Raw genomic sequence first — 144,179 nt, 5'->3', positions numbered from 1 at the left:
CTCTTTTTTATAGTTATCGGAAGCATTCCAATACAAAAGCTGCCTAAAAACACTCCCAGACACATAAAACATATTTATGTCAAATTTAAAAAAAAATGGGCTAAGCTATTTTGAAGTCTATAAAGAAGGAACGCTCACACACACACACACACACACACACACACACACACACACAGAGTTCTTTATATATATATATATATATATATATATATATATATATATATATACATATATATATATATACTAGCTGTACCCTGCCACGCGTTGCAGTGGCTCAATTTGGTGTAATGGAAAAATTTAATAAAAGAGAAAATGCATGTTTCCTATATTAGTACAGCAATCCACTGCAAAAAGTGAAAAAGAAGGCAAAACTGAAAAAAATGGTACTCTTGCAGAATTTGATCTGGATCCTCGAAAGTTTCTGTCAATCATTCATGTTTTGGACTTGACCAACAATCAGTGGATGAAGCCGAACGTAGCAAAAATGTTGAAACGCTAAATGCTTTTTTTTTTTTTGTTGTTTTAAAAAATGTGATTTAGTAATTAATATTTGGTTGATGGTGGGGGGAGGGGGGTTACTATACACAGATTCGAAAAAGTCGTCCAAAAACAAATAAATGAAAGCAAAGGTAAGGTAATTTACGTTTCTACCTAATTGGATAATTGTTTAGTGTTTTTATGTAATGTAAAATGTTTAATTGGCTCAAAAAACAGAAATGGTCGCGAATTCTGTTGAATACGTTAAGTTTGGGAAAGTAAGTTGAAAACTAAAAACTATACAAAACAGTGTCTGAAAACTCACCGAACATATGTTACCATGACATAGGCTGGCATAATGGATAGGTTTCTGACAGTATTTTGTATAGTTTTTTTAGTTTTAACTCACTTTCTCTAACTTAAAGTAATCAACAGTGTCCACCACCATTTGTAGCTTTCAAATACACCAATAAACACTGTTTTTCGAGCCGACTAAACGTTACATTAAATGAGAAGTTGTCAAAAATAAATATATAACAAATAAATGTTATCAAAGGCAAGAAAAGTAAGTGTTCTACCTAACTGGATAAGATTTTAGTGTTTTTATGTAATGTATAATCGGTTCAAAAACATTCAATGTTTATCGGTATATCTGAAAAATACAAATGGCGGCAGACTGTATCGAACACGTTAAGTTTGGGGAAATTATGGGAAAATGAGTTTAAACTAAAAATACTGTTAGGAACTCACTCAATATATGTTACCATGATTTAGGCTGGCATATAATCGGTGGTTTTAAACTTTTGCTCGATATAGGTGACGACTTTTAAAAATCCCTTTTAGTGATTACCTGGTTTGAGGATATTTGTACAACTAAACGGCAAATCTGCTCAAAAAAATCCGGTATTATTTTACTTTAAGGCCCGTTTCACGTTCATATATAACAAAATATTTTATTGTAGATTTCGGTGTGCTAAAAACGAATCTGCAAACCGTTTACGTAGCAAAATAAAAGTTTTCATGACATTCATGAAATTACTTTTTCGAAAAGTGGGTGATCACTTTTCAATCTAAATTTAACTTAGAATGAGCACCCACTTTCTGGCCAGAGAGGGGCATTTTTCTGTTTCTTGGCTAAAAAGTTTTTGTTTGATTTCTTTTACATGGTAATAACCCCTGAACTCTGGGACTATTTTCCATTTAACAGCCGTAGCCTTCGTTTATGCTATGCGTAAGCATAAACGAAAGCTGTTTAGCCAATAAACATGGGAAAAAATCCCCCCTCTCTCAGGTGGCTAGAAAGTGGGTGCTCATTTTAAGTTAAATTTACATGGAAAAGTGATCGCCACTTTTTCGAAAAAGTAATTTCTTCATATCATAAAAACTATTTTTTGTGACGGAAACGGTTTGCAGATTCGTTTTTAGCACACCAAAATCTACAAAAAAAATTTTGTTATTTACGAACGTGAGACGCACAGCCCTTAATGGAAAATTATATCAAAAATCCGGGGGAAAATAGTTTTCAATAAAAACAGCAAATGAATTCGATAGAAAAAAAATGGATGCTATTTTTTTTTTCTTTCTGTGTGTTTCTTGGCTAAAAAGTCTTTTTGTTTGATTTCTTTTGCATGGTATTAACCCCTGAACTCTGGGACTATTTTCCATTTCACAGACGTAGCCTTTGTTTATGCTATGCGTGAGCATAAACGAAAACTGTTAAATATGCATTCGCGTACCAAACTGCCTTGTCAAAAAAACCTTTAAGCCAATAAACACGAAAATAAATGCCCCTTCCTCAGGTGGCCAGAAAGTGGGTGCTCATTTTAAGTTAAATTTAGATGGAAAAGTGATCACCAACTTTTCGGAAAAAAAAAATTTCTTCAGATCATGAAAACTATTTTGATACTCCTTGGGCGTTGAGTTCCATGGCGACCTGCAGAATTATTTAATGGTCGTTCCCTTAGTACCCCCCTAGTCAAGGCTAACGCATGCGCACGTAACATTTTTTATTTATTTACTTACGTGGTGGAGTTTCTATACTGATAGGTTTTTTGAAATTTTTTCTTTTATTATTGATTGAACACTAACCAGATTAAGAAAAAAAATTGAAAAAAAAAAAAATCATTTCAACATTTGAAAGGGATACTCACTTTTTAGTTACCACGTTCTGGTAAATCGGTCACTTTTGATTTATTTTTTTTTTTTTCTAAATACGGAAGTGTCTTCGGGAGATATAAAATGGTCGCATGTTGACGAAGCAATGTATCGGGAGGCGTACGGGATTAAAAATTATTGGTAAATTTTTAGATTAGGTCCACCTCCTCAATTTTCTTTTAAATGACGACTTGAAATGGTTTTCGACTATGCTGAATACGAAAATCGCATCGAAATTTTGCAGAAATAAGTAGTTATCAAGATATAAAAAGTTGTATTATGCATTGTAATCTTTGGCGGCCATCTTTTTTACGTGTGTGTATTTGTTTATGGCGCGTGTGCACGTAAAAAGATGGCCGCCGAAGAATACAATGCATAATACAACTATTTATTTCTGCAAAATTTCAATGCAATTTGCGTGTTCAGCATACTCGGAAACCTATAAATGTCGTCATTGAAAGGAAAATTGTGGAGGTGGACCTAATCTAAAAAAATACCAAATTATTAAACATTTCTCCAGCATGTTAATGAAATTTATAATACTTTAAAAAAATTAAAAAGAAACAAAACAAAAGTTTTGAAAAAAAACTCACCTTTCACAAAAACAATTAAAAAAACAAAAAAACAAACGCAAACTGACTAAATGAGTAAAAAAAAAAATAATTAAAAATCTCGAAACTTTATTTTCATGAAAACAATAAAAAAAGTCCTGTTCTCTCTATTTTTTTTTCTTTGAGAAACAAATATATTTCTGACTTACAAATGCGGTAGAGACTCATTATTTTTACTTTCTATGGTTTTGATATACCGCGTTTTTATTGCTTACAAAATGGGTGACTGATTTATCAGAACGTTGTAACTAAAAAGTGAGCACCACTTTCAAATGTCGAAATAATTATTTCTTTTTTACATTTTTTTTTTTTTAATAATCTGTTTAATTAGTGTCCAATCAATAATAATCCAGTGAAAAAAAATTCCAAAAACCTATAAGTATAGAAATTAAGCATGGGAGTATACAACAACGTCGCCTTTCGCACTTTTACAAACATTTTTTTAAAAAAGTAACTAAACCATTTATTGATAATTTGTCACGTGTACAAACATTTATTTATTTACGTAGGCTTAACTCCTTTCATGAATAAGAAAAGTTTTACTCTTTAAGAATAATAAAAGGAAAAAGTTACTGAACATTTATAAAAGGACTTCTTTTCATGAAGGCCAGAGGAATAATTGGCCGAAAATTCGTGAAACAACAACAATAAATAAAAATGGTGCTAATGCAGAGAGCGATACGCGCTATTTTTTAAATCATATTTCCACGTTTAAATAACGTTTTATGATGTTTTTTATTTATTTATTCAATTGTAAGGTTAAAGTACAGAATAGGTACAAAACATCCTTACCTCCCCATGTTAAGAATGACTTTTTAAATAATAATAACATTATTTCAGCACGGATCACTCTCTGCGTGAGTAATCTTATATAGAAAAACAAAAACAAAAAAAACTCAAAAGCAAGCAACAAACTTTTTTTTTTTTTGGCCTGATATAATAAAGAAAAGATGTGTAAATTAAAAAATTTGGAAGATAAACAAATGAAATATGTTTTTTTTTTGTTTTTTTTTACTTATCGAGTTAACAGAAAATGAAACCTTTCGTCAATTCGTGGCTGTGAAATGAATCGAACCGGAAGTTCAGTTTTATCAACAGAAAAGATTCGCAGAAACGATTAAATAAATATATTTATTTTATTTAATATTTTAATTTTAATTAGGTAAATTTATTTTAATAACATAAAAACATACCTCGACTCAAAAAATGGGTTGTCTGAAAATTTCAAATAAATTGGTAACGTATAAACATGGTTTTATTTTTTTAGAACAAACCAACTTTACATTTTTATATATATATATATATATATATATATATATAAATATATATATATATAAGTAGAGATCTATTTAGTTTATCCTAAAGAATAAAGTTTATTCAGTGTGTACAATTAATTGTTATTTCCTTTCTACATTTTAGTATTTGGGGGAAGGGGGGCATTTTGGAAATGTAAAATTTCTAGTACGTTCAGAAATCATCTTCAATGATCATATAAATATTTGATTGTTCATGTTAACTCCAAGTGAACGACCATTTTATGAGTGTATTTTTGTTATGTAATTTATTGACTGATTATATGTGTTAATTAATGCATGAGGTGTTTTATGGTGTGAGAAAATTAACATGTCTAAAATTAAATTCTTTTAATAGACGTTTACTTATTAATAGCGATACATTATAGAAACTTCCACGTTGATTAATTGTGCTATATAAGTTGGAAATTTATAAAGATGGGAGTAGTACTAAACAAGCAACCTTTTATCATTAGATGCCTTTTTTATGATTATGATATTTTCATTCTAGAATAGCTTATATAATATTTTTTTGTTATTTGGGGTTTCATGAGTATATATTCTAGCTTTTTAGGAGTGCAAAAAATATATTTCTCCACTCACAAACAATAGAGGACATAACAAGGTAAACTGGACTTTCAAACATTTTGCTAAAAGAAAAATCCCAAATAACCAACACATCCACGTCCCCCTCCCAAGTGTTAGGAACTAAAAAAAAAAAAGAGGAAAGCTATAACAACAAAATCGGTAAGGACCCATAACACAATGGTTAGTGTATTTGGAAAATCAATTGTGAAAGCAATATTCTCCTGAAGGTTGAAGGTTCAATTCTCAGTGTTGGCGACTTAAAAAAACAATTAATAACTACTTAGGACCTCTATCCAGTCATGACTGACAAAACAAGAGCATGCTATCCTCGTGATATAAATAAAGGGTTCCGTTCAAAATTCTGTCCAAATTGCTGAGTTTGAAAGAAACATTCCCAAGTTTGACAAGATTACATCGACCGAAACGCTGTGAAAATGACATTCAAGGTGAGAACAGTAGTCTGAAGAATCCAAATAATATGAATAACCAATCCTCATCTCAAAAATTCAGAAACGTAAAGAAAAAATAAGTTTATTAGTAGCACATCCGGAGAGGAAGTTATTGACCAAAAGATACAATGGAAGCTGAAATAAGATTGTTAGCCAAGATGTTGCAGGGAGGGAAACACAAGGAAGGAACGGTCCAATTTTGACTAAATTTGACACCCTTATACAGCTTAACTTAGTTTAAAATATATATATATGTATATATATATACATATATATATATATATATATATATATATATAAATACATATATCTAAAAATATATATGTATATATATACATATAGTAATTTATAAAATATATATGGCGATTAAGCTACACTGAATATTCCGCATTTCATCCACTCTAGGACTTCTCAGGCTTATGCGCGAATTCTGTGGTTGTTTATCGTTTTTATATGCTCCTCTTCTATTGAGATTTTAGTTAACCAATCAGCTTTCTAGTATCCACCGCGCCCTTCCTATCAGCCAATGAGCATGCATTTATCAGACAAAGGCCTATTTGGCCTCTGGTTGGCTTGTTCCTTTTTGTGTGCTATATATATAAATATATATATATATATATATATATATATATATATATATATATATATATATATATATATATAAGTTTCGTGGTTAAATTTTAAATTCTGAAAAAACAACATATAGAGACATATATTCGATTTAAGAATTTATTGCTTGACAAAGGAATATATAGAAGGGGTTATTTTACAGTATTGATGCCGAGGTCCATTGCACACTTAACTCAATGCTCAAATTCTATTACTCATGGGGATAATTACAATGGAATGGTATATCCACCCAATGTCGGATATACTCTGTCAACACCGAGAAAGCATTTGGACCACACCAAATAACACACAATCAACGCAACAACGAATAAGACTGCCCGGTATACTTTTCGAAATATCAAGAAGAGCAGTACGCTTTTGCTATATGGGAATATCACTTTCTCCCATGGGCCTATTTTCTGCCCACCCGGATTTATAACCCTGAATGACATTGGACTCCTTCCGATAACAGACTACCCAGGTTGTATCAACTTCTCTTTTCGTATAATTTTCTCCATATCCACAACCACTCAAAAAACTATTTTCAATAATTGTGCTGAAAAGCAAAATAGCGTCCATTTGCAGCTGAAAATTTTGCTAACTACATTTCATTTCCTCTGATGATGTGATACCGTAGCTGGAAATCTTGTGAAGTAGGCCCTTATGCCGTACCTTAGCGAAGGCCTTCGATATGTCAAGAGCAATTGCCCTGGAAAGGAAGCCTTTGTCAAGAGATTCATTAATCCATTGAGATATAATCGGTAGCACATCTGCTGTAGATCTTGTGGAGTGGAAACCATATTGTATGTCACTAAGAAGGTTATTTCTGCTGAGGTAGTTGACTACTTCTTTATTTAATATGGATTCCAACAACTTACTCATGACACACAGGAGACTTATTGGTCTGTACTGAGAGGGAGATGACTTATCACCTGAATTCTTAAATACAGGGCATACTGATGAGGTTTTCCAGGGTGTTGGAAAGCACTTCTCCTTAAGGCAACGCTTAAACAGTTTTGTAAGTATGAAGCAAGGTCTGGTTGGAGCTTTTTCAGCAGTATAACTGGAATGCCCTCAGGGCCAGTTGCTTTACTGAAATCAAGGTTCTTGATTAGCTTAGCGACCTCACGCACAAATATTTGTATGTTGCATAGCATGTTGTCTGTTATAGGAGGAAATACTGGGAGTTGATGGCCTTCATCGTAAAGGGTAGAATTAGCTGCAAAGTTCTTGGCAAATAGTTTGCCCTTGTCTGATGCTGACGAGATGACCTCAGGTCCGTTGATGATGGTTAGGATAGAACGCATGCTCCTGTTCAGGATCCTGTTTGCTATTTGCCAAAACTGGTGGGAACCAAGCCACAGCTCAGATACTTTGGATTTAACAAACTGAGCATATAGCTCTCTTGCATTTTTTATTACTCTTTTACAGTGGTTGCTGGCAGTCCTGAAAACAGCTTTAGTCTCAGTATTACGTTGGTAGCTATGGAAAAAGTGATTTATGTGCGCGATGGCAGCAGCACATTTTGGGGAGAACCATGGCTGGCTGTTAGGTTTTTGTTGGATTTTTTGGATGGTATGAATCGGTCTATGCCTACAATTAATCATTCGGTCAGGTCTGATACTATAGAGGACACATCCTTTTTAAACATGGAATGCAGAGGTAGATCAGATATGAATGTATGGAAGCTATCCCAGTCAGTGGTAGAGTATCGATATACAGTACAGTGGAGAGGTACGTCTGAGGACTTATTACATTTCATTTTTATCTTAACTGATACAACAGAGTGGTCAGAGGATCTCAGAGGAGATAAGAACGGAACATGAACATAGCTTAGGGGAAGTTGAGAGAAAAAGGTCTAGAGGCTTGCATACTGACCAGTAGTATCGGGCACATGGGTGGGTTCGTGAACAATCTGAATGAGGTCATAGGCAATGGAAAAATCATGACATAACCTCTCCTCATCATCTGTCTTATTTGAGTGGGTCAGCCATTCCACATTATGGACATTGAAGTCACCGCAAATGTGAATGTTAGCCGAAGAATGAGCAGACATGATGTGGTCAATTTTCTCAGATATACTCTTAAAGATATTAGCTCCACTGTTGTGGGAGTGATAGAGGGCAAATATAAATGCAGTGGTGTAAGCTAGTGCAACCCGGAAGCACATATAAGGTAAATTAGGGTCTTCTCTGAAAGGTATTCCTACCACATAGAAAGCCATCTTTAATGTAGGCACACACTCCATGCCAATGGCGATCTTGGGGGTCAGACTTAGATGTTAAGTTAGAGTATCCCTTAATTATGAACTCATTTAGAGAAGTGGTCAGTCCTATGCCAGTTTCACTTAGAAAGAATATGTTCGGTTTCGTCTCCACTAATTGTGTTTCAACCTCTGGAAGATTGGAACGTAGACCTCTGATGTTGGAGAAGGAGACATGGTAGTAGGGGTCTACGTTGGAGAATGGGGTTCTAGGTTTATTTGTGTTTTTTTTTTCTGGAGATTTGTCATGTTGAGGTTTTGGGATATGTGGAACAGGTCGATAGAATTGGTTGGAGCAGGACAGAGAGGGAAAGTAAGAGAGAAATTTTTGGATATGTTCATTACTGTGACATGACAATTAAGTAGATATCATTGGTTTTACTTTAAATTCAATTTTTCGACTTTCCAGTTTCGCCCTAATGACGAAGAATCGCCGAATTACTTCTTAGTCCAAAAAGGTCTGTAACACATGTTCATCCAAAATCCTGGAATACGCTAACTTTATTCCCCAAATCTTTTTGGTGGCAGTTGAGATCACCAAAACAAACAGTTACTTCCCTTCTTTTATCTTCTCTAAATAGAAAATCTGTTTCATCTTGCAGGTGAATTATCACAGTCTTTCTCATTCGATAAAGGATTACGCTTTGTAGAATCTTTATCATGCTCCAGGCATTCATCTCATCGAAGTTGATTCTTTTTGTTTCTTTCTTTTTAGGTGCACCAAATAGCGAGCAATGCAAACATGACGACAAAATAGTACCAAAAGGAAGCACATACACCCGCCTCGATGGGTGCACCATCTGGACGTGAAAAGGATCAAATCATTACCAATGCAGCAATATAGCCTGTCCATGTAAAGTTGTCTTATTAATCAATAATTATGCAATCAATTTCTGTATCGATATTTTTGCTAGTCTGATAGTTGGATGATAGCATGCTCGACGAACATATACTGCTCTGCCCCCGAAAGGAGGAGTTAATGTCTGGGCGGATGATATCATAACAACGGCACATAGTACATTACTCCCCTAAAACAATAAAGATAATTAAGGTATCATTAGAAACGAACGTATACTATAGTGCTCTTCCCCACTCCAAAAGAAAAGAAGTCTCTGAAAAGGTTACATTCACTCCTACTAATGAACAAGAAGGTAATTCGATCTTAATACGAGAGAAATTATATGACCCTATTCACCTGCCATTAAAAGATAATATAATAATAAATTAAAACATTTTATTCATTAAAAAATTCCAAGTCGTAAAAAAAAGTGGCTGGTTGCAAAGGTAGGGTTACAGAGAACAAGGCCTTCACCATGTTGAAGCAGGTTGGCTGCAACAAATCGCCAGGACTTGATGGTCTGCCCCACGAACTGTATTTGAGGCTGTCACACATGTTTCTATTAATTCTGATGAATATCTTCAACCATTGGCTTGATGAGGGTTCGATCCCTGGTCAAGTCACCAAAGGAATGATCACATTGTTGAAGAAGTGGGATAGGTATGGTGGGGAATAACTAGAGGATTACAGATCCATAATGCCGCTAAACACAGAGTTAAAGATTTGGGCCAATATCCTATCGAATCAGTTGCAGGGAGTTATTGAAAAGTTGAGCAAATCTGAGCAAAATTATGCTGTGAAGGGGAGATCGATTCAAAACAACTTGCACCTGATCTGTACAATCTTAGACAGAGGGATAGAAGATGACATGGGAGCTGCACTGATCAATTTGGATCAATCCAAAATTTTCGATAGGGTTGACCATCACTTTCAGGAATTTAATTTAGAGACTACTGGTTTTAAACTGGACTTCCACAAATGGATCTCTATTTTGTACCGCATATCAACACTAGTGGTGTGAGTCAACAGAAAGCATTCGCAATCCTTCACTATCTCTCAGTTGGTACTTCACGGCTGTCTGCTGTTGCCATTGCTTTATATCCTTTTATTGGAGTCGCTACTTTGCAAGCTAAGGAATGGGGAGGCAAGTCCGGTCCTACATGGAATCACATTGCCTGATGGATCACAAGCCAGGGTCGCTGATGATATCCCCGTCTTTGGTCGTGTGTTCGCCGATGATATCACCATTTTTGGGTCGTGCTTCCAAGATATTGAGGAGGCAACAGAGGCGTTCACACATTATGAAAACGATCACAGGGTCCAAAATCAATTACAGTCATTAATTGCAGTCGGGTGCTACTATTCTTCCAATAGATGGCCTAGTTCGAATTCTTAGCATGTTGTTTGGACTGGGTGTCCAGCTTAAAAGGAATTGGTTAAAGGTGCTGTCAAAGGTTGAAGCCTTGATGAACTCTTGGCTTGGAAGGAACTTTTACTTAAAGAGTAGAGCAGAGGCGTGCTCACTTATGTCTCCTTCTATCCTGAGGGACAGAAAGAGGCATTGAATTCACAGACAGGTCTGTAATTATTCATGAAAAAAGACATTTGTAAAACTTAGCGATTCAGTTTCCAAATCTACCGATTTGAATTGGAGACTAAACAGGGGAGGTAATTAGGTTTTCAATTTCTCACAAATTCGGTCAGTTATTTTTTTATATAAAAAAAATTCAAATGGTTAAAAAGAAGTTATTTTTTAAAAATTCACAGATCATGTATATATTTTATGCTTATTTTTGTTTTCTGAATAAATTCTGTCTGCTTTCAATTGAGTTACATCCCCTTTTTCTTACATCACATGACCAAATATGTCCGACCCAGAATGTAAACTTATCAAACTCATTTTACCATTATTTTTTTGTTATTATAATATAGAAGCACCGCCCAAACGTTTCGCTATTCAGCTATGCGGCTAGTGAATTAACAATGTTTTGAAATTGTCCAAATGCCTAAGCTGAATTTGTTTACACAAAGAGCATCGCTTAATACGCTAAAAGCAGTTTGTATATCACTTCCCAATATGCTCAACCCAAGATAGGGAGCATTATATATATATATATATATATATATATATATATATATATATATATATATAATTACAGACAATTAAGGAAAGTAATTGCTGAGGATGCAGTTAGGAGATTTGGCGTTCCTATCCCGTCGCAATTAAACCTGATCAAGGCTAGAGGAATAGTTGGCCGAAACGTCGTGAAAGAACAATTAGGAGATGAGGAAAATAGTCTTCAATAAATAATGGATAACTAAGGTTTTGCTTGTTTATTTGTACTCCTTGTCGAATGATTAAAATTTTGTATTCCTTCCTTAAAGGTTTATAAGTTTTTGTTTTTTTTAATTAAAAATTTGAATTAATTTTTAATAACAAGTTTTTTATTTTGTATATATATATATATATATTTTGCTAGTTGGATTTTTCCTCTCTTTGAGGATTTTCCTCTAGTTGAAACAATTTGTAAACTCATTCTGGACTCACAGTAATAAATTTCCTATATATATATATATATATATATATATATATATATATATATATATATATATATATATATATATATATATATATACACTCGTGAACAAAAAAAATGGGCCATCATTAAAATTGGAAAGAAAACAATTTTTAAAATTTTTATCGCTTGTTTGCTAATAATTAGCTGTTATGTAGTATTTTTCAGATTATTAGTATTAAAGATGAGTCCAAGAAAAGTAAGCGACATCTTGACGAAAAAATTAAAAACCGAATTGCAGGATTACGACAGGCAAATTTGACTTACAAGCAGATTTTCGACATTTTGAAAGAAGAAAAGGTGGCAACATCTCTTTCAGCTGTGAAGAGAATTGGGCAAAGGTTCGAAATTGAAGGCACAGTGAGCAGGAAAGTTGGTTCTGGTCGCCCCAGAGCATCCACAATGAAGGACGATCACAGGCTTAAAATGACCGTTTTGAAGGATCGCAAAAAAACTTATGTTGACCATAGCAAACAATTCGAAACAGCAAAAGGAAATTCTCTTTCTAGAGTGACAATATCCAGAAGGATAAAGGAAATGGGATTTTCATCAAAAAGATGTGCAAAAAAACCTTTGTTAACTAAGAAGAACATCAGCGACAGAAAGGCGTTTGCATCATGTTATGGTACAAAAGATGCAGATTGGTTTAGAAATGTTTTCTGGTCGGACGAATCAAGATTTTGCCTTGCCAGTGATGCTCCTGAACGTTGCATCCGAAGATCTGGAGAAAGATTTTCACCGAATTGCATAAAAACCACAGTAAAACATGGAAACGGAGGAATAATGGTATGGGGGACCTTTTTTGCTGCAGGAGTTGGAATAATTATCAGATGTGATGCGTCAATTAATGCCAAAGAATACATTCAAATATTAGAAAGAGGTCTATTACCAAGCATCCAGAAGTTAGAAATGAACAATGACATTATTTTTCAACATGATAATGCCCCTGCACACACAGCAAAAGTCACAAAAAAGTGGCTTACTAATAATTCAATTGATGTGATGTTTTGGCCCGGTCAAAGCCCAGATTTAAACCCAATGGAAAATATTTGGGCTATAATATCTCGTGCATTAGTTAGAAAAACTTTTTCCAACAAAGAAAAATTATGGGAAGCAGTACAAAGAGAATGGAATAACATCTCCTCTTCACAGTGCTCCAGGTTGGTTGAGAGCATGATAAAAAGAATTGATCTTTTAAAAAGATCTAAGGGCAATCCCATTCCATACTAAGTTTTTATTAAAGTAAATATCTTGCTCTTAATATTTTTTACTCATTTTCGTTTATTATTTAATTGCATTTTGTGTAATGCAGCTTTTTGTGCAATAAATTGTAAATTTCTTTCCTGGCCCATTTTTTTTGTTCATGAGTGTATATATATATATAGATACGGGATGACAAAATGTAACCCTTTATTAGAGAACTAGTCAGTTAATGACGACTAAAACCCAGGAAAGTAGGAAAAAGTATAAATGCACGCTGTGTAGAATGGGGTCATAAGAGGACTTATCAAAGAGGGGGGGGGTAAATTTGAGCTACTACCTCTCTAGGTTAGGACGATGATAGCGCTTCTAGGAATAAATGAATTGTTTTAATATTACGAAATAATGTGTATGTAATGGCGTTCTATAGTTAAATAAAGTAATGGCTAATAGGATAAATATCATAAATGTGCAATCTGTTGTTGTAAACCTACGGTATTTTTGGTCCTGAAGGGAAAACCTGCGCCTCTTTCATTATATACAAGATTAAATAAGCACAAACTTGATTTGACAAGTTAACATAAAAGTTTTAAAAAATATGTTGCATTTATTCATTAATCGCTCTAGATTGAATATAGTTTTAATTTCTGTAATTTGTTTCCATATGTAGTAACTTTGATATGTAAAAGTTCGTACGATTTTAATGTTGATGATACTTATCTAAAATGAAGTTCAATGCTTCTAAAAGAGGAAGGGAACTTATTCATATTGAAGTGCGCTCTTAGCTGAATTCTAAAAGGAAAATTCTACTATTTCTTACAAGATTCAAACATAAACTATTGTACAGAAAGAGGTAACGAGGGCGAAAATTACTTGATTCAAAAAACGTCCACGTGTCTGCGCGTTTTGTAGGGTCTGTCTGCTGAAGAATAGAAGAAACCAAAATGGCGACGTACACAATGTTTTCTCGCCTTAATTTCAACTTGAAAATTAAAGTAATGATTATGATTACATCTGGGTATTTTCTCCTTACAAGGATATGATTGATTGATTAAGCCATAAATACCGACTGGTAGAGCAGCCTCGGTCAGATGTCGAAAGTTACGTCGAAAGCCTCATGCTAAGTATATACCAGCTCCGACCATGAACACTCATTCAAGAAGGCGACTTATTAGATTATTAGCCGAATAAAATAGCCAAGACCACTTAGCTAGTTCAGACGAATATATTCCTTTCACAGAAGATATCAGAAAAATGCTTACAAAGTTTCAGCTTTATTAAGCGAAATAAACATCATTAAAATCAAGAAGTGCATCTTTGTTTGAAGAATTGTCGAAGACTCAAAAGAGATTTGAGATCAGATCTTCATTCGTATGTATTTTCTTTGGCAAGGAATGGCTGATATATTGGTATATTGGCAAGGCATGGTTGATATATTGGTATATTGGCAAGGCATGGTTGATATATTGGTATATTGGCAAGGAATGGTTGATATATTGGTATATTGGCAAGGAATGGTTGATATATTGGTATATTGGCAAGGAATGGTTGATATATTGGTATATTGGCAAGGAATGGTTGATATATTGGTATATTGGCAAGGAATGGTTGATATATTGGTATATTGGCAAGGAATAGTTGATATATTGGTATATTGGCAAGGAATGGTTGATATATTGGTATATTGGCAAGGAATGGTTGATATATTGGTATATTGGCAAGGAATGGTTGATATATTGGTATATTGGCAAGGAATGGTTGATATATTGGTATATTGGCAAGGAATGGTTGATATATTGGTATATTGGCAAGGAATGGCTGATATATTGGTATATTGGCAAGGTCACCATGAATGTTTGGGAAAGTAAGTTGAAAACTAAAAACTATACAAAACAGTGTCTGAAAACTCACCGAACATATGTTACCATGACATAGGCTGGCATAATGGATAGGTTTCTGACAGTATTTTGTATAGTTTTTTTAGTTTTAACTCACTTTCTCTAACTTAAAGTAATCAACAGTGTCCACCACCATTTGTAGCTTTCAAATACACCAATAAACACTGTTTTTCGAGCCGACTAAACGTTACATTAAATGAGAAGTTGTCAAAAATAAATATATAACAAATAAATGTTATCAAAGGCAAGAAAAGTAAGTGTTCTACCTAACTGGATAAGATTTTAGTGTTTTTATGTAATGTATAATCGGTTCAAAAACATTCAATGTTTATCGGTATATCTGAAAAATACAAATGGCGGCAGACTGTATCGAACACGTTAAGTTTGGGGAAATTATGGGAAAATGAGTTTAAACTAAAAATACTGTTAGGAACTCACTCAATATATGTTACCATGATTTAGGCTGGCATATAATCGGTGGTTTTAAACTTTTGCTCGATATAGGTGACGACTTTTAAAAATCCCTTTTAGTGATTACCTGGTTTGAGGATATTTGTACAACTAAACGGCAAATCTGCTCAAAAAAATCCGGTATTATTTTACTTTAAGGCCCGTTTCACGTTCATATATAACAAAATATTTTATTGTAGATTTCGGTGTGCTAAAAACGAATCTGCAAACCGTTTACGTAGCAAAATAAAAGTTTTCATGACATTCATGAAATTACTTTTTCGAAAAGTGGGTGATCACTTTTCAATCTAAATTTAACTTAGAATGAGCACCCACTTTCTGGCCAGAGAGGGGCATTTTTCTGTTTCTTGGCTAAAAAGTTTTTGTTTGATTTCTTTTACATGGTAATAACCCCTGAACTCTGGGACTATTTTCCATTTAACAGCCGTAGCCTTCGTTTATGCTATGCGTAAGCATAAACGAAAGCTGTTTAGCCAATAAACATGGGAAAAAATCCCCCCTCTCTCAGGTGGCTAGAAAGTGGGTGCTCATTTTAAGTTAAATTTACATGGAAAAGTGATCGCCACTTTTTCGAAAAAGTAATTTCTTCATATCATAAAAACTATTTTTTGTGACGGAAACGGTTTGCAGATTCGTTTTTAGCACACCAAAATCTACAAAAAAAATTTTGTTATTTACGAACGTGAGACGCACAGCCCTTAATGGAAAATTATATCAAAAATCCGGGGGAAAATAGTTTTCAATAAAAACAGCAAATGAATTCGATAGAAAAAAAATGGATGCTATTTTTTTTTTCTTTCTGTGTGTTTCTTGGCTAAAAAGTCTTTTTGTTTGATTTCTTTTGCATGGTATTAACCCCTGAACTCTGGGACTATTTTCCATTTCACAGACGTAGCCTTTGTTTATGCTATGCGTGAGCATAAACGAAAACTGTTAAATATGCATTCGCGTACCAAACTGCCTTGTCAAAAAAACCTTTAAGCCAATAAACACGAAAATAAATGCCCCTTCCTCAGGTGGCCAGAAAGTGGGTGCTCATTTTAAGTTAAATTTAGATGGAAAAGTGATCACCAACTTTTCGGAAAAAAAAAATTTCTTCAGATCATGAAAACTATTTTGATACTCCTTGGGCGTTGAGTTCCATGGCGACCTGCAGAATTATTTAATGGTCGTTCCCTTAGTACCCCCCTAGTCAAGGCTAACGCATGCGCACGTAACATTTTTTATTTATTTACTTACGTGGTGGAGTTTCTATACTGATAGGTTTTTTGAAATTTTTTCTTTTATTATTGATTGAACACTAACCAGATTAAGAAAAAAAATTGAAAAAAAAAAAAATCATTTCAACATTTGAAAGGGATACTCACTTTTTAGTTACCACGTTCTGGTAAATCGGTCACTTTTGATTTATTTTTTTTTTTTTCTAAATACGGAAGTGTCTTCGGGAGATATAAAATGGTCGCATGTTGACGAAGCAATGTATCGGGAGGCGTACGGGATTAAAAATTATTGGTAAATTTTTAGATTAGGTCCACCTCCTCAATTTTCTTTTAAATGACGACTTGAAATGGTTTTCGACTATGCTGAATACGAAAATCGCATCGAAATTTTGCAGAAATAAGTAGTTATCAAGATATAAAAAGTTGTATTATGCATTGTAATCTTTGGCGGCCATCTTTTTTACGTGTGTGTATTTGTTTATGGCGCGTGTGCACGTAAAAAGATGGCCGCCGAAGAATACAATGCATAATACAACTATTTATTTCTGCAAAATTTCAATGCAATTTGCGTGTTCAGCATACTCGGAAACCTATAAATGTCGTCATTGAAAGGAAAATTGTGGAGGTGGACCTAATCTAAAAAAATACCAAATTATTAAACATTTCTCCAGCATGTTAATGAAATTTATAATACTTTAAAAAAATTAAAAAGAAACAAAACAAAAGTTTTGAAAAAAAACTCACCTTTCACAAAAACAATTAAAAAAACAAAAAAACAAACGCAAACTGACTAAATGAGTAAAAAAAAAAATAATTAAAAATCTCGAAACTTTATTTTCATGAAAACAATAAAAAAAGTCCTGTTCTCTCTATTTTTTTTTCTTTGAGAAACAAATATATTTCTGACTTACAAATGCGGTAGAGACTCATTATTTTTACTTTCTATGGTTTTGATATACCGCGTTTTTATTGCTTACAAAATGGGTGACTGATTTATCAGAACGTTGTAACTAAAAAGTGAGCACCACTTTCAAATGTCGAAATAATTATTTCTTTTTTACATTTTTTTTTTTTTAATAATCTGTTTAATTAGTGTCCAATCAATAATAATCCAGTGAAAAAAAATTCCAAAAACCTATAAGTATAGAAATTAAGCATGGGAGTATACAACAACGTCGCCTTTCGCACTTTTACAAACATTTTTTTAAAAAAGTAACTAAACCATTTATTGATAATTTGTCACGTGTACAAACATTTATTTATTTACGTAGGCTTAACTCCTTTCATGAATAAGAAAAGTTTTACTCTTTAAGAATAATAAAAGGAAAAAGTTACTGAACATTTATAAAAGGACTTCTTTTCATGAAGGCCAGAGGAATAATTGGCCGAAAATTCGTGAAACAACAACAATAAATAAAAATGGTGCTAATGCAGAGAGCGATACGCGCTATTTTTTAAATCATATTTCCACGTTTAAATAACGTTTTATGATGTTTTTTATTTATTTATTCAATTGTAAGGTTAAAGTACAGAATAGGTACAAAACATCCTTACCTCCCCATGTTAAGAATGACTTTTTAAATAATAATAACATTATTTCAGCACGGATCACTCTCTGCGTGAGTAATCTTATATAGAAAAACAAAAACAAAAAAAACTCAAAAGCAAGCAACAAACTTTTTTTTTTTTTGGCCTGATATAATAAAGAAAAGATGTGTAAATTAAAAAATTTGGAAGATAAACAAATGAAATATGTTTTTTTTTTGTTTTTTTTTACTTATCGAGTTAACAGAAAATGAAACCTTTCGTCAATTCGTGGCTGTGAAATGAATCGAACCGGAAGTTCAGTTTTATCAACAGAAAAGATTCGCAGAAACGATTAAATAAATATATTTATTTTATTTAATATTTTAATTTTAATTAGGTAAATTTATTTTAATAACATAAAAACATACCTCGACTCAAAAAATGGGTTGTCTGAAAATTTCAAATAAATTGGTAACGTATAAACATGGTTTTATTTTTTTAGAACAAACCAACTTTACATTTTTATATATATATATATATATATATATATATAAATATATATATATATAAGTAGAGATCTATTTAGTTTATCCTAAAGAATAAAGTTTATTCAGTGTGTACAATTAATTGTTATTTCCTTTCTACATTTTAGTATTTGGGGGAAGGGGGGCATTTTGGAAATGTAAAATTTCTAGTACGTTCAGAAATCATCTTCAATGATCATATAAATATTTGATTGTTCATGTTAACTCCAAGTGAACGACCATTTTATGAGTGTATTTTTGTTATGTAATTTATTGACTGATTATATGTGTTAATTAATGCATGAGGTGTTTTATGGTGTGAGAAAATTAACATGTCTAAAATTAAATTCTTTTAATAGACGTTTACTTATTAATAGCGATACATTATAGAAACTTCCACGTTGATTAATTGTGCTATATAAGTTGGAAATTTATAAAGATGGGAGTAGTACTAAACAAGCAACCTTTTATCATTAGATGCCTTTTTTATGATTATGATATTTTCATTCTAGAATAGCTTATATAATATTTTTTTGTTATTTGGGGTTTCATGAGTATATATTCTAGCTTTTTAGGAGTGCAAAAAATATATTTCTCCACTCACAAACAATAGAGGACATAACAAGGTAAACTGGACTTTCAAACATTTTGCTAAAAGAAAAATCCCAAATAACCAACACATCCACGTCCCCCTCCCAAGTGTTAGGAACTAAAAAAAAAAAAGAGGAAAGCTATAACAACAAAATCGGTAAGGACCCATAACACAATGGTTAGTGTATTTGGAAAATCAATTGTGAAAGCAATATTCTCCTGAAGGTTGAAGGTTCAATTCTCAGTGTTGGCGACTTAAAAAAACAATTAATAACTACTTAGGACCTCTATCCAGTCATGACTGACAAAACAAGAGCATGCTATCCTCGTGATATAAATAAAGGGTTCCGTTCAAAATTCTGTCCAAATTGCTGAGTTTGAAAGAAACATTCCCAAGTTTGACAAGATTACATCGACCGAAACGCTGTGAAAATGACATTCAAGGTGAGAACAGTAGTCTGAAGAATCCAAATAATATGAATAACCAATCCTCATCTCAAAAATTCAGAAACGTAAAGAAAAAATAAGTTTATTAGTAGCACATCCGGAGAGGAAGTTATTGACCAAAAGATACAATGGAAGCTGAAATAAGATTGTTAGCCAAGATGTTGCAGGGAGGGAAACACAAGGAAGGAACGGTCCAATTTTGACTAAATTTGACACCCTTATACAGCTTAACTTAGTTTAAAATATATATATATGTATATATATATACATATATATATATATATATATATATATATATAAATACATATATCTAAAAATATATATGTATATATATACATATAGTAATTTATAAAATATATATGGCGATTAAGCTACACTGAATATTCCGCATTTCATCCACTCTAGGACTTCTCAGGCTTATGCGCGAATTCTGTGGTTGTTTATCGTTTTTATATGCTCCTCTTCTATTGAGATTTTAGTTAACCAATCAGCTTTCTAGTATCCACCGCGCCCTTCCTATCAGCCAATGAGCATGCATTTATCAGACAAAGGCCTATTTGGCCTCTGGTTGGCTTGTTCCTTTTTGTGTGCTATATATATAAATATATATATATATATATATATATATATATATATATATATATATATATATATATATATAAGTTTCGTGGTTAAATTTTAAATTCTGAAAAAACAACATATAGAGACATATATTCGATTTAAGAATTTATTGCTTGACAAAGGAATATATAGAAGGGGTTATTTTACAGTATTGATGCCGAGGTCCATTGCACACTTAACTCAATGCTCAAATTCTATTACTCATGGGGATAATTACAATGGAATGGTATATCCACCCAATGTCGGATATACTCTGTCAACACCGAGAAAGCATTTGGACCACACCAAATAACACACAATCAACGCAACAACGAATAAGACTGCCCGGTATACTTTTCGAAATATCAAGAAGAGCAGTACGCTTTTGCTATATGGGAATATCACTTTCTCCCATGGGCCTATTTTCTGCCCACCCGGATTTATAACCCTGAATGACATTGGACTCCTTCCGATAACAGACTACCCAGGTTGTATCAACTTCTCTTTTCGTATAATTTTCTCCATATCCACAACCACTCAAAAAACTATTTTCAATAATTGTGCTGAAAAGCAAAATAGCGTCCATTTGCAGCTGAAAATTTTGCTAACTACATTTCATTTCCTCTGATGATGTGATACCGTAGCTGGAAATCTTGTGAAGTAGGCCCTTATGCCGTACCTTAGCGAAGGCCTTCGATATGTCAAGAGCAATTGCCCTGGAAAGGAAGCCTTTGTCAAGAGATTCATTAATCCATTGAGATATAATCGGTAGCACATCTGCTGTAGATCTTGTGGAGTGGAAACCATATTGTATGTCACTAAGAAGGTTATTTCTGCTGAGGTAGTTGACTACTTCTTTATTTAATATGGATTCCAACAACTTACTCATGACACACAGGAGACTTATTGGTCTGTACTGAGAGGGAGATGACTTATCACCTGAATTCTTAAATACAGGGCATACTGATGAGGTTTTCCAGGGTGTTGGAAAGCACTTCTCCTTAAGGCAACGCTTAAACAGTTTTGTAAGTATGAAGCAAGGTCTGGTTGGAGCTTTTTCAGCAGTATAACTGGAATGCCCTCAGGGCCAGTTGCTTTACTGAAATCAAGGTTCTTGATTAGCTTAGCGACCTCACGCACAAATATTTGTATGTTGCATAGCATGTTGTCTGTTATAGGAGGAAATACTGGGAGTTGATGGCCTTCATCGTAAAGGGTAGAATTAGCTGCAAAGTTCTTGGCAAATAGTTTGCCCTTGTCTGATGCTGACGAGATGACCTCAGGTCCGTTGATGATGGTTAGGATAGAACGCATGCTCCTGTTCAGGATCCTGTTTGCTATTTGCCAAAACTGGTGGGAACCAAGCCACAGCTCAGATACTTTGGATTTAACAAACTGAGCATATAGCTCTCTTGCATTTTTTATTACTCTTTTACAGTGGTTGCTGGCAGTCCTGAAAACAGCTTTAGTCTCAGTATTACGTTGGTAGCTATGGAAAAAGTGATTTATGTGCGCGATGGCAGCAGCACATTTTGGGGAGAACCATGGCTGGCTGTTAGGTTTTTGTTGGATTTTTTGGATGGTATGAATCGGTCTATGCCTACAATTAATCATTCGGTCAGGTCTGATACTATAGAGGACACATCCTTTTTAAACATGGAATGCAGAGGTAGATCAGATATGAATGTATGGAAGCTATCCCAGTCAGTGGTAGAGTATCGATATACAGTACAGTGGAGAGGTACGTCTGAGGACTTATTACATTTCATTTTTATCTTAACTGATACAACAGAGTGGTCAGAGGATCTCAGAGGAGATAAGAACGGAACATGAACATAGCTTAGGGGAAGTTGAGAGAAAAAGGTCTAGAGGCTTGCATACTGACCAGTAGTATCGGGCACATGGGTGGGTTCGTGAACAATCTGAATGAGGTCATAGGCAATGGAAAAATCATGACATAACCTCTCCTCATCATCTGTCTTATTTGAGTGGGTCAGCCATTCCACATTATGGACATTGAAGTCACCGCAAATGTGAATGTTAGCCGAAGAATGAGCAGACATGATGTGGTCAATTTTCTCAGATATACTCTTAAAGATATTAGCTCCACTGTTGTGGGAGTGATAGAGGGCAAATATAAATGCAGTGGTGTAAGCTAGTGCAACCCGGAAGCACATATAAGGTAAATTAGGGTCTTCTCTGAAAGGTATTCCTACCACATAGAAAGCCATCTTTAATGTAGGCACACACTCCATGCCAATGGCGATCTTGGGGGTCAGACTTAGATGTTAAGTTAGAGTATCCCTTAATTATGAACTCATTTAGAGAAGTGGTCAGTCCTATGCCAGTTTCACTTAGAAAGAATATGTTCGGTTTCGTCTCCACTAATTGTGTTTCAACCTCTGGAAGATTGGAACGTAGACCTCTGATGTTGGAGAAGGAGACATGGTAGTAGGGGTCTACGTTGGAGAATGGGGTTCTAGGTTTATTTGTGTTTTTTTTTTCTGGAGATTTGTCATGTTGAGGTTTTGGGATATGTGGAACAGGTCGATAGAATTGGTTGGAGCAGGACAGAGAGGGAAAGTAAGAGAGAAATTTTTGGATATGTTCATTACTGTGACATGACAATTAAGTAGATATCATTGGTTTTACTTTAAATTCAATTTTTCGACTTTCCAGTTTCGCCCTAATGACGAAGAATCGCCGAATTACTTCTTAGTCCAAAAAGGTCTGTAACACATGTTCATCCAAAATCCTGGAATACGCTAACTTTATTCCCCAAATCTTTTTGGTGGCAGTTGAGATCACCAAAACAAACAGTTACTTCCCTTCTTTTATCTTCTCTAAATAGAAAATCTGTTTCATCTTGCAGGTGAATTATCACAGTCTTTCTCATTCGATAAAGGATTACGCTTTGTAGAATCTTTATCATGCTCCAGGCATTCATCTCATCGAAGTTGATTCTTTTTGTTTCTTTCTTTTTAGGTGCACCAAATAGCGAGCAATGCAAACATGACGACAAAATAGTACCAAAAGGAAGCACATACACCCGCCTCGATGGGTGCACCATCTGGACGTGAAAAGGATCAAATCATTACCAATGCAGCAATATAGCCTGTCCATGTAAAGTTGTCTTATTAATCAATAATTATGCAATCAATTTCTGTATCGATATTTTTGCTAGTCTGATAGTTGGATGATAGCATGCTCGACGAACATATACTGCTCTGCCCCCGAAAGGAGGAGTTAATGTCTGGGCGGATGATATCATAACAACGGCACATAGTACATTACTCCCCTAAAACAATAAAGATAATTAAGGTATCATTAGAAACGAACGTATACTATAGTGCTCTTCCCCACTCCAAAAGAAAAGAAGTCTCTGAAAAGGTTACATTCACTCCTACTAATGAACAAGAAGGTAATTCGATCTTAATACGAGAGAAATTATATGACCCTATTCACCTGCCATTAAAAGATAATATAATAATAAATTAAAACATTTTATTCATTAAAAAATTCCAAGTCGTAAAAAAAAGTGGCTGGTTGCAAAGGTAGGGTTACAGAGAACAAGGCCTTCACCATGTTGAAGCAGGTTGGCTGCAACAAATCGCCAGGACTTGATGGTCTGCCCCACGAACTGTATTTGAGGCTGTCACACATGTTTCTATTAATTCTGATGAATATCTTCAACCATTGGCTTGATGAGGGTTCGATCCCTGGTCAAGTCACCAAAGGAATGATCACATTGTTGAAGAAGTGGGATAGGTATGGTGGGGAATAACTAGAGGATTACAGATCCATAATGCCGCTAAACACAGAGTTAAAGATTTGGGCCAATATCCTATCGAATCAGTTGCAGGGAGTTATTGAAAAGTTGAGCAAATCTGAGCAAAATTATGCTGTGAAGGGGAGATCGATTCAAAACAACTTGCACCTGATCTGTACAATCTTAGACAGAGGGATAGAAGATGACATGGGAGCTGCACTGATCAATTTGGATCAATCCAAAATTTTCGATAGGGTTGACCATCACTTTCAGGAATTTAATTTAGAGACTACTGGTTTTAAACTGGACTTCCACAAATGGATCTCTATTTTGTACCGCATATCAACACTAGTGGTGTGAGTCAACAGAAAGCATTCGGAATCCTTCACTATCTCTCAGTTGGTACTTCACGGCTGTCTGCTGTTGCCATTGCTTTATATCCTTTTATTGGAGTCGCTACTTTGCAAGCTAAGGAATGGGGAGGCAAGTCCGGTCCTACATGGAATCACATTGCCTGATGGATCACAAGCCAGGGTCGCTGATGATATCCCCGTCTTTGGTCGTGTGTTCGCCGATGATATCACCATTTTTGGGTCGTGCTTCCAAGATATTGAGGAGGCAACAGAGGCGTTCACACATTATGAAAACGATCACAGGGTCCAAAATCAATTACAGTCATTAATTGCAGTCGGGTGCTACTATTCTTCCAATAGATGGCCTAGTTCGAATTCTTAGCATGTTGTTTGGACTGGGTGTCCAGCTTAAAAGGAATTGGTTAAAGGTGCTGTCAAAGGTTGAAGCCTTGATGAACTCTTGGCTTGGAAGGAACTTTTACTTAAAGAGTAGAGCAGAGGCGTGCTCACTTATGTCTCCTTCTATCCTGAGGGACAGAAAGAGGCATTGAATTCACAGACAGGTCTGTAATTATTCATGAAAAAAGACATTTGTAAAACTTAGCGATTCAGTTTCCAAATCTACCGATTTGAATTGGAGACTAAACAGGGGAGGTAATTAGGTTTTCAATTTCTCACAAATTCGGTCAGTTATTTTTTTATATAAAAAAAATTCAAATGGTTAAAAAGAAGTTATTTTTTAAAAATTCACAGATCATGTATATATTTTATGCTTATTTTTGTTTTCTGAATAAATTCTGTCTGCTTTCAATTGAGTTACATCCCCTTTTTCTTACATCACATGACCAAATATGTCCGACCCAGAATGTAAACTTATCAAACTCATTTTACCATTATTTTTTTGTTATTATAATATAGAAGCACCGCCCAAACGTTTCGCTATTCAGCTATGCGGCTAGTGAATTAACAATGTTTTGAAATTGTCCAAATGCCTAAGCTGAATTTGTTTACACAAAGAGCATCGCTTAATACGCTAAAAGCAGTTTGTATATCACTTCCCAATATGCTCAACCCAAGATAGGGAGCATTATATATATATATATATATATATATATATATATATATATATATATATATAATTACAGACAATTAAGGAAAGTAATTGCTGAGGATGCAGTTAGGAGATTTGGCGTTCCTATCCCGTCGCAATTAAACCTGATCAAGGCTAGAGGAATAGTTGGCCGAAACGTCGTGAAAGAACAATTAGGAGATGAGGAAAATAGTCTTCAATAAATAATGGATAACTAAGGTTTTGCTTGTTTATTTGTACTCCTTGTCGAATGATTAAAATTTTGTATTCCTTCCTTAAAGGTTTATAAGTTTTTGTTTTTTTTAATTAAAAATTTGAATTAATTTTTAATAACAAGTTTTTTATTTTGTATATATATATATATATATTTTGCTAGTTGGATTTTTCCTCTCTTTGAGGATTTTCCTCTAGTTGAAACAATTTGTAAACTCATTCTGGACTCACAGTAATAAATTACCTATATATATATATATATATATATATATATATATATATATATATATATATATATATATATATATACACTCGTGAACAAAAAAAATGGGCCATCATTAAAATTGGAAAGAAAACAATTTTTAAAATTTTTATCGCTTGTTTGCTAATAATTAGCTGTTATGTAGTATTTTTCAGATTATTAGTATTAAAGATGAGTCCAAGAAAAGTAAGCGACATCTTGACGAAAAAATTAAAAACCGAATTGCAGGATTACGACAGGCAAATTTGACTTACAAGCAGATTTTCGACATTTTGAAAGAAGAAAAGGTGGCAACATCTCTTTCAGCTGTGAAGAGAATTGGGCAAAGGTTCGAAATTGAAGGCACAGTGAGCAGGAAAGTTGGTTCTGGTCGCCCCAGAGCATCCACAATGAAGGACGATCACAGGCTTAAAATGACCGTTTTGAAGGATCGCAAAAAAACTTATGTTGACCATAGCAAACAATTCGAAACAGCAAAAGGAAATTCTCTTTCTAGAGTGACAATATCCAGAAGGATAAAGGAAATGGGATTTTCATCAAAAAGATGTGCAAAAAAACCTTTGTTAACTAAGAAGAACATCAGCGACAGAAAGGCGTTTGCATCATGTTATGGTACAAAAGATGCAGATTGGTTTAGAAATGTTTTCTGGTCGGACGAATCAAGATTTTGCCTTGCCAGTGATGCTCCTGAACGTTGCATCCGAAGATCTGGAGAAAGATTTTCACCGAATTGCATAAAAACCACAGTAAAACATGGAAACGGAGGAATAATGGTATGGGGGACCTTTTTTGCTGCAGGAGTTGGAATAATTATCAGATGTGATGCGTCAATTAATGCCAAAGAATACATTCAAATATTAGAAAGAGGTCTATTACCAAGCATCCAGAAGTTAGAAATGAACAATGACATTATTTTTCAACATGATAATGCCCCTGCACACACAGCAAAAGTCACAAAAAAGTGGCTTACTAATAATTCAATTGATGTGATGTTTTGGCCCGGTCAAAGCCCAGATTTAAACCCAATGGAAAATATTTGGGCTATAATATCTCGTGCATTAGTTAGAAAAACTTTTTCCAACAAAGAAAAATTATGGGAAGCAGTACAAAGAGAATGGAATAACATCTCCTCTTCACAGTGCTCCAGGTTGGTTGAGAGCATGATAAAAAGAATTGATCTTTTAAAAAGATCTAAGGGCAATCCCATTCCATACTAAGTTTTTATTAAAGTAAATATCTTGCTCTTAATATTTTTTACTCATTTTCGTTTATTATTTAATTGCATTTTGTGTAATGCAGCTTTTTGTGCAATAAATTGTAAATTTCTTTCCTGGCCCATTTTTTTTGTTCATGAGTGTATATATATATATAGATACGGGATGACAAAATGTAACCCTTTATTAGAGAACTAGTCAGTTAATGACGACTAAAACCCAGGAAAGTAGGAAAAAGTATAAATGCACGCTGTGTAGAATGGGGTCATAAGAGGACTTATCAAAGAGGGGGGGGGTAAATTTGAGCTACTACCTCTCTAGGTTAGGACGATGATAGCGCTTCTAGGAATAAATGAATTGTTTTAATATTACGAAATAATGTGTATGTAATGGCGTTCTATAGTTAAATAAAGTAATGGCTAATAGGATAAATATCATAAATGTGCAATCTGTTGTTGTAAACCTACGGTATTTTTGGTCCTGAAGGGAAAACCTGCGCCTCTTTCATTATATACAAGATTAAATAAGCACAAACTTGATTTGACAAGTTAACATAAAAGTTTTAAAAAATATGTTGCATTTATTCATTAATCGCTCTAGATTGAATATAGTTTTAATTTCTGTAATTTGTTTCCATATGTAGTAACTTTGATATGTAAAAGTTCGTACGATTTTAATGTTGATGATACTTATCTAAAATGAAGTTCAATGCTTCTAAAAGAGGAAGGGAACTTATTCATATTGAAGTGCGCTCTTAGCTGAATTCTAAAAGGAAAATTCTACTATTTCTTACAAGATTCAAACATAAACTATTGTACAGAAAGAGGTAACGAGGGCGAAAATTACTTGATTCAAAAAACGTCCACGTGTCTGCGCGTTTTGTAGGGTCTGTCTGCTGAAGAATAGAAGAAACCAAAATGGCGACGTACACAATGTTTTCTCGCCTTAATTTCAACTTGAAAATTAAAGTAATGATTATGATTACATCTGGGTATTTTCTCCTTACAAGGATATGATTGATTGATTAAGCCATAAATACCGACTGGTAGAGCAGCCTCGGTCAGATGTCGAAAGTTACGTCGAAAGCCTCATGCTAAGTATATACCAGCTCCGACCATGAACACTCATTCAAGAAGGCGACTTATTAGATTATTAGCCGAATAAAATAGCCAAGACCACTTAGCTAGTTCAGACGAATATATTCCTTTCACAGAAGATATCAGAAAAATGCTTACAAAGTTTCAGCTTTATTAAGCGAAATAAACATCATTAAAATCAAGAAGTGCATCTTTGTTTGAAGAATTGTCGAAGACTCAAAAGAGATTTGAGATCAGATCTTCATTCGTATGTATTTTCTTTGGCAAGGAATGGCTGATATATTGGTATATTGGCAAGGCATGGTTGATATATTGGTATATTGGCAAGGCATGGTTGATATATTGGTATATTGGCAAGGAATGGTTGATATATTGGTATATTGGCAAGGAATGGTTGATATATTGGTATATTGGCAAGGAATGGTTGATATATTGGTATATTGGCAAGGAATGGTTGATATATTGGTATATTGGCAAGGAATGGTTGATATATTGGTATATTGGCAAGGAATAGTTGATATATTGGTATATTGGCAAGGAATGGTTGATATATTGGTATATTGGCAAGGAATGGTTGATATATTGGTATATTGGCAAGGAATGGTTGATATATTGGTATATTGGCAAGGAATGGTTGATATATTGGTATATTGGCAAGGAATGGTTGATATATTGGTATATTGGCAAGGAATGGCTGATATATTGGTATATTGGCAAGGTCACCATGAATGTAGACTAGAATGAGAAAGTTAGGCAGGAAGATGGTTGTTCACATTACATTTAAATTTCTACATGTTTCTACAATCGGGGAAGCAGAGAACAGGGAGAGAATTCAAAATGTAAGCTGTGCAAGGAAAGAAGTGATCTGAGTAGACAAGTTTTCTAGCATCTGGGGCTTCTACAATGAACAGGTGGGATTTTGCTGCCAGTCGTGTCTGTTGGGGGATATTTACGTTGAAAAGGTATAACTGCAGTAAGTTCGTCAGTGCATGTTCCGTTCAAGTAGTTGTAAAACAGGCACAGGGATGTAATATTGTGGTGAAGGGACAGGGGTTGGACTTTAGTAGAGAGTGTGGGGCCTATTAGTTTAGAGACACTATTTTGAAGGCTGTCCAAGAAAGAACATCTTGTGTGCATTCAATTTACCTGCATGTCTTGAATAAAGTGTCTTTTTGTTTTGTTTAGTTTTGTTTTATGGCATATCAACGACCTTTGGGTCATTTAATGCCGAAACATTAATCATAATATATTAGATGTTGATTAGAGAATTGTGTCACTAGCATATATTTCCATCTCACACGTGATTGATTCAGAGATTTCGTTTATGGAGATGAAGAATGATAAATAATTAAGACCCCTGAGGCACACCTGCATTAAGTGATGGTGTTTAGAAGTTTTCTAGCCCGTTAGAGGGACCCCATCTCTTTTACAGCAGATTTGGCAGTATCTTCTACTTATTTATCCATGTTACCTGTAAATGTCAAGTTCAGGAGTTTGAAACGTTAGACGCTCAGGAAGAGTGTTATCAGCTGTGACAATCTATGGTTGGTAAAGTTTATTATAATTGCTAATAGAAAGGAGTATTTTATTGGCTGCATTGAATGCACTCATTTTTAACCCCATTCCATTGCAGATTGGAGGCCATTTACTAAAGATTCAACCATAGCCTTGGATATGAGCATGTTCAATTTGCTCTCATATTAAGAATAGAATGTTCAATTTACCCTAATATTGAATATAGAATGTAGGACATCAGCAAATATACCAAAAATATGCGTTTGATTTGTCTTCATGTTGAGAACAGAGCGGGGTGCTATCAGTAAATTTACCCATCTCAGATGTAATTTCATTAGAAAAGTCGTGTATAAAAATCAGAAATGTTTGTTGATCATCACTTGGGGCATACCCACATTAATGATGATGTCAGACTATCGAGAACGGCCCGGATCTCTCTTTTTAGCTAAAAAGAATGATTATCTTACATAATCCGTCCAGTAATACTGCACGGATAAGAAGAGTTTCAAATATATCTTCGTAAGATTTTATTTGTTCGAAATCAAGTGTGTAGATTGAGATAAGAAAGGACGACTCGAAGAAATTGTCACATATGTCATATATTTTTCTAATCACTTTTCGGGGTACGGTGACTTATAATTAGAATGCCTTTTAGTTCTATGTTGCATGGAAAAAATGTGAGGCTCATAGACATTTCTTTCTATTAAATACTAGCAGGTCGCCCGGCATTGCTCGGTCCTAAGATACGCTTAAATAGGATATTTTAATTCATGCAGATTACATATTTATTATTATCGAGACAATTATCTATCGATTATTATATTGAACCTAATATAGTAGTGAGATCAAAACTATATATATATATATATATATATATATATATATGTGTGTGTGTGTGTGTGTGTGTGACTTAGGTGCCATCAGCTAGAATTGAAACCAAAACATACCACTCTTCATCCTCATATTCGTTAGCCTTTGAACCTATCCCATATGCGCATGCAATAAATCTGCTGGTATGCAAATCCAGTGATTATCGGTCTTTCAAAATATTATTGGCTGTGATATTTTATAAAGACAATCCCAGCTAAATGAAAATTGCTCAATATACCAGACAGAATAAATAAATCATAATTCAGTAGTCTAAATTTTATGATGTGAAATGGTTAAATTTCATATCTAAAATTTTTATTATATGCAACACGAAGAATACATTCAATGCAATACATTTCATGACAAGATGCGCATTGGATCCTTTTACTTCGCTGCCACCAAAGACTCTCACTTCAGGATTTACCTTACAATTTGGATATGAAGTTCAATATCCTTTTCATTCTGAATCAATATATAATTTCCTTTACTCTATGATTTAAAAACGTTAAACGCTTAAATAGGATATTTTAATTCATGCAGATTACATATTTATTATTATCGAGACAATTATATATATATACATATATATATTGGATGTGATGAGTGACATTGTGGTTAATCTTGTTATCACTAAAAACAGGACGAGTTATGTGGGGTAAATCTTTTAAAAGGTTGATATATGCATCTGTTGCATTTTTCAGTATAACTGGGCTTATCCCCACTGTGTTATTAATAGGCACGGTATTGTTGATTAATTTCCCACCCCTAATGTCCATGAAGATGCCAAAGTAGTGTAAAAAATCTGCTCCTAAGATCGGAACTGGTAGCTTCGCAATGGTAAATACCCACTGGAAATGCATTGAAAACCTAAATTCAACGTTAGAGATTTTACTCCGAAAGTCGGTATGGGTGGGTGGTTCATGGCCTGCAAACAATGTTGACTGTGGTTGCTTCTCTTTCGTCAGTCTTTTGGGTATGATGCTAACCTCTACACCAGTATGAATGAAAAAGTGTGTACCAATGTTTTTGTCCATGACATAGAAAGTGCGATGCATGTGGGTTTTGCCAGGAGTATCGATCGCCCCTACTGCCTGGTCACTTCCCGCTAGTTTGTCGGTTCTAATGAATGAGCAGGGCTTGTGACATTTGTAAGCCCTCTCTCCACAACGTGCGTGGAAACGACAAAGACTGCTACTATTACGGCTGCCACTTCATCGCCGAAGACGCTCCTGCATGTATGCAACCTATCATAGATTTTGTAATTAGCTTTGCCTGTCTTTCCATTTCTCCACTCTGTGGCTTCAGGGAGAGGATCTCTGGAGGCTTAAATGTGCATCAGGGCTATGGCAATGGTGACTGCCATAATTTTGTCCACGAATTCCACGACCGTAATGGTGTCCTTGGAAGATACTAAGATTATCTGAATGCTGGACGGTAATCTGCTGATGAACAATTGCTTCAGATTGTCCAGTTGTAACATATTGTCGCACATTCGTTGTTTTATCCTTCTTAGTAGTTGAGAAGGTTTTCTGTCCCGGAGCTCATCCATGATGAGTAGTTGTCGGAGATGCTTCTGCTGTGAGTCCATCGTCCTTCTGATGAGTTCTGTTTTGAAATTGTTGTAAGTGATCAACTCAGGGGGTGCCATGATTAGATTGCTAACTTCAGACGTGACTTTATGTGATAGCTCAGCTGCAACATGGTTAAACTTCGTTAGTTCGTTATGAATCCTCCGAGTATAAAATTGTGTCTCCACGTGCACATCCAAAAAGGCAGGATTTTGAGTACGTGGCTGTTGTCGATGACAGAGTGTCACTCTCCATTGTACGCACTGTTATTGGAACATGAAGGAAGATTTTCTTTTGTTTTCTGTGTGGGTAATCCGTCCGGATGCCATCAAGAAGGATTGTCAATTTTAGGAAAAGGAGGTTCACATATCCAATTTATATTAAGTCCTGTGGAGTTGAGACGCGCCAATCAATTATTCTCACAAGGGAAACGATAAGGCGCTAAACCACATAAGAGCCAGGTTTGAACGTGTGAACCCTTCATAATGTTCATTATGCTGTGTGTACTGCAGGATTTTGACGAGGGGTCACCAGTGTTACGACGTGGGACCAGATCAACATTGAGTGTCATCACTGCTACGACGGTGAACATTTAAAATGGCAGTTGGCGCCGGTGTTACGATGTTGATGAAACTACGTTTTTCTAATCCATTGACGTAAACAAAATATTAAAATAGGTGTCAAAATCAGCATCAAAACGAAGTCAAATATAAAAATTAAAAATATGGGTTCTTATTTAACATATTTTAATGTCTGTGCCGATGCAACAGACGAGCAAGAAAATAATAAATGGATTAAAAGTCCGATGTTTGTGAAAATGTGGATATGTTCTTACATGGAAGAGTCCTGGCATACAAGCAATGTTTGTAACCGGTGCATATAGTCGCTGAGACTATATATATATATATATTAAAACAGTCTGATAAGGTTTAGATTAAAATGTGCAATAAAGAGTTAGAGAGATAAATCTTTCTTTGACTGAGGCAGAATGTAATTTTTACAGAATACATGTTTCTTTCATTTTTTAAGAAAAATAAAGTTTGTTATTTTAATCAGTTCCATGAATATATCTAATGCAATACAAAGTTTTTTTTTTTTACATAGGCGTCACCACTTATCAAGGCCTGGAGGCAATTCGAGGATAAGGGTTATTGCGTGTACAATAGTCAATGGGATAATATCGTTGGAATCATTAGTAATGGAGATTTGATGAATTGGATTACTTAAGGAGGCGGTTTAAGAAAGAAGCTTTGTTCATGGAATCTATGTTTTGATTTAGGCACAGATAAAGAGTGGGGAAAATTATTGACAGTGGTTTCAGCTAGATTGGTGTTTTTCCTGAAAGATTGGTGAGGGGAGACCAAAGATTGGAGCTCAGACGAGCACCTGCCATGGAAATAATAATACATCTCTTCTGTGGGAGAGAGGTTGCAAGGAAGAGAAAAGGGCATCCCCCACTAGGCTACGAAATCTATTTTGTGCTCTGTTAAGGCAGGATAAGCTGTTTTTAGCAGCTCCTGCCCAGATGTGGCAGCAGTACTCCATCCTTGAACATACTTGGCTTTTATATAGATTGAGAATTGCATCAACAGTGAGATATCTACTGGAGCGGTAGAAGGATCCCACCATTTTTCCAGCAACCTTGGCAACAGATATGATGTACATGTTCCATTTCAGATCATGTTGCAGACCGGAGGAGCAAGGTGCAGGAAAGCTGGAGGCACAAAGGGCTGGAAAGCTGCAGGAGCTGGAGGCACCAAGGGCTGGAAAGTTGCAGGAGTGAGCTTGAGGCGCTGGAGACTGGAAGTGAAGTTCGCTGCTGGTGGGTCTCAGGAAGCATGGGCGGTTTGAACTGCTGCTGCTGGAATACTTCAGTGCTGGTGGATTCGATCGACGTGACTGGTAGCATTAGTCGTTACTCCTCGGGTGAGTTAGCCGTATTTATTTGCCTCCCCCCCTTCAAAAAAAATTAAGCATGAAGCCGTTTTTTAATATGGAGAGGGAAAAGGGAGTATTTATTTGCTTCCCCACTGAGCAAATTAGGCACAAGGCCGTTTTTTAATGTGGAGAGAAAGGGAGGGGGGAGAGAAAAAGAGGACCAGCTCCCGAGTGGGAAATGGGAGGCCTGAAATTGCCACAAGGACAATAGTCTTTGCTTGCGGTATCTGTCGGAATAGATGCTACACTTTGTTCCCATAGGAGGGCAGGGCCACACCCCGACCTTATCTTCAGGAAGACCTCCATCCGCCAAACGAGTTGTATTCATTTGGTCAGTGTGACTTTAATTAATTCTAGAACGAAATTTATGCAATCAAAAGTAGATTGTCAGTTTATTGATTCCATTTAAATTAATTTCACCTAAAGAGTAAAAAGTCAATCGCCTGTTTTATTGGTGTTTTGTTGATATATTTAAATTCCCACGTGCGTTAGCAACGTTGATGATGAAAAGGGAAAAGGTGGGTGAACAAATTCACAAAGTCCGGATATGTTCATGCGTTTCACTCATGTTTAGCCGAAGGGAAGGGGAGCGGGGACGAAGAAAGAAAGAAAAAAATGGAGACGGTGATTGTGATTTGAAATCGCGAGAAATCGAAATGTCGAGGTAAAAAAATCATCCTTATGTTCAATACAGTTTTGTAGTAGATCGCTAAAAATCGTAAATTTTATTTTCTTGTTTAAGAAAAAACTAAATTTTTGGAATTGGACATCTTCGTTCTGTAACGAGTACATACTCATACAGACTTTCTTGTATTTTCTTAACTTTTATTCGCCGCCATAAGTGCCGTTAGAATAAACACCAACGTTTGTTTGTTTTCGCTCAATCTTATCAATAAATAAATAAATAAATAAACAAATAAACAAGCGATGATTTTAATACCGAAAAAAAGTTGAAAATATTACCAAACGTTTAACGTTTTCCTAATCTAATGGTCAACGTTTGCCTCTTGTGTCAAGCAGAACTTTTCCTTTCCAATCGTTGTCAAGCAATATGGCGTCTTAGCAACTGTAAACAACTATCACCCTGCTTCCTTACGAAGAAAGGTAATTCTACATTTGATTTTATATTGTTCTTTTTATTTTTATTATAGTTACTGTCTATCATGTAACCCAAATCCTTTTTAACAGAGATAAATCCCAAATTAACTATGAAAAAAAAAAAAATAAAAAAATAAAAATAACAGACAAAACAACAATAACAAAAAAACAACAACAACAACAAATGACTGAAAATAATCCACGTGATGATTGATGATTGTGTCTTTCTCTTAAAAAAAAAATGTTTTGTGTAGAAGTTAGTTTGCTTTTCTTTTTTCTTCAGTTACGCTGACTATTAGGAAATATCAAACAATTAAAAAGGACTTTTCCGGTCTGGAAATCAGGGTTCAATTGACAACGAATTAACGTTGCCAACGAGACGTTCTTCTCAAGGAAAGTTATTTTTACAACAAAAAAAATAAATAAATAAAATAAAAGCGTGATGAAAAAGGGGTCAAAATGCCTTTGGGTCTGTTTTTAACGAATCTCATATTTAAAATGGTCGGCGACTCGGCGACATGTAGTTTTTTGGTACGTATGTATTTTTGGTACCGCGCTTAAATAATGACGTTATTATTTCGAAAGCCATTTTTAACATGGGGAGGGGGTGTTTTGTAACTATTCTGTGCTTCCACATAACAATTTGATATTAAAAAAAAAAAGGTACTCATACACTTATTGATCCGTGCTGAAATAATAACGTTATTATTTAAAAAGTCATTCTTAACATGGGAGGGGAGGGTGTTTTGTACCTATTCTATACTTTAACCTTACAATTGAATAAAAAAAAACATTAAACTTTAATTAAACTTCGAAATACGATTTAAAAAATAGCGCAGATCAGTAAGTGCATTATTAGCACAAAAAAAAAAAAAAAGATACCGTGAAACTTGATTTTAACCCGAAAAAACTATTTAAAAATAGCGCGTTATCAAAAGTATATGATCATTAGTTTTTTTTTTTTTTTTTTTTAATGATATTAAGAGGTTAATTATCCAATGTATTTTCTCATGGTTTTCAATAGTCGCTATTTTGTTTTCACTGTAGATATTCGCCAAATGTGCACTGGATTATGCCAGGGAAGCTAGAATTGTAGCCATTGATATATCCAAAGGTCTGGCATGAAGAGCTTCTGGACGAATACTTAACATAATCAGATCCTTCCTAGGCAAGAAAAAAATCCAGGGTATCCTCGATAGCCTATGTCAAAATGACATTATATTAATGCAGGTGTGTTCCAGAGGTCGATCCTTGGACCTTTATTATTACTGACATTCATAAATGACCTCGCTGATAAAATTGTGTGAGATCTGTGTGGTTAAACATACCTAAAAAAATGCATTCACTTCTTGTTCTAAAAATAACAAATAAATAAATTAAAACCCAATTACAAAAAAAGATAAATTTCAGATCCCATGCAGGGAACAAAACGTAAAATATATTTTATTTGGCAGGCGTAGTTGAAAGCATACAACGTGACAAAAGAGTGCACTTCTCGGCCAATCAACGCTCAGAAAAAATTTCATTTTCAAAACCTTTTTTCACACATTCGCCTGGGAGCCGATCAACAAATACTTAAACAAATTCACTTACTCACTCATTCTCACTTGGCGCTCCACACTTCTCTATTCACCGCTCACTTCTCTATTCACGTCAACGACTCCTTTGCTTTGTATTTTTCCGCCAGCATGACAAAACAGGATTTCCAACATGCATGCACACTCAGAGAAGCATTTATCCACACACACCGCGAATAATGCAGATATTCAGCCGCATGCAAGGACATTTTACCTTCTTTATTTCTCTCAGCACACACAAAAATTAAGCCTGTTTTCTTACTGAGAAAACAAAGGACACTTTCTGCTTTTTCTTGTCAAAACAACAAACAATCTCAATAACTTTCACATTTGCAAGAACCGTCTATCCAGACATATCTTTTGAACACTAAAAAAATAATTCGTTTGTTTCTTGTTATTTTTGTGTAAATAAACACCGTTTGTTTCACATGTTTTATTTTATTTGCGGTGGAAAAAGGGATCATGAGACCTGAGTACCACTACAGATCTGTATTTGCTGATGACACCACACTATAATAGACATGAGGGGAAAACGAAGCTACACATGTCTGAGACAATGGCAGAAATCGGATAAAATAACCTTCAGTCTCTAATAGAATGTGGTTGTAAGTGGTTGGTAAACTTTTAATGCTACTAAGACTAAGCTTCTTTCTTTAACAACTACACAAAACCTTCTTAACCACAAATTGCCATGACAAATAACACCTTACGTGAGAATTCATCATTCAAACTCCTTGACTTAACATTCACCGGCAGCATGAGTTGAAAAGACATTGCCAAAACCGCTGTAAAGAAGGTAGGCTCCTTTTACCGTGCTAAAAAATTACTCACACCAGGAAGCAACATATATCTTTACAAAGACTTTGTGGCTTAGTGGGGGATGCCCTTTTCTCTACCCTGCAACCTCTCTCCCACAGAAGAGACGTTGCGAGCCTGTCCTTGTTTTATCGTTATTTCCATGGCAGATGCTCGTCTGAACTCCAATCTCTGGTCCCCCCTCGCCAATCTTTCACGAAAAACACCCGTCTAGCTGAATCCACTGTGACAAATTTCCCCCACTCTATATCTGTGCCTAAATCAAAATGCAGATTCCATGAACAAAGCTTCTTTGTTAGAACTGCACGCCTGTGGAACTCTGTTCCGTCTGCCTGCTTCCCTCCGGACTACAACTTGGATGTCTTCAAGTCCAATGTTAACAAATTCCTAATGAACCGCCCCCTTAAGTAAACATTTAAGCAAATCTCCTCACTAACGTAATGTACTTGCAATAACCCTTATCCCTGAGTGGCTTCCGGGCCTTGATAAGTGGTGATCACTGTGTAAAAAAAAAAAAAAAAAAAAAAAAAGCCACCATTCGCCTATGCTTGCAGTATTGTTGCTACATCTGGGCTGGTTCATCTAACACTAGTCTCTTACTCTTAGATAGAGTCTAAAAAAAAGAGTCTAAAACCCAATAGATTCGGCATTGTAAACCAAGCTCCAACCTCTGTCCCATCACTGTAATGTCGCATCCCTGTGCCTGTCCTTCAAGTACTTTAATAAAATGTACTCTGATGAACTCCTAGCACTTGTGCCCTCTCGATGTACATATCCTCAACTAACTTGACAAGCAGCAAAATCCCACCCCTTCACTGTTGAGGTTCTTAGATGCTGGAAAGCTTTCTAGTCTATTAATAGTTTCTTCCTTTAGACTGCTAGACTTGGGAATTTGCTCCCCGTTTCCTGCTTCCCTAACTGTACTAGAGAAGTTTCAATGTAATGTGAACAAACAAAAGATATCTCACTACTGATGCAATTCTCTATCTATATAAAGCCAAGTACGTCCAAGGATGGAATACTGCTGCCATATCTGGGAAGGAGCTGCTAAAAACAGTCTATCCTGCCTTGACAGAGTACAAAATAGACTTCGTGGCTTATTGGGGATGCCCTTTTCTCTACCCTGCAACCTCTCTCCCACAGAAGAGACGTTGCGAGCCTATCCTTGTTTTATCGTTATTTCCATGGCAGGTGCTCTTTTGAACTCCAATCTCTGGTCCCCCCTCGCCAATCTTTCACGAAAAACACCCGTCTAGCTGAATCCACTGTGAAAAATTTCCCCCACTCTTTATCTGTGCCTAAATCAAATCGTGGATTCCATGAACAAAGCTTCTTTCTTAGAACTGCACGCCTGTGGAACTCTGTTCCGTCTGCCTGCTTCCCACCGGACTACAACTTGGATGTCTTCAAGTCCAACATTAAAAAATTCCTAATGAACTGCCCCCTTAAGTAAACACTTCATCAAATCTCCACACTAACGTACTGTACTTGCAATAACCCTTATCCCTGAGTGGCTTCCGGGCCTTGATAAGTGGTGACCACCGTGTAAAAAAAAACAAAAAAAAAAGCAAACATCTCACTGCTCAACTACCTATGATATCCTGTTAGAAATGATTCTCTTTATGTTCCAAGTGGTAATATGTCTTGTTGTTTGGGGGGGGGGAGTAAAAACAAGATTTTAAAACACAAAAAAATGAAACAAGTAGGTAGAAACTTTTATTGTTTTTGGTAGTATTTAATCGCTAACTATATTTTTTTTTTTTTTACATCCCTTTTTTTCTGTTGACAAATTATCAAAATCACCAAAGAATGCATAAAAACTCATATTTTAATTTAATTTTTATTTTTTATTTTGAGGAAATTTTTAGCCAATGCTTGGACAATGTACGATATTCGCTATATATGTATGTATTCAATATACAAGTATGCCAATGAAAACAAAGAAATCTATAATATAGAGCTCACCTGTATATTTAAATGTATGTATGTATGTGTGTTTGTATGTCTGCACAATGTGTGCTAAAGAATGCCAGAGTTTTGCAGGGTTTAAAAGCCACCTTCGTGTGGCCCATCACTAATTTGTTTTTGTGTTTCTGTATACCTTTTTTTTGTGTGTGCTATATCAAATAATGGCAATGTTCGAAAACGAATTTGCTGTCGTCATCATGTCTGTCTAAAACTTTCAACATAGGCGACGGATTTTCATGAGATCGGTATCATTTTGAGGCTCAACCCTTCCGACGACAAATATCGAAAAATTGGCCAAAAAACATTAATTGCTTCACCCTCGACTGAGTACTTTTCTACGGGGATGGGTCGCTTTTTTCGCTGATATTTTTGGAAGTCATCCCGTGCTTTTCGATTGTTTAGCCTTAATTTAAACCTATGTCACTTCCGGTTTGGTGATGGCCGCAACAGCAAACACGTCATGTTATTTTTTTTTTTTTTTTACATTCTTTTCCTCCTTTGCGGTACGGGTTCGAGCCTGCCTGCCTACTACCATTTTTTTTTTTGTTTGCTCAACACACACCTCCAAACACCCGGGCAACTCCAGGCACCCAAGCTAGTGTACAATAAAACATTGTTTGTGAACCTAACTGGGTTCATTATGAAGCTGTATTAATTAAAATGTGTACAAAGAAAGTGTGAGTAGAATGATTATTTTTTTTTTTTTTTACATAGGCATCACCACTTATCAAGGCCCAGAGGCCACTCGAGGATAAGGGTTAAAGAGTGTACAGTAGAAATTGGACAATGTAGTAATCGTTAGTAATGGAAATTCGGTCAATTTGTTAACTTATATGGAACAGCTCATCAAAAACTTGTTTACGTTAGACTTGAAGACAACCATATTGTAGTCAGCTGGAAAGCAGAAAAACGGAAGATAATTCCACAGGCGTGCACTTCTAACAAAGAAGCTTTGCTCATGGAATCTACGTTTAGGTTTAGGCACAGATAAAGAGTAGGGAAAATTAGTGATAGTGTTTGCTGCTAGAGGGGTGTTTCTTGTGAAAGTTTGGCGATGGGGGACTATAGAATGGAGCTCAGCCAAGCACTTGCCATGAAAATAATGATAAAGCAGAGACAATCTCGCAACATCTCTTCTGTGAGAAAGAGGTTGCAGGGAAGAGAAAAGGACATCCCTACAAGGCTACGAAGTCTATTTTGAACTCTATCAAGGCAGGATAAGTCCTTTTTAGCAGCTCCTGCCCAGATGTGGCAACAGTACTCCATCCTTGGATGTACCTGGCTCTTATATAGATAGAGAATTGCATCAGCAGTGAGATATCTACTGGATCGATAGAAGGATCCCACCATTTTTCCAGCGGCTTTGGCAACGGATTTAATGTATGTGTTCCATTTAAGATCAGGAGTAAATGTCAAGCCCAGAAGCTTGTCAAAACATGAGGCCTCCCCAAGACAAGAGCCATTCATTTTAATTTGATGCCAGATGATGTATGCGTGTGTGTAGAGAGAAAAAGTTTATGTACAATATTATGTGTCCGTGTAACAGATTGAAGCCCTACAATTAACTACAATAAGAATTGAGTACATTAGCTAGTTTAACTATTCAGTTTGTATGACTAAGCCAGATGGATGCAAATTAAATATTTCACAGGTAAAGGAATGGCTGTAATCAGAATCTGTAATCAGAACAAATTTAATATTTGAAAAAAATAATGAAAGGTTGAATAAAGACAACTTAAATATTTGAACCAAATGGAAAATAAACAATAATTTGATGGAAGTGGAATTGTGAACAAGTAGCAGTTGGTCTATGTTAAGAATTTACGATGACAAAGATAAGTTTTTTTTTATTTTTTTAATTACGTTCACCCCTAACAATGCATATCGCCACTTGGACATAAGGGGCTACTATTTGGGGCCATGCCTAGAAAAGATTAACAAGATATTGGTTTACGTTACATTTAAACTTCTGCATATCAGTACAGTTAGGGAAGCAGGTAGCAGGAAGAGAATTCCAAACTCTAGCTGTTCAAGGGAAGAAATTATTACAGTAGAAAGCTTTCTGGCATTTAGGGCTCTCAACAATGAAGGGGTGAAATTTTGTTGCTAACCGGGTTTATTGGGCATATGTACGTTAAGGGGGCACAAGTGCAACAACCATTAAAATATGTATAAAATAGTGTTATGGCTTGCAATAAGCCACAAAGAAAACTGAACAACGGAATAGAGTTTAAACAATGTATTACTGGTACAACAACGTAAAAAGGTTACAACTGAAAAGAGTAGTAAACATCACCGAGCAGGCGAGGGTCGCTCTGGTGTTTAATCCACACCTGGGGTCAAAAGGTCTATGGTTTATATAATGGATAGAACAGTCCATTTGGAGGGTGATTCCCCCATAACACCCCCCTCCCAAGCTGATTTCCGCGGTTGTGAAAATCAGTATTTCTTCCTTTTGGAGCAGACCACCAAGGGGTCTGTGCGCTTCCTCTTTCTGCTGGAGCGTCTCAGTTCTGACATCCTTTTTTGAGGGTTTATGTCAAAACAGTCATACACAGTTTCAATCGCCTCACTGCCGTCCTGCGGTGGTTCTTCTTGATCCTTGTATAAGCATTTCCTGATTTGGTTCAGGTGCCTCTCATATTGAAACTTTGGGCCCTTAATGATGTATGTAACATGGCCGATTCTTGGTAAGATCGTGCCCTGTTCCCAAAAAGAAATGTTATTTCTAAAATGTCTAAAATACACGTTATCTCCACTGTTAAACCGTTTCGTGGGCATTGTAGAGGTTCTGTTGTGTAATATGTGTTTGGGTAGCAGTTTATCAAATACGGATTTTATTTTCCATCCAAACATGATTTCTGCTATGGATCCCGTATCTGGTTTGTTCGGATTTCTTGTGATTCTGTAAACCTGCAGAAATTGCTGAAAGGCCTTTTCTGTCAGTGTACTGGACGCCTTTTTTAATGCCCTTTTAAGCGTATCGACAAAGTGTTCGGCCTGGCCATTGCTTCTGGCGTATCGTAATATGCTTGACTTGATATGTCTCGCAGAATTCTCTGAACTCTGTTGAGGTGAACTGTGTAGCGTTGTCGCTAACCAAACAGTCTACAACCCCAAACGGAGCAAACAATTCCAATAAGAAATTTGTCATTGTTGCCGTGGTCGGTTTTTGCATCTTAGTACCTCTGGCCATTTAGAGTAAGAGTCAACTACTATCAGGTAGTAAAAATCCTCCACAGGTCCCGCATAATTGATGTGGATCCTCAACCATGGTTGTTCAGCCTTAGGCCAAGGTTTATATGTTATCGGTGGTGCTTTTGCAGCCAAAGCACAGCCTTTGCATCTGTTCACCATGTCGGTAATATCTTGGTCCATAGCTGGCCAATAAACAAAACTTCTCATTAGGCTTTTCATTCTGTTTATTCCTGGATGCCCCATGTGAAAATCCTTGAGAATTCTTTTTTGAAGGGTTTGCGGGATGACAACCCTTTCATCGTATAACAGTATTTCGTTGCAACCAGAAAAAAATGTCTGAACTGTTGTCACCCAGTGCTAATTTCTGCTTCGAGGTTTGAATGAAATTGTCATTTAGGGATTCTGACTTAAATTCCTGAAGTGTGACTGGCAGTTCGCGGCTAATATTGTTTATCATGGTTTTTACATCACTATTAATACGTAGTGCCACGATTACTGAATCTTCAAGAGGTTCCATTTTGGCAGGAATCAGTCTTGATAGACCGTCTGCATTGGCTAGTTGAGGGAAGAAATTGAATTGTAAAATTATAGTTCAGCAGAATAGTTCCCCATCTTAATAGTCGGTTCGCAGTGAATGTTGGAAGTCCTTTTTTTGATCCAAAAATGGATATCAACGGCTTATGGTCGGTTTGTAGAAAAAAATGTCTTCTGTACAAGAACCAGTGGAATTTTGAAACTACAAATATAATTCTTAGGGCCTCTTTCTCGATCTAAGAATAATTCTTTTCCGCTGGCAAGAGAGTCCGTGATGGGAAAACAATAGGCTTTTTCGAGCCATCCGGAATTTGATGTAGAATGCACGCCTCGATGCCATATTGACTAGCGTCGCTAGCTACTATTATGTCCAACTGCAGGTTGAAATGTGCTAGGAATAGTTTTGAAGTCAGGATTCTTTTTATTTCTTGGAATGATGTCTGGCAATCTTCTCACTCGCATTTATCTGCTTTGATCTTAAATCCATAATCTTGTATTTGACTGAATACTTGTCTGATATGTTTTTCATATTCCTTGCTGCTTTTGCTCGCTATGATAATGTCATCAAGATATGCGATTGCGGTGTCCAAGCTGGACAGCACAGTATCCATTACTTGCTAGAATATTGCAGGTGCCACCTTGATACCAAACGCGAGTCTTTTATATCTGTACAAACCCCGATGAGTGTTAATACAGAGGAGGTTAGCGCTTTTATCGTTTACCAGAATCTGTAGGTAAGCATCGCTTAGGTCGATCTTAGAAAAAAACTTGCCGCCATTTAATTTCGTGAACACTTCTTCTGGACTAGGTAATGGATAGTGAAAATCTTCTAAGGACCCATTGAGTCTGGTCGTGAAGTCAGCGCAAACGCAAATTTCCCCAGACCTTTTCTTTACATAAACTGCCGGAGCAGCCCACTCACTATATTCAACTTTAGCCAGAACAGAGATGCTTTCTAATCTGCCTAGTTTCTGATTTATTTTGTTCAGGGAAGCGAACGGGACATTACGTTTTTTTTTTAAACACTGGTTTTGTGCCAGGTTTAAACTTAAGATCTGCAGCCATTTTTGTACATCTCCCCAAGCCAGGAGTAAATACGTTTGTGAATTCTTTTTTAAAACAAGTTATAAGTTTCTCCATTTCTGCTGGGCAGGTATCTATTTTCTTGCAGAATGTGGATATAGGAAGATCCCAGAGACGAACCTCCTCCATGCTGTCAGAACCGAACAGGTTCTCACTATCTTTTAGCACATACAATCTTAGTTTTTTTGTTTTCCCCCATAAAGTGACGTTTGTAATTAATTCACCTTCAAAATGAATTTTTGTACCATTAACGGCTGTCGCTGTTCTGTTAGTTTTTAACATAGTCGGCTTTCGTAATATTTTCCATGTTTTGAGATTTATTATTGAAAGATCCGATTCACTGTCTAATTGGAATTTAATAGCCTTGCCGAAAATGTTAACCATTACATATTTGTGTAGATTTTCATCTATGACATCCTTAGTTCAGGTTTGACGTACACGGCTTCTATTCTGAGTTTTCCTAGAGTGCAAACTTTCATGACCGATCTTATTGCATAAATGACATCTTTTTGTTAAAAATGGGCAATCCCTTACCCAATGTATTCCACCACATCTGAAACAAGCGCTCAGTGCTTTTAGTTTTTCTGAGTTTTGGTGGTTAGTGTCTGTGTGCCATTTTGACGGTTTTTTCTTAGTTACTTTTTTTATATTCACGATGCCTGCTTCGATATTTCTTGCATCTTTCTTTATAATTTCTACTTTTTGACAATCGTCAGTCAATTTTTGAAGTGTTAAGTTCGGTTCATTTTCTAATTTTGTAAGGATTCTGCGCCTGATTTCTGCATCTTTTCCCGAGGTTAACCCTTGCGCAAACACAAGACATTTAAAATTGCCTGCTGTTAGTTCAGACAACTTAAAGTCATCACAGTGCTTTTTCACTACAGCTGCATAGGTGGCAAAATCGTCATTATGGTCTTTTACCACATTCAAACATCTCCAACGCTATTGGAAAAGAGACCTTTTCGGCGAGAAAAGTTCTGTTAACAAATTTACCGTCTCATTGAATGATAAATCTGCTGTTTTCCGAGGCAAGATGTAATCCACGAATTTATCATGTTCAGCCGTTTCCAATTTTCGTAGTAGAAGTCTGGTTTTCTTTTGATCAGACCAGTTGCTGCAGTCAATATTAAAAAAATCTTCATAATGTCAAAAATAAGCTGCAAATGATTTTTCCTTTTCCTCGTATTTAAAATTGTCTAGCGCGGTCCATATTGTATTCTGAGAAAATGCTGAATTGCTTTCCGCATTCGCATTATTTTTAACAATTTCTGTAAGCAATTCCTCTGTTCATAATTGACGTTCAGCTAACTGTTTTTGAACTTCTAATTGACGTTCGGCTAACTGTTTTTGAACTTCCTTTTGCTGTTCCTCGGTTCGTATTTGACATTCCACTAACTGTTTTTGCAATTCCTTTTGCTGTTCTTCGAAACATGCCTGACACTTTGCGGCATCGATATGCAACTTGGTCAAATGTTCCAACACTACTTTCAATTCGTCCATTTTGCTTTGTCAGCATTAGCAATTTCAAAACGTTTGCTGAATTTTACCAAACCGTTTTATTCTTTCTTATTTCTTCCTCCAGACAATAAAACGAACAGAAAAAAACATAAATATATAAAAAGTTCATTGTCTAAAGAAAAAAAAATCAAGTGTATATTTTTCTCCAGAAAAACAAAAACAACGCCCGATTTTAGCAGCAACAACCACAAGTGACGAATTCTTTTTCCAAAAGTATAAAGATTTACCTTTCTAAGTCGTGACAAACCTTTTTCTTTTTGCAAAAGTACAGCGCTATCTTTGAAGGTTGTGACAAACTTTTTTCTTTTCAACTCTTTTTTTCCGTAATGATCTGCGTTTTTTTTTTTTTTTTTTTTTTACTGTGAACCTTTCAGTTGCAAGTGTTATGTTAGACACTTCCTTAGGCTTGATAACATTTGAGTCCGACGTCGTTAGTATTTTTAAAATATTATTTCAACGCAAGTATTTTTTTTCAATGTCGTTACTGGTTTTGATTATAGTATGCTCCTTGAATCCAATATCGTCAGTGTTTAGTTTTTTAGAACACTGTTTTTAAACGTGAGTACGTTCTCCAAATCCAATGTCGCCAGTGTTATGGCTTGCAATAAGCCACAAAGAAAACAGAACAACGGAATAGAGTTTAAACAATGTATTACTGGAACAACAACGTAAAAAGGTTACAACTGAAAAGAGTAGTAAACATCAACAAGCAGGCGCGGGTCGCTCTGGGGTTTAATCCACACTTGAGATCAAAAGGTCTATGGTTTATATAATGGATAGAACAGTCCATTTGGAGGTTGATCCCCTCACAACAAATAGGCAGAGATGCGACAGTGTGGCAATGAGACAAGAAGTTTAATTGACAAAGTAGGATATATTAGATTGACAACTCTCTTTTTTTGGATTCTATCTAAGAGAGAGAGAGAGAGAGAGACTAGTGGTAGAAGCACCAGCTCAGATGTGGCAACATTACTCCATGGTGGCCTTGTAGAGGTGCAGGATACTCTCAGGTGTGAGTAGTCTTCTAGCTCGATAAAGGGAACTCACCATCTTTGCAGCAGCCTTCGCAATGTCTTCAATGTATTTGTTCTAGTTCATATTGTCCATAAATGTTAAGCCAAGAAGTTTGAAGGAGAAATTCGCAGGTAGGGTGTTATTTTCATGAATATCTGTGGTTGGAAACATGTCTTGTAATTGTTAAAGGAGAGCAACTTAGTTTTACTAGCATTAAATGTTAACATCCATATGCGGCCCCATTCCACTATGGTCTGGAGTTCAATTTTTAAGGATTTTGCCATTGTCTTAGATTTATTTACATCCATTCTTCCTTTGTGCATGTTATGAAGCATTGTATCATCAGCAAATATACCCATCTCAAACACAATATTATCAGGAAGGTCGTTTATGAATATCAGGAATAATGATAGTCCAAGGATCGACCCCTGAAGCTCTCCTGCATTAATGTTATGTTTCTTGGATATACATCAATCAATGACAACCTAGATGGTTCTATTGTCTAAGAAGGATCTAATTATATTTAGTATATGTCCAGTTTTACTGTAAGATTTAATTTTCATTAGCAGCCTTTCATGCCAGACTTTGTCAAAGACCTTGGATATATCAAGGGCTACAGCCTTGATTTCACCCGCCTTATCAAGTGCATGGTATATGCGTTCAGAGATGACTGTTAAAATATCTGCAGTAGAACGCCATTGCCTAAATCCATACTGTTTGTCAGAGGGATTAGCTTTTGCGAGGTCGTGAACTAGTGCTTGATTAATTAAGGTCTCAAAGCTTTTAGCAAAGAGGGGGAGGAGACTGATAGGGCAATAATTAAGAGGTCAGTTCTTTCACCAGAATTCTTGTACACTGGTACCACAGACGCCATGTTCCAGGGAAGCAAGATTCAGCAAGGCATTTATTGTAGAGCTTAGAAAGTATGGGAGCTAGCACAGCAGAGCATTTCTTAATTAGTATAGCAGGCATGAGATCAAGTCCACACGCCTTGGAGGTGTCTAAGTTTTTCATGATATCGTGGACATGAGAAGGGGTGATTTTTGCACCATCTAGTTTAGCTTTTGTCTGCATAGGGAAATTTGGGAGAGAGTTGTTTGTTGGCTCTAACAGGGAAAACAGTTCCACCTTCTCGGTTGCCATGCATGCAACCTTTTGATTGATGGATTGTGAAGGAATTACTGATTTCCCTTTATTCACTACACTATTCTAGGTTTTCCAGAAATTATGAGTCCTTATCTTTTGCAATTCTATGCATTCCCTTGTTATTTCAGCATGTTTTCTTTTTGGCTGTCGCTATTTCTCTCTTACAATGATTTCTAGCATCTCCGAATTTTTGCCTATTTGTATTTGACTTATGACGAATGAACTAGCAGAATGCATGCTGCCTGTGCAATGCAGCTGCAGAATCTGTAGTGAACCATGAAGGTAAGTGGGGCTTGCTATAATGCTTCCATATGGGAACATGTGCTTCAATGGTTGCTTTGCACCATTCAGCTGTCTTATTGGCACACTGTTCAGCAGGAGGAAAGAAGATATTGATTCATGGGGCATCTTTGATGTGTTTTCTAATGGATTTGTAGTACCTTGTTGCTTGAAGCAATGCCTTGGAGTTGGGATTTAAGCATAATGTCAACTGATACCACTAAGTGGTCTGCGTTTCCAAATGGACTGTGGGCATTAGTCATACAATCCTCGGGTACTGTGGTGAGGAATAGATCTAGAAGTGAAGCCTCCTGGTGTTCTCAATCTGGGAGGCGAGTTTGGAACATTACTGTCCGTGTGAGGGAATGGGCTATAAAGAAGTTATTAGTAGAGCATCCAGCTGCATCTATGCAACCTGAGAAACCAAGCCAATTTTTATGATGGACATTAAAGTCACTAAACAAATGTATTTGGGCGTTACTATCTAAGGAGAGTACTACAACTATACTATCAGAGGCATGATGGATTAGGGTACAATTCTGACTTAAGGGACAACGGTAAAGAAAATATAAATAACACAGTGATGAAAGGCTAGTCGAAAGCACATAAAAGCCTGGTCATCCAATTCAAGACGTTGCCTTTAGTTATATAGACTCCAAGTCTATGCATATATCTATCCAAGCCCTTATGGCAGAAAGGGAGGTATCCTGTCATATTAAAGTAGTTAGAGGGGATTGAGGAGTCTAAGCTTGTTTCACTTAATGCTAAGATATTTGGGGAGTTTTCAAAGAGGTAAGACTCTACATCATCTAGATTACTTCTAAGCCCACGGATATTTATGAATATGAACCTCAAGGGAGGAGGCGAAATTGTTTTGTTTGGGTGGTTGTCTGGTTTGATCGCAATATTTGTTTGGGTTTTCATTTCATTGCGTTTTTGTTTAATTTCAGGTTGGGGGGGGGTAAACAAAGTTGGTTAGTTTTGATGCCAAGTATACACACACAATGGTCCATTAGCCGAGTCCTGCCTAGAAAGTTGTTTGAAGAATAAGAATAAGTTGACCTCAAATGAAAAAGATGACGCAATCAGATTCTGAGAACAAAGAAATATTTTTATTATATTAGGTTAGTGACTAGAGACTCTCTCTCTCTCTGGTCACTAGAGAGAGAGAGAGAGAGAGAGAGAGAGAGAGAGAGAGAGAGAGAGAGAGAGAGAGTTTTAGATTAAGAGATTTGCTTGGTGAAACACTGTTACAGATGAGATGTAAAAACTAGTAAAAATCAACTTTTTTTTCTTAAATAAGGGGAACAATTTTCATTGGATAATTGGACAAAAACTACTATACATAAACAACTTTTTCATTGACTATTGGAATTTAATATTTTATCGCTTTCAGCTACAGAATTATTACTAAGATTTCTTAGAATAGGTAACATGGTAATAATAGGACGTCACTGATTTTCTAAAAAACATATAATGGACCATGTCTTCATTTCACGAGAAATTAGTGAGTTAAATTGGATATTTAATTCAATTTTACCCAAAATAACAGAAGATGAGATTAATTTTGCAGCTTCCATTGGATTGATTTGGAATTCTAGCCCTCGTTTAGAATGTGAAACCCCTAGAATGTTGACTAGAAGAAGTAAACTCACAGACGAATGGCATTAAGTATGCTGGAACTGTAGGTCAGTTGTTAGCGTGCAAAAGGGGTCTTTTTTGGAAAGAAGCTGTCTGCAAATAAGGTAGATAATTATGATAGTTTTTTGTTGACTTATGGAGATGAAGCAAACTGCAATTGAGAAGGAAGTCGGCATTGCATCCCTCACCATTGTAGATTGGAAACAATTTATTAGAGAAATTTGTGAACAGGATATTTGAAACAAGCCAATATTGCTGGGTGGAGTAGCTTTAGATAACGTGCCAAAAGAAGTAAAAATTGAGGAATTCTATTTCTTTAAACGAAAATATAACAGAGGTAGATTTAGAGACGGGATCTGGGTCTTTGAGGTAGTAGAAAGAAATACCAATAAATGTAACATAACAACCGTAGAAAGGAGAGATAGAGAAACATTGTTCCTGATAATTCAGTCGTTGCTTTTGACAAAAACGCGTATCACATCTGATGGTTTGTCTGTGTATGATACTTTAGGCGAGCATGGAAACGGCGTACATAAACATGCCACAATCATCCATGATCCTAACTTCGTCAATCCTGATGATGATGATAGCATCCACACATAGACAATTAAAGATAAGTTAAAGATACATTTAAATTTGTTTGTAATTATTAAAGAAAATATGTAAAAAATTGATATGCTTTTCATTAGTTTTTATGATTTACTAAAATAAAGAAAAACAAATTTCTTATTTTTAAATGAAGGTTTTTGGTCTCATGCCAAAAGACACATCCGAATATTTTTGGGGACGAGAACTGAGATGTCCCACATTCATCTCATGGAGTTTCTTTGATGAAAAAGGGAGAAGTATTCCCCCCCTATAATTATTGCCATCAGGAAGCAATGTGTGATACTAGCCTGGGTGCCTGGCGTTGCCTGGGTGTTTCGAGGTGTGTGTTGAGCAAAAAAAAAAAAAAAAGTAGTAGTAGGCAGGCAGGCTCAAATCTGTGACATGGAGGCAGAAAAGAAAGTAAAAGAAAATCTGACGTCTTACCCCTACTCCATGACGTGACCAAAAATTCGGAACATTGAAATTTGTAAAGTCATTCTAACCAATACGATGACTTGAAAAAATGGCGAAGCAAAAAAAAAAAACAACCCTCCTTGTAGAAAAGTGCCCAATTGAGGGTGAAGGAATTAATATTTTTAGCCAATTTTTCGATATTTGTCGTCCGATGGGTCGAGCTTCAAACAATACTGATCTCGTGAAAATCCGTTGCCTCTGTCAAAAGTTTTAGGCATACATACATACATACATACATACATTTAAACAGACTGGTGAGATTTATATAATAGATGATTTTTTATTTCCATTAATTAACAAGGTTTTAAATTTTTGTTGTTGATTAATAAACATCATTTCATTGTAACACGTTGTTTACTTGTGTTTTGTGTACGTTAATTAATAAGTGCTCCAAATTATACTTTGCAAAATATGCTTATTTTGGCTATGTTTATGCTGGTTATCTCCCCTAGATCGGAGTTTTTGGTGACATAAGTAACCATTTAAAGACACGTGTTGGTGACTATATACACTACTATGATGACACGGCGCATATAATATACATAAGTATGACCATATACACACCCATATGTAACATCCGTAAGTACATACTTGGTGTTTGCTGTAAAATTATGTCTGTGTATAAAGAGTCTGTAAATGATGTCTGTTATGAAATTGAATTCACAAGAATATGTACAACAAAGTTTGAGAAGACAGATGTAGAGAAAATCCTTTCATACATAGTGTGCTTGTGTGCGTGAGTGCACATGGTGTGTGAGATGTTCGCCAAAGCAACCATCAAACAATCAAACTGTCATACACTGGAAGATGTCTGCAGAGCGAGAACGCCTTCCTCCTGGTAATTCATTCCTGTGTTTCTAAAGCATAGCATCATTCACTCCCCCAGACACTCAAGCCAAAGACATAAGACCCACCCTTTGACCACTCCAACATTCTACTTGTTGTGAATGTGCATTTGTTAATAAAAGACAAAGCTTCTACTCTACAAAGAACATCCTAATTTGATAAAATGGTTCCCCTCCTTTTGATTTTCATTATACACTAGCGACTGTGCCACGTCAGCACACATAACGCCGAGTCAAACATAAAATCGAATACACTCAACATCAAGTACACTCAACATAGTCTTACCATCAATGCTTACCCTGTGAACTTGGAGTATGGGAAATTCCCATATGCACAAAACTACATCACTGAAAAAATAAAAATATTATAACTAAGGGTAAGGATAATAATTAACGCTGGATAAAATGATGGTTAAGATTATTACAAACTTGCCAGGATTCGAACCTGGAATCTTCTGATCCGTAGTCAGACGTGTTATCCATTGCACCACAAGTCCTGTCCATATGCCGAAAGATGTTACTGCGACTGTATACAGACAGTGCTAAATTCCGTTGACATGGGCAGGTCCCTTATTCGACAAAAACGAAACGACCCAAAAACCCTTATTTCGGGCTTTTTGTGTAACTCAGTGTTGTTCGTTATGAATCATATATAGATAAGGACAATCTAGGGATTCATACCTTTCAGGGAAGAAAAGAAGTTTTCAATTTGGTGCATCCGTTCAAAAGTTTTATTGGTATATATACACACACACATAAATAAATAAATAAACATTTAGAATTTTATTAATAGTTTAAATAAAAACAGCAGCTTAAAACTTTATTGCAGTCAACCTCATTATTCTTATTCTTGAAAATTATTTTGTTTTATAGATTTTTCTGCTGTTCCTGAACAAATGGCTAATAAAATCAACTTCATAAAGGCATGCAGTGAGAATGTTAGTCGCAGCCATGACCAGGCATTGTCTGCCACAATCTACATTCTTCGAGAATATGGACCAACTGGATTTCTCCTCAAAGAAGAACAAGAAGAAAAAAATTTCAAGGTATTTTTGAAGAAATATTTTGTTGCTTCAATTTAGTCTATAATCGATATTTTGTGACTTCTTGGCAAAAGAGAAGATTAAAGATGGTATATTAGAATATTTGGACTGGTGAATTTCTGTCCCATTTGAGGGTTCTTGATAAGGTGCAGAAACGTATATGCAATTTAATTGGATAAACTCTTCCTTCTTCACTGCAGCCTTTGTCTAACAGATGTGATGTTTCTAGTCTCAGTCTTTTCTGTAAATACTATTATAGCATTTGTTCTTTTGATCTATCCCTGCTTCCTTTGTTCCAGCTCATTTGACTCATTGGTCTAGTGGTTTACATCGATTCATTGCTTTGATTCATTGTGATATAGCTTCCTATTGCACCAAATATATGCACATATTACATGGATTTTTGCAGTAATCCGACCCCCCCCCTTTCCATATGCAGAAAAGACAACTCTATATTTATACATTTAAAAAAAAATCAGAATCAGGAAAAGATTGGAATCGTCCCATCACTAATATATATATATATATATATATATATATATATATATATATATATATATATTGTTAAAATATAATTATCCATTGACATGTGCTTCATCATCTACGACTCATTAGAGTGGCTGAATCTGGCAAGATTTGAAATCGGGACCCCATGGTAAGAAGCGTAAACCTCTACCACTAGGCTATCTCGCACAACTGCTAAACATATTGCATTTTACGCATATGTCAGTTTTTTGTTTTGTGATACTTTTTGAATGAATTCAATTATTTATACAAAAGTGCAATTTTACCTAAATGCGAGTTGGGAATAATTTTCCCTTTGACTACTTTGGTACCTCCAAATGGGAAGCAGCATATATATTGTTTTTAAAATATAATTATCCACTGATACATGTTTCATTGTCTATGACTCATCAGTGGCTAAATCTAGCGAGATTTGAAATTGGCGTAAACTTCTACCACTGGGCTATCTCACATGACTGCTGAATGTATAGTGTTTTATGTAGATGTGTTATTTGTTTTGCTATTCTTTTTGAATGAGTTCAATTATATATATATATATATATATATATATATATATATATATATATATATATGTATATATATACGTGATTTAAACTGATTTTATTTTTATTTTTCAGATCTTCCTTGGCCAGGAACATATCTGCAGTTGTCCAGCATTTCGGAAGACAAAAGAATTATGTAAACACATTTGTTGGCTCTTGCTGAAGAAATTTGGACTGTCAAGAAATGATCCATGTAAATGTTGTTTTTTATTTCTATGAATCCACACACACACACACACACACACACACGCACACTAAAAGGGGAGGGAAAATGTTAATGCTTACGAGAAACTATACTCAAGTGTCTTCAGTCACTCTGTACAGGGGTTTGTCAGAACAATCTGACATGAGAATACTCCACCCTACAAGTCAACCATGGCCAAATATTCAAAATAACATTGTATTTGAAGCCCAAATAAGGTCCCTGCAGTTTGATGTAATTTACATATCAATGGGCTACACACAGGAATGAGGTAATATGAGGCCGGAAGTCAAGATGACGTGAGTTAAGTCCAGGAGAACCTGACTGAATGGGTCGGAACTGAGAATGCTTGAATGCTGACAAGAATCCAGTCTTTTTTTTTTTTTTTATTATAGTCTCCTCGACACGGCTACACACTGGCTCATACAAAAAATGGTGCACTTTGTCCTAGTTGTGTTACCTCATGTAGTAGCACTTAGCTGGATACTACGCCAGACCAGATACATTTTTTGTTCTGGAATCGGGCAAAAGTAAGAAAAGACTAATATAAAGATTTATTGATTTAAAATCTATTCATATAAAGATTTACCATCATTAAGTGATCAACTGACAATGTACGGATCAAGTATTCAACAAAACATAGTATTTCAAATCCATGTAAGATCCTCTCGTGTGATTACATACTGGTTTATATGAGAAATAGTTTACCTTCTAGTTATGTAAACTCAAGTGACAGCACTTAGATGTATACTACACCAGACCAAATGAATTCTTGTCCTGAAATCCAGTAAAACAAACAGATCAAAAACAGAGACATACTATAACAGAGTTAACTGGCCAATTAGGGAGAGAAAGGTTAGTGTTTTTTTTGATTTACTAACTAAATGTGTGAAAAGTAGAGGAGAATCTTGATTAAACATGCTGATATCTCTGTATCTCATATAGCAATCAAGTGTTAGCACCAGAAAGGGTCCCTTGATTTCAGAGAATTTACTGAAGTAAAAGCAAAAAAAAGTGAAGTTCTATATGGATGATGCATGTATCATCCATCATTTTCTTTTAAATCCTAACTTATCACTTCAAGCATAGGTGAGGCGTTAGAGTAAGGATTCATAAAGTTTTGCAAAAGTCAAGATCTTTTTTTTTTTTTTAGGCCAAGTATGGAATTCAATTTATTCCATTTCATATATGCCCACTTTGCCCCCTTTTTTTTTTTTTTTTACACACAGTGATCACCACTTATCAAGGCCCGGAAGCCACTCAGGGATAAGGGTTATTGCAAGTACATTACGTTAGTGTGGAGATTTGATGAAGTGTTTACTTAAGGGGGCGGTTCATTAGGAATTTGTTAACGTTGGACTTGAAGACATCCAAGTTGTAGTCAGGTGGGAAGCAGGCAGACGGAACAGAGTTCCACAGGCGTGCAGTTATAAGAAAGAAGCTTTGTTCAGGGAACCCCTGTTGTGAAATGAATAGCACTCGTCTCGATGAAACACCCGGCTTCGACAAACTTCTGGGAGTGACCTTTACCCCGACTTGAAATGGAAGATCTACATCAGATCTGTTGCCAAAATTACTGGAAAGATGGTGGAATCATTCTACCACACCAGAAAGCATCTCATTCATGATGCAATCCTTTACCGTTACAAGACTGAAGAAAGTACTGTTTCAACACCTGGAGTTGAATTCCTAAAACTATCATTTCTTGCCTTAACAGAACCGGTTTCAAAATTTAGTGGGTGATAACCTTTTCACTTCCCTACTCCCTCTTTCTCACAGAATGAATATTGTAAGTCTGTCTCTGCTCTATAGATACTTTTATGGTAGCTGTTCGACAGAGCTCTTATCTATGTTTCATCCCTGGAAAACATTCACAACAAATACTCACCTAGCTGAAACAACTGCCAACAACTTTCCTCACACCCTATCTGAGCCCCAAAACTAAATGAAAATTTCACAAGCAGAGTTTCTTCCCTAGAGCTGTCCGTATGTGGAAAACAATACCATTTGTCTGCTTGCCAGCTGACTATAACATGGTCGTCTTCAAGTCTAATGTAAATAAATTCCTATTGAGTCATCCATTTAGATAATCATACCCTACCCAAGTTTCCACCATGGCTGATATTTTCTCACCACCTACTAAAACTTAACCCTTATCCTTGAGTGGCCTTTGGGCCTTAATAAATAGTGACATGCTAAGTAAAAAAAAATTTAGCTAAGAATCTGCAAATTATTTTGCAAAAGCTAAAGATGTTTTTCAGCTGACTCCACTCCTGACCCATGTAAACGACAAACTTCAAATGTAAATGGAAAGATTATTCCCAAGAAGGATAACTTGAGGTAATTTAAATTAAGTTATTGCATTAATAATAAATTCCCAACAAATGAAGTGGATTTCATGGCCAAAAATTGAAACTAAAACCTTAAGATCTTTAATCTGCAAATCTACCAAATGAGCTATTTGGACTTTCTTATAAATGGAGCCTAAAACTTTGTTTGAACTAGATAATTACAGCTTTAGTGTGACATTATATATTTATGATCTAAGTCATGTTTCAAAACATGAATTTAAACGTAAGTGATAATAAAACATAAACAAAATGAACGATTAAACCTTATCAATAACATTGGAAATTATTTTAATTGTTCAAAATTTATTTTGCTATAATTTTGTATTGGCATCAAAAACAATTTAATATTCAATGAATATTAAAATTTCAGCCCGTAAGGTTCATAATTCTAGCATTTCAAATTTACTTAGTCTTTGATTGAATATTATATTTTTATCAATAGAAAACTTTTTTAAAAATGAAGCTTACATAAATGAAGAAATGTTTTTCAAATAGGAAATAAAATAGAGACAAAAACTCATTTCAAATAGGAAATAAAAACTCTTTTTCTCCTCAGTGTGAATTTAATATTAGTTTGCTCCCAAGTTTCAATGAATTATAATCTTAGAAGATTTGTGATAATATATATTCAACACAATTGCTCTTGATGACTGTTAATTATTCAACCTCTCCTTTGTAACTAGTAAGTAATAATTCAAATAAATATATTACTTATTTATAATGACGTTGCCCGGCATTGAATTAGGATCAACAAATATTCCACACTTCCAATACATTTATTGTCATCGAAATCGGTGAAATACCCCATTTTTCAATCAGATGAATTGAAGCCTGTTTTAGTCAGTGACCCACTGCAGTGCACTGAGAGGAAGTTTCACATGTCATCCCCACAGTGATTTAGTCCACAATACATTGTAGTTTGCATTGAACGTACTGTTAGTTTTATAAAATTATTGGCTTACATTAAAGTTTAAAAAGCAAAAGTGAAGTTTGTAATTCAATGCGCTCTAAACATAAACATTTTGAAAACACCTCTGTCTTATCAAACAACCTACTGTTGATTTTATATATCGGGCGATTCTGCTTGTGTGATGATAAAACTTCTCAAATACACTTGTGATGTTAGGCTGCGTAAGGATGTTAATTTTAGTTAAAATCGGACTGTTTTTTTTTCTTTTATCAGACTTTTTTTGATTATCAATTTTCGATACTTATTAGAGGTATTCAGATACAGAATCTAGCTAAGAACACTCCCATACATATAACATACATTTGTGTGAAAATTCCAAAAGAATCGGCCCAACCATTTCGGAATACATAAAAAATGAACACACACATAAACAAAGTGCTTTTTACATATAAGTAGAGATATATTCTGTTTTATGTTTTGATACTATTTTCTAAATTTTTATTTTCGCAGTGAGTTGGCAGAAAGGTTTAATTGAACGTGAAATCAATGATCTTTTATACAAACGAATAAGTAACGTCAATACAAACAACACAGATGGAACGTCAACTCCTAATGAAGAAGTCGCTAGTTCAAGGGCAGTAACTGACGATTGTGTTGAGCAGAGAGAAATTGATGAAAGTTCAGTGTGTCCAATTTGTTTAGACAACTTACTCAAATGTCACCAGCCAGTCACTTTCTGTCGGTAAACATCATTTTTTATTTGTTTTTTTTTTTTAAATAATTAAGTTGGAAATAAGTTTTGTCAATCATCTGCACATCTCACATAAGAAGTTTTCTCTGTCCATTTGAGTTTGCAAAAGCTTTTTTATGATAACATGCACATCATTGAATGTTAGCATTTCGTTTGAGATACAAACATCTGTATATGAGTCAATCTGTGACGTTTCAGTTGAAAACAACAATTTTGAAAACTTCTCAATAATATATTTGTCTCTTATGCTTAAGTTGGAAATTACAGTTTTGTCAACCTCTCAATAATATATTTGTCTGTCATGCTTAAGTTGGATTTAACAATTTTGTCAACTGTTCAATAATATATTTGTGTCATGCTCAAGTTGGAAATTACAGTTTTGTCAACATTTCAATAATATACTTGTCTGCCATGCTTAAGTTGGAATTAACAGTTCTGTCACCTGTTCAATAATATATTTGTCTGTCTTGCTTAAGTTAAAAATAAGTTTTGTCAACCTTTCAATAATATATTTGCCATGCTTAAGCTAGAAATAACAGTTTTGTCAAACATTCAATAATATATTTGTCATACTGAAGTTGGAAATAACAGTTATGTCAATATTTCAATTATATATATATATATATATATATATATATATATATATATATATATATATATATAGTAAATATATATATATATATATATATTTACTTGCGTTCATCTCTAACAAGGCATATCGTCACTGGGATGTAAGGGGCTACTATTTAGGACCATGTCTAGAAAAATTAACAAGATGTTTTTTTATGTTACATTTAAACTTCTGCATATCAGTACAGTCAGGGAAGCAGGTAGCAGGAAGTAAATTTTAAAGTTTAGCTGTTCGAGGGAAGAAACTATTAGAGTAGAAAGCTTTCTGCCATTTAGGGACCTCCACAGTGAAGAGGTGTGATTTTGTTGCTAAGCGGGTTTGTTGGGGATATATACATTGAGGGGGCACAAGTGCCACAGGTTCATCAGAGCACATTCCATTAAATTATTTGTAAAACAGGCACAGGGTTGCAACATCGCAACAATGGAACTGGGGTTGGAACTTAGTTGACAAAGTGGGACCTATTAGGTTGAAGATTCTTTTTTGGACCCTGTCCAAGAGGGAGAGACTAGTGATAGATGCACCAGCCTAGTTGTGGCAACAACACTCCATGCATGGGTGAATGGTGACCTTGTAAAGGTACAGGATACTCTCAGGCATGAGTAGTCTTCTAGCTCGATAGAGGGAACCCATCTTCTTTGCAGCAGCCTTTGTAATGTCAATATATTTGTTCCAGTTCATATTGCCTGTGAATGTTCAGCTGAGGAGTTTGAAGGAAGAATTCTCAGATGGGTTTTATTTGCCATCGATATCGATGGTTGGATACGCTTCTTGTAATTGTTAAAGGGGAGCAGCTTAATCTTTTTAGCATTAAACGTTACCATATATTTACAGCCCCATTCCACTACAGTCTGGAGGTCATTTTCTAAGGATTCTGCTATTGTCTTAGATTTGTGTACATCTGTTCTTCCCTTGTTCATGTTATAGAGCATTGTATCATCAGCAAATATACCCATCTTGAACACAGTATTATCAGGGAGGTCGTTAATGAATATCAGGAATAATAATGGTCCAAAAATCGACTCCTGAGGCTCTCCTGCATTAATGTTATGCTCTTTGAATGTGCACCCATCAATGACAACCTGGATGGTCCTATTGCCTGAAAAGGATCTAATTATTTTTAGTATACGTCCAGTTATACTGTAAGATTTCATTTTCATTAGTGGCCCTTTGTGCCAGACTTTCTCAAAAGCTTTGAATATATCAAAGGCTACAGCCCTGGCTTCGCCCACCTTATCCAGTACATGGTAAATGCGTTCAGAGATGACTATTAAAATATCTGCAGTAGAACGACATTGCCTGAATCCATACTGTTTGTTAGAGAGAAGATTAGCTTCTGTGAGGTGGTGGACAAGTGCTTTATTTATTAATGTCTCAAAGATTTTAGTGAAGATTGAGAGGAGATTGATAAGGCAATGTACGTGTGTATATGTAAATATTTATGTTCATCTGTGATCGTCTTTAGCATGTTGAGTGTATGTGTGATTGTCTAGTCTGTATAATGTTTGTCATGGGTTTGTGTGTGTGTGTGTGTGTGTGTGTGTGTGTGTGTGTGTGTGACCGTTTACACATATATCTTACACATAATTTACATATACACACATTATATACAACCAGTATATAACATATACGTTTTGATGTTGTGAATCACAGTAACAAGTAAATACATTATATATACTCATTAATGTAATAAGATTAACTAGAAAAAACAAAGACCCCAAAGAAAGTTCTTCCACATCATGTTTTATCAGTTCTATGTTATTATCATGGAGCCATTCTCACAGATATAAGCCCCTACTTTCAGAGGAATAGGTAGCGCAGTCTCTGTTCTAATTTTTTTATTCAATTGGAAATTATCACTTTAACCATACTATTATAAAAAGAGTTTAAAAATATGTCCAACTAAAATTCTGTGTGACAGATATTCTAGCTCCTGTACTTATACGAAGACATAAATTTGTTTTTCTTTCCAGCTATGGTTGCGGAAACAGCATTCATATAAAGTGCATGATGATCCACGCAGTCCATCAAAACTCAAATAATAAAGATATTATTACATGTCCAATGTGCCGATCAAATTTTGTCTCACTGGAAACACTCAAGAAAGAAGAACGGAATTCAATGAATGGTGTCAGCCAGCAGGTGAAGAATTATCATTATGGCAGCAAATGTGGAGCCTGTCATAAGACGCCAATTGTGGGGAATTGTTATAAGTAAGTATTCCATTAAAATGAAGTTGTGCCTCTGTTTGCCTGTGTGTGTGTGCAATATAAAGTCACAAAACTGTGAGGTGGGTGGAGTCAACCAAACAAGATAGGCCCAAGGGTTATTGAACTCACATCATGTTATAAGCTATGTAAAGTTTAACTAAGCCAACCATCAAGTTAAGTAAAGATTTAAAAAAGAATGTTAAAGAAAGCTTTAGAAAACACAAAAATAAAAGCAAATTTAATTTTATGATAGACTAGCGTGGGTTCCCGGCGTTGCCTGGGTGTTTGGAGGTGTTTGTTGAGCAAAAAAATTTAAAAAGTAGGCAGGCAGGGTTGAACCTGTGACATGAAGACGAAAAAGAAAGTGAAAGAAAACCTGACATCTTACCGCTACGCTATGACGTAACAGGAAGTGAAAAGCGTTAAAATTTAGTGAGCTCAATCAAAAAGTTGACATGCAGAAATGGATAGTTGAGTGAAGGAGTTTTAAGTTAAGAATCACGCAGGCACAGAAATGAAAATTGCTTTTATAGCTGGCTGAAGGCCAGTTAAGCTTCCTGCTTTTGCTCGTTTTATTTATTTGTTTCCTCACGATGTTGGGGAAAACCAGCTCCCCCCAAAAAGGAGGAGCTCTGGCAGTGTCCAAGTGAATAGCAATTGTCTGATATGAAGGATTTCCCCCACATTGAGATATTAAATCCTTCAAAGCTAATTGCCTTTTTGGACGTCCCAGCTGGGAAGGCCAAGGAGAATTCTTTTGCTTCGATTAGTTTCGCTTTTATATGAAAAAGACAAACAAACACTGGAAAGGATGGGACGGTGCGAATTTTTAAAAAGTCGATCCAAATAAAGATAGAGATGACGTCCGTTTGTAAATTGGCGATATTACAATCTAGGGAGTATAAGGAAAGTTCTCCAAAATAGTAACCTTGTCGAGAACCCCCGCGAAAAAAGCCTTTCTTGGACATAGAAAAACACTTGCGGCCATTTTGCCTTTTATATATATATAGATGTTTATGTTTATGCTAAACATTCAACAACAAACAACATTTAAGACGAAAATATATATATATATATATATATATATATATATATATATATTAGTGTTGGGATGATTAATTCGAATTGGGAATTGGAAAAATCAGACCTTTTTAGGGGTATTGGAATTTTAATTTTTAATTGTCTTTTTTATTTGATTTTGTTTAAAGAAAAAGCTTCCCCTGCCGCTAGTAATGATAAAATAATCAATATTTATTGATTTTAAACTACCAGTAAAACTAAAATCTATAAATCATCTCTCACAACTGTACTTTTATGCCCAAGAAAATATCTGCACATTTTAAAATGTGTTTTTATGGTAATCAAGAAAAAAAAAAACAACCCTAAAATTAAATATATAGAGATTTATAAATTGGTATTGGTAATTGTATTGGAATCAGTAATTGTATCAGAATCAGTAATATCGGGGAAAAACATTGAAATTATTGTTCCATCACTATTGTATATACAGTAGAACTCTGGGATACGGTGGCCTTAGGATAGATTTTGTTTTCGGGTTACGATATGGAATATGATGTTTTCCGGCACCTGGTTACGGTATTTGCCCCACCTTACGGTGTTATTTATAATGTCATTTGATTATATATGTGTATTATATTCTGTACTGTATTTTGTTACTAATTTTTAATGCCGTATCCCAGGTTTTTAATGTATTCACTAATCTGATGTTGACTATAGCTCTTCTGTAAATATTTAAATAAATGTTTGTAAATATTTTTATTTCTACCATCAGTTTCTTCTGATGAAATGATAGTTGAAAGAACTCTAGAGAATTTTCTGCCAATTGTTTTCAAGAGTACTTTTACATTTTATACCTCAAAACATTTATATATATATATATATATATATATATATATATCTATATCTATATCTATCTTCTATATCTATCTATCTATCTTCTATATCTATATCTATATCTATATCTATATCTATATCTATCTTCTATCTATCTTCTATATATCTATAAAAACAGAGATGTGTGTGCCACAGACGATTTCTGATTGGTTAATCCAATAATCACATCTCCTAAAAAAGTATAGTTCTTACGCTCTTAACTTTACCATAAAATATTTTGGTCTTATTTATTGTCCATCTTGGAAGGGTTTAATTTTTTTTCTAATTTGCGATTTACAACTTAAAAAAATACGAAACTAACTTACAATCTAACAATCGAACCTCCGACATCACGGCTGCCATTATGAAACTAAACTAAAAAAAAAAAAAAATATGCGCGTTCACTCGTTTTTTTGTGCATTTTTTTTTGGGGGGGGGGCTAATTTGGCATAATAGTGTCCATTTAATAGTATTATCTTGAAAAAATAAAAAAATAAGGAAAATTACCAAAAAAAACAAACAAGAACAACAAAAGTGTGCCGTATTTTTAAAAGTTATATTGCGTTGTTTTTATTTGCTTTTTTTATTTCATCGGTGAAGAAAATGGCCAAACAGAAATTTTGAAGGCCAAACTGCTTTAAAAAAATGCCAAATTCGCGAAATTTGGCCTCGCTATAAAAAAAAAGGGAAATCCCCCTACTTGAACTTTCTGTTTAATTTCGCTTGTAGCGTTGATTTTTTTCTTTTTTCGCTATAAAAAAATAACTACTTGCTGAAATTACGTGATTTTTTTCTGTAGGGTTTTGGTACTTGTGCAGTTTTCCATTGACATTAAAAAATGGAAATATTTTTAAAAAAATATATATTGTACGTACTCGTCATGGGATAAAGTTTTCCTACAAATAAAAACAACGCAATAAAACTTTTAAAAATACGGCACACTTTTGTTGTTCTTGTTTGTTTTTTTTGGTAATTTTCCTTATTTTTTTATTTTTTCAAGATAATACTATTAAATGGACACTATTATGCCAAATTAGCCCCCCCCCCCAAAAAAAAAAAATGCACAAAAATTCGAGATTTAAGGTTTTGACGAGATAATTTAGCGAATTGTCCGGACTATTGCGAGATAACCATCCATTAGTTTTTCCTGAAATTTTGCCACAAATTGTATTTCATTACATAGATGTGCATAGTAACAACATTTTTTTGCCAAAAATTCCCGTTGCGTCTCCAGATTTCATCGGTGAAGAAAAAGGCCAAACAGAAATTTTGAAGGCCAAACTGCTTTAAAAAAAAGGCCAAATTCGAGAAATTTGGCCTCACTATCGCTTTCTGTTTGGTTAAGAATCAAGATGGCTGAATTATTAATTACTCGCTTATAAGACTATCATTACACACAAAAAAAAATATAGATTTATTTTTGGGTAAAGTTCCCCCGGGTTTTCCTTTCACTTGAGTAAATAATGGTCTTTTGTTATATATATGGCGTACTATTATCCTTATATATATGATGTTTATGTTTATAACAACATCTTAATACGGCGCTGCTGATCCATAGTCGTTTCGACTGACGGATGCCACACACATGTTTAAGTGTCTGTGTGTGTCTGTGTGTCTGTGTGCATTTCCCTACGCTAAAACTCTGTCAATTTTAAGCCTAGAGATTCGAAATTTGATATACAGGGTACTGAGATTTGGGAAAATCGATGTGATAGGTTTTCGACAGAAATTTGGCAATTAAGTGGTCAATATTCAACGATTTGACCTTTGAGAACTCTACCAAACTCCTCCTACAATTTTGGGTCTAAACAGTAAACACGTGATATTTTAGATATAGATTCCTTGGACATGGATCTAACTTATTAACTTTACTTGATCCCTAAACAATAAATGTTAAGAGGTCATAATAGGGGTCAAAGTTTTAAAAAATTGACCGTTTTTTTTTTTTTTCTCAGCATTAACCTCAAAACACCTGGGCAACGCCGGGCACCGATTGCTAGTATATATATATATATATAAGATTTATATGTATATGAGTATGCAAGTATTTATATGTAGAAAACCCGGAATAGTAAAAGAAAGTGTAAATAAAAACAATCGGAGACAATATTTTTTTTTTTTTTTTTTTTTTTACATAGGCATCACCACATTATCAAGGCCAAGAGGCCACTCGAGGATAAGGGTTAAAGAGTCTACAGTAGAAATTGGACAATATAGTAATCATTAGTAATGAAAATTTGGTAAATTTGATAACTTATATGGAACGGCTCATCAAGAACTTATTTACGTTAGACTGTAAGACAACCATATTGTAGTCAGCCGGAAAGCAGGAAAACGGAAGACAATTCCACAGGCGTGCAGTTCTAATAAAAAAGCTTTGTTCATGGAATCTACGTTTAGGTTTAGGCACAGATAAAGAGTGGGGGGAATTATTGATAGTGTTTACAGCTAGACGAGTGTTTCTTGTGAAAGTTTGGCGAGGGGGGACCATAGATTGAAGCTCAGTCGAACACTTTCCATGAAAATAACGATACATCAGAGACAAACTCGCAACATCTCTTCTGTGAGATAGAGGTTGCAAGGAAGAGAAAAGGACATCTACGAGGCTACGAAGTCTATTTTGAACTCTATCAAGGCAGGCCAAGTCCTTTCTAGCAGCTCCTGCCCAGATGTGGCAACAGTATTCCATCCTTGGACGTACCTTTAAAAATGTTTAAAAATGTTCACAAAATCTATTTATCTTTCAAAACATCTTTCACATATCAAATCAGCAAATATATTGCTAAATATTAATAAAAATATTTGAAATGGTATGACATATTTGATAATTTTGGGAGCAACCGTTCCCTTTTCAAGAAGGAATGCAAAGTGTAGCCATCAAGCAGAGTGAAAAATTCAAGATGGCTGGCCCTTTTTTTTAAGTATTATAAATTTAAAATAAATATAGTTTATATCAATTTCTGCATAATGTTGGAAATAAAGCCCAACCTTGTCTGGATATAAAATATGCTTATATTTTAATTCATGCAGATTTTGCATTTATTATTACAAAGCCAATTCTCTATTGAATTTAATATTGTACCTAATATATATATATTATTTTTTTTTTTACATGGAAGTCACCACTTATCAAGACCCGGAAGCCACTCAGGGATAAAGGTTATTGTGTGTACAGTAATCAATGGGATAATATCGTAGTAAACGTTAGTAATCGAGATTTTATAAAGTGGATTACTTAAAGGGGCGGGTTATCAGGAATTTGTTTATGTTGGACTTGAAGACATCCAAGTTGTAGTCAGATGGGAAACAGGCAAACGGAAGAGAGTTCCACAAGCGTGCACTTCTAAGAAAGAAGCTTTGTTCATGGAATTTTCGTTTTGATTTAGGCACAGATAAAGAGTGGGGAAAATTATTGACAGTGGTTTCAGCTAGACGGGTGTTGTTTGTGAAAGATCAGCGAGAGGGGACCAGAGATTGGAGCTCAGACGAGCACTTGCCATGGAAATAACGATAAAACAAAGAGAGCCTCGCAACATCTCTTCTGTGGGAGAGAGGTTGCAGGGAAGAGAAAAGGGTATCCCCCACAAAGTCTATTTTGTACTCTGTCAAGGCAGGATAGGCTGTTTTTAGCAGCTCTTGCCCAGATATGGCAGCAGTATTCCATCCTTGGACATACTTAGCTTTTATATAGATAGAGAATTGCATCAGTAGTGAGATATCTTCTGGAGCGGTAGAAGGATCCCACCATTTTTCCAGCGACCTTGGCTACAGATTTGATGTATGTGTTCCATTTCAGATCAGGAGTAAAGGTCAATTCCAGAAGCTTGTCAATACATAGAGCCTCCCTAAGACGAGAGCCATCCATTTTAATTGATGCCAGATGGGGATCAGAGTGTTGATGATGTAAAGATAGAAGCTTGGTTTTAGATGCATTAAAAGTAACCAGCCATCTCTTCCCCCATTGTACCACTTGCTCAAGATCAGAGGAGAGAGAATCAGAGAGAACTTTGTCATTTACGACCTTTGATGTGTTGCCATAGATGGTCGTGTCATCAGCATAGATGTCAACGAATGATTTAAGTATGTGTTTTGGGAGATCATTGATGTAGATCAGGAAAAGAGTTGGGCCCAGGATGGACCCTTGAGGGACACCAGCATCAATACTGTGGGCTTCTGATTTCTGCCCATCAACCACTACTTTTATGAGCCTATCAGAGAGAAATGATTTAATAATTGAGAAAACATTTCCAGTTATACCATAACTGGAAATCTTGTGAAGTAGGCCTTTATGCTATACCTTGTCGAAGGCCTTTGATATGTCAAGAGCAATTGCCCTAGAAAGGAAGCCTTTGTTGATAGATTCACTAATTCTATGAGATATAACATATATATAATATATAGTATTAATTTCTTAATTTAAAAAAAATGACTTAGGTGCCATCAGCTAGAATTGAAACCAAAACATTTAGCGCTCCAGCTGTGTTCCCTCTATTTGAGTTACCGACAGATAGATAAGAAAGATTTAAAATTCAGCCACTTCAAGTCAATAATGCAAAAGTAATAGAAATATGTAAAATTGAAATGAAAATTTTTTCTTTCAACTTGCCGATATTTCTGTATGCATTATTCATCGATCCAATGTTTTTTTAGTCATTATAAACCATCCTTGGTATATAATTACTATTTTATGTTAATTTCTGTGTTATGTGGCCAGTAATTTCAAAGTTTATTGGTTAAATATTGTCACACAGACACACACACATACATACATCAACTGTTTTAATTATATAGAAAAAGAGAAAATGATAATAAAATAAATGTATAGTTAGATATTTTTCAAGTTTATTTTATTCAAATAATTCCAAAAAGAATAGTTTGTATTGTCTCCAAATTAATTCATTCGCATACTCTAATCGTTTCCAACTATAAAAAATCTATGATTATAAACAGCTTTTTTTTTCGTCTGGTTGATGATACGTACATATAATGTCTGATAAGTTTTCGTTGATATTGTCACAATTTCACCTTTATATTTTTCCCTTTCAATTTTGATTAACAAATCAAACTATTCTTCTCCATTTTTCATTCATTGAATTTTTGTGTAAGCCTAATTCAATTTAACACCTGTCTTTTATTTCTTACAGGTGCGCATCTTGTGACTCTTATTACCTGTGTCAAGCTTGTTTCAACACAACAATCCATGAGGAACATCCCTTTCAGTTTAAACAAGTGAGAACTTTCATTTGATTACGACTAATGTATTTGGATTATTTGCACTACTGCTTAATGTAACCTCGGACCTTCTCATTTTGAGTATGTTATTTATAATGTTTTTTCCTAATGTAACATCCAACCTTCTTCTGGTGTATCTTGTTGAACTCGGGAATCTTTCTATCGAACTTGTGAATCTGCACGAAATTTCAAGTAGACCTCTTTATTTAATCCATGGAAGTAGCATCCTCTCATTCAGCCATAACTTATTAGAAACCCTAAGTTATTTACGATTGTCTTTTGAATGTCGCCTGCACTAAGGATTGAACCTTCAACCTCCAGAAGAGTGTAACTTTACAACTGAATTTTACTAAGTACTTTATCCACTACATCAAGGATTCTATATATTACCACAGTTACCTAAAATACACATTAATAAATAATGAAATTTTAAAAATCTAACGTTATTTTTGATTATGAGGATGAAACAGATTATTTCATTTATTTTTGTTTTTTATTAAATTAATTTTAAGTAGTTTTTACATCATATTTAGAAATTATTATTATTTTATGCTTTCAAAGAATTCAATTCATTACAATTGAACTTCTGCCTTGTTGGCACATTTACTACATCCCCTAGAAGTTTATTTCAAGGTACATGGATGCCGATTGAAATCAGCGGTAAAACTGTTTCCGATAATGCCTATGCAAACCTCTTTCTGATTAAAAGAATAGAGCAGGTATGATTAAAGAGCATGTTGTTCAGGAACATGAACATCAATATGTCTTGTTATACTATTTCATACAAGAAAATCTACTCAGCATTTCCCGGAATAGGATTTGGTACATAGTTAGCAAAAAGTGCTCAATATCCTAATAATAGCAGGTGGATGCAAACGCAGTTTCTCCAATTTGTTTTATACGGACTCAGCAACACCGGGTAGTCCTGCTGGTCTGTTATATAAAGGGCAGTTGTCTGTGTGTTTGTATGTTTGTATGCCTAGCTAAATGTTTAAAACTACTAAACAAAGACCCCAAAAGTTTATATTATCTTGGTTGGTTTTGCCTCGGATGTATATATAAAATTTAGAAAATATACGTACGTTATAAAAGGGATAGCTATTGTTAATGAATTACATTATTTTTTTCAACACATTAAAACAAGGTGGAGGAATGGGTTGAGCAGAGAAATAAAAACAGAGTTTGGGTGAAGGAAGGAATAATGAAGGATAGGGAAAAAGAGAAAGATAAAGAGACAGAGAGAGAAGGAGGGATAGAAGTTTTAATCTAAAGATGTTAAACACTTTCTGTTTAGTTTTTTTTTTATAGTTACAGGCAATGCCGCGTATCCCAGCTTGTCTACTATATAAAGAGCAGTTGTATGTGCGTTTTTATGTCTAACTAAAAGTCAAGACTACAAAATAAATACACATAAAGTTGATATATTCTTAATCAGTATTGTTCCGGATGAATAATATCTAAAATTTAGAAGAAAATATTCATTCTCTGAGGGTCAATTGGATCAGGTTTCATCAAGGGGAAGTCGGTTTTCAGTGTTATTATGTAGTAATCTATTATATATATATTTCATCTTGTCTGTTTAAATGTATGTATGTATGTATGTATGTATGTATGTATGTATGTATGCTTAAAACTTTCGACAGAGGAGATAGATTTTCACAAGGTTGATATTGTTTTGAAGTTCGACCCTTCAGACAACGAATATAGAAAAATTGGCTAAAAACATTAATTCCTTCATCCTCAACTGGGCACTTTTCTACAAGGAGGCGTCGCTTTTTTCGCCATTATTTCGAAAGTCATCCCTTCTTTTCAATTGACTAGCCTTAATTTAAACCTTCGCCACTTCCAGTTTGGTGATGGACACAACGACAAAGACGTCACTTTTTTTTTCACCTTCTTTTCCTCATTCACGGTACGGGTTCGAGCCTTCTGCCTGTCTGCCTACTACCACTTTTTTTTTTTTTTTTTTGCTCAACACACACCTCCAAACACCCGGGCTAATATTCAATAAAAAAAAAAAAGTTAGCGTCAATTTCACAATTAGTAAGTAAACCTTAGTTAAAAATTTGTAAGACCAAAGACAACATGGGAAACATTATAGTGAGGGATAATTATAATCAACAAGGTCAAACAGAAAATCTTAATGATTGAAATTGATTTGCAATAATCTTTTCGTTTTCTTCTGCAGTTATTAGATTGGATGAAGGTTAACTTTTATTTCATGAATAAATTTTTATGTAAATGCTTGTAAGTTACTGAAAAAAGCAACTACTTTTTATTTGCGTGATTTACCTTTCTCTTTTCAGAAAAAAATACAAAAATGGCGACCAGCCTATCGGAATTTTGGTTATTCTTTGCCGAATGCAATGGCGAACCATTTGATGGGCCGTGAATTGAAAGCTGAAGATTATGAAACTCTACTTCATCTGGACAAGTAAGAATGAAAATCTATACCTGTAGCCTAACCTTATTTTTTTTTTTTTACTGGTTTATTGCGATGCCATTTTGTTTGTGTTCTATAAGCTGATACAGGGACATGTTGTTTATTCATTTTATTCTCATTCAAAAAGTAAAAAGAGAAATATTAACACAGGAAATGACCAAGATGGAAAGGAAGTGACTAGAAGCCACAAAACGTTACCAGAAAAAAAAAAAAAAACAATAATAAACAAGTTTTAGTAATGGTTTCTTCTGAATTTTGGACAAAGGGTAGCTGCACCTTCATTACTGATTATACTTTAAATACTGATTTCTGTGAGGTAGTGATAAGCAGCACATTCAGGAATGTACCATGTCTAGATGTTTGGTTTTTATCAGAACTTTTTAGAGGATATAAAACTTTCAATACCAGCAATTAACCAATTTTGGGTCATTTTATAGGGAAGTCCTTAGAAGTGACAGGTCCTGGATATGACCTTCAAAATCACCAGATTCGGCATTAAATAACCTGAAAAGGGTTGATATGCCGTAAAACAAAACAACCAACCAATCAGAAGCGACAAAAGACACATTCATTTTGAAGTTAAAATGCAAAAGAACTTCAGCTAAAGCTATCACAATCATCCTTTAAGGATTGATAACCTGTGATTCAAAGGGATATCAAAGACTCTTTTAACTTAGATTTGATCTTAATGGATGATCAAAAGATGCCAGAGAAAATAAGAGTAGGGGTGGACTATTCGTGGCAAGAAAAATATGAAGGAGACTTACAAAATGTCCATCGGCATAAAGTATGCAGTGGGTTTATCAACAATTCATAAATAAGAGAAAAGTTATGATAAAATCTTCCTTCATCTTGTTGGAATAAAAATATGAAGGATAAAGAAACAAAATCTTGTCAATTTTTTTAGAGATTCACTCAATGATAGGAACTCAATTGTCATGGGGATGATATAGAGCAAGTATGAAGTTATTTTTATTTATTGTGTTGAAGTGTTTGAGAGCCTGGTCTCTCACATGTTTTAAAATGCTCTACGAAGGATCCTGTCTCCCTTGTTTTTATCATGATTCTAATGATGTTGCATTGTAGCCATAACAATGTTGATTTTCAAAATCAAAGCATATTTCCTTCATTAAACATTTTCTAAATGGAACTAAATTACACAAAATTAAAACTTTTTACATCCATAACTTCAACCATTTAATCTCTATTTTCACACATTTAATTATTTTCAAATGTATTGAGATATGTGTTAGGGTCTTAAATATATTAGGATATAAAATATATTTGAGCCTCAAATGTTTTGGGGATCTTGAATATATTGGGATATAAAATTTATTAGGGTATTGGAATCTCAAATATATTGGGCTTTTAAATATATTGGCATATCAAATATATTAGTAAACTTTCTTTAACTTATGAAACATTTCAAGCATGTCTCATTAAATATGAACACGGTCTTGGATGATTATTTTAATAAAATGATTAAAATGTTAAAGAAATGAATTATGCTTGTAAAAATGTCACATAAAAATTCTTCTTTCAAGTGATATTCAGCAGAGAAGTTTTGTTAATCTTTAATCTGCCTTAGTGGAAGGAATCAGTCAAAGACAGCAACAAAGAGGCTCTTCCAGCACCAAAGGAAGACCTCTCAGCAGGCTCTGAACTTTCCCAGAAAAAGTGGGTAACACTCAACCGATCTTGAGCGAAGGTTGCCAAAACACGGGACAATCCGCAAAAGTGGGGGTATGTACAGGACACTCTGAATCCTTGCAGCATTGATGTACAGTCTATTGCACACATCCTCACAGACTGTTCTCAAAGCAAGGTATGTTCCAATCTGGACCTGAGAGATGCATCGGACACTACTCGATGATGGACCTCGAGATGGCATGAAATGCTATGATGATGATGATGATGAATTGACATAAAAACTAATGAATGCGATTATCTTTTATAATAATCTAATAATAATAATTGCATTTTTTATTTTTATTTTATTTTTAATCTTTTATTTTATTTTACTCATTTCTGCATTTTCTATTGTTTTTGTGCTTTTGATTTATACAAATCAAATATCTTCCTCTTCAATTGCTGTAGAATCTGAAGAATGCATTCGTTTTGGTGGAAGGAAGACACACAAGGATTCGTTTCAACCATTCTTGTCAAGAGACAAGAATGGCAAGATGTTAGATCTTGAAGATGATGTATGTTTATGAAAATAAATTTTGGTATGCTACATAAACTTTAACTTCCTCCTACCTACCTATTATTAGAGAGAAACCTGTCTCCATTTATTTTTCTTTAGAAGAGACATGTAAACTTATTTGAAATAATAACTTAAATATTTTCCAGCTCTCCATGCAGAAGTGCAGAAATACTTGGTATAGTACTCAGGCACGAGATTACCCTTTTCAGTGTGCTGGACCCATAGATCTTGTAAGATCATCTATCTATGTAAAGGAAAACTCTAATATAAAACTTATAATATTGATTTCATACATCTTGGCACTAAATTACTGGAGGAAGAAAACCTCCTTAGTTCTGGTTGACAACCTTCCTAGCATTGGAGTCCCAAATAATATATCCGATTTGTAACCCTAAAATTATTAAGAAGTAGATCACCCAGTTTTTGCACTCCTTCCTTATCGTTTAGCCAGGTGCAAAGGTACGATCACAGGTACATCTTAAATATAATCAATATTTGGCTTTGTTTCCTTACTAGGGCAATGAATATTGTTTTTCATTTTCTCTATCTGGGCAACTTGGGAACACTTGCTTGTCACTCAGTTTCACATGACTAGTCTAGTCCATTCTTCTTTTGACAGGTTGAGTATACAAGTTTGACAGTTTGTCTGGCTACTGGTTCTGACTGGTAGTCCAAGAGCCCTAACTCTTAGGTAGTTCTAAAAGCTGCTGCTCTGTCAACAGTTGTATAATATTGAGATAATTGTAGTACCTTGTCGCGTACTTATCTCTATTGTGCTTTCTCAAGGCCACAATTCCATAGTCTGCTAATAGTCTACTTATGTGTGCCTTCTGACATCAAATACTCGCTTTGCTTAAGTCACTCTATCGAAAAACAAAAATAATGACAAATAAAAAGTTTAAACCACTTGTCTATCTAAAAAAAGAAAACAGCCAAATCATCTCATTGACAAATACCTTTAGACTTAGGACTAACCTTGATAATATGGAATCCTTCCTCTTAGTAAACTCCTCAGATATCCTGAAAATATGCTCAATCTCCTCTAATTGCTTCGACATGACTGGATATCTCCTATTCTAAGAATGTAACAAACAGTTACTTTGCCCAATTAACGCTAACAAAAAAACTAAAAATATCACTACATGAAAAAACAACATTCAAACCAGATGTCCACTTAAAAACAACTAACTAGCCTCCTACTTTGAGATTTTCATTTACAAATATCCGAGGACACCTCCTTGTGAGCCTGATCTTATCCCTCTATAGTAATGAAGAAATGCTTTACTGAACTGGCTCATGTCTTCACCAAACTCGACAAAAAATGCCTTGTTGAATCTTATACATGGAAAATTTCCAGTGTTCAAAAATTCTGGTGAAAGAACTGACTCTCCAAATTATCACCCCATCAGTATCCTTTTACTCACCACTAAAATCGTTGAATCATTAATCAATCTGTCAACTATCTAATTTATGCTAAACTTCTTCCTGGTCATCAGTACAGAGTTAAACAAGCATATTCTACTGCGGATATCCTAACAGTTATCTTTGAATACATATACCATACACTGGACAAGGCAGGTGATGCTAAGGAGGTAGCGCCTGGTATATCTAAAACCTTTAGTATTACTGGATTAATATTTAATATAAATAAAATGAACTCATTTTTTCCGTATGATTTTGACATTAATAGGATTAAAAATCAAGATATTTCATGCAAATATAATATGCACAAACGGCAGAACAATATCTGAGGTGTGTTATAGGCTTATTATTTCTCAAATTCCTCGATAATCTTAGATTGCTATACTTTTTCTGCTGAGAAGTCACGGCCAAAATCGGTTAAGATCAATGGAAGTGGTAAAATATTTTCTCTCTCAAAAATTCCTCCTCCCCCTGCCACCACTTAACACCGTTTGGGGATCGTTCACAAGGAACAGTTGAGAAGAGAACACCGGTTTGGCTTCGTAGTTCTTTCATGTGAAGTTATTTAAAATCACTAAACTAAGCTGCATTGCTCTGTGGCATAGTGGTTAGCGTGTTGGACGATTCACATTATATTTTCATGTTCGCGCCGACCTACCGTAGTCGTTTTTTTTTTTTTTTTTTTTCCCTAAACAACTGGAATGGACTTTTCTTGGTTGCCGAACTGTTAACGTTGCAGATGTTTTTTTTGTTTGTTTTTTTTCACACTCTATTTTCCTACTTTTACTCATGACTCCGGGTTTGATCCTTCCTACTTACCTACCATAACATTTTTTAAAACTCCCCCCCCCCGTCCCGGAAACAAACACTCGGGCAACGCCGGGTACCCCCGCTAGTTTTCTATCTATCTATCTATCTATCTATCTATTTCTATTCTTCTTCTTCTTCTTCTATTCTATCTATTCTTCTATCTATCTATCTTCTTCTTCTATATAATCTCTCTCTTCTATCTTCTTCTTCTATCTATTCTATCTTCTATCTTCTATCTATCTATCTATCTTCTCTTCTTCTTTCTTCTATATCTTATCTTCTTCTATTCTATCTTCTTCTATCTATTCTTCTCTATCTTCTATCTTCTATATAAATAAAATGAACTCATTTTTCCCGTATGATTTTGACATTAATAGGATTAAAAATCAAGATATTTCATGCAAATATAATATGCACAAACGGCAGAACAATATCTGAGGTGTGTTATAGGCTTATTATTTCTCAAATTCCTCGATAATCTTAGATTGCTATACTTTTTCTGCTGAGAAGTCACGGCCAAAATCGGTTAAGATCAATGGAAGTGGTAAAATATTTTCTCTCTCAAAAATTCCTCCTCCCCCTGCCACCACTTAACACCATTTGGGGATCGTTCACAAGGAACAGTTGAGAAGAGAACACCGGTTTGGCTTCGTAGTTCTTTCATGTGAAGTTATTTAAAATCACTAAACTAAGCTGCATTGCTCTGTGGCGTAGTGGTTAGTGTGTTGGACAATTCACATTATATTTTCACGTTCGCGCCGACCTACCGTAGTCGTTTTTTTTTTTTTTTTCCCCTAAACAACTGGAATGGACTTTTCTTGGTTGCCGAACTGTTAACGTTGCAGATTTTTTTTTTTTTTTTTTTTCACACTTTATTTTCCTACTTTTACTCATGACTCCGGGTTTGATCCTTCCTACTTACCTACCATAACATTTTTTAAAACTCCCCCCCCCCCGTCCCGGAAACAAACACTCGGGCAACGCCGGGTACCCCCGCTAGTATTTAATATAATCAGATGTTTCCTTGGTAAAAGGAAGATTCAGGATTCGACCATACACACGTATAACACCAATTTCATGTTCTCCTAATTCCTATGACAACATTTTGTGCTAATAATACAAAATGTTTTAACAAACAAAGCATAAAATATAAGAAAAAATAAAAGTAGTTTCAGACATTTCAGAAAACAATGTACTTTACAAACTCTACAGTTTCTGAAGTTCAATAATTACTTTGCTTAATGGCTTAAAAGAGTTTGGATTTACACTCACAATTCTTCAAGGCCTTATCACCCTTCATTGCACACTGGATGCATGGAGGGGGGAAGAAGTTTGATTGGTCACACGTTGGGTACATTACAGTAGAACATCTGTCTTGACAGAGTACAAAATAGACTTTGTGGCTTAGTAGGGGATGCCCTTTTCTCTTCCCTGCAACCTCTCTCCCACAGAAGAGACGTTGCAAGCCTATCTTTGTTTTATCATTATTTCCATGGCAGGTGCTCGTCTGAACTCCAATCTCTGGTCCCCCTCGCCAATCTTTTACAAAAAACACCCATCTAGCTGAATCCACTGTCAAAAACTACCCCACTCTTTATTTATGCCTAAATCAAAACGTACATTCCATGAACAAAGCTTCTTTCTTAGAACTGCACGCCTGTGGAACTCTGTTCCGTCTGCCTGCTTCCCACCTGACTACAACTTGGATGTCTTCAAGTCCAACGTAAACAAATTCCTGATGAACTACCCCCTTAAGTAGACACTCTAAAATATCTACACTAACGTACTGTACTTACAATAACCCTTATCCATGAGTGGCTTCCGGGCCTTGATAAGTGAAAAAAAAATCTGTTAAACAACACCTTTATTGAAGATGTGATGGGGGGATAATACATATAGGTGCCTTGCTATAGATGAAAGCCGGACCATCCGAGTTGGCTTTTCTTTTCTTTTAGTTTCAACTATGAGTTATTCCCATTCAAAGAGAACTTATTTCTTAGCTTGACTCCATTTTCTTATTACAGAAGCTAAATAAAATATATCATTCAACCACGGTAGTGGTTGAATATATGCTTAAGTCCGAAATTGAATGAATCGAGACACATTCAAACCCCCACCACTAATTCCGTTCGCAACCAAATTTCAAACAGGTTATATAGTTGGATAGAACACCTCATTAGCTACATTTTGAAAAAAAAATTTCGAAAATTGGTTCAGTAGAAAAAAAGTTACAACAAAATATGTGGGTTCACAAACAGGAGAGTACGTACATAAGTGACTAACGCTTTTTTTTTATTTTTGCATAACTTTTTTTGTATATAAATACTTTTTACTGCGATTTTGCCAATATGACATGTTAGCGTAACGGTTAGAGTACCGGGGGTTGGTGGAAAGATTTTAGGTTCAATCCCGTTTATCGTTTTTTTTTTTATGATTAAAAAACCAAACTTTTTTTAATAACTAATTTTTTTAACTCTCCTTATGATTTTATAGCAAAAAATTGTGAATTTATCGATTAAAAATATTACTGAATTCTATGATATACATATTCTTGGAATGAACTCAAATTTTTCGTTATCACATTTGATGAAAAATGTAGTCATTTCATAACAACTACTGTGATTCGAAATTAAATTGAAAATGTTATATGTTACCGTAACGGGTATAGAGCCGGGATTGGTGGAAAGATTTTAGGTTCAATCACGTGTAATGGTTTTTTTTTTTAAATTAAAAACCGATAAAAATCGAACTATTAATATGCTAATAATTCGCCGGTTCCAAGTTATTATTATTATAACTACTACTCTTAGAGCTGCTGCTGCTGCTGCTGCTGTGAGATCGTGTCTTGTCCATATTATCATCAGCAGCAGTGAACCTGCTTGCCTAGTTTCGGAAGTAAATAAGTCGAATAATACATGTGAACTTAAAAGACTAAAAAGAAGAAAATACTAGTGAGAGTGGCAGAGACAATCAGAAGAAGCCAGAAAAAAAAAATGGATAAAATAAAAGGTTTAGTTTTTATTTTATTTTATTAAAAGAAATGAAAGAAAAAACAACACAACTTTATTTAAACTTACTAGGAAATACTGAAAATAGTTTGAAGATTTTTAAAGGTAAATTAAAAAAAGGATAAAAGCAGACGTCACTTTAAATGTCGATGACAACGAAACTTGGATAAAATAAAAGGTTTAGTTATTATTTTATTTTATTAGAAGAAATGAAAGAAAAAACAACACAACTTTATTTAAACTGACTCGGAAATACTGAAAATAGTTTAAAGATTGTTGAATTTTTATTTTATTATTCTTTTCTATGTGGCTTTTCCTGGTTAGCTTACTGTCCAAGATTACCCCTAACAGCCTTGCCTCCTGCGAAAGTTTCAATTTCTGTCCACTCAGAAAAAGGCCACCAAGTTGGCAATTCCTTTTATATGTAAACAAGACCATTTCTGTTTTACGGCTACTGAATTCTAATTCATTTCGATTAGACCATTTATTAGGAATATTTAATGCCATTTTGGCAATGCGTCTGACCAATGATGCTTTTGAACCCGCGACCAGCACTGCGATGTCATCAGCATCAGCCTGGGCATAAATATTCCTATTTTTAAACTCCTTTAAAAGAGGATTCAGCATACAGTTCCATAGTAAAGGTGATAAAATCCCACTTTGGGGGTTTCATTTAACTACTTCCCTTTTAACAGTTGCCCTCAGTAGTTCTACTTGAACTGTTCTGTGCCTCACCATATACTCAATCCATCGGATGAGTACTGGTGGCACATTGAGTTCTCGTAGCGACTTGAACATACTACTGAAGGGTATGTTGTCAAAAGCTCCAACGATATCTAAAAAGACACCGAGTGCCATCTTCTTTTTTGTTAGTTTACGCTCTATACAGATCACGAATTCATGAACCGCAGTTTCGGTAGAGACCCTGGCTCGGAACTACTGTGATTGAATGATAAATATTGCATAAATGTGTGTTTGAGAGCTAATTTTTTTTTTACAATCATTAATAAATATTATAAATTTATATATTAATACAATAGCAATGCCTGGAAAAATCATGGATTATATGGAAAAATGCGCGCATGAAAAGTAATATTCTTAAGATTTTATTAAACCTGGAAAAGTAAAGGACAAGACATTCAACCTGGAAAAGTAAAGAACAAGATATTCTAGTAAAGTAAAAAATAAGAATTTTTTAGACTTAAAATATTGCAGCTAAAAATAAAATTTGAATATTGATAAATATTTTATTTATTATTTGCATATGTTGTTGTTTATTGTTGAGTTAGAAAGGGTGTACATAAAAATTAATAATTTCATTATATCATAATTAGGATCATTTAATTCATTTTTATGTAAATTATAAAATTATTAATTCCATCTACTAACTAACTAATGAATTAATTTTATTCAAACCATTTTCACTACATAAATATATGCAAATAATAGGGGGGAAATAAGTTCAATCCAGCGAATGACACCCTTTCTAACTCAACAATAAACAACAACATATGCAAATAATAAATAAAATATTTATCAATATTCAAATTTTATTTTTAGCTGCAATATTTTAAGTCTAAAAAATTCTTATTTTTTACTTTACTAGAATATCTTGTTCTTTACTTTTCCAGGTTGAATGTCTTGTCCTTTACTTTTCCAGGTTTAATAAAATCTTAAGAATATTACTTTTCATGCGCGCATTTTTCCATATAATTATATATTGTTAATGTCGGTTTTGTCATCAAGTACGAAATTTCTGAAAAAAAAAGATCTTTAATAATATATCTTCATTCAGAGATTGTTGGGACAGAAAATAGAAGGTGATATTTAACAAATTCATCTGCCCTCACCTCCAACCCTCCCAACAAAGGTTGTGTGTTCTCCTAATGAGTATGAAATAACAATAATCTTCTTTTTTTTTTTTTTATTTAAAAGGAAAAAGTAAATTTATTTCTTCCTGGAACGAAAATACCAAAAAAAAAAAAAAAAAAAATGAACCAATATAAAACTCAAACACAGAACATATTATGAGCTCAGATTTTTATCTGCACTTTTAATAACAAAATTTAAAAAATAAAAGTTTTTATTTTATTTTAAATTTAATAAGAAGTATATGCTTATGAAATTATAAAAATAAGTTGTTTTTTTTTTAATTTATATAACAATTGTTTATGAATGTATAAAAATAAAATTATTGAAAGTAAAATAACAAAATAATTGGCATTACTTCATAATCTAAATAGTTTATTACTTATTAAGATTTAAAAAAACGTTTTCAATAATTATTTAAAAAATAAACTAATTTCAATAATTCTTAATCAAAATAAGACTGTAAAAACTTTTTAATGATTATTAAATAAAAAATGAATGATCGAAAAAAAAAACGTAATAAAAAAGAGTACATGCACAGGGGAGATATAGGCACGAGAGAAAAAAGTGAAGGAACTGATTTGTCTTGTCATCACTACTGGTAATGCTATGCCGGAAGTTAAGAGGTATCTTAGCAGACTATAGCTAAAAATTCAGTTGTAAAGGATACTCTTCTGGAGGTTGAAGGTTCAATCCTTGATGTGGGTAGTATGAAGAATATGAATGCGAATTAAGGCTCACAAAATGAAAGCATGCTACTCCAATGGATTAAAAAGTTCCATATGTGCAATAAAAATGTACCAAAAAATGGAATTACAGGTTTATTAGGAACTAGCCTGGGTGCCCGGCGTTGTCTGGGTGTTTGGAGGTGTGTGTTTAGCAAAAAAAAAAAAGTTGTAGTAAGCAGGCAGACAGGCTCAAACCCCTACTGCGAAGGAGGCTAAGAACGTGAAAAAAAATGTGCCATCTTTGCTGTTGCGCCCATCGCTAAACTGGAAGTGACAAATGTTTAAAATAAGGCTAGTCAATTGAAAAGAGGGATGACTTTCGAAAATATCGGCGAAAAAAGCCACCCATCCCTGTAGAAAAGTGTCCAGTTGAGGGTGAAGGAATTAATGTTTTTAGCCAATTTTTTTTTCAATATTTGTTGTCCGAAAGGTCGAGCTTCAAAACGATAGCAACCTCGTGAAAATCTGTCTTCTCTGTTGAAAGTTTTAGGCAGACATATATACACACATATTGATCTCGTGAAAATCTGTCGCTTCTGTCGAAATTTTTAGGCAGACATACATATATACATACATACATACATTTAAACAGACATGTGAGATTTGTATTATAGATAATTATGAAAACTTGCACTTAATTATGCACAGAAACAATGCCAAATGTATGCAACCATTTTGACAAAACAATACCTCCTTATATATTGCATTATCTTACAATAAATCATTTTCAATGTTATTTTGTAGTGAAGATATGCAAGAGTTCACTTCTCTTCCTGATAAAGTGATTGACTTGCTGCCATTGAAAACCATTGCGAAAGACAGCCCCCTCCTCGCCCCAGGATCCCAGTGTTGTATCTGCTTACAACGTTTTCAGCTTTATCAATCTGTGCGCAAATTACCGTGCCATCATAAGGTAAATTAAGATTTTTCTAAAAATAACAAATTTTGCTTTGTACAAGCTAAGAAAAAGTTATACTTAAGATGTGTCCATTAAATCAATGTGTTGAACAATGAAAATACTATTTTGAACTTGAGTATTACGGACAGCAGACAGCATGATGTACAGACAAACAGAATCTCTTAAAAGATATGTAAAAATATCATTTAAAACTTTCTTCTAAGTTTTAAATACCAACTGACGATATTTCAAATTCCTTTATTTCACGTGAAAAAAAAACAAAAACAAAAAAAAAACTCAATCAATATGCTATCTGCTCTTGTATTACAGAGCCTCAACTGATTCTGGAATCAAGTCTTGTCAATGACACTTAAGTAATCTTTCACACTTCGAAAACATATTATTAGCTGGCACTCACCAGTGTTGCCTGGGAAGTAGTGAGATCCCTGTGAATTCACATTTAGATTTCAAAGCCTAATATTACAATTTCTAGTTTTGTATTCTCAAATAAAATTAGATGATGGTTTTACTGTTTATGGATGCATAATGTGAATGCAGACTCCAAAATATTATTTAAAAAATAAATGTAATGCAAAACTAATATCACCCTTTGGATTCCCCATAAAATTTAAACTAGTAAAACTTCATTGAATCTTGGTATAGATTTTTTTTTTTTAAGTGCTTCTCAGGTAAACGATAATTGATATTGATAACTGGACTCTACTGACCTTAGATGGATGAGATTTGCATGATGTCATCAAATTCCTTTAAAAAAAATTTTGGTTCAACTACACTATAATAGAATAGAAATTCTAACATTTTAACATTGAATTTTAAAGCAAACGAATAGTCTCTACTTAACTCTCATGTTATAGCAATAAATATATCCAAAAATTATGAAAAACGATGGGGTAGAAAAAAATTATTAAAGAAAACATTTTTTGATGAAAATTAGCAAAAATAAAATATTTGGTTAAAAAAACACTGAAGAGTTCCAAGAGGAGGTAAATAGTGTGTAACTATTGCCAAGTTTTTAATGAATTGTGCCTTAAGAATCATAACTATGATATACTTGCCTTGATTTTAGCATAATTGAGTTATTTCCCTTGTTGTTATGTTATGCATTCCCAGAAAAATATAGCGAAGAGTTTTATGATAAAGATCGAAAACTCGTGCTTTTTTAAATAATACAACACTATTTAAGTACTTCTGACGTGCCAGTTAATAGTAGATATCATTGTTTTAGTTGAAGTTGACACAAAAAGTCATTAGATACCATTCTTTTTTTTTTTAAATCGAGTTTTTCATTTTTCACATTTCGTGATATAGTGTAGTTGTACCAAAAATTTAACTGTTATTGAAACTAATTTGAATTTTTGTACGAATTTATTTAACAGCCAAACAAACTTTCTCACTTAATAATGCCCCTGAACCACTTTCCATAGCAGTAGAGCAACGAACATACATAGGCACCACCCAGAGTTATGCATTTCTCCCATCCATTGATGCAGCTCTGGAGACCGTTTTTGTAGAACACCCCAGGTTGGTCCTCCAATCACGACATGACTTCAGAAATCAAGGCTGCATCATCTGGGAAACGCTTTCCTTTCAAAAACAACTTCATGGCTGGGAAGAGATGAATGTTAGAGAGTGCAAAGTCCAAAGAGGAGGGAGGATGGGGGGAAGATTTCATAGCAACACGCCCGTGCTTCTGATCTGGCGACATGCGAGTTGTGGACCGGGGCATTGTCCTGCAGGAGGAGGGTACCTTTGCTGATCTTGCCCTGCCTCTTGATTTTGGTAGCTTCCCTTAATTTCCTCAAAAGTGAAGCATAATAGGCTCCTGTAATTGTGGTACCCTTCTGTCATCACTACTCCGTCCTGGTCCCAGAAGACTGTGAGCATGACCTTGCCAGCAGAGGGCTGCACCCTTGCCTTCTTTGGAGGTGGTGAGTCCAAGTGCTTCCACTGCATTGACTGGGCTTTGGTCTCTGGATCATAGTGATAGACCCAGGTTTCATCCTGTGTAATCAGTCTTTTGAAAAACTTTGACTCATCTTTTTGGCACATCTCCAAATTCATCCTCGAGCACACAACGCGTTCTTGCTTCTGGAATGGTGTGAGCAACCTGGGAATCCATCTGGCAGATACCTTATGCATATGCAAATGGTCATGAATGATAGTTTCCACTGACTCTGTACTAATCTTGACATCTTGGGCCTTTTGGCGAATAGTAATGCGCCGATCTTCCAAAATTGCAGCCTTAACTTGACAGACAGATGCCTCATCAATGGCAGAAGGGGGCGACCAGGTCTGGGAGATGTTTCCACAGACTTCTGGCCATGTTTGAATTCACGATGCCAGCGTTTTATAAGGTCATATGATGGGGCATTATCACTATAAGTTTTTTTCATTTCATCAAAAGTCTCCTGTGGTGTGCATCCTTTCAAATACAAAAAACGGATCACTGCTCGACATTCAACAGGCTCCATTTCACACCTGACTCAGTTCAAATACCTGTAAAACAGAAACCACAATTATTTTGGAGCTGTTATTTGCCACATAAGCCGTAGAGTTATAAATCATTGCACATGCAAAATTTCAGCTAGATCAGACAACTGGAAATGGGTCAGAGGCATTACTGATTGCACGCCCCTCGTATAAAATATAGGAAAAGAATAATGAATATGTGATCATATCATTGCATATCATATGTTATAATGAATGTTTGTAGAATGCCCCATCCCCAACAAAAACAAAGTAAAAAGAAAATTAAAACAAAAAATGAAACTAATCTATCTATATATCTATCTATTATATAAAAGGAACTTTGTGTGTGTGTGAGTTTGTTCCCTAGGGACTCGAAAATGGCTTGGCTGATTTTTATGAAATTTAACATAAAAGCACTTTATGTGCCGGGCAGTGTTTTTAGAAAAGTTTTCTATCAGAATATCTTCAATAAATATCAATAAATCGAAATAATCTGATGAAAGAAGGAACAGACGATTTTGATCAAAGTTAAAATCTTACACAGCCTAACATCACAAATGCACTTGAGCAGTTTTATTACCACACAAGCCGAAAGGTAAGGCAAAACACATAAAATCAATAGTAGGTTCTTTGATATGACAGGGGTACGTTCAAAATAAGTGTTTCTGTTTAAATCACAATTACACCATGATCCTTGATTTTTTCATTTTAAACTTAAATTCAAGCCATTATCGCTGCACAAGCAGTAAGGCCAGGCATATGAAATCAACAGTGGGTTTTTTGATATGACAAGAGTGTTTTTGAAATGAATGTTTCTATTTAGAGCACTGTTGAAGCATGACACTTGACTTTTTCATTTGAAACTTTAATTCAAGCCATTATATATGAAGAGAATTTTTATAAACTCAGCAATAGGTTCTCTACAATGCAATGTTCTCTACAATGTATTGTATAGTAAGTCACTTTGGGGAGGTAAGTGAAGCTTCCTCCCGATGTACCACGATGGGTCCCCAACTAGAGCAGGCAATCAATTGATTTGATTAAAAAAGTGGGCAATTTCATTGATTTCGATGACCATAAAGAGAGGGTGAAACAAATGTTGATCATCATTCAATCCCTGGCAACATCTGGTCTCCCTGCTTGTATGCAATAAGAAAGAAATCGATTTCCATGATTTATTTGTATTCAGTCCAATATGAATCTTGTTGTTCCAAATCCTTTGAAAAACATTTTGACTTGATAGCTAAATTTTTGTTTCAGTTCCACCGTGAATGCATTGACAATTGGCTGCTTCATTGTCATGCTGTGTGTCCTGTTGATGGGGAAGCAGTTTGGAATCCTCCCAAAACCGCCAAAAAGAAAAAGTAAACTACATTTTATTCAAATTTCTTCATTTAATTTAAATCCTAGATCTCATCACACCATTTTGATGGGATCTCTAAAAAAAACAATTAATGCTTTTTGTAATTTGGCAGACATACACCATATTTGATCTTATATATAGGGGATGATAACAATATTTTTCCCGATTCCGATACAATTACCGATTCTTTATCAATCTCTAATTATTTAACAAAAGACTGTTATTTTCCCTGATTAAACTCATGTTAAATATGCAGATATTTTCCTAAACGTCAAAATACACTTGTGGAGGATGATCTATCAATTTTAGCTTTAGTGGTAATTTAAAAATCAATAAATATTTATTATTTTATCATTATCACCAGCAATGGAAGATTTTACTTTAAACAAAATCAAATAAAAAAAGACAATTAAAAGAATCGTTTTGGCATCGGAAAATAGGCATCAATTTTTTGGATTCCGTTACCGATTCCGATACCCCCAAATCTTCTGATTTTTTTGATTCCCGATTCCAATTCGAATTAATTGTTCCAACACTAATATATATATATATATATATATATATATATATATATATATATATATATATATATATATATACAATATTTATTATGACACTATATATACATATTTCAAGGTCGTACCATTGGTTTTGATACACCGAAAACAGTAATAATATACTGTGGAAAATCGGTATAATCTCTTCGGCGACAAAGAAAAATCTGGAACTAATGTAAAATGAACGAACATAGAAGAAACGCTAGACGAGCGTTTAAGACTCAGAATTTCATATTTAAAAAATATCGTTTTAAAACCGACGCTAATAGATTATGGTTATAGAAGAAAGAAAGGAAGAAAGTGTGTGTGTGTGCGTGTGCGTGCGTGCGTGTGTGCGTGCACGTGTGTGTGTGTGTGCATGCATAGCGGGGAAGGGGGTGCTATGGAAAACTCTCTAAAAAATATAAAAGTTCTGTTAAAGCCATATCAATAAATAAAAGTAGGACAATTAACGATAATAAATAATGAGAAAGGCATGAATATATTAATATGATTTTTTAAAATTTTTAATTATTTAAATTAATTAAATTAAATAAAATAAGGATAAAGATAAATAAGGTAAATTTAATAAATAAATAAAAAATAAGAACTTTAAAAGAATTTTTAATTTTTTAATTCCAATTAATATGATTTTTGATAAGAAAGAAAAAGTAAACTACATTTTATTCAAATTTCTTCATTTAATTTAAATCCTAGATCTCATCACACAATTTTACTCAGGGTACCTTCAAGCAGAGGTTGTATGCACATAACTCCACTTTCAAATATCCTCAAAAGAAATTTGACACATCTTTAGCCACCAAGATTTGGTCGTTTAAAGAATCTAATACTCCATATAAAATAAAATGGTCGATCATGGATATTAAAAAATCTTACGACCCAACCTCCAAGACCTGCTCACTTTGCACTACTGAAAAATTTAGGATCCTTCAGGCTATCAATAACCCATCCATAGCCTGTATGAATATTAAAAACAAAATCTTCAGACAATGTCCCCACAAAAGAAAATTCCTCCTCGCCAAATGGCCTAACAACAGCATAACTTAACCGATTCTCACCCCATTTACACAAAGACTCCTAATTCACACATAGACACCTAAATACCACATTCACCTCTCACTCTAAACCTCAAACCATCTCTCTTCTAATCATACCTCAACATTCCTCGCCACCTTACCTCCTTACTATCACACACCCTATTTACACAAAGACACCCTATTCACGCATAGACACCTAAATTCCACATTCACCTCTCATTCTAAACTCCAAACCAACTCTCTTCTACTCATATCTCAACCTTTCTCACCACCTAATATCCTTAACTTTACCATATAAACCCCCCCAATAATAAGGATAACCTTTATAGAGAAACTATTCCCCTCCCCCCCCCACAACCTTCGCATCTGATAGTTGTTAAGTCTTTTAATATTGATTAATTTCCTTTAATTATTTTAATTATCTTAAATTTCTCCATTCACTATTATTCTCTCATAATTAAAATATTAATATTTTTAAAAAAATTAAAAATTCTTTTAAAGTTCTTATTTTTTATTTATTTATTAAATTTACCTTATTTATCTTTATCCTTATTTTATTTAATTTAATTAATTTAAATAATTTAAAATTTAAAAAAATCATATTAATATATTCATGCTTTTCTCATTATTTTTTATCGTTAATTGTCCTACTTTTATTTATTGATATGGCTTTAACAGGACTTTTATATTTTTTAGAGAGTTTTCCATAGCACCCCCTTCCCCGCTATGCATGCACACACACAGTCTTAAACGCTCGTCTAGCGTTTCTTCTATGTTCGTTCATTTTACATTAGTTCCAGATTTTTCTTTGTCGCCGAAGAGATTATACCGATTTTCCACAGTATATTATTACTGTTTTCGGTGTATCGAAACCAATGGTACGACCTTGAGTATATAGTGTTATAATAAATATTGTATCTTCAGCTCTCACATCTACGATCGAGCACTTTATTGGATTTTTTTCATCACCCCTGGACATGCTATATATATATATATATATATATATATATATATATATATATATATATATATATATGCGTGTGTGTGTGTGTGTATATTTATTTCCAATAAAGGTTATCCAGACCTTTGTTTGAGAGCAGCTCAGCAATTTGCTAATGAAAACATTAACATGTAGGAGAGAAATAACAGCAAATCTGATTGGTTAACTAGGTAGACTAAACAGCACTTGGATATACAAAAACAATCAGTAGCAAAATATCTGGGCATTGAGCCTGAATTTTGTTTATGTTTTAACTAAAGCACTCAGCACTGTTGTGTTTCACACTTAAAACACACTTTAAAATTAGTGAAAACTTATCCAGGTAGATAGAAGAGTAATTAATCTTGACTTTGGTAATATTTATTTGTTATATATTTGTTTCTTTACCGCTTTTTCATACCTCGGTCAATTGTAAAACACCCTTTGGATGATTGAAATAATTTTCATCACTATTGATAATGTTTAATTATTCATTTATTTGTATGTGTTTATTACGTTTGAAATCATATTTTAAAACATGATGTACATCAGAAATCTAAGATGTCATGCAACTCGGTTGAAAGTCAGACTGAAGATCTCAACGTTTTTGGTTTTGATTTTCGATCATAACATCGACTTTGTTTGTTGAAATTTATGCATTATTTTTCATTTCCAAAAATAAAGCTCTCTGATATTTCAAAATTAGACAAATTCCATAATCTATTTATTTTCTGAAAAAAATATGACATGCTCAAATTGTGATTGACAGACTGATAAAATCTCTATTTATATATTATTTATTTAAATTTGGATTCAAACAGATTTTCATTTTTGTGTTTGTTTTCATTTTTAATACAGATTGAAGAAAACAGAAGAATGCTTAACAAAAGAAAGCTTGCCTTTGGATATTACGGGTTGCTGTTTGGCACCATTACGCAGTAAAAACCCAGTTTTGGGTCAACTTAGAAGCATAAAAAGTTTCCAATTTGATAAAACTGTGAAAAAGACAAAAAGCACACAAGATTTTATTCTTAATGGAACATCAGTTTTATTTGGACAAAGGTAAAAAACCCCCAAAAACTATGTTCTGTAATCCATTTTACTCTTTTGTCGTTATTGTATTTCATGAATTTATTTTTTAAATGACATTCTCCCTAGATCAATAGAACTAATTCTTCCAAAGAAAGAAGTCTCATGGAAATATTAAATTCACAAGCAGGCTCCAGTCACAGGTATATCCCAATCAGGGGAGATGATGATGTATATTCCAGTCATGACATTAAGTTTTTGCAGTTCGTACAGGGAGGAGGTGTCAACATCTTCCTACATACAATGACTAGGATTTCTAAATGGTTACCCATCTGGTGCTGACCAGGTTCAACATTGCTTAATGTTGTCAGACTTTAACGTACTTACATTCATGGTCTCTTTTAGTACTATATTACGATGTGAGATAACATTCTCAAGGGGGAGTATCATAATACCATAGAATCAGTAGGACTACTAGCTGCGCACAACGTGTACGACTACCCGTATTGGACACCACTAAATAGTAAGCACTTCTTACCCTTTATCCTATCCTTGTAATCTTTTGTTAATATATCCTTCTTACACCTAATCCGTATTTTCCTTCCATGGTCTCAAACTTGGGTCAACATCAATGACGACAGAAGGATAAAAAAAAACGCACTCATACCGAAACCCCAATGTCTGACCATTCCCACATCAATAGTGGCAGAAAGATTCGAGAATTTCATGGAAAATGTTGTCTTCACCACATCAGTAGTAACAGAGGACCCGTTAAATCACACAGCAATGTTTAAGACGAAATTAAGCTGGCATTAGTACAGCAATGATTACATACAAAATAATATGCCGGTTAAAAACATCCATGATGAACTTAGGATTCGACACCTACGGAATATTTAAGATTATTTAAAATCTGTCCAAAACAATATATTTAAGATTATTTAAAATCTGTCCAAAACAATATATTTAAGATTATTTAAAATCTGTCCAAAACAATATATTTAAGATTATTTAAAATCTGTCCAAAACAATATATTTAAGATTATTTAAAATCTGTCCAAAACAATATAACAGTCAACCAAAGTATCAAGAATGATTGCTTACACACAAAAAAAAAAAACAGTTTGCTCACAAAACAAACTGAAAACTCAAGAGCTGAAGTTGAATTTCAACAGATTTCATGCATAAAATTATTCTCTCCTCAAATTCATCTAGGCGAGTTCTTTTCTTTTTAACAAAAAAGGCAAGATCTCACACAAAAAAAATAATCCCAAGCATTTTTTTTTTTTTTGCTTCTGTATGAAGGATAATTTTTCTTTTCTCTCCTCCCCATGCTTCTAAAATAAAGTTGTCTAAAATTACAAAAATTCAACAAAGAACAGGAAAAAAAAACTGCTTACTTGTAAACACTTAAGCAAAAGAACCTGTTGGATGCCCACCAAGAAATAATTTTTCTTTTTTTATTCCTGACTGAAATCTTTTTTGGCTAATAAAAAAATAAAATAATAAGTGTGGGGAAAATTTAAGTGACTACATTAAAGTTAATAGAACAACAGTATCTCAAAATAGCTAAACCTATTAGTAGTTCAGGTTAACTAATTTTCTATTCATTTCTTTTTTTTTTTTTTTTTTTTTTCAAAAATAAAGAGAAAAAAAAATCAGTCTAAATTTTCTTGTGTACTTTCTCCTGATACACGGGTTTTCAAAGCAACAGTAATTGCTGTAATTTTGTCATTGTTCGTGCTTTATTCATTCGCTTATAATATAAAACTACTGTCATATTTTTTTATGTAAATATGGAAAAATTCTCCAAAAAGTAATCGTCCAAATGCTAAAGGTGCACATGAATCAGCAAAAAAAATTGGAAGAAAGGCAGCAACTCCATCAACAAAAATCAGAGGAAAGACAGCAGGAATTGTTTATGGAGTTGAATAAACAACAAAGAGAATTCCAACAATTTACATTTCAGAAAAAACTTTATAGTTAAATATAGTCACAAAGAATTGGAATCAGAATCGTTAATTGTCTCAGAATCAGGAATTTAGAATAGGTTTATGAATTGTATTGGAATTGGGGGAAAAAATATTTGAATCGTCCCATGATTAGTTATAATTGAATTGCATTATATTATTATATTTATTGTAAATATGTCTTCACCTTTTACTTTAATATAAGGTTCAAGCAAAAATAACTATTTCATTTAAACTTTTTCAGTCATTCTATTCTGTTGGATGAAAATTCTGCCGTCAGCAACAACATGGAAGCTGGTAATTCTCTGAGCAGTTTCGTTTCCCAACAATGTCCTGTAAAAATGGAGTCTTCATCTAACCCAACGAAATTGAGCCACAGACGAGCATCAGCGAACACCTCGTTTAGTCAACCAATTATTGAAAGGGTGAACAGTGCTCCTTCTCTGCGTTTTACGTCTAGTGCGCTGCCTCCTTTACAACAGAAAGGTAATCGTTTCGACCATTTATCGCACTCAGCATTCAAGAGAAACAAGAAGTTCACTTTTTTTTTGTTTTTCATTTGACTTCAATGTAAATTCTCAGAAATCAAGGATCATCTTCCTGCAGCGAACACTTGATCTTCATATGAGATGCATAAATATCAGAATGTTCCATTAAAGTTCTTCTTTATTCCTCAAATGCTGACTTATAAAAAAGTGAAGAACATGAATTTTCTTCTCCACAAATTAACCAGTTAACTATGTCATAGTATATGTGTTTTTTCTTGGTCTTATCAGATTCTAGAAGAAGAATTCTTCTAGTCTGGTGGCGTACTCAGCTGTGCTGTTTCTATTGACTGTGGCACAATCAGTGAGTTCCCTTTTCGAGGGAACCCCAGCTCCCCACATTTTGGGCCCTTGAGCCAAACTTGCTCTCATGGAAAAGCACGCATATGTCATGCAGGTGCTGTTTGATTTTCAAAATGTCAGAATATATCAACCAGGTTTGACTGACAGGTGTTTACGAAACTCTGTTGTATCAAAACAATCTGTAACCCTTGGATTTGAAAGGCTGAACCCAAAGAAATTTGTCACCAAGCCAAGCCAGTTATGTATGCATTTCTCTCTCTCTCTCTCTCTCTCTCTCTCTCTCTCTCTCTCTCTCTCTCTCTCTCTCTTTTACAAAGAAAGGAAATTGAATTGTTATTGTAAACAGTTGAAGCTTGGATTCCAAAGGCAACGGATAGGTCTGAACTTGCTCCTTAATTTTAAAAAATAAATTTATATTTTTATAAAAAAAGATGCTTTTTTATTATTTTGTGTAGCATTCAATTTTCAGCAGCAGAGGTCTGTGCCTACCATTAACAACGATGGAAATGCTGCCCATAAAGATGACCAGTCCCACACCAGCCGACACATAGCCGATTATAATCAACACCATATTGACTCCTTGATGTAAAGAGATGTTTCTATCCTTTCATTGGTTTTATTTCCCTGGGGAGCTGGTGTCATGCCAGAATGGAAAAACTGTTCTTCAAGCATCCACAAGAAATGGACAAACCATGGAACTCTCTCTGGGAAACAACAGTTCTACAGCGACAATAGCACTTAAAGAATGTGCACCATACTTTGTATAAGCTTACGAAGGGGGTCTTATTTGAACTTCTAATATTTCAATATTTAGTCAAGATTTACTTTTAGGGAGTGGTAATCTCATGCTAACTTGCCCCGGCAAACCCTTTTACAGAGAAATGTTCGACACTTGAGGACTGTATCTAATAGGCATTCAAGTCCTCAAGAAGTTCCTGTATTTAAACAAAAAACCATTTTCAAGTGAAACTACTTCCCGTAAAAGAAATTTTGCAAGGCGACAAAAAAAACCTATATAATTTATTGAACTATAGTATCATCTATATTCAGTCTTTGTACTTACAAAAAATTATCATGCTCAACATCCAATTGCATCCACCCATTGGTCAGTCTGTATGCAGACATCTACATATATGTAGACAAACATAGAGAGGGAAGAGGCGGGAGATGAGATGGGTATATACACATGAGTGTGGGGAAAGGGATGAATTCACACATGTTGATATGTGAGTGCTAAAGTATTATTTCACTATATTTGATTAAAACAAAATAAATATTCGAGAGATAAATGATCAAATTAAAACCTATTTTATTTATATTAGGTTGGTGCAAAAATAATGTCGTTTTTTTTTCACGTTTAACTATTTATATAAAAACAACATTATTTTTGCATCAACCTAATATTAGGTTGATAACTAAGTTCTTGCCGTTTTAAGTCTACATTTTTTTAAAGTAAAATAAGAACTAACAACTATTTAATCCATGGTGCATTCTCCATTCGTGTTCACAACTTTTTCCCAACGTTCAACAAGATTCTCAATATTTTTTTTGTAGAAACCATTTTATTTTGACATAATATATTTAAAAAACGGCAAGAACTTAGTTGCCAACCCAGTATTATTGGTATTCTTAGAACTACTATCATCATCTTCAGTGTTATTCTCAAGGATCCGTGGCACAACAGATAAAGTATTAAGTAAAAAATCAATTCTAAACGACACTCTTCCGGAGGTTGAAGGTTTAATTCTCAGTATGTGCTAGACTAAAAATACAATTGTGAACTGCTTAAGATTTCAATCCAGCCATGACTGATGGAACAAGAGCATGCTACCCCATGGGTTAAATGGAAGAAAGCGTCACATGCCTAACCGCATTGACCTACTCAACATTTAAAAAGGCTTATGTTACGTTGTGTGTATGATTACGTTCTATAACGACGTACATTGGGTTTATCTTTTCCTGTATATTCATGTATATGTAAATACGTTAGCATTAGCGGAGAAATATTCTGTTATTCAAAATAATATCTCTTTTTTTACTGATTTTTTTTTACCTAAAAAGGCCACTTGGATGTGAGGGCTAGTATTTGGGACCATGTCTAGGAAAGATTTACAAGATGTTGGTTTACATTACATTTAAACTTCTGCATATCAGTACAGTAAGGGAAGCAGGTAGCACCAAGGGAATTCCAAAGTTTAGCTGTTTGAGGGAAAAGCTTTTAGAGTAGAAAGCTTTCTGGTATTTAGAGACCTCCACAATGAAGGGGTGAGATTTTGTTGCTAAGTGGGTTTGTCAAGGATATGTACGTTGAAGGGGCACAAGTCATCAGAGCACAGAAATATTTGTAAAACAGGCACAGAGATGCAAAATTGCATTGATGGGACAGGGGTTGGAGCTTAGTTGACAAAGTGGGACCTATTAGATTGAAAACTCTTTTTTGGACCTTATCCAAGAGAACAAACTATAAGATACACTCAGGCGTGAGTAGTCTTCTAGCTTGATAAAGGAAACCAACCTTCCTTGCAGCAGCCTTTGCAATGTCCTGAATGTATTTGTTCTAGTTAACATTGCTCGTGAATGTTAGGCTAAGGAGTTTGAAGGAAGAATTCTCAGGTAGTGTTATTTGTCATGGATACGGTGGTTGGAAAGGCATCTTGTAATTGTTAAAGGAGAGCAGCTTAGTCTTACTAGCATTAAATGTTACCATCCATTTGCGGCCCCATTCAACTATGGTTGTGAAGTCATTTTCTAACGATTCTACCATAGTTTTAGATTTATGTACGTCTGTTTAGTAATAAATAAAACAAAATATTGAATTCTTAACATTAGAAAACTTTAACTTTGCCAGAAACACTATAAACAATTTTCATCCTTCAAATAATTCAATGTTTGCAATTTAATTACTTTATTACTTATTTATGCAAATATATGAGGGCCATTCCAAAAGTAAACCCTCCTATTTTTTAACTTAAAAAGTTGAAGAGCAACGAAGTGGTACCACTAAAATGAACGATTTTTTGTGGTCCATAATTTATTTTTCTACATAGTCACCACCATTCTCAATGCACTTTTTCTAGCGATGACCTTTGGCTGAAGCGCACTTTGTCATATGAGAGTTGTTCCAAAAATAAAGCCTTATATATATATATATATATATATATATATATATATATATACCTCAAATGTTGAAGAGCTATCAAGACAGGAGTGGTACCATTGAAATAAGCGAGCTTTTGCATTCCAGAATTTATTTTTTGTCAAGAATTCAGTAACACATCTCTACTTCTGATGCACATCCATAACAGGTATTGCTTTCCTAGAGTCTGACACCGTCAATTCTGCAACAGAGAGATGAAACTTTCATGTTATGATTATAAACACACAAGTTCAGTCATCATAACAATGCAATTTGCAGTCTCCTCTGACCCGTTCAGGCTGAATAAAAAAAAATAGGAGGCAATACATTTGGAACACTCGTATCTATATATCTCACATCACATTATTTTAATTGATGCTCATTTAAGAAATGTAATCAGACTTTTTTTTTCTGGATATTTTCTTATGCATGTGATCTTTATGCCACAGCTTGTATAAGTTTTATTTAAATTTGTTAAAGCTTTGTTTAATTTCTTTCTTTCTTTTTCCAGGGTTGATACAGAAATTAAGACGGCAAAAGATGATCAAACATTCTCCGAAAGTAAGGAAAACGAAATTTATTGAATTTATTTTTTTAAATTTCTGTTTATTTATTCCGAATTATTTTTGATTCTAATTATAATTGTTCCGGATATCTATTAACCAGTATAGAGAAATTTCCCAGGATTGAATGAGGATCAATGAATGTTCCATACTGCTAATACTTTTCTTGTCATCGAAATCGGCGAAATCACACATTTTTCAATCAAATTAATTGATTGCCTGCTCTAGTCGGGAACTCACTGCAGTGCACTGGAAGAAAGCGTCACATGCCTAACCGCATTGACCTACTCAACATTTAAAAAGGCTTATGTTACGTTGTGTGTATGATTACGTTCTATAACGACGTACATTGGGTTTATCGTTTCCTGTATATTCATGTATATGTAAATACGTGTATGTATATACGTTGTATCTTTTACTTGATCGTCTAGTGTGTATATTTTAACATTTATGCAACAGTTCTAACAGGAAACGATTGACGTGGATGTATCGAAACAGTTGCAGACAAACAGTTCTTTTTAATAGGTGTAAATAACAAAACACATACCTGAATTATTTACATCACAACATTACACATTGTAGTCTACATTGCACTGTAGAGAACCTAATGTTGATTTTATAAAATTATTTTTATATAACGACTTGAATTAAAGTTTAAAATGTAATGGTTAAGTATCATGGTTCAATTGTGCTGTAAACAAAAAAGACATTTCACACATGCACCCTGTCTTATCAACTATTGATTTTATTAGCTGGGCCCATCTGCTTGTGTAGTGATAAATTTTCTCAAATGCACTTGTGATGTTAGGCTGTATAAGGGTATTAAATTTGGTCAAAATTGGACTGTACCATCTTTAATTGGATTTTTTTGATTATCGATTTTAAATACTTATCAGAGCATTCTGATAAAAAAGCTAAGAACACATAAATACATTTGTCTGAAAATTAAAAAAAAATCGGCCCAGTTATTTCAGAGTCTGTAGGGAATGAACTCTCACACACACAGACACACGAAGTAACTTTTATATATAGAGAGAAATAGAGATTCTGAATATCCTGTTGACAATTATTCAGAAATTATCAAAAAAGCATGTTTTTTTTTGTGATTTTCATTTAAATGTCTACAGTGCCTGAACTTTGGTATATTGTTATGAAACTTGGCAGTATGACTAGAAAAACAGTTCTTTAATATATATTGGGTATGCAAACATCACTATAGAATGTTAAAAGTTAAGAAGAACTAATTCATTAATCATCAGAAGTTACTTCCCCTTTACGTTCTTATCTTTATAAACAGGAATGAAGTTTAATCCTTTGCAAGGCATTTTGTGTAGGTTGCTCTCCAACTTTTGAGAGACACAAAGGCAATGCATTAAAAAAAAAAAAAAAATGATGACAAGCAACTCTTCACTTAAAATGCCCCTGTAAGTATGCCCCTCTCATTCACAGTGGCTCCTTGCATTTTAGTGCCTTCTTTGGGGTTGGATAAAAAAAAAAATTAAATTACATATAAAAATAACTGCTATTATTTTATCAGAAGGTATCGTTATGAATGGCTAGATTCAGTTGATGTTAAGTGCATGGTCAGCTGGATTCTTCAATGATGATAGTCATAGTATGGACATCACAATGAGGTGGAAGAACAGATCAGCAGGTCTGGTTGCTTCTCTAATGATATTGATCAAGTGTGTACATAACACTTAGATTGAAGAACCAAAAGAGAAATTGTCAGTGTTGTAGATTTTTCAATTGTCCTGAAAAGGACAGCATTTGTCTTGAAAAGGACAAGTTAATCTCAAGTGTTCCATCAAGAAAAAGGAATGTCAGTTAATGGACTCAGTTTAAATCTGAACAAGTGATGATCAAAACGAAGGTAGAGTTAAATTGCATCTGCAATCAGAAATTGTTCACTGCCAACAACCGGTGGTGTTCCCTGGAGTATGGTTGGCAACAAGTCTCTCCAAATTTCTAATACTCTCTACCTCTTTCAATAACCTTTGCAAATGAATTTGCATTAATGTAACAGTCGCTTGCCATTGATTTCTCGCTGGCAATGACCATTGGTCATCACTGGAATTTGGGTAGCAGTAAGAGTTCTCCCCTCAAGGTTCCAGCCCTCTTTGCATTTATTTAGTGAAGGTCTGGTTAGTGCTTTCCATCTTCAGTCTTTCCATCCTCCTTGACCCTTTGGTTCTGTGAGCAGGATTATTATTGTTGTTGTTGTTGTTGTTATTGTCATGATTATTATTATATTATTATTATTAGTAGTAGTAGTAGTATTAGTAGTAGTTTCACTTATTTAGTTTTGATTACAAAGACAAATTTCGTTCCATGATTATTAAGGATATCCAAATTATTTGTGTGAAATTGCCAACATTTTATGCACTATCAGCCACATCATCATTTTTTGTCTATCTTATAATTGTGCATACTTTTTATGGATTATGCTAATCACTTTAATTGAATCAGGGAAGTAACATTATTTTGCTATTGTTTATGTTAATTTTATTAATTAGAGACATCCGTATATTTCTTTGAAAATAGGCGCTAAAATCAAGTTACCCTCCCCCCACTAGAAATAAACACCTTTTAACAATTAAAATAATTTCAAGTTGTAGTTGACTTTGCTATTTTATAATTGCCAATAGTCATTTTTTATATTATCAGGTTGACAAGAAAGTTTTTGCAGTTTTTAACTTTTGAATTCAGATGAACATATCTTGGCTCAAACAAAAATTTATTGATCGAAATAAGCACCATTAGAATCAACACACTTTTGCCAACGCAAAACAAGTGTATTTATGCCATTACTGTAAAAATCTTGCATTCTGATGGTGATGAAATAGCTGAAGGCGTTTTTATATCACTTAATATTTTTAAGCATTTCTCATGCAGAAAGTTGTCAAGATACTTGAAAAGAGATCTGGAGAGAATGATGGATGAGGCAAAGTTTCATAGCCCAATTCGTTCAACTTCTGCAGAGTCGGTTTAACAACATGCAGTCGGGCATGTCATGGAAAAGAATTGGGCCTTTTCTGCTGACTAATGCAGGATGTTGTTGTCAAAGTTTCTGAAGCATTTCATCCATTTGCTGACAGTATTTCTCCACTGTAATCGATGAAACCAGTTGCAGACGACCAAACAGTCAGCATGACCTTCTTTTGGTGCAACTCTGACTTCAGGAAGTGTTGTGGAGCTTCATCGGTGTCTAATCACTGAGCTGAGTATCACTGGTTGTTGTAAATAACCCACTTTTCACCACAAGTCACAACCCGGTTGAGAAACGGGTCCTTCTTGTGGCGTAAAAGAAGGGAAGATTACACTTCATAATGGCGTTTCTTTTCGTGGTCATTTAATTCGTGAGGCACCCATTTCTCAAGTTTTTTTTTTTTGTCTTTCCAATCTCTCTCAAGTGATTGGAAGTCGTTGTAAATGTTACATCTAATTCAGAAGCAAGTTTTTAAACAGTTGTGCGTGGATTGGTTTTAATTGATCATTGCCAACATCCGATGGCCAACCACTATGCTCATCATCTTCAAGAATCTCAGCACCATTACAAAATTTTTTAAAACACAATGATGCTGTGCATTCAGTAGTGGTTCCTAGGCCAAACGCTTTGTTGATATGGCGAACTGTTTCAGCAGCTTTTCAGCCTAGCTTGAATTGAAAAAAGAAAATAGTGTGAATTTGCGTTTTTTTCCATCTTGTATTCAACGTTCTGAAAAGAAGACATAATTGTTTTAAAACGATTGTAATTTAAACGATTAGATAGAGCGAAAAATGCTCTTTAAAATGATATATAAAATAAAGGCATTATAATGAAAACTTATTTGAAAATACATCATTTGAAATCAAAATTAAAAATTCTGCAAGAATCTTCTAGTCAAATTAATATATGAAAATATTTTTTTTAAAATTGGAAAACCTTTATGTTTAAAACTTAATATTACATAATGTTGGAATTTTATTTTATTCAAATTTTTTTAAAATTAATTATGTTTTAGAATTCTATTTTTTTTTATAATTTAACTAATTATAGTATATATTATTGAAAAAAAAAACGTTGCTTTTTATTAAAACATAATATTGTTTTTATGTCCATTTTTTATTTATAAGTTCAAAGTTAGTAAAATAAGTAATGGGTTTATATATATATATATATATATATATATATATATATATATATATATATATATATATATATTTAATTATTTAAACTATTCAGCTTTATAAAATGTTGCAATTTTTATGGACCTAAATCTATTTTGTTTAGTTTTTGTAACATGAAATGGGGAGAGGCAGAACACCTAAAAACAGATCCCCCTGCTTTTAAAATATAAGTTAATTTAAAATTGAATATGTATTGAAAATTTCATAAAAATCTGACCATTAATTTTTGCTAGACTTTTTAAACATAGGTCTTCAAAATGATTATTACATAGAAATGTAGTTTTAAAGTATGGATAACGTATGCTGTAAAAATTATTGTTATTAGTCGTAGTAATAATAGTAGTAGTAGTATTTTCACTCATGTAGTTTTGATTACGAAGATAAATTTACTAAGAATAAATTTGCTTTTATCAACTATCTTTAAATTTGTGTTTGTATTTTTAAAAACAATCTTTTTTAGGATGTTCCAAATCTTCTGTTGAAAGGATTCTCTCTTCCAAGTAAACTTGATCAAATTTGGCCAAAGAAATTGAAATCGAACCCATCACAGGCATCGAAATGTAAAACTGCAATTCTGGAAAAGTCAAAACCAACCGCAGTGCAACACTTGACTCTTGAAGGATATGAAATGTATTTAAAACATTATGAATCAAAGGAAACAAATCAATAAAATATCATCAATTTTCTTACAAGATCTTCTCTCTCAGTTCAGTACAAAACTGTGGAATGATACAATACATATTTCTATAAACCATTCTCTGTATATATATTGATTTCAAATGTTATCTACCTTTGATTTCATGTGCCTGCATTGATATAAGCTATATTCCTTGATATGTGGCATGATAGATGCCACATAGATGCCAATTTGGAGTGTTTTGGGTAAGGGCGAAGAACGACACCAACATTTAATATATATTGAGGTATAAAAGTTATTGTTTTGACAAAGGAAGAAAATGAAGGCCATATATGGAACATACAGCAGATAAAATGAAACATTTGAAATAATAGAAGGGTCATTTGATAGTAATTTTGTCTTATTCAGTTTTACTTCCCTTTTTTTCTTCATGTCTGAGGGTTTGACATTTTGCCATGTTTGACATGACATATGAGATTGAAGCTAATTTTTACAGTTGTATGATCTTCCTAATACTAACCTCTCCAAGGGGATGGGTATTTTATCGAGACACCATCTCGTCATAGTTTTCCATTAATTGGAGCAATACGCTTGTCCATTGTCAAGAAGATGGTCATCCGCACAAGCACACTGTTCTTTGAGATGCTGCCACACTTTCGTTGGACGCCACAGGGACTACTGCTACCCATGGGGATAGCAGGATACTTTATTGAGGTTTACTTCTCTTGATCTGCTGTGTTCTGTGTATGACCATACATATTAACGCAGCTACATAAACATAGTTTTATGGATGAAAAATGGAGAAATACAAAAATTTATGAGAAAACATTTTTATACACGATATAAAAATATAAAAGTTACTTTCATGTCAGTAAATTTTCATAGTACAAACGTGTTTGATTAAAGGAGTTGAGGGAATGGTATTTGCAAGTCAGTTCATAGTGTATTGGTCTGCATCGTATTGTGCATGTGTGCATTTACCTTCTTTCTTGGGTTCCTTTTATTCGGGCTGGTGGCTGGAAAGTCTCTCTGAAATTGATTTTCTTGATCAGCTCTTATGGGAATTTCTAAGTTCACACTGGTTTATTATATTCACATATAGGTGTTACTTTTGGAGGAAAATGAATTCCAACAAAAATAAAAGAAACAAAAGGTGTAAGCAGTCATAGCCATTTGCTTTTTAGCATCGTGATTCAATCACCACAGATATACTATGACTTTGGCTTTTCACCAGAGGTCGCCACCAGTATATTGCTTAGCCAACAGGATTTCTCCCTTTGTTAGGAGAGGTTTTGATTGAACGCACATCAGCAAACATACAAAAAGATTTGAGACTGTAGCAGAAACAAATAGAACTCTTTTCTTGTGCGTCAGTGCCTCCCCTGACTGTGCGATATGACACATACTGACCAATCAGAGGCATAGCGCAGGGATCTTCCTTACCCCCTTAAGGAACTATAACTGCTTTCGTCCCAGACGAGAAAAACTCTACCCTTTTCCAGCGAGACGTCAAAGAGAGCGGACCTGTTTCCTCACACTCTCTCTCTCTGCCTACACCGGTATCTACAATTCCCACTGGGGATTAACTACCGGGCTAAGGCAGACGAGTCCTATCCTAGCTTTATCTAAATAGCGCCATGCCCTTGCTTCAATAAACCTTTTCCTTGCAAGTTTTACGAAGTCGTTTGTTCGTTTATTCAGTAGCTTGTGTTGAAATATTTATTTTATTAGGGAGTGCCCGAAAAGCATTAACTCAACTCCCTAAAAGACTTTGAAATATTAACCCTTGCCTTATTATAACCTTTAATAACAACTGCTCTTCTTTTTTTTTTTTTTAAGTAAAATATGGAAATTTTAATGATATAAACAAAACATGATGGAGAAATATGAATAATGTTTTTCAAACATGTAATTATTATTTATGGAAAGAAATGGCAACAATGAGTTGCTAAAAAAAACAGTTACAAGCTGTAATAAGACGAAAAGTTCATATTTGAAAGCCACTTATCTTTTTGCATGTCAGCATTGAGCTGAGTCACTGGTGAATGTCGTTTTATTCATCTTGTTCATTTAAGGAAGTCAAAATTAAATGGTTAATCTTATCTTTGTATTCTGGCTGCAACTAATGCTCTGTCTTCAATCAAAATCACTAATAACAAAAAGAACAATCTTGGCTGAACCACATAATTGTTGTGACCTCTGGTGGGAAGTCATTAGGAATCAAGGAAGATAATTCATGTTGATCCAAATGCGCAGAATCAAAAGGAGCAATTATATGTTTATGAATTTTTAAGATTAGGATTTATTCATATTATTTGGATTTTTCAGACTAGTGTAAAAAAATAATACAAAATGTGATATGTTTATATAAAAAACAAACAAACAACTGAAAAGCAAGATTAGGATTTATTCATATTATTTGGATTTTTCAGACTACTGTAAAAAAATAATACAAAATGTGATATGTTTATATAAAAAACAAACAAACAACTGAAAAGCGCTTTGAATTCAACTTTCAATTAATGATCTATATATCATATAAATAGAGAACTCTTTTGCTACTTTTTTTTAAATGTGATAAGAATTTGTTTGATTTGTTTTTGAATTTTTTGTAATTTATTTTTAAAGATATTTTTTAAATAAAATTTTCATTGAAAAGATTTCTTTTCTCTTTATTCAATCGACTTAGAACACTACTTTTCCACTGAGTACCAATAAAAGAGTTATCTCCTATGTTTAAATAGTACTTGAGATAACTCCCCAGTACTCATGTATTAGGGGCAGATAACTCTCGAGTACTATTCCAACTCAGAAATAAATAACTCTTTTATCTATACCCATTGATCATAAATCTATCAAAATATATAAATGTACGAATTAATTAAGTCTTATTATCTATTACAACATTCGATTTGCCCCACTGTCAGAAATAGAGCATACTGTCATCAGCAAATACATCCATCTCAGACTCGATTGGATATGGAAAGTCATTTATGAAAATCATAAATAATATAGGCTCAAGTATTTATAATGTTGGTGGCTCCCGTCTGGCGGGAATCAAACAGCATTAAAGAACGACAACACAGACATAGGTGTTAACAATAGATCGGTCACCAGATAACTGCCGTCCGAGATTATTTTATTAGAGAGCGCGCATCTAAGGGTAGATAAATCTTAGGGTTATTTCCCTTTACTTGTAGACATCACATCCCTTCCTATCTTGGTGGGATGACCTGCGTTATTTTACTTTTTACTATTTTTTATTTTATTTAATTATTTTATTTTATTTATTTATCTTTTTAACTTACATTATGAAGTCTTTGAGTCTGGCTGGGGGCAGTTTTTTCCGAGATGGATTTGGTCTCAGTAACTGGTCAGCTATTTGTGTTTTGGGCATTTCTAGGTCTTCTGGGATGTGTGGATTGTACTCACCTTTAGAGTCAGAATTGGAGTCAGGGTTTCATCCCTAAGTTTTATGCATTTTAGCAAAGAAGAGTTTCTAGTCACTTGGTGATTTCCTCTCTGAACCGTTATCATACTTCCCTTCATTTTTGTAACGGTATATTGTTTAGGATTGTATGGTGGTGACAGTTTGTTTTGCCTCTTCTGTCTGATCAAGACCTTATCACCCAGGCTGAGAGCTGTTGTTTTTGTCTTTCTATCGGCGTACCCCTTCATCTTCTCTTTTCCTTTGAAGGCATTTTCTTTTATTTTTTCATGCACCGGCCCTGTTACTGGGCTTTCGATACCATTTGGTATGCCGATGTGCACTTTTCGGCCTGTACAAGCTTCAAATGAAGATATTTTTGTGGTGGTATGGGGGTGGCTCTATATTGCCTTAGGAAATGTGGTAACTGGGTCTTCCAGTTGTGGCCTTCCACCATGGCCGCAAGAACGTATTTTTTTAGAGTGCGCATAAAACGCTCTACTTCATCATTTGCCTCAGGCCATAGAGGTGTAATGCGTCTATGTTTGAAACCTGCTTGTGCCGCTAAGTCTCTAAAGTCTTGTCCTTGAAATGACAAACCATTATCAGATTTGAGAATCGTCGAATATCCTTGTCTAGCAAAGATCATGTTTAGACGGGGAATAACTGTACACACAGATATTGAGGGTATTACCTTCACTTCAGGGAATCGGATATAATCGTCGATTATGACTAACACATAGTCACCTGATGGGAACGGATCTGCAAAATCAACTGAGATTTCAGTCCATGGTGCAACTGGTAGTGGTGAGGAGTGTATGGGTTTACGGCTCATGTCCCTTGTGTCTGAGGCTTGGCAGGGAATGCATCCATGTATTGTTTCCTCCACCAGTCTATCGATTCCTGGGAACCATACCTTTTCCCTTATTAGTTACTTGGTTTTGACCATGCCCTGATGAGATTGATGGGCTATATCGACTGATATCTTCCTTAATTTTGAGGGAATTACAAGTCAGTGTCCTCGAAGGATGAGACCATTGTGTATTGAAATTTCATCCTTGAATGGTGAAAAACTTGATAGCTGGGGGTCATTCCATCGTCCATTTTTAACAGCAACCATGACCTTTTGTAACTGGGGGTCCTGTTCTGTGGCTTGTTTGACTTCTTCAAGAGTTAACGATTTTGGTATTGTATTCTGAGCTACATAACTTATGTAGGCTTCTGCTACATTGTCTTTAGATGGTATGTGTTGTGGGTGACGACTCAGATAGTCCGCAGGGTTTTGGTCATCTTTCCTGTGATGGTATACCAGGTTGTACTGGTAGGGCATGAGACGAATGCACCAGCATTCAATCCTTGTTGTCGGTTTAAGACTTTTTACAATCCCAAGAAGAGGACGATGGTCGGTGGTGATTTTGAATCTCGCTCCATATAAATAGAAATGAAGATGTTCAGCTGCATCTACGACAGCTAACATTCTCTCTCTCTCAGTTTGAGAGTATCGCTGTTCTACATCTGTGAGGGAACGACTGGCATAGCATAGCACCTTCCCATCTTGTGTCAGAACAGCACCCAATCCAACTGGGCTTGCATCTACTAGGACCGTCACATGGAACGTGAAGTTAAATGTTATCATTCCCAGTGCTTCAGCAGAATGACCACTCAAGAGGTTCTGCAGTCCAACTAAAGGGTTGTCGCTGTCGACCACAAATATCTTAGCCCTACAGGATTTATCACGAAATTCTATGCTCGCATTAATAAATCCTCGGATGGGTATGGCATGTTTAGATCTGTACGCAAATATCCGGGTCGTTGTCTTGTTTATACGTGGTTTGTGTTTTAAACCATCATATATGTGTCCAGCAATTATATTGACACTAGCACCTGTGTCTACCACAAACGTTACAGGGGAATTATTGACCAGGGCGGTAACTTTTGGTGTTTTAATTGATGGTGTAAATTCCACCGAGTACACAGACTCGTCACTAGACGTAGAGGGGGATACCAGAGGAGGATTGGTGAAACAAATTACTCTTACCGGCTTTGCTTTGCATGCTCTTGCAAAGGGATTTTTCTTGTCGCAATTCTTGCATTCTTTCCCTCGGGCTGGACAAGTCGGGTATGTATAAGAGTATCCACAATAGTGACACGTTTGCTGTCCGCCATCTTTTTTTTGTCCACCACGTGGTCGATTCTTCGAGGTGTAATGGCGACTGTTTTTCCACGTGTATTCGCAACAAATGTCTTTAGTGCTGTTGGTGTTGAAATTTTCGTTATTTCCATGTGTGAGACGCGTACGGTTCTCGTTGCTGTAAAGAGTGTGTAGCTCATTACGCTCCATGTCTGCGGCACGCGTATAAGCCAGTTCGATTGCCCTAGCTTTGTCCAGGACTTGCTTTAGCATAGAGTTGTCTCTTAGCGCCTTCCTTCTGACTTTAGAGGATGTGCACCCCTGCAAAATTTGGGCTAGGATCTCTCTGTCTTTATCTTCAAAATCGCACGTAGAGGCTAGAGTCTGTAGTCATGCATGATACGAGCCTAAGCTTTCGTCCGGGTCTTGCATGGCCGTCGAAATTTGAAAATTTCGTACAATGTGTTCTTTTGTGGCGTAAAATGATTTGTAAGTGACTTTTTTGTAGTTTCATATTCGCCCGAAACTACATTTGCCGTCGTCCAAAATGTTGGTTGCGTCTATGCCCTTTTGTTGGTCTGTGAAATCGTGGAAAATATCGAAAACTTCGTCTCCTGCATAGTGGAGAAGTGTCACTTTTTTTTTTTTATCGTCGTGAATGTCCATAGCAACAAATAAATTCTCCAACCCATCTATCCATTTTTTTCCAATGAATGGCGGTTGTGGTTTGGTCCGGATGTACACTAAAACTGGGAAAACTGGTAAACCACCGCTGGCCATTTTTTTTTTTTTTGTATCAATTCCGAAAAAATTTTCTTTTGTATTAAATTCCGAAAATTATGTAGCGTGAGCTCATCACGAAAAATAATCTCTTGTCACCAGATATAATGTTGGCGGCTCCCATCTGGCGGGAATCAAACAGCATTAAAGAACGACAACACAGACATAGGTGTTAACAATAGATCGGTCACCAGATAACTGCCGTCCGAGATTATTTTATTAGAGAGCGCGCATCTAAGGGTAGATAAATCTTAGGGTTATGTCCCTTTACTTGTGGACATCACATCCCTTCCTATCTTGGTGGGATGATCTGTGTTATTTTACTTTTTACTATTTTTTTATTTTATTTATTTATTTTATTTTATTTATTTATTTTTTTAACTTACATTATGAAGTCTTTGAGTCTGGCTGGGGGCAGTCTTTTCCGAGATGGATTTGGTCTCGGTAACTGGTCAGCTATTTGTGTTTTGGGCGTTTCCAAGTCTTCTGGGATGTATGGATTGTACTCACCTTCAGAGTCAGAATCGGAGTCAGGGTTTCATCCCTAAGTGTTATGCATTTTAGCAAAGAAGAGTTTCTAGTGTAGATAACTCTTAGGGTTATGTCCCTTTACTTGTGGACATCACATCATTGTCCTGCTGAAGAACACTGATATTGGTGTGGTTTTTATAAAACAAAATAAGGCATATCTACCCTGATTTACAGACAGGTGCAACATACATAAAAGAACCGAAACTAGATGGTGATGAGACAAAGTCTGAGAAATGTCATCTGAGTATGGACTTTGCGTACGAGTTCTAGTCAAAAAATAAAAAGAATTTTTCATTCTCAACCAACCAAAACGAAATTCTATGCTCGCATTAATAAATCCTCGGATGGGTATGGCATGTTTAGATCTGTACGCAAATATCCAGGTCGTTGTCTTGTTTATATGTGGTTTGTGTTTTAAACCATCATATATGTGTCCAGCAATTATATTAACACTAGCACCTGTGTCTACCACAAACATTACAGGGGAATTAGTGACAAGGGCGGTAACTCTTGGTGTCTTAATTGACGGTGTAAATTCCACCGAGTACACAGACTCGTCACTAGACGTAGAGGGGATACCGGAGGAGGATTGGTGAAACAAATTACTCTTACTGGCTTTGCTTTGCATGCTCTTGCAAAGGGATTTTTCTTGTCGCAATTCTTGCATTCTTTCCCTCGGGCTGGACAAGTCGGGTATGTAGAAGAGTATCCACAATAGTGACACGTTTGCTGTCCGCCATCTTTTTTTTGTCAACCATGCGGTCGATTCTTCGAGGTATAATGGCGACTGAGAAATGTCATCTGAGTATGGACTTTGCGTACGAGTTCTAGTCAAAAAATAAAAAGAATTTTTCATTCTCAACCAACCAAAACGCTGTGTCCAATTCTTCCCCAAGAATTATAAAAATGCCCAAGCAGAGGCCACAGAGCCTCAGTCCACAAAAACCGTTCTATGTAGAAGCACCATTCACCAACATGCCAACCAACGATCATGACAGACGACACAACAGTTTAGCAGAAACGCCAACAGGTCAACAGGAAGGAACTATTAACACCTCAATACCAAAACAAGAATAAAAGTATATAAATTTAATTCCTTCATTTGTATTTTTCTTGCGACCATACACTTATTTATAACATGGTGTTATTTATATGTACGGCCATCAAAAATGACCTCAATCATCCCTTTAACTAAAAGAAATTTGATTATATTAACTAATCATCTAGCAATATCGTATAAGTATACCAGACTTTGTCAAAAGCTTTGGAAATATCTAGCCCTACTATTCTAGCTTCATCTACCTCATCCAATGTGTGGTACGTTCAAAGATAACTGCTAAAATATTTGGTTAGAAAGAAACTTAATATTTTAACAATGAAGAACTGTCTCTAGATTGATTAACAATTTAAATATTTTAGTAAAGGTATGGCGGTTACCATAAATTTTAACGATGTTTGAAAAAGTGTCACCATTTTGGTCGGTCCCCTTTTTGGGGCACCACCGAAATTAGAGAGAGAACAAGAGTGCTGAAAAAGAACGGTTGTGGAAAAGAAAACATTGGTTATAATTAAGTGCGACGAGACTTTAGGATTGATGATGTTTTATAAAAGTTTCCAAGATATAGGGGTACAAAGAGGATGGTACATGTTTTTGATAAAAGTCTTTACCCAGGGAAACTGGTCAGTCGCATGTTGATGCTTCTATCATTTCCGCATGTCTGAGGCAGATTTCTTCTTTGTATCTCCCTCAAACTTAGTCCTCTATTCCTATTGGCTAAAACCTCTGGTGACGTTGAGAGAAGAAAGGAAGGGAAAAGTAGAAAAGTAGGGAGAAAGAGAGAAATGAGGGAAGCATACCGTAGCAGCATCATAGTAGTAGTTCACTACAAAGGCAATAATTTTGCAGATTAGGTTTTTGCCAGAAGTTTGGAAAACTGATACCACAGAGGCAATTTTTCCAGCTAACAGGGAAACATTTTCTGTAGAGTTTGGAGAGGATAATGCCCATCTCAGCAGGGCCTTATTTTTTATAAGTCTAGAAAGGATGAGATCTGGTTCAGATGCTTTGGAGTATCAAACTTTGTAATGGTAGTCAATACATGATAAAATGTGATGATCAGATCATCTAGTGCAGTTTGTATCTGTAATAGGAAAATTAGGGAGGGAGTGGTTTGCAGAGTCCAAGGTGAAAATTAAGGCAAAAGACTAGGTAAGCAGTTCAACCTTATCCAAACTGTTTTGAGTTAAGATTTATTTAGTATTACACTTTTAATCTTAAGAAGAACATCCCTGAAATGTACACAAGTATAGAAATAATCACTAGGAAAAAAGAAATAGAGTTGCTGTAGAAACGGAAGTTAGAGAAGTAATGGTTTAGTCAAAAACAGGATCGGAAATTATGAATAAAGATACAAAATAAAATCTTAGATGCTATTTTTCCCCTCTAGAAAAAAGCATTGTAGATTTGCAACTACAGATGCCACCTATAAATTCAATACAGCCAGGCTAATAGCTATTATCTGTTGTCATTTTGGGGTAACTTATAGTTCACTTTCTTTGTTATCAACCATATTTATTCCTAGAGGCATCATATTCCAAATTACGACATGTTTAATAGTGGGAGCACGATTTTCACCCACTGTTTTTTTTCTCATGCTACCCTCCACCAGGAATTCCTCTGCATTAGCAACAGCTTCTGATACAACACTGTCCTTGTTTAGTTTTCTTTCCTATACATTTAACTTAAGTTCTTTCCACAACACACCTTGAAATAACGACCTCTCCCTTGCCAAGTTATAGTTACTTCTGATTAGCATACGATTACTTGAAATTAATGAATATTGGAATAGACACTGTTTTCAAGAACCATGCAACGTTATTTCGTTTTCTTATACTGCTTTTTAAAAATATAGGATGGCTAACAAAAAACACTGTGATCTGCGTCTATATTTTTTTTAATAATTTCTTTAAAAACTAATTCCATTAATTTTAATATGATTTTTTTTGCATCCATTTGCTTACCTTATTGTAACTTATAGTTGCACTTTTTAATAGTTTCCTGTCTCCTCTCCCCATGTTATGCAAAGGTTTCTGAATATTAATGTTAACTCTAATCCAATGGTAAAAGCTTTGTGTTTGTGTGTTCGTCAATTTGACTTTTGCTGCTTACATTAATTCGTATCTCTCTTTTTCATCAATGTTTATTTGACAATTTTTTTTTTTATATAACTGTGTATAAGTATTATGCACTTCTTAAAATATGGAAAAGGTGTAGCTTTGAAAGCCTCCACCACTAGAATCCAGTTAAATACTCTCATTTTTAATGTGAGCAAAATCCAGCCCTCCACCCAAAATAAAGTGCACTTTTGATTGGGGGAAAAAATTAAAATTGCCTCAATCTATAAACATTTCTCCATGACTAACCGAGGACCAAACAGACACAACAGTTTTTTTTTATGGCAAAATATACAATAATTAAATACTCTTGATTAAAATAAAAATTCAAAGCTACTACAGTCTAGAAGGATTTCTCCATTACTAACTGAAGACCGGACAGATGGAATACTTTTTTATGTAATCCACTCAAACCAGCACTATTTGCCAGTAATCACAGCCAGTGGCTTCCTCTAACTGTCACTGCCAGATAATGCCCGACAATAAAAGTAAAATTATTTCATTTTAATCACGACTGCCAGTGCCTGCTATTTTCCAGTGCCAGCAATGGCCCCCAACTAGCAACCGTAGTTTATGTTGTTCTTGGCAGAGGAGGGGGAGGCTTTACCATATCTGTTCTGGTTTTGTGTCATATTTCCATCGGGCAACACCGATACACAGGGCCTGCTAGTTATAAAAATAAATTATTTAAAAAATTATTTCACATGATTTTTTAATTTAGAACTTCTGCAGTTTATGAATCATGCTATTTTCTTTAAGTAGAATTTTCAATTTAAATTCAAATTTTATAGTATTTTTTGTTTATTAAATTGTAAGATACAGAATAGTTAATAAAGTCCTCCTCCCCAGGCTAAGAATGGGTGTTTAAATGATAATGTTATTTCAACACAGCCTATAAACGGAAGAAACACCTTTAATTTATTTAAACATGCATGCAAAAAACATAAACTTAAAGTCTTGCAGTTTTTTGGTGTTCTTATACAGAATTCAACCTAATTAAAAAAAAAAGAGAGAAAAATATTTATGATACATATATCCATCACGGAACGAAAATGTCATATTCCAAAAATTATGTAAATTGATCAAATAGTTTTTTTTATATATAGAAAATCATTTTTTAAAACTTTTTTTAGCAATTTTAATAGTAAATTGTAAAATTGTAGCCATTATAAGACTGATTTTGATCTCAGTAGTTCGAATTGAGTAGTCACTTTCTTATTTATTAAACATGGCGGATCAAAACACAACGTTTTGCTATGTCATAATTTTTTTTTTTTTTTAAAACTACTTAATTAATTTATGTAATTGTCGAAATATGAAAAATTTTCGTTCCATCATGGGTAAATCATATTATCTATATTATTATTTTTTAATTTTGTTGAAATCCGAACTCGCATTTTTTTTTTATATACATTTGTGTGTGTGTGTATTTAAACACGATTTTCTCGCATTATGTTTAGGCTATAAATGTACGGCTTTAACCTGAACAGGTACTACCCTTTAATAACAGTCTAAATTATTGCCATCACATCATACAAAAACCGGAGCAGCCTTCATCGATCTTTCTGCAGCATACAACACTGTTTTGACAGGAGAACTCATGTTCAAACTCACAGAAGTCATCCCCTGCAGAAAGATGTTAATTTTACTTGCAAAAATGACAGGAACCAGACATTATCATGTCATTCTGGGAGAAGATAAGAGCAAGACCAGGAAAATAAAAAAATGGAGTCCCCCAAGGCTCAGTACATGTGCCAACACTCTTCCACATCTATATCAGCAACATGCCCACAATTACCTCAGTAAAATTAGGATACACAGACGACTGAGTGTTGGCTCATCAGACAGCTGGGAAAGACACAGACTGTGGACACCACCCTTATAGAAACATTCTTTGACAAGTGATACTTAAAGATGAACACCAAAAAGACAGTTACATCAGTCTTCCATCTCAACAACAATGAGGCCAGACGAACTCTCCAGGTTAAAACTGGTGAAGCAGCCCTCCTCCTCTACTTTAAGGGATGTGCAAATAAGATAACCAAAAGAAAAAACCTCCTGAAGAAAGTAGCCAGAATGCAATGGGGAGCTTCCCAAAGAGTCCTCAGAACAACAGCAGTTGCACTCTGCTAGTGCTACAGTGCTGCAGAATACTTTGCCCCAGTATGGTCTCAGAGCCAATTATCAAAAACTCAAAACTCTGAGAAACTATGCGTATCACCTCACAATGTCTGAATGTACATACGAAAAAAAAAATGACTACCTCAATCGCACCACCCACATAAGGAGGGAAGAGGCAACTAAAAAATAGATTCAAAACGTCGAGGAAAGTACCGATCCAAAAATTTTAAAAGAGGCTACAGATACCTTCAGACTCAAGTCCCAAAAGCCCTTCTACAACTCAAAAATTTCGACACAGTTGAGACATGGAAGGAGGAATAGAAAAATAATGCTCCTAAAGGAGGGGATCATTATTGAAAACCAAACTTTGCGCCTCCCAGGTTGTGCTACAAATAGTAGGAAGCAGTGGGGGTAGCCGCAAACTGAATCAGATCAATGCAAGGATGTCCGCAAGACACAGACCATGTCCAGTCACTCGACTGGAAGGAAGCTATGCGACAACCCATCTACCTGAAGACAATTTTTCAGACTGGCTTAAAAATAGTGATATAAAAAAAAGTCTAATTCATACGATACTACTACGGCATAAAAAAAAAACAAACAAAAAAAAAAACGACATAATATTGGAATTAAACATCTTAGGAGGACTCAGGGGAGGTAACTCTTTTTTGTCGTTACTGATTTATCGACCCTTGAAAAATCATTTCCACTTTGAAAAGTTCATGTCGGCAACAAAAGATGAAGCAAAAACTTATACATTCGATCAAAGATTTTCTCAACGCCGTAAGTTTACCATTTTTTTTTTTTAAATTATGTTTCGAATTATTATTTACTTGAATGCATTTTCTTTATAGATTATCTCTCTTTTTTCTGTTTATTTTCAGTTGAAATTTTCGATTTGTCTCTCACGAGTCGAACTAAAAAAAACCCAAAAAAAAAACAACCCCAAAACACGATATTTTGTTTAAAAAAATACTAATGAATTATTATTTAATCAACTTGAGATTAATTTTAATCTTTATTGCTACAAACAATACGTGCAGAGGTAGGGATGGTGGTGGTAAAATGATTAAAATCCAAATCAAATAAATGATTGAATTTACTGGCCATTGTTTACTTCAGACAACAAAACGGAAAAAGTCGTCAAAAGCAAGTATATAAATGTTATCAAAAGAAATATAAGTCACTAGTCTAACTAGCTGGATAAGCTTTTAGTGTTTTTCTTATTTTAAAGCGTTTATTCAGTTCGAAAAAAATAGTGTCAAGTCTTAAGTGAGAACAAGAAAAAAATGGCCGATAATCGCTCAAAGAAAGAAAATTAAACAAGATACAGTATTTTGTTTTATCTTTTATTTTTGAACCATTACCGAGACGAGATGTAAGAAATATCCGTCGGCCATTTCTTTCTTGTTATTACCTAACTCTCGACATTACTTGCTTTTCAAACCGAATAAACGTTTTAAAGTAAGTGAAAACGCTAAAAACTTAGGCAATCCTGAAGTTTAACTGATTCTCATCTGCAACTTAAACCGGAAACGGAACTAAACGTTGATAAAATAATTTTCGTCCCCCTGATGAAAAGTGTATCTTTTTTTTCCAAATATATGTTTGTTTTGGTCCATTTTTAAAAGATGTATTGTCTTTTAAATATAAAAAATAGGAAAAAAAAAAAAAAAAAAACAGTTTGAAAAACATAAAATATAACATTTTAGAGTGGTGATCACTTTCTTATATAAATTTAATGTAAAATGAGCACCCACTTTTTGGCCATCTAGCGTTCGCCGGGACATGTTATCCCTAGCATTTTTTAAAGTTTGGCGATAGAAGGGGCAGGGTGCGGGAGAGAAGTGGGCGGGGGGGGGGACATGACTGATTCCATTTTTTTTTTTTTTTTTTTTTTTTTGCGGGGTGGAGGGTGGGATTAAATTTGAAACATAAAATGATAAATTTAATTTTTTTTATTTATGAGACCATTCTGTACTTTCATCTAACAATTTCATAAACAAAACAGGTCCCACAACATAAATTCAATTTTTTTTTTTTTGCTTTGGCATGGGAGTGGGGAGAATTAAATTTGAAACATAAAATAACACGATAAATTGAATTTATTTTTGATAAATGTGGCCTGATAGACCAACTCACAACCTACCTTTAAAAACTTGTTTTCTAGGGTTTTCGGGTTGTGCTGAAAATGAATATCACATTTAAAATTGAAGCCGGCAACTAGATTTCACGATATTGCAAACATACTTTTCCGCAATATTTCATATCGCAATGTAAAGTGGCAGCCATATTTGTTTATGCAGTGCACAGAAACGGGTGGGGGAGGGAACGGCGTAATGAAATTACAAGATAATGTGGAGCTATTATTTTTTTTTAATGATTATTAAAAATAACCGAAAAAAAAAAGGATAATAATAAATGAATAAAATAAAATATTGAATTTTATTTTGTACATGCAAGCGCGGGCATATTTTTACCTGTGCATACAAAAAAAATCAATGTGAGAATTGTTAATATTAAAATCGCATTAAATATTTGTTTTCAATGATTATTTTTTAATGAAAATATTGAATAAACAACGCTTGACAGTATCAATAGTTTGAGAAATTAATTTTTCTTCAAGTTATATTGATTTCGTTAATACGGACTTTAGGGGCTTTTTTCATAATGTTCCTGAAATATTAAAAGAAATTATTTTAATTCTTAACATCTACAATGCTTTATTTTTATAAAAAAAAACTAGCAGAAATTCATGTGTCTATTTTTAATACTTAAAACTTTAATTTTAGCAAAGATGATTTTGTTTACAAAAAATAACATGCAGAAACTTAAATGTAATGTGAACAGACATCTCATTACTGAACTCCCTACATAGTGCCCCTGTAGACATGATCCCAAATAATAGTCCCTTGCGTTTCAAGTAACAAGATGCTTTGTTTGGAATGAATAAGAGTAAAACAAAAAAAAATCATCTTTATAAGATGTTCTGTGATATTTGTTTGAAATGCTATTGAAAGCATCGCTAAACACAAAGATTGAATGGTCACTTATTTTTGTATTTCTTTTGTGACAGATACTCGGCGAAAACGAAACAGTGTGGCATTATTTGGAGAGTTACGTCAACTCAGAAGGAAGTCCATCGTTAGAACAAGCGAAACCTGCCCTTAATACATTTGTGGATAATTTGAATGTAAGTCGAAAATAATTTGTGTTTATACCTTTAATGTTCTTGTTTTTATATTGTTTGAACTTTGGATTACCATTGTGTTGTATTATCTAGTGGGGGGGGGGTAAAATACATAGATATAAAATAAAGAATAGATTCATTCCATTAGGTACAATAATAGAAGTTCATGTTAGATAGTGGCCCTGTGGGTGGGGCATTAGAATACGCCGACTGCCCCCCCCCCCTGCAGAGGGTAAAAGTCCCTCAATGGGGGTCCTGGATATGACCTTAAACTATATCCAGTGGTGAGGCCCCAGCTTGTGGGCTTTGGGGAGTGTGGAGCCACTCTTTAATTACCATTGCTCCCAGGTCCACTCTGACCCGGAGTGGTAGTACCTGTTAGGGTCCCAACTATGGGTTAAATAGAAACCGACGTGAAAACAACAAATATATTCTAATAAAAAAAATTTTTCTTCAAAATCTTTGGATTCGGCATTAAATAACCCGAAAAGGGTTGATATGCCGTAAAACAAAAACAACCAACCAAATCATGTTAGATAGCAACAACTTGTAATTGAGTTAACAAGTAACTCACTAAGTGTTTGGATTCCAAATTGTAGCTTCAACTCACCTCAACCAGTTTTGCTCTCCTTAACTTTTTTTTCCTACCATCATTCCTTAAACAGAACATAATTTTTTAAAGTTGTGTAGGATTCATAATTTTATTCCAGATTCGATTTTTATCACATATTTGCACTAGACCAACTTGAATCTAATATTTAGGCATATTTTACGATTAGTCGATTCCTATTTTTTTCCCACATAAAATGATTTTTTTTATTTTCATTTTTTTTCTTCTTTTAGCAAGCATTATTCATTGTAATTGTCTTTCAATAAGTCCATTTGTTTTTATTTAATAATTAAAAAAAAAAAAAACATTTTAAAAATTCATGACAATTCTTTTTAAAATTTATTTCAGGAGATATCTGTAGCTTTGAAGAATAATTTGAATACAGACAAAACCATTTTCTCCCCTCACAAGATTACTGATGGTCACACTTTGAAATCATCTACCCATTCTGAGACTGGAGTAAGTGTTACATCTACTACTGGTACTACTTCTACTGTCGCAACAAAGAGTGTTTGCCAACCATCCACCGAGGATAAAACTGTAAAGTCTTGTAAACCAGATCAACAGAGTCTTTTGAAAAATGGACCAAGCGTTTCAGGTTTTAATAAAAATTTGGTCCAGATTGTTGCAGACAAATCTGAGGTAAGTCTGCCAAGCAGTGGAATTGGTAATTTTTGTTTCAACTATTTTTGAGGAAAAATTATTGTAAGTTAATTTTAGTTTATTAGTAAAAAAAAACGGTTTCATATAAAGCTCCAAGATGGCAAACAAATGCCAATAATTCCTTGATATCCTTTTTATAACAAAAACTAACCAAGCCAATTCTGTGTTGCTCTGGAATCATTTTACTTTGTTTCATTCATTTAAAAAAAAATTTTTTTTTAGAGTTTTTTTTAATGGAATTTTAAAAGTTAAATTTAATTGTGAAGCTATAACTTATTTCGAAAGAGTTACGTTAAACTAGATACATTTTTCATTATTAAATAAAACCCTTCATGCAATGGTTCACAATTTTGACTTTATACTTCTAATTAAATATGTTCATAATAAATTTTAAAGTGTTTATTTCTTACCCCTAATACTATGTTATATGCTTTTCCTCTAATTTCCATCTAACTGATCGATTAGAGATAAATTGTGTTGTTTTTAAGTATATAAGATGCCTTCAAATTTGTTAATAACACTGCGAAACAAATTTGAGTTTTTATTTATTGCGGACTATTATCCTCATTTTTTTCTTAGTTGTTTCGCAACGTTTCGGCCAACTATTCCTCTGGTCTTCGTAAGGTGGTAACCGCGACTGATAGGAACTCTGAATCTCCTGACTGCATTCACTGCCTTCCGTAATTGTTGTCGTCTCACCATGTTTTGGCTAAGTAAGCCTCTGGCCGGCTTTGGGTAGGATTGAAACCGCTATCTTCAGACAATTCTCACCTGGAACCGTAGAGATTCGATGTCTCTATCAACTGCGCCACGGGTCCCGAAGGGCGATCAAGGTTGGATTTTTTGGTCTTATAAATTCATATTTATTTATTATCTGATCTTCCATGATCGGTTCCGTACCGAATGGTATATATTATTCAATCCTACCCAAAGCGGGCCAGAGGCTTACTTTGCCAAAACGTGGTGAGACGACAATAACTACAGTAGGCAATAATTGCAGTGAGGAAATTCAGAGTTCCTATCCATCACGGTTAGCACCTGACGAAGGCCAGAGGAATAGTTGGCCGAAATGTCATGAAACAAGTAATAAAAAATGAGGATAATAGTCCGCAATAAATAAAAATTAATAAATAATACTCATCTCAATGAATTCCAATTAAATAACATAAACAAATTTCAGGTTTAAAAAAGTACATGTCACATAATACCTGTTTCGGTGTAAAAAAAATATCCTAATACTAAATCTGTTCTTTATTTTTCTAGATTAAACACCGTTTTCATGCACTATAAATCATATTTTATTATTATTGGTTATGGATAAAAAACACGGAATTGTCAGTTTAAACAATATTTGTTCTCTTAAGCTCTTTGTATTGAATGTCATCCTTCTTTTTATATTCCAGCAATAATCTGCCAACAAGGGTTCTATTTTTCTTTTAAAATGTTTCTCCATCATTGAAATATCCTGATCTCACATCACTAAGATTCTCAGCAAATTCTTGAAATTAACAATGTTGCTAAAAACTGTAATTAATTCGATAAACACATGGCCAGAAATGGATTTTTCATACCATTGTGCCAGATGTACTTTTTTGAGTGGTTTACAGTGCTATTCATTCGTGGTTTATATGACGTATGGATTATCTGCCCCATCTTTTAGAGTTTATACTAGCTTTGTTAGTGACAGCGTGAGGTAGTATCAGTTTCATGATTCTTTGCATGTTCCGTATTTCTAATGTAGAGTCATTTAGCCAGAAATGTTTTTTTTTCCTAAAAACATTTGCGTTGACATTGATGCAATTTAAGGTGGATTGTTGATAGTTTGTAGTTTCCCCGTTATACATGAGGTTGTAGAGTTTTTGTCGTTCAATGATTCTCCATTTGAGTGTGTATCGTGGGTTTGAGTATTTTCAGTTCCATATAGTAGTAGTAGTAGTAGTAGTAGTAGTAGTAGTTGAGCATCATTCATGATGATGATTTTGTTGGTATTCCTTTCTCCCGAATAGATGCGAATAGATTTACGGAGTATGTATATAAATTACACTGTGCAACAAATTTCAGGTTCAAAAAAGTATATGTCACATAATACCTGTTTCGGTGTAAAAAAAATATCCTAATACTAAATCTGTTCTTTATTTTTCTAGATTAGACATCGTTTTCATGCGCTATAAATCATATTTTATTATTATTGGTTATGAATAAAAAACACAGAATTGTCAGTTTAGACAATATAACATAAAAAAAAAAAATATGATCATTGGTTTGTCTGCATGCTGCAGGGATGTTTCTATAAGAACTGTTATGTCCTAGCATAGCATGACCAGCTCTCCGGTTGTAAACAATGGGCACATCCCCTTCAATTAAGGAATTAATCCATCTGCTGATTCACAGTTCTTTAGTGGACTTTAGGTAGCATTAATTCTTTTCTTTCCAGATAATTGTCTGGGCTGGGACAATCAGTTGAAATCAACCACTTGACTAAAAGTGAACAAACTATATTTTTTATATATAAAAGATATAAAATTTATTTTTACATTTTAACTTTTGAAGAAACATGGAATAACTTGAAAGTTAGCTGAGCTTGCTTTTTACGACTGACCACTGCAAAGTGGAGATTCTAAAGACAAAAATCTTCTCTCTCGTAATGACAAAAAAGAGAGAAAGGGAGAAACACGAACACATATCAACAATAAAGAATAGAGAAAAACTTAACAGGTGATAAGTTCATTGGGTTTAGCCTTTCTAACCTTTTGGCAGTAATTTTGAGCGCTCGATTTTATAAACATGTATCAAACTTAGTCAAGACTAAATCTGATTGATCAAACTATCAATCTTAGCTGACCAACAGGCCAATTCCTTCACTCTCAACTGGACACTTTTCTACAGATATTTTTGAAAGTCGTCCCCTCTTCTTGATTGTCTAACCTTAATTTAAACTTACATCACTTTCAGTTTGGTGATGGGCGCAACAGCAAACGCGTCACGTTTTTTTTCACGTTCTTTTCCTCCTTCGCAGTACAGATCCGAGCCTGACTGGCTACTACCACTTTTTTTTTTTTTTTTTTTTTTTTTTTTTTGCCCAACACACACTTCCAAACGCCCGGGCAATGCCAGGCTAGTTATTAGTAAAGTCGAAAGTTAAAATACTTTTGACTTTATTATTTCTTTCACTTTTAAAAAAAAAGTTTTTTTTCTCTCCTGAATAGAAAGTAATTCTTGCCTTTGATAAATGGTGGCCTAATAGTAATAAAAAGCAGTCATTATGCATGTCTGATATCATTACAGAGTGATGCTTACATGTCAGTGATTCTTGTCGTGCAATGAAGATATCCTTACTTAAATAAACATGTGATCAAATCATTACTGTATTTGTGTAGCGGATTCTCTTTGTTCAGATTTATTATTATTATCATCATTATTAATGTTTTTTTTTTTACTCGCATTCACTCCCAAACAAGACGTATTGCCACTTGGACATAAGGGGCCACTAATTGGGTTCATGCCTAAGAAAGATTAAGATGTTGTTTACATTGCAGCTAAACTTGTGCATATCAGTACAGTTAGGGAAGAGAATTCCAAAGTCTAGCTGTTCTAGGGAAGAAGCTATTATAAAAAGCTTTCTGGCATTTAGGGACCTCAACAGTGAAGGCGTGTGATTTTGCTGCTAAGCAGGTTTGTCGGGGATACGTACGTCGAGGGGGCACAAGTGCAATGCGTTTATTCCATTAAAGTACTTGTAAAACAGGTGCAGGGGTGCAACATTTCAGCAATGGGACATGAGATGGAACCTAATTGGCAAAGTGGGACCTTCATGATTATCATCATTATCGTTATTATTGTCATCATTATTATTATCATCACCTCGCATGATTGTTATTGTGTATTGTTATTGTACATAATTTTATTTAATTTTAGTATCATTCAATCTTCATTTAAAGATTTAGAAACTAAAATTAACATCAATTTTTTAAATTTTTGTTTTGTTTTCTTCAATTAGATTGAACGGCGAATTGCATCTTTCATAGAATGCAAACGTATGGATGTGGATGAAGAGAACCGGAGAGAATTTTGCTCAGACATTTACCCAGAACATGGTAAGAAATCATTGTGTGAACGGTCAGATGTAAAGACACACATGAAATAATGCAGTAGAAATAATGATAATCCAAGTTATTTGATGGAAAATGCGGTTAAGATCCAAAAGTGCAAATGGCATCCTAAAACTGTAGTAGATGAATTTTTGCCAAGATAAAAAGGTGTTAAAGGCTTCCTGGCAATAGAAAAAAATTCTATATCCTTCCATTGACCGATGAAGATACACACACAAACATGCATATATATATATATATATATATATATATATATATATATATATATGTATGTATGTATGTTGTATCTTAAACATTGAGCTTCTGCTTTAAAAGAGATTTTGTGTATATTTTCTATTCTTTATGTATACCAATCTTAATTAAAACAGGAGCTAAATGTTAAGATATAACAACAGAGCATCTATAAATAATACATATATATATATATATATATATATATATATATATATATAAATATATATATATATATATATAACTACTTAATTCACTGAGCATATATATATATAAATAGTTATAACTATTTCATTTATTCACATAAATTTACTATACGAAAGTATAGATTTATGCGTAAACTTTAAGTATTTACTTCAAAAGTGCTCAATACGTAGGTAGAGCTAGTTAGTAATTTATAAAATATATATGGCGATTAAGCTACACTGAATATTCTGCGTTTCATCCAAATATAGGATTCGTTAGGCTTATGCGCGAATTCTGTCGTTGCTTCTTGTTTTTATACATGTTGATTACTAGTTGGCCAATCAGCTTTCTAGTATCCACCGCACCCCTTCCTACCAGCCAATGGGCATGCATTTTATCAAATAAAGGATCTGTTTTAGAGCTAGGTTAGTGGTTTTAGGTGGCTGTTCTGCTTTTTTTTTTTTTTTTTTTTTTTTTTTTGTTTAAAAATATAGAAAACAAAGATAAATGTACATTCATACAGTTTGACATCATAGACTTTTATCCCTCGATATCCGAAGAACTTTTTTACATTGCCCTAGAATTTGCCGAGGTATACACTGATATATCCTCAGAAGAAATCAACATAATCAAAAAATGTAGAAAATTAGTTCTAATAAATAACAATAACCAATAGATAAAAAATAAAATGAAAAATTCATTCGATTTGGCGATGGGTGCCAGAGACTCTGCAGAGGCATCAGATCTTGTGGGATTATTCATTCTATATACCCTCACAAGCATATTCGATACTACGGATATCGGCCTATATAGAGATGACGGACTAGCTATAATAAAAAACTCCAACAAAGTCAAGGGAGAAAACTTTAAGAAAATCATACACAAAGAAATGAAAAAATTAGGCCTAAAAGCGGACATATCAGCTAACATAAAAATAACAAACTTCCTGGACGTCACGTTAAACTTAGATAAAAACACATATGAACCATACTTAAAAGATAACGCTACTCCAATTTACGTAAACCCTAAGTCCAATCACCCACCATCAATTATAAAACATATTCCTAACTCGATCGTAAGTAGACTCAGTAATAACTCAAGCGATGAAAATGCATTTAACAGGTCATCCAATATTTACGAAACAGCCCTAAAAAACAGTGGATACAAAAATATAGATATCAAATATAAACAACAAAACACCAACAACTATAATAAAATTAAAAACAGAAGAAAAAGAACTATAATTTGGTATACAACATACAATCAAATGTTAAAAACAAAACTTGGCAAGAAATTTCTAGATCTTATTGAAAAACACTTTCCCGCAACCAACCCCTTACACAAAATCTTCAATAAAAATACCTTGAAGTTATCTTACAGTTGTTGCGAAAATTTAGAGATGATAATTAAGGCACATAATAACAAAATACTAAATGAAAACAATGTAAACAACAACAAAATAAACAATAAAAAAAGTAGACACCAGGACAGAAATAAAAACAACACTAGCAGAAATAATAATAATAACAATAACAATAATAATAATAATAATAACAAACCAACCCCGGACAAGTACAACCATACCATAAATAAAAATACTAATAACGAACAAGATAAATGCAATTGTAGACACCGCACACTTTGCCCAGTCCAAAACAAATGTCTAACAAAAAGCGTAGTCTATCAAGCAACAATATTTGCAAAAGAAAACCCGAATAACAAAAAATATTACATAGGCATGACTTCCTTAGATTTCAAAACCTGATACTATGACCACAAAAGCACATTCAAAAATAAAAAACACCGTATAAAAACAACACTAGCGAATAAATACTGGGAACTCAAAGAAAGCGGACATTCGCCGGTAGTCGAATGGAAAATAATAAGACAAGCTACCACATGCAGACATTTAGACGACCCATGTAAATTATGCCTCCATGAAAAATTTTCTATCCTGTACTTTAAAGAACCTCAAAATCTATTAAACTGTAGGCGGGAAATAGCAAACAATTGTGTTCACAAAATAAAACTTACTCTAGGATAGCGATACAAAATAGCTTTAAAACTAACAATAACAATAGAAAACAAACAAATAAATAAATTAAATAAACATGAATATACATAAACGATCACACGCATATGTGTATATATATATATATATATATATATATATATATATGTATATATATGTGCATTATTGTGTACACATAGGTATATTTATATGTATATAAAAAAAAAAAGAAAAAAAAAAGCAGAACAGCCACCTAAAACCACTAACCTAACTCTAAAACAGATCCTTTGTTTGATAAAATGCATGCCCATTGGCTGGTAGGAAGGGGCGCGGTGGATACTAGAAAGCTGATTGGCCAACTAGTAATCCTCAACATGTATAAAAACAAGAAGCAACGACAGAATTCGCGCATAAGCCTGACGAATCCTATAGTTGGATGAAACGCAGAATATTCAGTGTAGCTTAATCGCCATATATATTTTATAAATTACTATAAATAGTTATATATATATATATATATATATATATAACTATTTCATTTATTCACATAAATTTACTATACGAAAGTATAGATTTATGCGTAAACTTTAAGTATTTACTTCAAAAGTGCTCAATATGTAGGTAGAGCTAGTTAGTAATTTATAAAATATATATGGCGATTAAGCTACACTGAATATTCTGCGTTTCATCCAACTATAGGATTCGTCAGACTTATGCGCGAATTCTGTCGTTGCTTCTTGTTTTTATACATGTTGAGGATTACTAGTTGGCCAATCAGCTTTCTAGTATCCACCGCGCCCCTTCCTACCAGCCAATGGGCATGCATTTTATCAAACAAAGGATCTGTTTTAGAGCTAGGTTAGTGGTTTTAGGTGGCCGTTCTGCTTCTTTTTTTTTCTTTTTTTTATACATATAAATATACCTATGTGTACACAATAATGCACATATATATACATATATATATATATATATATACACACATATGCGTGTGATCGTTTATGTATATTCATGTTTATTTAATTTATTTATTTGTTTTCTATTGTTATTATTAGTTTTAAAGCTATTTTGTATCGCTATCCTAGAGTAAGTTTTATTTTGTGAACACAGTTGTTTGCTATTTCCCGCCTACAGTTTAATAGATTTTGAGGTTCTTTAAAGTACAGGATAGAAAATTTTTCATGGAGGCATAATTTACATGGGTTGTCTAAATATCTGCATGTGGTAGCTTGTCTTATTATTTTCCATTCGACTACCGGCGAATGTCCGCTTTCTTTGAGTTCCCAGTATTTATTCGCTAGTGTTGTTTTTATACGGTGTTTTTTATTTTTGAATGTGCTTTTGTGGTCATAGTATCGGGTTTTGAAATCTAAGGAAGTCATGCCTATGTAATATTTCTTGTTATTCGGGTTTTCTTTTGCAAATATTGTTGCTTGATAGACTACGCTTTTTGTTAGACATTTGTTTTGGACTGGGCAAAGTGTGCGGTGTCTACAATTGCATTTATCTTGTTCGTTATTAGTATTTTTATTTATGGTATGGTTGTACTTGTCCGGGGTTGGTTTGTTATTATTATTATTATTATTGTTATTATTATTATTATTATTTCTGCTAGTGTTGTTTTTATTTCTGTCCTGGTGTCTACTTTTTTTATTGTTTATTTTGTTGTTGTTTACATTGTTTTAATTTAGTATTTTGTTATTATGTGCCTTAATTATCATCTCTAAATTTTCGCAACAACTGTAAGATAACTTCAAGATATTTTTATTGAAGATTTTGTGTAAGGGGTTGGTTGCGGGAAAGTGTTTTTCAATAAGATCTAGAAATTTCTTGCCAAGTTTTGTTTTTAACATTTGATTGTATGGGGCCGTATACCAAATTATAGTTCTTTTTCTTCTGTTTTTAATTTTATTATAGTTGTTGGTGTTTTGTTGTTTATATTTGATATCTATATTTTTGTATCCACTATTTTTTAGGGCTGTTTCGTAAATATTGGATGACCTGTTAAATGCATTTTCATCGCTTGAGTTATAACAGGTCATCCAATATTTACGAAACAGCCCTAAAAAATAGTGGATACAAAAATATAGATATCAAATATAAACAACAAAACACCAACAACTATAATAAAATTAAAAACAGAAGAAAAAGAACTATAATTTGGTATACGGCCCCATACAATCAAATGTTAAAAACAAAACTTGGCAAGAAATTTCTAGATCTTATTGAAAAACACTTTCCCGCAACCAACCCCTTACACAAAATCTTCAATAAAAATACCTTGAAGTTATCTTACAGTTGTTGCGAAAATTTAGAGATGATAATTAAGGCACATAATAACAAAATACTAAATGAAAACAATGTAAACAACAACAAAATAAACAATAAAAAAAGTAGACACCAGGACAGAAATAAAAACAACACTAGCAGAAATAATAATAATAATAATAACAATAACAATAATAATAATAATAACAAACCAACCCCGGACAAGTACAACCATACCATAAATAAAAATACTAATAACGAACAAGATAAATGCAATTGTAGACACCGCACACTTTGCCCAGTCCAAAACAAATGTCTAACAAAAAGCGTAGTCTATCAAGCAACAATATTTGCAAAAGAAAACCCGAATAACAAGAAATATTACATAGGCATGACTTCCTTAGATTTCAAAACCCGATACTATGACCACAAAAGCACATTCAAAAATAAAAAACACCGTATAAAAACAACACTAGCGAATAAATACTGGGAACTCAAAGAAAGCGGACATTCGCCGGTAGTCGAATGGAAAATAATAAGACAAGCTACCACATGCAGACATTTAGACAACCCATGTAAATTATGCCTCCATGAAAAATTTTCTATCCTGTACTTTAAAGAACCTCAAAATCTATTAAACTGTAGGCGGGAAATAGCAAACAACTGTGTTCACAAAATAAAACTTACTCTAGGATAGCGATACAAAATAGCTTTAAAACTAATAATAACAATAGAAAACAAATAAATAAATTAAATAAACATGAATATACATAAACGATCACACGCATATGTGTATATATATATATATATATGTGCATTATTGTGTACACATAGGTATATTTATATGTATAAAAAAAAGAAAAAAAAAGAAGCAGAACGGCCACCTAAAACCACTAACCTAGCTCTAAAACAGATCCTTTGTTTGATAAAATGCATGCCCATTGGCTGGTAGGAAGGGGCGCGGTGGATACTAGAAAGCTGATTGGCCAACTAGTAATCCTCAACATGTATAAAAACAAGAAGCAACGACAGAATTCGCGCATAAGCCTGACGAATCCTATAGTTGGATGAAACGCAGAATATTCAGTGTAGCTTAATCGCCATATATATTTTATAAATTACTATATATATATATATATATATAACTAAATTCACTGAGCATATATATATAAATAGTTATATATATATAACTACTTAATTCACTGAGCATATATATATAAGTAGTTATATATATATATATATATATATTATAAAAATATAACACGGAAATTACATAATTGTCGATTCAATAATTTATTTCAACCTTATGGTATTTTCAAGCATCTAAACTAGACAATTACATTTTTGATACTTTTAGCATCAAATAATATTTTTGATACTTTCAGTATCAAAAATGTAATTGTCTAGTTTAGATGCTTGAAAATACCATAAGGTTGAAATAAATTATTGCATCGACAATTATGTAATTTCCGTGTTATATTTTTATGTTATTGCCCTGTTTACCACATTGAACTCTCATACCCGGATTTCCTCCTGGAATTATTCCATTATAACACTATAGTTATATATATATATATATATATATATATATAACTACTTAATTCACTGAGCATATATATATATATATATATATTCCATTATAACACTATAGTTATATATAACTACTTAATTCACTGAGCATATATATATATATATATATATTCCATTATAACACTATAGTTATATATAACTACTTAATTCACTGAGCATATATATATATATATATATAACTACTTAATTCACTGAGCATATATATATATATAACTACTTAATTCACTGAGCATATATATATATATATATATATATATAACTACTTAATTCACTGAGCATATATATATATATATATATATATATATATATATATATATATATATATATATAACTACTTAATTCACTGAGCATATATATATATATATAACTACTTAATTCACTGAGCATATATATATATATATATATATATAACTACTTAATTCACTGAGCATATATATATATAATATATATATACACACACACACCAGGTTAAATGTATTCCAAAGTGATAATAATTAATTTAACAAGGGTATTAAGAGTGCTCAATAAAAGAAGAGCAAGATATATTCTTTTAAGATAAACAAATTTACGTAGTCGTGACACTGGACATGCTAATGTTTCAGACAAATGGTTAGTTAATACCAAAAGTCCTTGTCAGGCGACTTATAAATGGTTGCTTTTCACAGAAGCAATCAGTTCTCAAAAAAAAAAATATATATATATAAATATATAATTTCTTTAAATCTTAGATTGTAGCATTAAAAAAAAAAATATATAAATATATAATTTCTTTAAATCTTAGATTGTAGCATTAAAAAAATATATATATATATAAATATATAATTTCTTTAAATCTTAGATTGTAGCATTAAAAAAAATATATAGATATATAATTTCTTTAAATCTTAGATTGTAGCATTAAAAAAAATATATATATATAAATATATAATTTCTTTAAATCTTAGATTGTAGCATTAAAAAAAAATATATAAATATATAATTTCTTTAAATCTTAGATTGTAGCATTAAAAAAAAATAAATATATATAAATATATAATTTCTTTAAATCTTAGATTGTAGCATTAAAAAAAAATATATATATAAATATATAATTTCTTTAAATCTTAGATTGTAGCATTAAAAAAATATATATATAAATATATAATTTCTTTAAATCTTAGATTGTAGCATTAAAAAAATATATATAGATATATAATTTCTTTAAATCTTAGATTGTAGCATTAAAAAAAATATATATAAATATATAATTTCTTTAAATCTTAGATTGTAGCATTAAAAAAAAATATATATAAATATATCATTTCTTTAAATCTTAGATTGTAGCATTAAAAATATATATATATAAATATATAATTTCTTTAAATCTTAGATTGTAGCATTAAAAAAAATATATATATATATAATTTCAATGACTAAAACTCAGTCTTTACTCATATTATTTATATCTCGCAACGGCAGAATTGACAATGATTTTACAATTGTTTTACTACAGTTAAACACAACTGCATGCTGCTCTTCAGAAAACACAACAAAATGCATTAATAAAGATGTTATATTGTGCATAAATTAAAAAATATGCGAGCGGGGGAAAAAAAACGAACGAAAAAATGGCATAAATAATTAAACTTCAAAAATCGAAAAAAATTATATCTGACATCTCGGCTCGAACTGCAATCTTAAGATAATTATGCTGCTGCTACCATACTGACTGGTCAATGACCGTATCAGCGAAATTGGGTCGTTTTTTTTTTTGTTTTTGTTTTTTTTAAATATTTGAACTAATTCAAGAAAGAACGTTTTTTTATGTATGTGTGTATGGCTAAATTGTCATGAAGGGACGATTTTTTGCTACTCCCCCCCCCCCTCCCTGTAGAAAAGTGCCCAGTTGAGGGTGAAGGAATTAATATTGTAGCCAATTTTTCCATATTTGTTGTCCGAAGGGTCGGGCTTCAAAATGATACCGATCTTGTGAAAATCCGTCGCCTCTGTCGAAAATTTTTACGTGATATACATACATATATACACAGACAAACATACATATATATAGACAAACATTCATACATACATACAGGTAGACATAGGGGTGAGATTTATATCATAGATCACTAGCTGTGTGAGAAAGTTAGAGAGTGGGGATGTGAAATATGAAGCCATTATTGGCAGAGCAGATCAGACGTGAAAGGTTCAGTTAGTAAAATCTGTCTACTAAGCATTTTGCAATGAATTTGACCATTGTGATGCAAACTTGAACGACAACATAACTAAATATTCAAATAAATATGAAGAGATGATTTTCTGAAGAAAGGGGAACAAGCCCGGTTATAATCAGCAATAAGCATATATATTATGTTTTGAATCAACGCTATCACAATGTTGAATGAAACTTAATGTGTTAATGCTTGTTCTATTTTGGAATGGAGAGAAAAAGGTTTAAATCGTTAAATTACAAAACAGATTTACTTTATAATGATGAGCATGTGTAGACTCCACCTGAATATTGCTTCTATGATGAAATGTGATAACTTCATTAGTGACTGATGTGACTGCAGCTGTAATTGTAACATTACCCACGGGACCCGCACGTTGTATGCAGTCTACGTCACAATGAACATAGGGCAAGTAATAACTCGACTCTTTTTAAAAAAAAAAACAAAAACGAGTCTAGTTATTACTTGTCCTATGTTCATTTATTTCCTCATTCTCTCGCTACGCATGGCTTCTCGATCTGACTGTGATGTCACCCATGTCCCTGACGTGATTGTCGATTTCTACACACGCTCTTTTTGTAGTCTTCTTCTTCGCACATGGCTCAGCATTACATATAGAAACTAGCTGAAGTACCCATCTATGCCAGGTTTCTCAAATTTTTCTGCCATCAATATTGTCTCTAGTCATTAAGAGCAAAATTAATAATGATGAAATGAACAAAATAATTTGTATGATTATTCAAAATGAATTGCATTAAACTTATGGTAAAACAAAAGGTGTGTGATGCGGTTGTGTAAACATTCACTGAGCAGCATGTTTAGTATTGCACACGTATGAATGGCAGAACTTGCAGATGATGAGTCATGTTTGATAGAAAAAGAGGCCGGAGTGGGAATTGAAAATATCTCAAATTGTGAGTTAGACCACTTGAGAAATGTTTTTTGTTTGAAGTAAGGTAAGTGCCTCATTCAGTGGGGATTCATGTTGAAAGCAATCTACCTGAGATAAGTAATGTCCTAGATTGTCTGCTGATAAGCATTTTAACTAGAAACTGGCTAGATATTATTTCTGATGAATATCTTGAGTGTGCATTTTCTGGGTTGTCAAATGAGAAAGACTGGACTCTAAGATTTCTGGTCAAAAGTATGGATGGGGGAGGGTAGTTAGAGCTAGAATTCCAAGGTATGAGGCAGTCAGAGTTGGACATCTTAGAGTTAGTCAGATCTGTATGCCTTTTCAATCAATGTTTTGATTGATCAGTCAGTCTTTCTGTTCTTCAGAAAACGAGCAGCATTTGTAATGTTAAAACAAAATACAGTCTTCTTTGTTATTAGACAATGAGCGAAAATTGAGTTTTGTTAAAAAAAAAAAATAAACAGGAGAGTTTGAAATTGAAAAAAGGAAAGTAATTTTTTTCTTTAAAAATTTTAGGCCAATTTAGCAAAACTCGATTTTTTCTAATTAGCTTTGAAAACATTTTTTTGTAATTTTTGGATATGTTCATTACTGTGACATGATAATTTAAGTAGATATCATTGTTTTTACTTGAAATTCAGTATTTTGATTTTCAAACTTCACCCTAATAACGAAGAAGTGACTTCTGTTGATTGTTTTTAAATTGAAGTTGTGGTTTTATTTAGATGAGAATTCCTTTGTTGCAACACTGACGGCATTGAACAACTTTGAACCGGCACAGCAAGTGCGATGATCATCGCCTGTGCAGTAGATGCACACATGCATCTTCAGAGTTGTTTTATTCACACTTATTTCGCTGTAAAATATTTTTTATTTAACTATTTAATAAAGTAGATCATAGAATAACAATTATTTTGTTTCTTTTTATTGATTATCTGCATAATTATTTTATTTTGAATATGTCTAAAAATAAAAGCCTTATTTAAAAAAAAAACAATAATATTGGTAGACTTTAAAATGTTAATTGCCCATTTGTCTTCAAGTCCAACGTAAACAAGTTCTTGATGAGCCATCCCCTTAAGTAATCCAGTTTACCAAATTTCCACTACTAACAATTACTTCGTCACTGTCCCATTGACCACTGTACACTTATTAACCCTTATCCTCGAGTGGCCTCTAGGCCTTGATAAGTGGTGACTCCTTTGTAAAAAAAAAAAAAAATTCCATTCCCTTTGAATCAATATTTTGTTATATATAAATTGAATTTGATATTAAAAAAATATGGATTCGAACAACATAAATAATATCACATTTTTTAATAATGTAATCTGAAATGGGAAAAGTTGTGACATAATTTTGGTTACAGACATCTCCATCATAAGATCTGAATAAAAAAAGTATTGATCAAGATTTTAACAGAAAAATTTGGCACATTTTAAAATTTTGTCTACAATCATATTTCCTAGGTGATGTTGATCACTGTGCTCGTACCAGCGCTGTGTTTGTTGCCCGATCAGGAGGGCGAAGTCATGTGGAAGGTGGGTCGTTATCTTACTTTCTTGTTTGGTCGAATACATTTAACCAACATTGAAATTGCTTTCTCAAATTCTTCTAATTTTGTTGTTAAATCCTTAGTCTGTCTATTAATCTCTCTTTCTCTGTTTCTGCCTACAGCGATATATTACTAGAACTCTGTGGATCTTGCTAACTTGTATGTTTGTTTGTCTCTGTGCACATAAGATGATGTCACTAAGAGATTCTTTATGCTGTCATAAATGATGAAGTAATAAATAGATCTCTAGAACAGAATATACACAGTCTTTAGTCATGAATCGTCTATGAAGACAGTTACTGTATATATATTGAGTTTACTATTAATTACAGTTGTAACGGGAGGTGATGTGACACAGCACTTGGACCACCAGATTCGGCACGCAAGATGCAACGCAAAGAGTAACGATCAAAAATCTCCAGTGCGAAGATCACCAGCTCTCATTGGCCAGGACTCGCAACCATAGAGGAGAATGGTGTGGACGAGTACTTGGTAGATTCTGACCTTTGTGGTTAGCTTGATTTCCTGTCTGGACCACAAACGGGAATGAAGGTGGCAGAAGAAAAAATGGGTGCTAGCGATGCAGCTATTAATATCTGTATCACTTTGTCCAGCATTGATGACTGAACCTGGATACTTAAAGCAAGTTACCTCTTCAAGAACTTCTTCAACTAGGATGATTGGCTTCTTTTAAGTAGGGAGAAATCCTGCTTTTCAGCAGTTTGGGTTTTCCAGCATTCACTCTCATGCCAAGTTGGAAAGCAAAGTGTTGCAATTCGCCGATTACTGATTGGATGTCTGAGAAGCTATTACCCAGAATCATAATGTCGTCAGCATAGTCCAAGTCTTTAAGGACAAACTCTTGACCAACAATGACTCCCGGAAATTGTTCAAGAGTGTGTGACGTGATCCAGTTCACAGCAGAGTTGAACAGTGTAGTTCACAGGACACAGTCTTCAACTTCAGAGTGTGTATTTCAAAGACTTCTAATTCCTGACTATAAACATGCACCTTAGTTCGTTCTATTATATGCTTTCAACAGGTTAAGAAATTGCAGTGGCATATTGTCTGCATGCAAAACCTTCCATAGTGCTCCACAATTGATCGAGTCAAAGATGGCAGCAAAGTCAATGAAGCAGACGATGGTCTTTTTCTGATAGCACCAACGATAAATATTTGGTCAGCACATCTGTGACCAGGCTGAACACCAGATTGGTTTGGCCTTGTTCGTATGTCCCATTGGCTTTGGAAGCAAATATTTTTGCAGTGATATCGATGAGACTTATGCCACGATAATTGCCACAACACTGTTTTTTATTGAAGAAGGGGAGAATAATGGCATCCAGTCCTGAGAAAGAGACTCTGACTCCCATGCTTGCACAAGTGTTTGTAGATCTTTGATGTGAGACCATTTTCTCCTGCAACCTTATTATTTAAGTTTTCTCAAGTTTCCTCAATCAATTGTTGGTAGGCTGAATGTGCAGTTACAGAGAAAATGCAGAAAAGTGTTCATGATGTACATATCCAGAACAGAAATGGTATATTCCACAATCATGTAATTTGATCAAGTAGTTTTTTTATTTGAGAAAATCAAATATGCTGAATAGTAGTGTTGAGCACAATGGTTTAAATTTGTTCAAAATTCAAAGACCACAATTTAATTCGACTACAGTGATTTTGTTTGTATTAAAAATAATGAATACTTTAATCACTAAAAATCGTTTAATTTGATAATTTTTTTGTGAGCTTTGGAATATAACATTTTCATGCCGTGACAAGTAGGTACACCATAAAAGATTTCAAAAATTTTTATTTTGTTTATTTACATAAAATTATTTACATAAAAAATTTACATAAAATTATTTACATAAAATCGTTTGCATGAATCATTTATAGGAAATTATTTACATGGAATCATTTATATAAAATTATTTACATAAATTTATTTGCATAAAATTATTTACATAAATTTATTTACATAAATTTATTTACATAAAATTCTTTATATAAATTTATTTACATAAAATTCTTTATATAAATTTATTTACATAAAATGCTTTACATAAATTTATTTACATAAAATTCTTTACATAAAATCTTTTATATAAATTATTTACATGAAATTAATTATATTAATTATTATAGTAAATTATGTAAATTATTTACATAATATCATTTAATAAAATTGTTTATATAAATCATTTACATAAAATCATTTACATAAAATCCTACTAATTCAGAAAATTTGTGTTTGCTTTCAGGTTCATCCCTTGAGACAGACAAAGAGAGATAATAATGACATCAAATTTATATTATAAGAATATTTTTTCTTTTTCTTTTCTAATATGATTTTTGTATTACGTATATTTGTTTTTGTCTCTTTTTCAAGTGTCTCGAGTGGTCAATGCCAATGGTCCACAGTTAAGAGTCCTCAGCTGTACACCTTCTATGTCAAGTTTGCCCGATGTCAAAATTGAGCCTGGTTCCATGATGCACAACTCTCACTTGAATGTGGCAGGAGGAGGAGGAGGAGGAGGAGGAGGAGTTTCTATCAAACAAGAGCCCAAAGACATTCCATCTGGAATTGAAGAAAGGCTGAAAAATATGGAAGCTCATCTCAAAGTAACTCCTGGTAAGTTATTTTATATTTTTAAAAATTAAAACCCGAAATATGATTTCTGAGATAAAGTATTGTTCTTATTGACCTTCTATTTTGATATTGCAAATTACAATATCTGTATTTGTGAATTATTTACATGTTTCTTGACTTCGTTTTTATCAATAAATTAAATAGTTCAGTTTAAAGGTTTCTGACTATGATTACATCAGTCAGGACGGGTGAAAATGGCAACAAGCAAGATCATTTGAATAAAACAAAATATTTTTGGCTTTGCTTAGTCATCATCATATCATATGAATCTGAAGATGACATTGGTTTCCCTGATATTTTTCTAGTCAGAATTCTTTATAGAAAAACATTGGGTACTTATGGGAGCAACCATGTGAAGGTTTGTAACGGAGCACGTATGAAAATATTAGCAGCAGCCAAAGGATGGAAGGCAAGCGATTGTATTAGCAGCAGGAGTAGCGCTTGAACATGTATGCAAATTGGTGAGTGTGCTCGGGCTTGCATCGGAAGAAAACAAAGTCGGCACCGAAGGAGATGAACACGTAAGGTGAAGTGAGAAGAAAGAGTGCGGGTGGAAAAGATGGACATATAAAAAATGGCTGTCTACGGCTGGCATGAAGTAGAGCAGAAGTGAGAGACTGGTGTCGAGACGGGGAGAAAGAAAAACGGTAATAAACAACTTATGTTAAAAAAGAAAGAAAAGCCGAGTTGAATTTATTTGCTTTATCTGTTTGTCCATTTGCAACGGTACCTATGATACTGGTTGCCAATGTCCAAAGTGAAAGTGATTTTTGTGGAACGAAGTGCATTCAAACTTGGGACACCTGGTTAATCACTGTATCACTATCACCTCCCTGCTCGGTAATAAATAAGAACCCTTGTGTACTTTTCTCATCTCTGAACCCCATATATGCATTTTTATTATATTTTTAGATTTTAAGATCTCTGATAATTCTAGGTTGAGAAAATAAAAAATTCAACTTTTTACATAAAAAAATTTCATATTTAATCTAAAACACTAAACTATAAACAGAGTAAAACTTGTTCTGGTGACCAAGTTTCTCTGTATTACTCTCACCTTCACTCACAATACACACACACACACATATATACATATATATATGTTAAAAATGGGCAAAAGCTATAAAAGTTATATGGGCTTATAGAGGTACAGGGTATTTTCAGGTGTGCATGTATGTATATATATATATATATATATATATATATACACACACACACACCTGAAAGTATCCTGTATCTCTATAAGGCCACCATTTACCCATGGTTGGAGTGTTATCACATTTGGGCTGGTGCATCTGCTACTAGTCTCTCTCTCCTGAACAGAGTTCAAAAAAGACTCACCAACCTGACAGATCCTGAACTGTCATCTAAGCTTCAACCACTGTTCCATCGATGAAATATTGCATCCCTCTGCCTGTTTTACAAGTATTTTAATGGTGGATGCCCTGACGAACTACAACCCCTTATACTTCCTCAACGAAAATATCCCTGACAAACAGCAAAGTCCCACCCCTACTCAGTAGAGTTCCATAGATGTAAAAAAGTCTTCTACTGTAATAGTTTCTTCCCCAGAACTGCTAGACTTTGGAATTCCCTTCCAGGTTCCTGCTTCCCCAACATACAGAAGTTCAAGTGTAATATGAACAGACATCTTGCTGCTCAACTCCTTACATAGTATCCCTGCAACTTATGTCCCTGATAGTAGCCCGCCTACATTCAAAGTGGCACTGTGCCTTGTTTGGGGTGAAAATGTAATTAAAATATAGATAGATAATATATTTAATTATTTTTACCAATAATAAATCTTAGTTGAAAAGTCCAACTTTTACACAATGATCTATTGTGTATAACAATGTTGTATAATATATTTCAAGGAAAGTTCTCTTTATAAAATGGCAGGTGTTTCAAATCTCCTGAATTCTAAATGGGAGCTGGGTCACAGAATATCTCAGTAGATAGAAAGTGATGTTGAGTTTTTTTTTTTTTTTTTACTAAATTTTAAATTTCAAAATTCTGTTTCTTTTCTTAGACTCATTTTCAAACAAACTGGAAATCTTTGAAAGGCTCAAAGCTCTTGAGAAACGGATTCTCTTTCTGGAAAGTATTTCACCTGAATATTTCAATCTGCAGGTAACGTACCCTCTGAATTTTATCATTCAAATTCATTTGGAATGCTGTCACCCCTTCTCAACTAGAAAAAATGATTGTTTTTGTTTTAATAAGTGAAAAGTAAAAAAAACAAAACGTTAAATGGAAAAATCACTTTTCAATCCACCTTATTTTTTTCCCCATTTTCTTTGAACAAATAATGACAATGAGCATGTTGTCTCTTGATCTCTGTGTCAATGTAACTAAAATATAAAATCATGTACTAACAACAAATGTAACTTAGAATTTTATGATGAATCAAATGGTTGCTTTTATATTTATCTCCGTATTCATTAGGGGTCACTTTAGACCAAATTAGTGTCTTTTATTGAGTAGTATTATCGCTAATCGATACCCAATCGCTAATTTGGTCCTCTGATAAATATGAAGATAAGTATAATACCACCATTGGGCAGTCATTTTACTAAATAAAACATGGCATCAATTTTAGGGATTTTACAATAATCTTGCAGAGGCTGCATTCGTCCTGAAACTCTATAAACAAAAACATTTCACATTATTTAATTTTATTTTCAACTTGAAACGTAAAAATTACACAAAAGAAAAAAAACAATAAATGTAGAATTAAAGGCTGGGATCAGGAGTACCCAGGGTTTGTTATTCATTCATCAAATTTAGCCATGAGTAATCAAGAAACTAGATGAAAATCTTTTTATAAGTACGTGTGCAGGGTGTTTACATGCTGGTCTTTTATTCTTTGCATCATCGCTTTTTTCATCGTTGCTATGTTTCATGAATGGCTGTGATCGTTTAGGGTTGTCGATTGTTTTTAACTTAGACGAATAAATTAATCATGCATGAAAGACACAAGTAGATGTTTGCTGAGTTTTCTTCAAGGTTTTATTGGAGAAAACATTTACTTACAAAGAAAGAAACTAAGATTATTTTCTGATTGTTCCCATCTTAAAATTACTTTCATTGTTATTAGAGTAAAAATCAAAATATTAAATTTCAAGTAAAACCAATATCCACTTGTCATGTCGCAGAAATGAACATATTTAAAAATTATGAAAAATAAGGTATAAAATTATTAATGAAAATAATTTTTGAAGAAAATTAGGGAAACTTGAGTTTTACTAAATTGGCCTAAGATTTTGAAAATTTTCAGAAAATAATTGCCTCCCCTTTTACGATGTGAACTCTTCTGTTAATTTTTTTTTTTTGGTAAAACTCTAATTTTGTCAAAAGTTTGGTAATATTTTTTTTGTTGTCAACTCTATATTGTCTAATTTCTATGTTATTGACAATAGTGCATTTTACGAATCAGAAGTCAGTAATTGTGCATATCATGAGCCAGATTTCTTGTAAATATCTGTTTTGGCTCAACTTGCACCTGATGTAACTGCTGGAATATGTCTGGCGCTATCAAAAATGCTTGGAAACTTGTCAAAATTATTGTTTTGTTTTTTTAATAGTATTTTCAAGTTCAATTTTTATGATATTTTTGTTTATTAAATTGTTAAATGAAAGTACAGGATAGTTATAAAATGCACTCCCCTCCTAAGAATGGCTTTCTAAATAATAATGTTATTTTAGTACAGTAATATAGATGCGGCACAATCACGACACACTGGTTCTTGCCCGATCACCAAAGTTAAGCAACGTTGAGCCTAGCCAATACCAAATGGATGACCATTTGGGAAGGCAAGACGCTATATGTACCGCGAGGTAAAATACCAGGTTGAGAAACTGGTGCGGTCTATCCTTCTCTCGACAGCAGATGGGCCTGTCTCATGATAAAAAATACCTTTGATAACCCTGGCGAAGCATTAAGTATCCATCTACTGACAAGATTTGAACTACACTATAAACTCGTGTAGTGAGTTCAATCTCGGCTGCGGCCGTGCTGGATGGATGGAACATAAATGCACAAGTACTTACTATTGCTGGTCCAACCATCCCAGACATTCAGTTTGTAATATGCAACAGTAATGACGTTCCGTTCGTACAATGCACCAATACTTGATATTTTTTTTAATCGTTTTGATGAGTATTTCTTTGATGTTGAATGTTCTTATCTGGTGAAACTGTTGTCTCAACATTTAATGATTATTTTCATTGTCACTTACTGAATAGTTTATAATTATGCCTGCGTCCAAACTATGCTGAACTTGAGAAGTCTCTTTCAAAAGTAAAAACTTAAAAATTAGAAATAATGTTATGTTAGGTGGGAGGTTCTTTGCATGATTTGACAACCAAAACCCCAATCTATCAAGTTACAACTTTTTCAATCAAATCACAAGATGCACCGAGACAACTCCTGCCAAACTTGCTGTAAAGTGCTGACAACTGCAGAGATTGGAGTCTTCAGGTGACATAAATTTTTAAAACGTGTACATTTTCATAACTTTCCTCTTGTTGTCAGTTGTCAAAAATCTGGTCTACAACGATATAAGATCTTTGTCAAAATAGTGAGAATTAGATCAACGTGTGACAAGAACTTTTTATGTTTAAGAAAAAAAGTTATTTTTTTCCATATAAGATTTTATATAAGTGTTATGTGGTTGTATCTAAAATAATCTGTATTTGATTATTTTATTTTTCATTTTTTTTTATTGAATAGATGTTATCTTCCAATGTAAAGAAAAGAAAAATACTGTCAAGTCCTTTAAAAACAACTGAGTCCACAGATAAGGTAAGGAAAATGGAAAGGGAGATAACTCTAATTCTGCTGTAAAATTGACAAGGAAGATAACTTTCATTTTTTGACTAGGAAAATGTTTTTTGTGTTTTTTATATGTGACCTCTGTTTTTTAAATCACCAAAAACCAGATCCAATTTTAATGACATTTATTGAACAGTTATGCCATTTTTATAAGGGCTACAAGTTTTCCAATTTAACATGATAGCGATTTACAAAGCGTGTAAGTTTGGCAGAGGATTTCTGTTTGAGCATAAGTTTTTGTTCAAAATTCTTCTTTTAAATATGCTTATTGTTACATTTTTTCTGGAAACATTTTAAGAAGACAAGATGTTCGGGTCACTGGGGAAGTGATAAAAATGGACCGGAGGAATATATAGTGACCAGAAGTAGGTTAATTTGGAATTCAGTTTCTTAAGCTGTCCAATACATGCAAGCATGTAAAATGGATATTAAACCAAATATAATGATGATGAAATCGTTTATTAATTAATGTTTATATCATATAGAGATTTTGTCTGTCACATTTTTTTAAACGTAATAAATACATTTCAAAATTTGTCTCATCATTGATTATCAGAAATCTTGCTTGTTTCTAGAAATTAAGAATATGGCATTAATAGTAAATAATAAATTCCAAACAAATAAAGTGGATTCCATTACCAAAGATTGAAACTTGAAATGTTTAGCTTAAAGTTCTACCAACTCAGCTATTTAGATTTTTTTATAAATAGAGCTTAAAACATTACTTTAACAAAATAATTAGTCTTAGTGTGACTTCATAAATTTACGATTTACATCATATTTCAAAAATGAATAAAAATGTAAGCAATAAACAAAAAATAAATGAATGTGCAGACAATATGAATAATGTTGGAAATTGTTTTAAAAGTCCATTTTTCTTTATGTATTGCATGCATTTTTTTACAAATATATATTTGTAAAAAAATATATCTTTTTTACAAATATATTTTTTTTACAAATATATTTTTTTTACAAATATATTTTTTTTACAAATATATATTTTTTTACAAATATATTTTTTTTTACAAATATATATTTTTTTTACAAATATATTTTTTTTACAAATATATATTTTTTTTACAAATATGTTTATTTTACAAATATATATTTTTTTAAAACTATAGTTTTTTTACAAATATATATTTTTACAAATATATATCATCCTTTCAAAGCAAAAATATGCGAGTGAAGACAACACGTTTGTTAGTTTTGTAAAATGTGGCTTGCTTGTATTTACACACACAAATGCACGTAATATCTGATGATATATTTTTTTTAATAATGATATTAAAAATGTCAGCCAATCAGTCATTTACCTTTTGCTTTGTTATTTCATGCTTATATTTGAAATAGCATTTTTTTTTTTTTTTTTTTTGATGAATGTTTAGGTTAAATAAACATAAATTAAGAATAAGTATTCTTGTTATGAAATAGCTAAGATTCGCTTGTTTTTCTTTCTGAATTTTCATGTTAATAGAAATTTTAAACAAGCAAAGAATGTCAGGGCATATTTATTTGCGGACTCTTATCCTCATCTTTATATTTGTTGCTTTGCGACGTTTCGGACAACTATTCTCTGGCTTCGTCTGCCCAAAACATGGTGAAACGACAACAATTATGGAAGGCAGTAATTACTAAGTATATCGTTAAGAGACTCAGCATTCCTACTCCATTGTGGTTTACCACCTGACGAAGGCCATAGGAATAATCGGCCCAAATGTCGTGAAACAATAACTATGAAGATGAGGATAATAGTTTGCAAATAAATAAATATACAAATTAATCATCGTGAAGGATTCCAGTAATAAAATAATATCAGGGTAATTTGAAATTGGATTTCCACAACACTAAAATCGTGGCATTGTTTATTTTTATTTATTTTTGTTTTCTATTTCAGGATTTGAGTTTGGTTGAAATCGATGAAAGAATAAAACGACTTCGAAACATTTTGCAGAAAAAACAGTCACATTTAGAAAACACTTGAAGACGAAAGAATGTTTTCTTGGAATTTTTAAGAACAACCACAATTCTGTGATTGAAGAAATGCTGCATATTTCAAAACTAAAATATTATCACAAAACTTCCATTTTTTTCTTTCTTTTTTTTTTTTATATTAAAAAAAATTCTTTTTGGCATCACATTTTGAATTCTATTGATAAAGTGAAGATTTTTTTTTTAACAAGGAATGGTTCTTTGTTTTTTTTGTTTTTTTTTTTTGTAGTAATCTTTTAAGGCCGTCTTTGAGCTTAACTTTTTTATTGTTTGCAGAGAATATTTTTTATTTTATGTTGAATATTACATTTGCAAACAGCTAGTGGTGAAGCCATCTTGTCATTTATTCGTGAAAAAATGATCTAAGACTGAAGATTCACACTGTTAATTCATCTTAATCACAAAAAAGACAACAAGGGATGCCCATTCATGTTTCTCTTCTAAGTTGGTCCTGAAAACTTGTGAGAAAAATCAGTTAAATCACTTATGTGTCTTGGAGCTGTTGGTGATTGGAGGAGGACTGGGTGCCTTTTGATGTGCATATGTGTTGATTACTGGTTATTTAAAAGCATTTTTCTCAGTTTTGGATGAGGGAATTAGAAAGTTCTGGAAACTTCAGCATTCCATGAACATCCTATTGATGCGTACGTTTGAGAATTCTTGCAAACAAATTCATAATCTTTTGCTACTTGATAGAATTGCGGTTGTGATTTAACAATATTTTGCAACTTTTCACACCTGACCCAATTCTCATCTAATAAATGTTCCTTGGTGTTGATGAAACTTTTCAATTGTCTAAACAACCACAAATGTGTTCTCTCACATAATGCATGATCTGCCTTAACCAATCAGAAACCTTGGTATCTTTTAAATCTTTGTCTTTATTTAGCAGTGATGGTATACTTCTGCTTTTTAGAAGAATTTTGCTGTCTTGTAAATCCAAAAAAGCGAATCCACTTTTTCTTTGAATTCAGTAAATGTGAGAAAAAAAAAAATCTTTTAGCAACGTTTGATTTCTGCCGAATTACTGACGCTTTGCATCCTATATTTTTATTTTTACCATTTTGCTTCTTTTTATTTTCCTCTCTCTCACATTTTACCTTTTTTTTCTCTTTTCCTGTATTTTTCTCTTTATCTCACAGTCTCATCTTGATTTAATTTGTTTGTCTCATACTTCAAAGCGATTCAGGATATGTGTCGGGGAGATCAAAAACTGGTTCCAAATCCATATACACACATAGGTCTTTTACTTGTCCTCAGCCATATTTTTTCTTGTTATCTCTTCAAAATAAACTTTTAACACTTTTTACACAAAAACCTAATTTTAACAGAATTTAACAAAATTAAAAGCGAAAATGAAGTGAAAACATATCGATTGATAGTTCAAATATGAAGAAAAAAAGTTACTGTAAATTAACACCTTCTCCCTCGAAAAAAACTAAATTCTATTTCTTTGCCAAGCCCCATCCCTTCCCCCAATATGAACTTCTACTTCGGCGATAATGTAGGAAATCCTGAAAAAATTGGCAGTATAAAGGAAAAAACAATTCTCTTAGAATGTAGAGAAGGAAATCGGTTTTGCATATGATCTTAACATAAAATGATCCCTGCATTTCCGGACCATTCTAGCATTTTAGGACAGTTAAACTTTTTTTTTTTTTTTTTTTTTGCTATAAGAGATAATTCTACATTTTTTAGGGTGAGGAAGAATCTACTTTTTTAGATGATTACGTGTGGTTTTATAAATTTTAGTTTTTAGTTTTAGCTGGCCACTCATACTTTAAGAGTTGTAAAATTAAGAAAAGTTTTAGTGAGACGGTGCCACTTGAACTGAGTTTATTGGTTGAGGAAGGTTCTTTTTTTTTTTTTTTTTTTAGTTCTTTCTGTATGGACTTAAAGTTAGTGGCAGGGTAAATAATTATTGTTTTTACAAACCTTTCACCCTGACCCCCCCCCCCCCAATAAACGCAGAATTTATCTCCCATTGTAAATTTTTTTTGTTTAACTGCCCTAAAAAGCTAAAATGGACGAGATAAAGGAAATCATTTTGCATACTTCACTTACTCTCTCTATTTTGTGTATATTTTGATTTCTGCAGATGGTTTTCTTTTGTGTTCAGATTCTCATTAAAAATTGGATTTTTACTATTTGATTTTTTTTTTTAATAAAATCCTTCTATTTTTCTGAACAGATATTCTTAACATCGTTTATTTTTGTGATGAAAATTATAATTCTTGTTGAACCTTTTATTTAACATTTTTTTAAATTCAAAATCCAACTGCTTAAAACTATTAAATTTTAAATTACAATATCACCAATGCTTTTAAGCTGGATTTCCTATTATTAGTTTTTAATTACCAATACTAAACAAGTATGACTAGAAACAATTCTTTGTCAAACCAATCGAGGCACAGTCAAATTAGTTAGAAATGTTTAAATAAATTTAATACAGACAGAACAGAGAAAATAGAGAAGTAGGTATACTATCCTAAGAGTTTCTCCCTTTTTTTATAGGCAGAGGGCTGAGTGATCTTACTTTTAGATTATGAATTG

The 144,179-nt window shown here is 33.8% G+C and overlaps 2 protein-coding genes and 1 non-coding gene across 7 annotated transcripts; 2 read left to right on the top strand and 1 right to left on the bottom strand.

Moving 5' to 3' along the window:
• Window positions 1–34,029: 34,029 nt before the first annotated feature.
• Window positions 34,030–102,156, top strand: LOC145291408 (E3 ubiquitin-protein ligase ZSWIM2-like). 4 transcript variants are annotated; one of them, XR_013869405.1, is made up of 14 exons: window positions 34,036–35,328; window positions 52,877–53,049; window positions 54,189–54,306; window positions 58,087–58,318; window positions 60,932–61,171; window positions 68,206–68,290; window positions 70,600–70,727; window positions 81,524–81,692; window positions 85,428–85,531; window positions 88,962–89,165; window positions 91,347–91,588; window positions 95,598–95,647; window positions 100,280–100,992; window positions 101,023–102,156. XR_013869405.1 is itself a non-coding variant. In XM_080137215.1 (13 exons), exons 1-13 carry the CDS (start codon window positions 35,214–35,216, stop codon window positions 100,487–100,489), a joined length of 2,070 nt encoding a protein of 689 aa, XP_079993341.1. In that variant the 5' UTR covers window positions 34,036–35,213; the 3' UTR covers window positions 100,490–102,156. The 4 variants fall into 4 exon arrangements, 1 of the variants encoding a protein (XP_079993341.1); XR_013869406.1 differs by having other exon boundaries at window positions 34,038–34,888; XR_013869407.1 differs by lacking the exon at window positions 88,962–89,165 and having other exon boundaries at window positions 34,030–35,328.
• Window positions 52,428–52,500, bottom strand: Trnar-acg (transfer RNA arginine (anticodon ACG)). The gene has a single exon. It is a non-coding gene; the product is annotated as a tRNA-Arg (tRNA).
• An 11,092-nt stretch (window positions 102,157–113,248) lies between the features above and the next one.
• LOC145291407 (MAP3K12-binding inhibitory protein 1-like) lies at window positions 113,249–141,820 on the top strand. Of its 2 annotated transcripts, XM_080137213.1 has the most exons (9): window positions 113,249–113,403; window positions 115,697–115,813; window positions 116,769–117,062; window positions 121,081–121,177; window positions 132,065–132,136; window positions 134,540–134,782; window positions 136,830–136,930; window positions 139,533–139,604; window positions 141,532–141,820. In XM_080137213.1, the coding sequence occupies exons 1-9, from the start codon at window positions 113,359–113,361 to the stop codon at window positions 141,616–141,618; spliced, it is 1,128 nt and encodes a 375-aa protein (XP_079993339.1). In that variant the 5' UTR covers window positions 113,249–113,358; the 3' UTR covers window positions 141,619–141,820. The 2 variants fall into 2 exon arrangements, with proteins under 2 accessions (XP_079993339.1, XP_079993340.1); XM_080137214.1 differs by lacking the exon at window positions 132,065–132,136.
• Window positions 141,821–144,179: the final 2,359 nt, after the last annotated feature.

Source organism: Euprymna scolopes, chromosome 12 (assembly GCF_053919585.1).
Source record: "Euprymna scolopes isolate OS-2025 chromosome 12, ASM5391958v1, whole genome shotgun sequence".
NCBI lineage: Eukaryota > Metazoa > Mollusca > Cephalopoda > Sepiida > Sepiolidae > Euprymna > Euprymna scolopes.
This window is presented reverse-complemented; position numbering and strand designations above follow the sequence as displayed.

Coding starts and splice junctions, on each gene's coding strand:
- LOC145291408 (XM_080137215.1), top strand. CDS start 35,214: ATGGTCAACGTTTGCCTCTTGTGTCAAGCAGAACTTTTCCTTTCCAAT. Junction 53,050..54,188: donor AAGAAGAAAAAAATTTCAAG/GTATTTTTGAAG, acceptor TTTATTTTTCAG/ATCTTCCTTGGCCAGGAACA. Junction 70,728..81,523: donor ACTCTACTTCATCTGGACAA/GTAAGAATGAAA, acceptor GTTATTTTGTAG/TGAAGATATGCAAGAGTTCA.
- LOC145291407 (XM_080137213.1), top strand. CDS start 113,359: ATGAAGCAAAAACTTATACATTCGATCAAAGATTTTCTCAACGCC. Junction 113,404..115,696: donor TCAAAGATTTTCTCAACGCC/GTAAGTTTACCA, acceptor CTTTTGTGACAG/ATACTCGGCGAAAACGAAAC. Junction 121,178..132,064: donor AGACATTTACCCAGAACATG/GTAAGAAATCAT, acceptor CATATTTCCTAG/GTGATGTTGATCACTGTGCT.